Source organism: Lepisosteus platostomus, chromosome 5 (genome assembly GCF_059453375.1).
Source record: "Lepisosteus platostomus isolate fLepPlt1 chromosome 5, fLepPlt1.hap1, whole genome shotgun sequence".
NCBI lineage: Eukaryota > Metazoa > Chordata > Actinopteri > Semionotiformes > Lepisosteidae > Lepisosteus > Lepisosteus platostomus.
In genome coordinates, this window is record NC_142615.1 from 37,638,058 (window position 1) to 37,769,282 (window position 131,225).

The following is a 131,225-nucleotide window of genomic DNA, read 5'->3' on the forward strand; positions in this document are numbered from 1 at the left end:
CATTCCGTCTGTGTGGCGCGTTCGGTTGTTCACTGAAAGGTTGGTGGTTCGAGTCCACCCAGGGATGGATTTCTTTTGCGATGTAAACATTGTCTTCGCAAAGGTCGATTGGATTTCTCAGCGAAACCTTAACCATTTTAATATTTGCAGGAAATGCGAGTGCTTAACAGGTGTCAGAATCACCGGGAAATGTCCAGTTACTGTATGCCCAACGTCGCAACTCCCCAGAAAACCATATTCACCCAAGAAAAAGTCGAGTCGTCATTTATACCCCCGTTGCATCCTCTGCTGAAATATTTTAAAAATACAATGCAGATTTGTTTAAGAACATGCAAGCATTGTTACATTAGCACCGTGCATTTGGACTTCGATATTTTGACATATTTACCTTAATTTTAAACATAAATACTGTACAATCTATTGTAATTTTGTTGTACTATTAAAATATGTTAGCTGAGGATGCAAAGGGGTGAAAGGGAAAGGTCAGAGGGTGTAGTAACACCAAGATTAGGATTGGTGGAGGTGATAAGGGTGTTGATGGTTTTTCTCTGTAGAGGATTTTGAGTTTTTTATCCTTCTCTGAAGTGAGAAACTGGAAGAGTTGGGAGTTGAGGGATCTGATGAGGTTAGTTATGAAAGGAAGTTGATATGGAGCTGTAAGCCGTAAAAACTCCTTAATGTCTTTGATGTTGTCATCAGTGATAAACTGCACTCAGCAAAGATAAAAAGAAAATTATCTTTGCTTACTGCCCTGTCTTTCTCACACATCAAGAAGGCTCCATAGCCGAAACATTGTGATTCTTTTCTTCTCTTTTCAGCTGGAATAGTCCTTTACTTGTTCCTTTGCAGCCTATGCATGCTGACGCAGCTACCCACCCGATATCTAACATTCTATAATCACAACTATGAATGTCCACTTTGGGTATTTTTTCCATGATTATTTATTATTATTATTATTTATTCTGTCATTGAAGCATATTTTATGTCATACTGAAGTGTCATAATCACTGAAAAAATATTTTTTTCATTTAGAAAGTAAGAAAATGATAAATCACTAGGAATTGCATTTAGCCTGTTCTGATCTAGATTTTCTATATACTTTAACATGCCATGTTCACAATGTCACAACTCATAAATGAAAAAGTGAAGTGTTGTAATTACAAATGTACATAGCGTCGGGACATTGAGATGTTTTGGTAATGAGGAAGGAGGGACATGCAATGTTCACAGGGTCAAATTTATAAAACGCTACAGTAAAATTTCTTGTATTTCGGGATTATGAGAGCCTGTTACATTGTGTCTCACACCTCAGTGTCAGAATTTTGAGACATTTTTATAACCAGGGGTAGGTTCATAGCAATAAGCAGAAAGTGCGATCATCCTTTGCTCATCCTCGGTTAACCATATATTCTCATATGCCATGTTCTGAATGTCCCATTTAAAACTGCTATATTAAAATTAAGACTTTTTATGATCAGAAGGCAAGGTTGTGGTAAATATGCATAAAGTGCAAGTGAACTTATGTTTTGCCTTTGTCTTGTTATTGTGAGTTTTGAAAATTGGTTTTCGATTTTCTGAAATGTGTTTCACACAAAAATGCAATTTGGATAGTCACTACTTATATATTCCCCTTTACTGAGGATATGTACAGTAATCCATCCCGATTAGTACTTTTAAAAATTACTGTAGAGAGCCATCAGAAAGGGAATGAAAACTTGCATTAAACAAAATCAAGCTGCATGTAATCATCCATAGTGATACATTTTGTAAGACAAGACAAGAAGAAAGACACTGCTGGGATTTGAGCGCAGAATCACCTGTTTAATAGGAAAACACTTTAACCAAATCAGCCTAGATGCTGTCAGAGTATTAACATCATGTCTGCATCAGTGATTACAGCTGACTATCGCTGGAGGACAATGAAGTCAGCCTGCATAATGAGGGGGAAGAGACTGACCTCTGTGATGCACTATAGAGTTACACTAACCTTCTATCCAACTGTTCTATGCTGCATTCTATCCCAGTGGTAAATATTGGTTTCTGTGCGTGTAATATTGTGAGAATGTGTAGAATGTTGTGATCCTTTTCCCCCAGTGTCAACCAAATTGATACACTGTGCTTTGGCAATTCTTCAGGCGATATTGTTTAGAGGAGCTCAGTTGAATTAGTTTGCGTATATAAAGTATTTATTTTCCCTTTAATCCTTTAAAACATATTACATTTTCAAAACATTGTATCTTTCTTCCTACTAATTGTAGCGGCAATGCTTGTTAATAAGACAGAATTAAGTGTTGCTGTGCTTTCCCAAATGAGGCCCCATCTCTCTCTTCACCTCTGTGGTGCAGCCACAGAGAATCTATTCAGGCAGGCTGATTTAAAGATGTTTTCTTTTGATAAGGGACAGCTCCCAAATGGGGATGCATTTAGCTAAGCCTGGCTATCATGATCAATGGGCATCCATTGGCGCCTCTCTGTCTAGGGAGTGCCAGATGGACATCTGGACTGCATTCCTAAGTGTCAGGAGTAAGTGAATCATATCTCACCTTGATTAACCAATCAGGGACTGGTAGGGCTGAGTAACCCACGTGGGTCTCTGATGCCCATGAAACTTTCATCCAATGAACGAGCTGAAGTTCCTCCAGGTAAAAACAGGCAACACAGAGCTCCAAGACTATTCTAAAGGGAATTCAAAGGAGAATTCCAGGGCTGTGAGATAATTCCAGGGCGGTACGGCCCAGGAGCAGAAAGGCTCCCAAGGGCAGAACATTCTCGCAGCTCGCCTCCTGACCATCCTGAGACTCAGCCTGGACCACCACGGAACGGCCAGTGTGTCCAAGTGCCAGAACTTTCCTTTGTTCTAAGAGTCGAGAGCGGAGGTTGCCAGAGAGTAACCAGAGGATCCACCCGAGGTTAGCACCAGCAGCAAGCCTCGTGAACAGGTCAGAACTGTGGACAGCTGAATCACTATTCAGAACTAGCGCTTCATCAGGAACGAACTGGTCTTCTTCCTGACCTGCTGGGACTCACAGTCATCTTTTCTCCTGTGCACAAACTTCGCTAGTTTCAGCCAAAACTAACTAGCCGGTCTTCAGAGAGCATCAGCAGCGCACCGTCGCAAGCCGCACAGCACAGCCTGGCACGGAGCCAGAGAGTGCGGATTGGACAGCAACAAGCCTGCAACTGTTTCTTTGTGCCCGCAGGAGATCTGAATCCCCAGAGATCGGATGAGTATTCAACTTCACTGCATTACTGCTCCAGAAATCTATTGTTATCCCAACCAGTTGATATCAATTTAATTCCTAAGAGTTATGTACTTGTTTTGAGTATCTAATGCAGAAGTTGTAACCAAGTTAAATTACGAAACGGTCTAAATGAATGATATACCGAACGTATGTCCTCTTGATATGTGTAACTCTTTGTAACTGAATGAATATATATCTTTTGTATTTTGATAACCCTTACGATAAGATCTGTTTGGTTTACATGCATATTATATATATTAATGAATGTATCCTCGTGTATTAGTACCTGTGTGTGCGTTGTTTGAGTTATCTCGCATGGTTGGATTCTGAGACCATTAAAAGAATCAATTTTGTGATTAACTACCACAATTAATAATTGTCCCAGTAAATGCCCAAACCCCTACAGAACTGGTGCCTCGTGAGAGCACACTACAACAGTGTGTGATCTCCTGTCCCAGCCTGAGGAGCAGACACCGAACCTGTCTCTCAATAATAATAATACAGTGTGTGATCTCCTCTCCCAGCATGAGGAACAGACACCGAGCCTGTCTCTCAATTATAATAATACAGTGCGTGATCTCCTAACCCAGCCTGAAGAACAGACACCGAACCTGTCTCTCAATAATAATAATACAGTGTGTGATCTCCTATCCCAGCCTGAACAACAGACAGTGACCCTGTTTCTCAATAATAATAGAACAGTGTGTGATCTCCAGTCCCAGCCTGAGGAACAAACAGTGAGCCTGTCTCTCAATAATAATAATAAAGTGTGTGATCTCCTGTCCCAGCCTGGGGAACACTGAGCCTGTCTCTCAATAATAATAGTACAGTGTGTGATCTCCTGTCCCAGCCTGAGAAACAGACAGCGAGCCTGTCTCTCAATAATAATAATAATACAGTGTGTGACCTCCTGTCCCAGCTTGGGGAACAGGGAGCCAGACTCTCAATAATAATAACAGTGAGGAACAGTGAGTTTATCTGTCAATAATAATAATACAATGTGATCTCCTGTCCCAGCCTGAGGAACAGTGAGCTTGTCTCTCAATAATAATAATACAGTGTGTGATCTCTTGTCCCAGCCTGAGGAACAGACAGTGAACCTGTCTCTCGATAATAATAATACAGTGTGTGATCTCCTGTCCCAGCCTGGGGAACAGACAGTAAACCTATCTCTCAATAATAATAATCCAGTGTGGAATGTCCTGTCCCAGTCTGGGGAACAAACAGTGAGCATGTCTCTCACTAATAATAGAACAGTGTGTGATCTCCAGTCCCAGCCTGAGGAAAAGTGAGCTTGTCTCTCAATAATAAAAATACAGTGTGTGATCTCGTGTTCCCAGTCTGAGGAACAGACAGTGAGCCTGTATCTCAGTAATAATAATAATACAGTGTGTGATCTCCTGTCCCAGCCTGGGGAACAGAGAGTAAACCTATCTCTCAATAATAATAATCCAGTGTGTGAGCTCCTTTCTTAGCCTGAGGAACAGACAGTGATCCTGTCTCTCAATAATAATAATCCAGTGTGGGATGTCCTGTCCCAGTCTGAGGAACAAAAAGTGTGCTTGTCTCTCAATAATAATAGATCAGTGTGTGATCTCCTGACCCAGCCTGGGGAGCACTGAGGCTGTATCTCAATAATAATAATACAGTGTGTCATCTCCTGTTCCAGCCTGAGGAACAGTGAGCTTGTCTCTCAAAAATAATAATACAATGTGATCTCCTGCCCCAGCCTGAAGAACAGACAGTGAGCCTGTCTCTCAGTAATAATAATACAGTGTGTGATCTCCTGTCCCAGCCTGAGGAACAGACGGTGAACCTGTCTCTCAATAATAATAATAATACAGCGTGTGACCTCCTTTCCCAGCCTTAGGAAGAGACAGTGAGCCTGTCTCTCAATAATAATGATACAGTGTGGGATCTCCTGCCCCAGCCTGGGGAACAGACAGTGATCCTGTCTCTCAATAATAATACTCCAGTGTGGAATGTCCTATCCCAGTGTAGCGGCAATGCTTGTTAATAAGACAGAATTAAGTGTTTCAGTGCTTTCCCAAATGAGGCCTCATCTCTCTGTACATCTCTGTGGTGCAGCCAGAGAGAAACTATTCATGCAGGCTGATTTAAAGATGTTTTCTTTTGATAAGGGACAGCTCCCAAAGGGGGGTGCACATAGCTAAGCCTGGCTATCATGATCAATAGGCATCCATTGGCGCCTATCTGTCTAGGGAGTGCCAGATGGACATCTGGATTGCATTCCTAAGTGTCAGGAGTAAGTGACTCATATCTCACCTTGATCAACCAATCAGGGACTGGTAGGGCCGAGTAACCCACGTGGGACTCTGATGCCCATGGAACTTTCAGCCAATCAACGAGCTGAAATTCCTCCAGGTAAAAACAGGCAACACAGAGAGCCTTTAGTGTAGAATTCTGTGGACTTTTCTAAAGGGAATTCAAAGGAGAATTCCAGGGCAGGATGGCCCAGGAGCAGAAGGCTCCCAAGGGCAGGACATTCTCGCAGCGCGCCTCCTGACCATCCTGAGACTCAGCCCGGACAACCATGGAACGGCCAGTGTGTCCGAGTGCCAGAACTTTCCTTTGTTCTAAGAGTCGAGAGCGGAGGTTGCCAGAGAGTAACCAGAGGATCCACTTGAGGTTAGCACCAGCAGCAGGCCTCTTGAACAGGTCGGAACTGTGGACAGCTGAATCACTATTCAGAACTAGCTCTTCATCAGGAACGAACCGGTCCTCTTCCTGACTTGCTGGGATTCACAGTCATCTTTTCTCCTGTGTGCAAACTTTGCTAGTTAAAGCCAACACTAACTAGCCGGTCAGTGAGCATCAGCAGCGCACCGTCACAAGCCGCACAGCACAGCCTGGCACCGAGCCAGAGAGCGCGGATTGGACAGCAACAGCCTGCAACTGTTTCTTTGTGCCCGCAGGAGATCTGAATCCCCACAGATTGGATGAGTATTCAACTTCACTGCATTACTGCTCGAGAATTCAATTGTTATCCCAACAAGAGTTATGTACTTGTTTTGAGTATCTGATGTAGAAGTTATAACCAAGTTCAATTACGAAACGGTCTAAATGAATGATATACTGAATGTATGTCCTCTTGATATATGTAACTCTTTGTAACTGACTGAATATATACCTTTTGTATTCTGATAACCCTCTCGATAAGATCTGTTTATATGCATATTCTATGTATTAATACATGTATCCTCGTGTATTAGTACCTGTGTGTGTGCATTGTTTGAGTTATATTGCATGGTTGGATTCTAAAGCCATCAAAAGAATCAATTTTGTGATTTACTGCTACAATTAATAATTGTCCAAGTAAATGCCCAAACCCTACAGAAGCATGCAAGAAAATGTGATCATTACCTATGGAATTTCCCGCCAGCGTGGAGTCTGAATTCACAACCTTGAGACTCAGTGTTCAAGAGTCACAGAAGAGGTCAGCCTGGTCTTCAGTTTGCCAACGATAAGCTCCAGCAGTGCTCCTCTGTAAAGCAGATTGTTCGGATCGGTTATGTGGGACGGCACTTCGATACTAAGATCGTTTGCAGCACACGCATGGTTTCCCCCTTCACGCAAAAAACATAGACGAAGGAAGCTCTCTTGTCTTGGGCTCCTGACTCCCGGATTTAAAGCGCTCTGGGTGCCAGCTAAGTCTCTAACAAGCACACTATAAAGACAGGAATTACACTTTGCTCACGTCACGCATGGAATGGCGAGGCTACTTGATCCAATATTATCTAGTCTCACCTCATATGGTGCCGATTCCTGGTTTTCATTTAAGAAAGAGCACTGCAAACACCGTAAACAGTGTAAAACGTGTGATGAAAGAAGTCTTTTCCCCCCTTTGTCTAAAGCAGAACACAGCGGAGTCATGCCGAGGGTTGTGAGATCAAGATTTCAGTGGAGCACTGTCGTCTACGTCTTTAGCTACATGAGTTGGACATCCTCTTGTACACGGAAAGCAGATTGAGATCCTCTGACATGAAAAGTGCCAGATAAAAGCCATTTCTCATCCTTTCTCTTAGTGATGGAGCTATCGCATGTAAATGAGGCAACTTGCAAGGCGAGCAGGCTCGGTGCACACCGAACGCAGATGTCTCAGAGCAGTTGAGACGTGTCCAAGTGGCTGTCAAAGGACAGCACTTTGCCGGCGCCGTGGCTAAGTTGGCTAAAGCGCCTGTCTAGTAAACAGGAGATCCTGGGTCCGATTCCCAGCGGTGCCTTTCTTCCTGTCTTACTGTACAGAATTTATCCTTATGGGCAAATCCCATGCCTTTTAATTCAGGTGAATGCAAGTGTTTGTTTCCTTTCTGGAACAACTTGTTTTGAAAGAAATCTATACAGCTTGCGAAAGATGAAACACAAATCTTGCTTATCAGTGAAGAAGAGGTACTCCCAGCAGGCCAGCTAATACCAGCAAAGTTTTTTTTTCACCCTAACCCAGAGAATGGAGAAAAGCGAGGCGCCTGTGGCTCTGCAGTGTAATCAGTTCGCGAGTTCGGCGGTTAGCTGAAAGAGTGGTAAATGGAGCTCGCCCCAGCCCGTATTTATTCTTTTAAAGAGGATAAAAAATTAACCTCGCCGCCATTACTACCAGCTTTAAAAGACTGCCATGGGCACGGAAAAAAACACACTACAGATGACTTTTCTGGAACCGAAGCAGAGATTCCTTTACGAACCAACTGATAAAGCTCAGCCAGTGAATACTGTTAACAGTATGTGAAAGCACGATCAACTTTGTAACTGCAACCACAGGAAAAACAGCAAGAAGCAGGCTCCATTCCCCATTTAAATCTGTCGTGCGAGGCATGCTTTTTGCACGCATGAAGTAAATCCCACGATTGCTTTTGAACTTGGACAAAGTACTTCCAAAGGAGCGCTATGCGCAAAGATTTAACAAGCTCAACCCCCGCCGACGATTTGGTGTGAAGAAGCAGAACATTCAAGTTTCACAGACAGAAGCAGCACGCCAACACAGCCAAAATTAAAACGCAGGGCACACTACGATTTGCATTGACACAAAAGTGATCTGGGCAGACGTCGTTCCCTGCATAACGCAAAAAGTGGCAAAGAGCTTTTGGGTTGAGAGGACGCAAGAAGGTTTTTGTTTTGTGCCTTGATGTCAAGCTGAGAAAGTATCTTTAAACACTTTGCTTAGTTTCTCGAGAGACTGCCAAAAAGCAGTTCCCTTCGTCTGAAGCCAGCTGAAAGGGGGTCTCGACAGAAGCACCTGGCAGCGGTAGGATTTGAACCCACGCCCCCGAAGAGACTGGAGCCTTAATCCAGCGCCTTAGACCGCTCGGCCACGCTACCCACTGTGCACTGTCTCTTTGTCTCATTACTTGCCCGGAGGAAGCCGGGTGGGTTTTGCTCTTATCGCCCGAATTAGTGGCGTTATGACCGTGGAACCGACTGCACCTGCTTTTTCTGAGATGCTTCCCCTCTCATGGCGAGATCTCGACTTCTTTTACACCTCTGGATAAAGATCTTCTGTGGAGCAGGTTTCAGACCTCTGCGTACAGCACCCTTGATGTCATTTTATTTTTACAGCAGCCGCATCCGGAAAGTTGTGTCTTTTACGTTTTATTTGAAGAATAAAACTACATACAATACAAACAAGAGCACATATAACGTATCAAGAAAATCATTAAGGGCACATGCTATAATACAATTACACTTTATGAAAAACGATTACACAAAGGTATTCGGGTTTGCTTGAACCTTGTGATCTTGTGATCTGAAACTACCCAGCTTACAATCTCTGAGGTAGTTGTCACTAAACTCGGACGTGATGTGCCACACATGTGCCATGTGCCTTTACTTTTGTAAAAAACTGGTATCGGGAAAATTAAAGTCGAAACCCAAAACAGTAACATATTTAAGAGTAAATGCCTCCTAATAGCTAGCAAGCGCTCCTAGTTAGTAAAGTTGTTTGTGTCCCAGCCTGTCACGCGGGAAACCGGGGTTTGATTACCGACGGGGAGACAGCTAGTTTTTTTATGATCAGATTCCAGTCTTTAATGCTGTGTGTGAGAGTTTACGTAACTTTCCTTTTCTCACATTTTCCCTATCAACTCCTAATACTTTTCAAAAATCTGCCTGCATGTTTGATTAGTTTTGTTTTACTTAGAAAAAGTTCAATATCGATCATAACTAAAGAAAATTATGATCAGAAACAAAAACAAAATGTTGAAGATGCAACTCGATCTTGAATCAGAGCTGGGTGATATGGGCTTCTGTTCTGATATGGTTGTACGAGAAACAGGAGGAATCTCTTCTCTCCTATGGAACATGAGCTGAATCAGGAATGAGACATGTCATATATCAACGCATGACCTACATCGTAAAACTAAAATAAAAACTAACATTAAGTTATCAGAGACATCCATTTATATACAAACAAGAGACAGACAAAGCAATAATTCTACATTAACTTGTCCTGCACTGATCAGACTAATTGAAATGGTCTGATTCAGAGCCTGTGCAGCTCGTGCTAATACAACAACGACAGTATTGAACCCTCAGCACCATACTGACTACTGAGCACAAGTTCAGCTGCTCTCCAGCTTTGTTACGCACGTTTTTTTATTGCAAATGGAGCTGATCTCCAGACAGTACAGTGTTAGTCAGCAGCCTCTACTAGTAATACATCGCCCCTGTCCAAAATCTCTAGGTAAAAAAACACATTTTATACATTTGTCTGTTTAAAGATATAATCTCTTTAAAAAAGACAAAGGGTTTGTGTGTCAATTGTTTCGAATTAATTTCGAACGCAAAGAAAAGTAGTTTTCTTCCAAGAAATCACACATTTGTCGCATCCTCCATACTATACTTCTCTCTTGTAGTAGTAAAGCATTTTGATTTAAACTGAACAATATATTAAATGCTTCATCTATACACTTACGATTAACATAGGCAGCCTTGAACGGATTGCGGAAATCAAATATACAGATGGATTCAGAGTGTGCTTTCCAACTTTTGTGTAACATTTTCCTTTGATAGGGCGGAGTTGTTTTTAAAATCTGGATTAAATAAAAAGGAGTGACGTCAGTGTAAAACAGCTTTCCTTCATGGGGAACAACGGTTGTGTTCCATATTTCTAATTATTTTGGTTTCAAGATAGCAATTTAGTATGAAACATAAAAGCCAGCTGGATAAATCTGTTACACGTTATTTACAATGGTCTTTCAACTAATAGCCAGTGCAGGGATCAAACCCCAACTGTTGTTGCGAGTTGCATAAGGCTCTGCAACATGCAGATGAGAAACTAACCTCCGCTTCTTCAGTATATACACAGTGAGCTATATTTGCGAGCCTACTGCCCCCTGCGGGCTCTGTATTTGATTGCGGTACAAGACCGGCCGTGGAGGTAAAGTGAGACGGGTGTGTACATTAAAAGGCTCATAGCGTCCCTGGGAAGGCTCAAACCACCACCCTTTTTGTTAACAACCGAGCCACAAAGACTCATGTACAGCTGAACACTCCTCGGTCTCAGTGAAAGTGATACACTCCGTAAAATTTCTGGAGAATCATTTGTCAATTTCCCTACGGGATTAATAAAGTATTATCTATCTCTCTTAAAGGAAAATCGCCAACAGTGGCCGATATCTATTGGAGTTTTTTTCATTCTATACTGCAATTTCTGAAGGGTACAGGCTTGGGGAATTGGACCTTATGGTGAAGGCTGCGGGCTCAGCAGCAGCAGAACCTGATCAGTATCGGTTGACTCCGATATACTTAACCTCTGGATTTAGAGACATTTACCTTAGTGTCGGTATACTAAGATGTTTTGGTAACGAGGAAGGACGGACAAAGCAAATTGGCAGAATGTGTGCTATTTTGTTGACTACAAGTCCTCACATGCCAGAGGGTCAATATTAAAAAAAAACGTAACAGTATAATCTCTTGTACTTCACGATTTAATAGTGTCTGTTACATTGTGTCTCACACCTCAGTCTCAGAATTGTGAGACGAGTTTGTAATCAGGAGGGAGGGCCATAGTAATTCAGCAGAAATTGCATTCACCTTTTCCCAATGCATTCTCACATGCCATTTTCTCACATGCCATGCTCAGAGGGTCATATTTTTAAAATGGTACCGTAAAATGTCCTGAAGTTCAGGATTTTGACAGTCTGTTATATTGTGTCTCACACCTTGATGTCAGAAATATGAGATGATTTTAAAATCAGGAGGGAGGGCCCTAGAAATATAGCAAACATTGCATTTACCATTTGACAATGTATTCTCTCGTGCCATGTTCAGAGGGTCGTATTTAAAAAAACGGTACAGTACAATGTCCTGAAGTTCAGGATTTTGATAGTCTTTTCCATTGTCTATCAAACATCTGTGTCAGAATTTTTAGACATTTTTATAACCAGGAGGTAGGTTCGATCACCCTCTGCTCATCCTCAGTTAACCATTTAGTCTCATATGCCATGTTCTAAATGTCCCATTTAAAACGGCTATATTAAAATTTCTTGTAAAATGCAAGAGTTTGAGACTTTTTATGATCAGAAGGCAAGGTCGTGGAAAATATGCAGGAAGTGCCAGTGAATTTACGTTTTGCCTTTGTCTTATTTACTCGTGGTATAACATGCCAGTTTGTTTTATTGTGAGTTGTGTTTCTGAAATGTGTTTCATACAAAAATGCAATTTGGACAGTCTCTACTTACATATTCCCCTTTACTGAGGAAATGTACAATAATACATCCGGATAAGTATTTTTAAAAATGACTGTAGAGAGCCATCTACAGGCGAAAGACGACATAACATCACAGCAGTAGCATTTAAGATGGAACGAAAAACACAAAGCAGCAGCTGGCGAATAAGAAGCCAACTTCAGCCTCGTTAATGCAATAGCATTAGGTGAGGTGGAAAAATATTTCTTGCTCTGAATCTTAACATTTTTATAGGACGTGTTCTAGGACCTCTTGCCTCAGAAAAAAAACTGCCAGTACATCACTTATTTCTACTCCATCAATAGCAGCAGTGTTATCAGTACTGAGCCCTAAACGTAGGTCCTATCATCATATAAATAGTCGAAAGTATCGACTGCATTCAACTGATAAAATGTATCTTCTATGAGAGTTATATCTTTATCCAAAATACATCGGAAACAAATTTGCACGTTTTTTGGGGGGGATCCTGAAGACTGAGACTCAAACTTTTTTTTTCCTTCTTTCCAGGAGGAAGGATTATTCAGATGCAAACATTGTCCCAAAATCGATGTACTCTTCAATGATATTCAAATCCTCAAATTCTTCATCTGAATGTCGATATTGAAATATGATATCGTACAAATTGTGGTTTTCTTTTTAAAGCAAATTTTATGCTTTAAATTAAATAAATTGTATTTATTATGGATGTGCCGGAATTTTTTCAATACTTTAGAGGGTTCTGCCATTTTAGATGTTATGCTGTTCCTGTCTGATTTATCAAATGTGTCATTTAAATCTCCCGTCATTTCTATATCAGCCTGAAGGCCTTGAAGTAAAGATTGCAATTCATCCAAAAATGCAATTCATCCAAAAAAAGTTTCCCACTGGTGATACATACAAGGAAATGAATGTACATTTTCCCCCCAAATCAACAAATTTAAGCATTGATCGTCCTATTTTAAAATGACACTAAAATACAATATATTAAAAAGCTCTGTAAAATAATAAAAAAAATAAAACAAGGTAAAAAGAAATAATACACAGTTATAAAGCTCAGGAATTATCAATGGGAAGTTACAATGGGTTGATATGATTTAAAAAATAAAATGTTTGAAAAAATCCATTTACAATATGCTAAAAATGGCAAGAATACAGTACTTAAAACAGGTGTGTAAAATTTTAAAAAATAAATAAAACAAGTTAAAAATAAATACTAAATGGGTTTAAAATTCAGGAATGTGATTGGTCAGATGCTTACAATGAGTGTTGCTGGTGTTTCGTGTGATTTACCGAAATGAAAAAAATATTCAATTTAAAAACGGCAAGAGCTCGTATGAAAAAAAAGTTCTTAAGTATCTTTGTTGTAACAGCTGCGCCAGAACTAGTGTATTCATATACATCAGAAAAGTAGCTGAACTTGACTGGTTTATATTCAGTTATATGCATTGGGGACGAAAAGGAGACTTACATGGATTTTATTAGGTTTGAGGAATCAGAAAATTAATTTTTACATGTTTATGCCTACGAGCAGAAATAACTTCCTGCTTTCAGCACTTTTATTGTTTTTGCTTGTAACCTCGAACAGAGAAACCCAGTACTGACTCATAGAAACGCCCCGGAGTTTCTGTGTTTCTGGGATTTAAGAGGGATGTACTGTATGAAGACAGTAAAGGGAGTTTTTTTTTCCCGCTGTAGAGTATGAAGGCGGTTTGATGAGTCTGGAGGGAGGAGACACGCATTCCGCACGGGGAGCGCAGAACAACGAGTTTCACCTGCAGCTCGCCGAGTCCTGTCCTATATAATCGCTGAGCCTGGGACACACTGAGTCTCTAACCAGTGTTCGAGATGTAAAGGGTTGAACCCAGAAGTCGAGAGTGGAGTTTTTGTATAAGTGTAAGATTAAGGGAATAGGGTTTTGGTGGGTTTGGTGCACAGATGAGGTTTCGGTTTAGGTTTAGTTTGCTTTTGACACATTTGTAACGGCCATGGCGGCCTGTAGAGTCGGCATGTGCTGTTACTTTTGCGCACGTTTGGTGTATAAGGGTGGTGAGGTTTCGGCTCACTCGGGTGATATTTCATGGTTGGACTTTTCAAGGAAGGTGTTACAGAAAGTCAAATGATGTCAAATGCTTAATCACTTTGCTGAAGGGAATTGGTTTTGACATTAGTTTCAATCGGTGAAGTTACTGGAAGAATTTTGGATGAAAATAGAGGAGGAAAAAAAGATGTGGGCCTGATTAGAATGTTTGAATGGCAGAAGCTGATGGATCTTTCTAATGTGGTGTGAGCCTGGTCAGTACCTGGATGGGAGACCTCCTGGGAAAAACCAAGGTTGCTGCTGGAAGAGGTGTTAGTGGGGCCAGCAGGGGGTGCTCACCCTGTGGTCTGTGTGGGTCCTAATGCCCCAGTATAGTGACGGGGAAACTATACTGTAAACGGGCACCGTCCTTCGGATGAGACTTAAAACCGAGGTCCTGACTCGCTGTGGTCATTAAAAAATCCCAGGGCGTTTCTCGAAAAGAGTAGGGGTGTAACCCCGGCATCCTGGCCAAATTTCCCATTAGCCCTTACCAATCACGGCCTCCTAATAATCCCCCTCTATGAATTGGCTACATTACTCTGCTCTCCTCCCCACTGAAAGCTGATGTGTGGTGAGCGTTCTGGCGCAGTATGGCTGCCATCACATCATCCAGGTGGATGCTGCACACTGGTGGTGGTGGAGGGGAGTCCCCATTACCTGTAAAGTGCTTTGAGTGGAGTGTCCAGAAAAGCGCTATATAAGTGTAAGCAATTATTATTAATTAATAGGACTGTGATTGTTTGCATGTTTAATGAGATGGTGATGAAGGAAGATGTTGTGACATGGTTGTCTAAGTATTGTTTAGTGAAAGGTGAGCTTCAGAAAGTCTTGGATGATAATGGCATCTGGAACTGTGCATGGAGAGTACCTGTTTCATTGCATGAAGACAAAAAATGGTTATGGTGGATTTAAACACATTCCTTCTTTGATTGGATTAGGTGAAAATAGAGGCCTTGTGTTCTGCCAAGGGCAGCCAAAACCGTGCAGGAGATGTGGGGAGCTGGGTTACTTTGTGGATGCCTGTACAAAGGTGGTGTGTGGTATGTGCAAGGAAATTGGACATGCATATACTGAATATACAAGCGTGAGGAAATGTAATCTCTGTGAGTGTGAAGGTCATGTGTTTAAAGACTGTCCAAATTCCTTTGCAAATAAAACAAAACTGGGAAGACCAATGCAAAAACGGGAAGAGTTTGAAGAGGCATTTAGGGCTGGAGCAGTGGTTATGGATCAGGAACTGGATGTGGTTGATGTTGAAGAAAGTGGTGAAAAAGAGAGCGAGGGTTCAGAATGGAGTGAAGGGGATGAGGGGGAGGTAAAAGAGAATGATGATGTTGCAAAAAGTGAGGTGGAATCTGAATTGATTGGTAGCATCTCTTCCAATAGCCTGCCACCTGTGGAGACTGAAAGTGCTCAAATGAAATGTACAGAACAGAGGGTGCAGTCTAAAAGAGACATTGGATTTAGAAAATGATTTAACTCCAAGCAGTAGAGTGAGGGAAGATCATTTTCCGAGTCCTCAGGTAGGTTCTCCCATGGGTTTAGATGTCTCCAATATATGTGATCTTACTGACCAAGCTTTAGAACCAGAGACTCAAGGAGGGCAGGTGGAGAAATATCCTATGGATTGTGGGGGTGGTGGAGGAGGAGACAATTAAAGCAAAAGGGGGGGGGGGGCTTTATAGTAGGTGTCACCTACTGAATGATTGTAGCCAGAGCTTTTAGTCTCCCCTGGTCCTACTTTAAGTATGGCTCTTAATATTGTGTCAATAAATGTGAGAAGCATTCGCTCCAAGTTAAGGGCAAGGACTATACTATCATTTGTGAGGAAGGTAAATGCTGATATTGTGTTGTTACAGGAGTGTGGGTTACCCTTTAAAAACTGCTATAAGGATATGGAAGAACTGTGGACATTGGGCCCATCAATCTGGAGTGGGTCCAAAGAAAATAAATCTGATGGTATAGCTGTTCTAATTAAAAATAAGATGGTAGAGGTACGTCAGCACCCTGTAATGAAACCAGGGAGAGCACTGGTGGTGTATCTGGGTTTCATGAATGTCTAATTTAAACTCTTAAATATATATTGTCTGAGTTGCTCACATGACAGATATGTCCTAATTCAGGAACTGAGTATATTTATTGGGATGGGAACCAGTGGTTTTAGCTGGGGATTTTAATTCTCTTTTAGAAAGAGAAGGCAGAATGAGGGGCGAGAGACGGGTCCAATTTGATAAATCATCAATATTATTGCAAACATTATGTAAAGATTTTAAACTGAAAGATGGCTTCAAACTTCATAGTCAGGGGAGGGCAGGTTTCACATGGGACTAGTCTAATGGGACCCAAGCCTCACGCATTTTGTTTTGTTACGTGATTTTACTTGCACGACCGCAGGCCTAACCCCTGTTTTTTTTTCTCTGACCATTGTCTGCTGTCATGTACAATTTCTATTCCAACAGCTGTTACTGTGGGGAAGGGTGTGTGGAAGCTCGATATTTTGCTTCTGGAAGGTGAGGAAGTGACGCACAGGTTCAGGGAAAGATATAAGGAATGGCGGTCTTTGTATGACCTGTTTGGCACAAGAGCACAGCGGCCGACCCTGCGCTCTGACCCCCAGCTTCTCTCCCTGTCTGTGTGTCTCATGGAGTTAGAAAGACTACAAGCTGTGCAAACTTCCAAATCTTTAACATCATTTCAAGGGTGTATGATAGATCATTCACAAGATCAAATGGCTGTTTATTATTGTAAGAAATGTAGTTCACTACTGTTCTTTTTACTCTTTTGCTTGCATTATACAGCCGTTAAGTGCATTTAGAACCTAAGAGATATCCAACTGATTAACCTGTCTGATGAATGTTAAATGGGTTGTGACATTTGGCAAAGTTTTTTGCAACATTATTTGTTTCATGAATACCATTCATCTCTATAACAACTTTCCTGTACCCTGAACATATGTTTTAAATTGCTTGATCCCATTTGGTGCAACCTTTCCGTTGTACTCGTAATGTGTTGTTTGCATTAGGAGTGTGTTAAATAAGCAGAAAAGAAGCCCGTTTCTTCTACTGCTTCTGATCTTATACAGTGGTCAGAATCTCTCATCCAAAAGCTGATGAGTGGGAGGGGGGGAAATTAGTGCGTAAAAAATCATTAAAGAGCATAAGGGTTTTCATCACATGGACTTGTTTGACTGTTTTGGTGCCAGATCAATTAAAGGACAACAACCAGAAACACTGGTTCTCAGACTGAACGCATTCTCCTTCAATAATCTTTTTTACCAACAGGTGAGTGGAGTTGCCATGGGCACCAGAATGGGACCCAGCTATGCCAATATCTTTGTTGGCTGGGTAGAAGAACGCTTCTTCGCTTTCTACACTGGCTATGTCCCTGACCTCTACAAGCGATATATTGATGACTGCGTCACTGCCGCCACATGCTCCAACAATCAGCTTAAGTGCTTCCTGCATCATTTCACCAACTTCCACCTGTCCCTCAAATATATGGTTAACATATCTTCCACTACTCTTCCGTTTCTGGACATCAACTTCTCCATCAACTACCCCAGACTCTCCACTTCTGTTTATTACAAACCCACGGATTCACACAGCTATCTCTTGTTTTCACCCCAAACATACTAAAAATTCTCTCCCTTTTTCACAGTTCCTTCTGCTACAACAAATATGCAGCAACGACATCGACTCCCAGAATCAAACCCTCAAAATCTACTCCTTTTTCCATCAACAGAGGATACCCCAGCAGTGTTATTGACAGGGCCCTTGCCCGAGCCAAAAACACCCCTCGGACCATCAACCCAATCAGGAACTCCCACCATAACAACCGCATTCCTTTGGTGCTTCCCTAACACACTTCCTATCCCCAGGACTGTTAATGACAACTTTTCCATCCTACAGGATGATCCCTCCATTGGGGCCCTCTTTTCTGACCGCCCCATCATCTCATATCGCCAATCACCTAATCTGCGCAACCTTCGTGTTCACAGCTCCCTTGACCGCTCTCAGCAACCATCCACACCAGGTACTTTCCCCTGCAACAGAGCTCGCTGTATCGCCTGCAAGTACACATCCAACACCACACTCATTCTAGGCCCCTCAGGACAATTCTGGATCACCCAGATGGCATCTTGTACCTCCAGGAACCTTATTTACTGTATCTCTTGCAGTAAATGCCCAGTTTCTCTCTATATTGGAGAAACAGGAAGGAGACTTGGAGACCGCTTCAGAGAACATGTCAGGGCTGTGAAGATTGAAGATCTCTCCAAAAACCATTGTTTCTCATTTCACCTCTGATGCCCATGACCACTCTAATCTCTCCGTCTGTGTTCTCAAAGATGGTTTTCTGAACTCATACATTAGAAAGACTACCGAAACCAAACTTATCCTGCAGCTAGGATCACACCTTCCCCCTTCTCTAAACAACAAACTACTATTCTACTAAATTTTCTCCATTCATTGGAAGTTGTATTTCACACCTCTCAACACCTATTCTGACTTCACACCTCTTGATTGCCCTCTCTTTCTGTCCCCTGCTCCCATCTCTCACTCCTCCTCCCTCCCAGCCTTTGTTCTCCCACTACATTACCTTTGCCTACTGCCTTCTCTTTCTCACACCTGAAGAAGGCTCCACAGCCGAAACATTGTTTTCTCTCTTCTTTTTTTTTCAGCATGGAATAAACCTATTACTTGTTCCTTAACAACCGGAAACAATATCTTCGGTCTTTCCAGAGCTGTAAGTAGTCATTCCAAGTTTATTAACTTGTCTCTGTGCTTGTATGTACTCTTCAATAGCCACTGATGTTATTTACAGCAACTATTTTTAAAAATAAATTAGCATTTTTTTGGACTTCCTTTAAAGAATTGGCACATTTGGCAGAGCGGTGGCTCTGTGGCTGTTGGCTGCACCTGTGGCTGGAAGGTTGCTGGTTTACATCCCACGGTCGGCAGAGGAATCCTACTGTCACGGGACAGAGAAGGAGCGCCCTCTGGCTGCAGAGGGCGTGACACCTACTCCATTGGGCTCCTGAACAAGGCCCTTAACCCCAACTGCTCCAGGGGTGCTGTATAAATGGCTGACCCTGTGCTCTGACCCCAAGCTTCTCTCCCTGTATGTGTGATTCAAGGAGAGCAAGCTGGGGTACGCAAAATAAGAATTCCTAATGCAAGAAATTGTATATGGTCAATACAGTGATCATATCTTATTGGCACATGGTAATAGATAGATAGATAGATAGATAGATACTTTATTGATCCCGTGAGGGAAATTGCAGTGCAACAGCAGCTTAACACACACAACACAGCCACAGTGTAACGAATTATATACTAATAGTACAATACATACAATACAATACAAGAGTTACTCACAGTCCGGACACACAAGAGGAAACTAGAACAGAACAGTACACAGAAAATCGTATCACACGTATGAATATAAATATAGATGTAACCATAGATATAAATATAAATATAAATGTATTGCACAGGTCCCTGGCATATATTGCACAAAAGTGGTTGTAAACGGGAAAAAGAAAAAGAAAAAGAAAGAGAACAGATGTAGCAGTATATGTGTATATGCGTTTAGTCCAGAAACAGGTCACTGTCGCTGTTGCCTCTGCCAAGACGCAAGGTGGATGCGTTGTACAGTCTTATGGCAGACGGCAAGAATGACCTCCTGTAGCGCTCCCTGTCGCACCGTGGGTGAATCAGTCTATTGCTAAACGTGCTCTTCATTCCTGCAAGCCTGTCATAGAGGGGATGGGAGAAGTTGTCCATGATGGCCTCCAGTTTGGACATCATTCTCCTCTCAGCCACTACCTCCAAGGGGTCCAGGTCAGACCCAATGACAGAGCTCGCTCTCCTGATGAGCTTGTTCAGCCTTTTGGAATCTACTGCTCTAATCCCAGAGCCCCAGCACACCACTGCGTAGAAAATGGCACTCGCTACCACCGACTGATAAAACATGTGTAGCATCTTACTACACACATTGAAGGACCTGAGCCTCCTCAAGAAGTAAAGTCGGCTCTGTCCGTTCTTATAGATGGCCTCGATGTTCTTAGACCATTCCAGTCTATCGTCGATGTGCACTCCCAGGTACTTGTACGAGTCCACCATCTCCACGCCACTCCCATGGATGTAGACAGGAGTAGGTTTGACCTTTTTCCTCCTGAAATCTACCACCAGTTCCTTTGTCTTTGTAACATTCAGTTCCAAGTGGTTCACCCCACACCACTCCACAAAGCTGCTGACCAGTCCTCTGTACTCCTCCTCCTGCTCACCCTTGATACATCCCACAATCGCAGAGTCATCTGAGAACTTTTGCAGGTGGCATGACTTTGAGTTGTACTTAAAGTCCGAAGTATAGAGGGTGAAGAGGAATGGAGAAAGAACTGTCCCTTGAGGTGCCCCTGTGTTACTCACTACCAGTTCAGACACGCAGTTCTGAAGTCTCACAGACTGTGGTCTGCCCGTCAGGTAGTCAGTGATCCACGAGGTCATGGAGGCATCGACTTGCATCTCCTCCAGCTTCCTCCTTAGAAGTAAGGGCTGGATGGTATTGAAGGCACTGGAGAAGTCGAAAAACATGATCCTTACAGTGTTGCCAGCCCTGTCCAGGTGTGAGTAGGCCCTTTGCAGCATGTAGATGATCGCATCCTCCACACCAACACTGGGCTGGTAGGCAAACTGTAGGGTGTCCAGTGATGAGCTGACCATGGGTCTCAGGTGGGATAAGACCAGTCTCATCAGTCTAATCTCCAAGGAACAAGTAATAGGTTTATTCCATGCTGAAAAGAGAAGAAGAAAACACAATGTTTTGACCATGGAGCCTTCTTCAGTTATGATTTGATTTTTTACAATCATACCCACACAAACTTTGCAATTTTTAAAAATCTTGCAAACACAACCCAGATATGTTGACTTAAAAAAAAAACAATTTGGGGGGTAATTTTTTTTTAAGAAACACATACTTCTTTTCTAGTTTTTTATGTGGCTGTGACTGTCAGAAATCCTCAGTGAAAAGGTATGCAGATCCTGTGCAGATGTAAGTAGTTATTGAGACAGGCGATCAATCCAGAACGTCAGGCGAGGTCCAAGGTCGAGAGGCAAAAGAGAGTCCATAACCAGTAAGCGAGATTCAGAGTAAACGCGAGGTAGAGCTCTCAAAGAGAAGACTCAATACCGAGTAGCGGGAAGCGGGTTTGAATGGTTAAAACAGTGCTGCTTGCCGCACAGTAGAGCATGTGCTGGTGGATTAACACATGTTGATCTCCACCAGTTGGCTGGTGGTCTTGACATTGACAGAATGCTGTTTTGTGATTGATGCTATATCAAAATATAGGGTCCCTCAAAAATTAAACACAGAAATAAAAACATTGAATGGATTTGTACATCTGTTGCACTCCTACACTATTAACATCCATTGGGAGTTGAATTTCAATTATGTTTCCACTTCATTCAGATGTGTTCCCTATTTTTCAGATTGTTGGCAATGCCACATGTTAAAGGAGGACAGAGAGGTAGGAGGCCAGACCTGTGGCTGGTGGAGTAGGGAATGAGATCAAAGAATTTCTGAAGTTTTTTAAGCTAGAAAAAAAAATTAGGTGGCATGACAATATGTGGTTAATACTTGCTTGTGAGCAGATCTCCCTTGATTTAGACAAACTCTTGTTCGGCCGATGATTTCAGATCAAAATCTGAATCAAGTGGAAAGAAAGCTGAATTACGCTGGGTACTGGGTATCACTGTTACGCCATCAGGTCATGCTAGGAGGATTGGGGGGATGAAATTGACACAGAGGGACCCAATGTGGGGGCTGAACCCACAGTTTTGAGATTAAGAGATTCTTGCTCTATGGACTGCGCCTATATAACTCTTGTGCTCCAGCAGTAATGTTTCTGGGTGTGGATGAACATGACATAATAGACTGACAGCAGGAACACGTGGCCCACAGGCAGTGACAGTATCGCTATATTTGGCTGCAGTATATTGTGTTGAGAGCAGCAATAACTTTCCTGCAGAGATGGGAGTGCCTTTAATAAAGCTCTTTCAATCAGACAGAATAACAGGAACTGACCTAAAGTTTCGGCTGTGGATCCATCTCCACATGGGGGAAAGAGACAGTAAAATAGCGATGAAGAAACAGAAAGATTTGTGCTCGCTGCAAAGTAGGAAAGAGGTGGTCAGACACATAAAACAGCTTGGTGATAATTTGCAGCGACAGTTTTATGTTATTTAGTACACGGATTTCTCTTCATGTTCCTTAAGATGTGTAATTTGTATGTTGGTTGTATGAGAACAGTTTCTTCTCAAGTCCTGTCAATTGACAGTGGAGAGCTAGCTGGTGCACATCTTCAAGAAGACTCTCTTTAAGGCAATTACAATTTTCTCGAACAAATCTGTGTCATATATTTTTTAAATAGTTTAGCTAATAAGCAACGAAAGTATAAATGAATTCTCCCAATCTCCATTCGAAGATAAAACTCCATGTGCGAGTCGAAGTTTCCTTGAAGCTACTGATGTTCGTCATTATTGGACATTCCCGGTGATATTGACTAAGGAGCTCAATTTTGACGTGTCGTAGTTCAACATGTGCAAAACACTCGTATCCCCTGCAAATATCGGCAAGGTCAGTGATATTCTCAACAATTTGTGCCATTGCAATTCGTGCAATTCGTGCCATACTTTTTCGAAATGTATTCTGACATGCCAGGATCATAGGGTCATATTTAAAAAACTGGTGCATTAAAATTTCTTGTACTTCAGGATTTTGATAGTCTGTTACATTGTCTTTCACACGGCGGTGTCAGAACTGTGAGACATTTTCATAATCGGGGGGAAGGCCGTAGCAATAAGCAGAAAGTGCAATCACCTTTTCCCAGTGTAAGTCCGTGTTGTGGTGAGTTTTTAAAATTGGTTTGCGATTTTCTGAAATATATTCCACACAAAAATATAATTTGGACAGTCACTATTTGGATATTCCCTTTCAGTGAAGATGTCTACAGTATTCCAGCCGGATTAGTACTGATTGAAGAGAGCCATCTACAGGCGAAAGGTGACATAACATCACAGCAGCACCATTTAAGGTGGAACGAAAAACACGCATAAGAAGCTGGTGAATAAGAAGCTACTGTAACTTCAGCCTCGTAGCAGACCCTGGGAGGCACGCTCAAAATAATCATCTTTCCCAGTACTTCAGAGTCATATTTAGATCGCTTTACTGCAATTTTATTTGTTTGATGGGAGATGTGAAGCCATCGAGCCTGTACTGCGCTTTCACATTGAAATTGAAGCCATTTCTCCTGCTTTCTCTCAGTGTCCGGGCTGCAATTGCGTGTAAAGGAGGCGACTTGAAAATGAAACGTGTAATCACCTTACAGAGGGTCTTCACGACGGGGTGCGTCAGCTAGTTCTCCATTATTGTCAGTTTACTGGACTTCTGAAGAAACCTATCTACAACGAAGATACAAACTGCACAGTTTAAGGCACATGAAGAGAAATCTGTTTGCTGATTGACTCAAAAAATGTCGATACAAATAATCTGCCAGGCTGATTTACTTGTCCGACCACCTCCCTCCGTCCCCCTTTGCTGTTAGCACAATTCTTTCAGTTTCTTTTCTTGTATTTTCCTTGCTATTTTAGTGTTCCCCATGTATAGATGGATCCACAACCGAAACCGTTTTCACCCTGTGTTTCTGCATACCTCGCACAGTTCCAGTGGCACAATCGGTCAGCGTGCGGTACTTATACAGTAGTGCACAGCGGAGTCATGCCGAGGTTGTGAGTTCAAGCCTCACCTAGTGTCTTTAGCTACTGAAAGCAACTGTTAAGTTTAGATACTATCAGGTATCTGATGAAGATAAATTAACATCAAACGAAGAAGTAAAGGTTTACTTCGAGTCACAATCAAATAAGGCTCCGCAGCTGAAACATTGTGTTTCCTTCTCTTTTCAGCATGGAATAAACCTTAACTTTTTCCTTTGACGCCCATGCATGCTGACGCAGCTCCCTACTTAAATTACCATCAGCTGTGTATTTCCAGCTGACCTGTACACAAATATATGAGAGAGGTCTACTGAGACGAGAGGAGCACTGAAGACTTGAAAAAGCTCTCGCATTAGACTCTGTGTTTTTGTTGTTCCCCAGATTTGTTTTTAATGTTCTTTTTCTTTTGAAGTTGTTGCGTTTGGTTTTTTTTTTCGTAGTTGTTAGACAACTACCGGGATTTACCTAGGTTCCTGGAAGACTTCTTGTTTTGTGTTTGTTGTATTTTCGGGTTACAACAATTGTTTTTTTCTATTGATAGGACCCCACGCATTACTATGGGAGTAGTTAACATTAGTTCTTACATTGTACAGTACCTGAAATTACCACATAAACTACTACTCTGTTTCCTTTTTTTTTGACAGGCACAAGTGAAGTTTGTTTTTCCTTGCTGCTGATTGGTAGCTACAATGGGTCAATTGCAATAAACTTGTATTCAATAAACTCCGCTGAAATTTGTCAGCAACTCTGTACTAAACCTGTTCTCAATTGCAACAAACCTTAAATAACAGCTGCTGCCCGTTAGATGTTACTGCATTAGGAGTCTAGCTTAAACCACCTCTTCATAGGTTTTAAGCAACTCAGTAGCGGACTAAACAGAACAATTGATCACATTAGAACCGTCTTGAATGTAATGGAAATAATGGACTCATTAAGTAACAAGGTTATGCACCACTTGCTTGAAAATTATTATTATATTTAACTAAAATTGCTTTCCAGACACCACAAATATTCACAATGAATGTTATCATTACACGTATTTATTAATAAAAGTGTTATTTATTAATAATTAAGTTCCATGTATATCTTTATTAGTAGCTGTATTACAAGTAATGCATATACAGTCTTTATTATAGTTAGTTTTCAGTTATCCTGGGGAGGGAAGAGAATGGAAATTAAGGAAATAAAAATTTAAAGGGCTTTCAACTCTTCAATGTGTTCTGTCATAGCTGTGTGTTGTCATATCTGGGTGTTAATTTAGTATATTTGTTGTATTATTTATTGTGATTTGACACTAAACTTGTGTTTCTCAGGAGAAAGCAGTAATATTTTTTTTTTAGTTTTTTGAGGGTACAGAAAATTGTATTGTCTGGCCAAATGTAAGGTTACATTAAGAAACCCTTATTGTTACCTTTTGCAACGTTATTTATTTAAGACGGTTCTTCAGAATAGTGTCCCTTACGTATCTGTGACTGTGGTCCAACAATAACGGTGCTGAAATAGCCGGAATGTGTGGGAAGAAGATGGAGATGGAACAGGAGGCTTATTCAGTCGATAGAAAGGTTGTGTAGGACTGAACACACTACGGTTATGGTACTGGGTTTAAGAGCATTACGATCCTACAGTCTCCTGATCCGTAATCAGATGCGTTATCCAATGCACCACTGGCCCTTGTACCGCATTCCTCAAGTGCACCACTATGAGCTTGCGCCGCTACAATAATAAATTGCCCCAGTCCAAATTTTCTCAATTAGGTGCACGTTTTCTATGTGTATTTAGTTAAACAGTCTTTCATTTTGTCTGTTTTAAAAATTGCATCTCTTTAAAACAGACAAACGAGTTTATGTGTTGCGCTGAAATTCACACATGAGGGAATTCAAACGAAAGAAATCACAGAAAAGATATCGCGCTTAAAAAGAAATCCAGAGTGGAGATGCTGGTGATAGAAAACGATGCATGAGATGCTTTACCTCTGAACTAAACTCGGCTCTTTAATTGTGTTAGGAAGAGTGAATAGCCAACAGTGTACATTTTAAAAATCAAAGCAAGACAATGAGACACGAAGAGAATTCGGAACACGAGCCTCTCCTTCATTGTTTAATGAGCTTTTAATGAACGCCTAAGTGAAAGACAAATTCACTATTTTCACTTTGTGATTAAAAAACACTTTTATCACATGTTAAGCACTCCTGATGGTGTCGAATAGTTCTCTTTTCTACCCTCATCATTTGAGGATCCCCAGCTAAAATATATTTTTAAACTACAACAAAATTGCAATATTTTGAATACTATTTAAGTTTACATAGTCACATTCCCGTGATATTGACTTAGGCGCTCAACTATTAACTTCTTGTAGTTTGACTTGTGCCAAAAGTTTGAAATCTCTGCAACTATCAGGATGCTTAAGGACATCCAAAGAAACCCCATCACATTTAGGGGAGACGGTGTTGAGGTCAGATTAATTTGAAATGCGTCTCTGGGGACTTTTGATTTACCAACGTTATGTTTAACTGAAGGATACGCTAACTGACTGTGCCATAGAAACTAACGCACATCACCTTTCTTCTACATTCACAGGTTTTTGGCTAAAGACAAAAAAATCTTTTTCGTTTCCTTGCCAGCTGGCAGTAATTCCTCTGCACTGACAAAACAGATGAGTATTTTATCTTTTGCAATTTGTATGGATTTTTTTAAAAACAAGTTGCTCCAAAAATTAAATGAACACTTCCATTAAATTTAATGTAGAAGCATGTTGCTGTCCATAATGATAAACTGTGTGGCAAGACAGGCACCACTGGGACTCAACCCCAGGATCTCCTGTTTACTAGGCAGGCACTTTAACCAACCAAGCCACAGCATTCTCGCATCCTAGTGTTAATCCTGCATCAGCAGGGTCAGCTTGTCGGCACGCCCGTCTCCATTTGGTGGTTTGAGCTGACGTTGCCATGACGTTGCCATTAAATGCGACCGAGAATACTCCAACCAGAGAACTAAGCCATGGCATTGGCATCAAATATCCCTTTTACAGCCACTTGGACACATCTCAATTGCTCTGAGACACCTGCATTCAGTGTGCGCTGAGCCTGCTCGCTGAGCAAAGTGACGAGAAATGGCTTATGTCAAAGGAGTTCAATATGCTTTTTATGTTCAATGGGCTGTCCACTACAGCCGGCACTGAAGCGCAGCACAGGCTCTGTGGTTTGACATCTCACAAGGTAAATGTTGAAATTGTAGGTGGAAGAGGAAAATTACCCTTGAGTATGGGGAAAGAGCCAACTCATGTCCGGAGGGGGATAAAGTGTGTATGGAGGTGGCCTAGTGGTTAAAGCACTCTCCTCTTAGTACATGATACTCTGCACAAGTAGGTTCGAACCCCATCCTCCTCGAGGAAGGGCTTTGACACATTTTGACCTTTTTAAACTTGGTGTGCTTTCGTTTCGTTTCTTCGCTCCTGTACTACAGCAGTAATATTTCTATAGGTGTATGATCATGGTAGGCTGACAGCAGGAACATGTGGCCCACAAACAGTGACAATATCAGAGGTGCCTGCAGTGTGTTGGTTTGTGAGCAATGATAAAATAACTTGACATGGATGCAGGTGTGCCTGCATTAATACAGCTCCATTGAGAGGAAAAAGTAACACAAGAACCAACTTAAATTCAACAGCACGTTTCTGCAGCTGAAAACGGAACCTACTCCACGTGATGATTGAGCTCACAACCTTGGTATGACTCCACTACAAAAGCACCACAACCTGACCAATTGCGCTACTGGAGCAGCACAGCACAGTAGCACATTTTCCTCAGTGCACTCGAACAGTGCTTCTTCCCTAGCCTACCAGCTTCAAGACTTTTTAAAATCGATCAAAGATTCATTGGAAAAGGTTTGTCGATGGGTCAGGTGGGAATCACACCCGGATTCACTGCTTGCAAGGCAGCTATGTTCATCATTATACCCAGGACTGGCGCCAGGGGAATGATCTGTAGGGGGGGGTCTGAAATCCTGAGGGGGGCAGTGATATTTTGGTTTAAACGGAGCCGTTGCAACCATCCAAGTGAATTCTCGTAAGCATGCCACTGATTAGTATTTCATGTTAAAAGATAACGACAAGCAATCTGGTATTTAGTGATAAAGAACAGTTCCACGTTCATCAGAACTCACGTGATTATTTTTGCCTGGAGCATCAACCATATGTGTTCTTTTTCTCAACAACATCAACGGTAACGAGGATCTGAATCATTAAGAAATCATTGTAAAACCAACAGAAAGTACAAACTTCTATAACTACAGTCCTAGTTATATAACGATTGTAAGTATAAGGATAAACTACTGCAAGCCATTGGTCCACCTGAGCAAATAAGGTCATAATAATGTTGACACCCCAAAACATAGACACTATGTAACGTGCTGTTCCTGGATGGATAGCCCCCTGCACATCAAACAGTCTGATGTAGTAACTGTGAATTCGGGGTTAGTATAGTTATCTGACCATTGACAAAGTACAACTATTTTTTACGGCTCAAGTTAAGTAAGTGAAAGTGTTCAAAAACTTTTTATCCAAACCTTTTATCCAAAACTGAGGGGGGTGGAACTGTTCAGTTGAGGGGGCGATTTTGACATGCCAGTAATATTTTCACAAAACGTCCAAGAGTTACGAAAACACTTACTTTGTGTATAAAGTACATTGTGTACACACTGTACAGATGCAGCCATTCAAAATGGGTGAGGTATTTCGCGGCATACCGCGACGCCCACCGGGGTATCACGCGGTTCACGTGTGTCACGTGACTAACTATCCGGCATCGCCTTGTAAAACCGCCAGGGGGAGCTTAACCTCTCATGTACAGCATTTGAGCCTTTAATTTTGAACTGTGTATTACAGCATGTTAATCATCAGTCATTAAAATGTTGGTATATTTTATGAAAGCAAGATTGCTCAGTTGGACAAAAGTACACAACCTACCTTTATCAGAAATATTTATGCATCAAAGCCTTTACTGAAGATATTACTAATAGTATTAATAATGGATGACTTTGGACAAGCTGTATACTCAAAGTATAATTTCTTTAGCACATTTGTACAAGCACTTGGAATCTGTCCAAGCCATACTTTGTCAGGCATTTTGTTTTACTTCAACGGGCATAAAAACTTCCTTGCTTTTAACAGGGCGTTTCATAATTTCTAACTACGAAAATGATTTAAAATGCGACACCTATCATGAAAAGAAAAAAATACACACCACTATTCCATTTCTCCCTAAACATTGTAAGCTTCGAAGTCTTTAACTAACGTGATACCGGAGTCAACAAGCATACTTTTAGAATTTGATTTAAAGGGAATATAATATGGAATCGCGTATCTCAAGAATTTAATAACGGTATGATTATATCCGTGGACTGCGGGAGGGCTGTTTCGCCTGCCTGCTTATGCGAGCTGTCTTGTAGCCTACTGGTCTAGGTGCGTGACTACCAACTGGCAGGTTGTGTGTTCGAATCCAGCTGGTGCTGGACTTTTCATTTTTATTTATTTATTTTTTAATCGCGTAACATAAACATATTACCGTATGCAAACTGTACTGTATACAGTATGTATATGTATATTTAATGTCTTAACTGTGCCCGTTTAATTGAATTAAAAAAAATTATTTAACACGAACATTAAGCTGTTTACATCTTCCGCCTGAGAACAGTCACCCGTTGCTACCCAACGCAGAATGGTGATTGCCTGACACTATCTGACACCCCTCTGATTGGAGAAAAAAGACGTGCTGGTGTGCTATACCAGGAAGAGGATTTCTTTCTATTCAAAACGTGTATTTTAAAAGTTTAAGAAGTAAAAACCTTACAGCGTACACAGATTTCTAAACTGATCAGGATCGTTATCTTTGTCTTATGCATAATAATGTTCACCGCTCTGTCCAGCAAATTAATAATAAACTTTATTTTATATAGCTTTTTAAACGAATAAGTAATTAGATTGCTCATAAACCTAATCACTTGCTTTTTCTTTTTATTTAGGCTCAGATTTCAACTATAGATCGTATTATTAATAACCATAATAACAACCAACCAACAAAAACAACAATATAAACATAATGGTGGTGCTGGACCTTCCAGTTTTATTTATTTATTTTTTAATCGCGTAACATAAACATATTACCGTATGCAAACTGTACTGTATACAATATGTATATGTATATTTAATGTCTTAACTGTGCCCGTTTAAGTATTGAATATTCATATCTAATTTTACCACTGAAGGGAAATCTTAACATAAACATACAGTATATGGCTGGTCTCGGTACTTTAAAGAAAAGAATACGCACCAGTATTCCATTTCTCCCTAAACATTGTAAGCTTCGAATGAAACCACTAAATAAAGACATAAATATAGAAATCTTAAGATTTGTTTTATTTAATGTTGGTAGCAGGATGAACTGTCAGAGTGTATATTTTGTCGCAAAGTTGCTACAAGATGTTAACAGTGAAAAAGGTATTTAGAAATGAGTTATTTCAAGATGAAAAAGAAAACATACACGAAACATGGTTTCATTACGACCAGAATCGTTCTTGAGATATTTTTAACTTGATTTACAGTATTTGAGATACTACACCGATACTACAGTGCTTAAGTACTGCTCACGTATATGTTTCTAGGTTTATATTATGCATTTCATACGGTCAAATTACTTTTGAGCAACTAATAAGAAGCGCGAAACGGTATGCGTTTTACTTTCATTTTGTGCTGGGACCCGTGGATTGATTAGAGATATCAAGTACATACAAGTCATTTTTTAAATGTTGTAGTTCGTCTTGAAAAAATGTTACGAGTACATCATCTATCAACAATTACACAGGTTCTGTTTCCATATTGCGGATTTTGGTTAGGTACAGTATTATCAAATCCACTGGCGCTGTGTGTTACTTTACTGAGTCCCAATCTGTGATTGAAACCTGTAAAACCGGTTTAATTCGTCACAGCCAGCACTCTTCAGGTGTGAGGGTCTTCTGCTCAGAATGAAACGCTAAAATGTTTGTGTATATTCTAATGGTAGTGGGGGCAGGGTGTGTGGGAACAGGTTTGTTCTTCACACCTGAAACATTTTCTCTGAAAGGATTTTCTTCGAAGTTTAACCGATCTTGTTACAGCATGTTACAGTTTACTATTATTAACCATATTAATTTTAAGTGCTTAATGTAAAATCTTGTAAAAATATATTTTCATTGTTCAAATATACATTAATATACATTAAGTCTGACTATCATATAATAAGTTAAATACAAAACTAAAGAAAAAATAGGGTTAAATATAATTCAAAATATTTTGCTAACAATGTTAACTGTTTATGAATAATAAAATGTATTAACTAAGGAGTAGGATGGCACAGTTGTTAGTATGTTTTTTGTTTTGTTTCTTTTTCATAAATACAACAGTAGTACCTGATGTCTCAGTAGCTTTCAAAATTAAATTATGCATGCAAACCTGTGAACTAGAAAGATAACTAAGATTTTAATACTAATTAAATGACCGCGGGCACTTTCCACCCCCTCTACATTCTCAGAGTAGAACAGACTAACCTTCTAATGAAAGACGGTCCACCCCCCACGGACAGGAAATGTGCCCACAGGCACTTAAACTTAATATGGTCAGTAACAGTAAACAGTAACATGGTAAGAAGGAGCACGTACAAACGTTTTCGAAATAACCACATGTAAGACTCTGATGCTTAAAATGTTTAGGGAGAAAGTGGAATACTGGTGTGTATTTTTTCTTTAAACTACCAATACCAGCCATATACAGTCTGTAACGTAGGGATTTCTATATGTCTTTATTTAGTGTTTACATTAGTGACAAAGGCTAAACTTTTAGCTTCAGTAACGTGTACATATCTCCCCTTTTTATAAAACGACTTGGTTGAAAACTGTTCCAGAGCCACTGTTGTTTCATCAGTGAAAAGTACATCATGAAATGCCTCTCCCTGTTCAATCCACTGGAAAAAAGAAAAGGAGCATAAAGCTTCTGATTGTCATAAACGATATTCATTTAGGAGCAGCATCAGAGGTATGTTTTTAACTGCACTGCATTGGAGAGAATACCATAGTGTGTTTTTTTTTTACTCCCTGGCGGAAACTGGCTTCCAGAAGAATCAGTATGGCTCAGAGATTAAATAAAACTTCACAGACATTAACGAAGAGCATAACGCGTGTACTGTATACACTGCAAGTACAGCCCAACTCTCTGCAGGAGTGCTGGCTGTGACGAATTGAACCGGTTTCACGGGTATTTTCAAAGTAGAAGGCGAGATTTCCAGCGAAAGATACCCCCCTCAAAAACCCAGTAAATACAGTACTTACTAGTTAAAGGCTAGGCTCCCGACTACGGTGAAAGGAACCCTTCTTTCATTAGAAGACAATGAACATATTTTAGCCCTGAATGAATTAATAGCAAACATGGTTTACATAAAAGACATTTTTCCAAGAAAGTTTAGCCTTTGTCACTAATGAAACCACTAAATAAAGACATAAATATAAAAATCTTAAGATTTTTAAAATACATGACTTTGCTAAAATTTATTTGAAAATAAAAACAATTACAACCACCAGGGGAGAGAGAGAACAGGGGAGGGATGTAGGTTTTGCATAAGGGGCGGGGCTATGGAAATTAGGTCTGTTTGGGAATGTGTAGTTACATGTTCTGGCTGTTTGTGAATTATCGTTGTTGAGTATGGAGTGTTGAGGTACTGATTTTGTGTAATGCTTTATGTTGAAAATTGAGGTGGATTTTGTTTATGATAAACAGGATAAACTGGGATGGGAGGAAGGTTTGGTTTTGCATAAGGGGCGGGATTATGATAATTGGACGACTTGCGAGAGTAAAATGGTTTGATTATTTGATTTTGTATTGTGGTTGTTATCTATGTTTTTGGTTGGTATTATGTTTATATGGTTGTTTTTGTTGGTTGGTTGTTATTATGGTTATTAATAATACGATCTATAGTTGAAATCTGAGCCTAAATAAAAAGAAAAAGCAAGTGATTAGGTTTATGAGCAATCTAATTACTTATTCGTTTAAAAAGCTATATAAAATAAAGTTTATTATTAATTTGCTGGACAGAGCGGTGAACATTATTATGCATAAGACAAAGATAACGATCCTGATCAGTTTAGAAATCTGTGTACGCTGTAAGGTTTTTACTTCTTAAGCTTTTAAAATACAGGTTTTGAATAGAAAGAAATCCTCTTCCTGGTACAGTATGTATAGCAAACCAGCACGTCTTTTTTCTCCAATCAGAGGGGTGTCAGATGGTGTCAGCCAATCACCATTCTGCGTTGGGTAGCAACGGGTGACTGTTCTCAGGCGGAAGATGTAAACAGCTTAATGTTCGTGTTAAATAATTTTTTTAAATTAAAATTCATTCTATACAGCAATCGCATATTTGGGTACCGTTTCATAAAACTTTCATGCTTAAAATGTTTAGGGAGAAATGGAAGACTGGTGTGTATTTTTTCTTTAAACTACCAAGACCAGCCATACACAGTACAGTTTACATACATACAGTAATGTTTATGTTCCTAAATTAATATCGTTTATGACCTTCAGATGCGTTATGCTCCTCTTCTTTTTATGCTCAGCTACTAAAATTTCCCTTTAGTGGTAAAATCCATATAAATATTCAAAACTAAGCAGATTAAAATGTGCACAGTAAAGACATTAAATGATTAAATCTTTGCACTACCAACCAATGCACCACGAGTGCCCCTGTCGGTCATTTTGGCCAGCCAATCACTTGCCCTGCGGTACCCTCCGGTGCCCCGCGGTGGCTTGTGGGTAGGTTACTGTACCACGGGTTTTTACCGCGCATTTTGAATGGCTGCATCTGTAAGTTCACAACGCGAGAAATACTGCTCAATATGGGATCCTGTCCAGGAATATCAGGGCTGTAAGGGGGTCAGATCTATAGATGTAGTAAACACATTAGTGGAGACAGTGTGTCTGTTCTCTGTATGAGAGCCGGACAGGAAGAATAATCTGTGGTCTGGGAAGAAGAGACCCTCGTTGGAAGAGCGACGCTTCTCACAGGAGAGAATGAAAAAAAATCTTTTTCAGGGACGCTGATTTTTCTCCTTGGGGGAATTAAAAGCACTTATGGGGAGTGACCTTGTGGTGCAACGGTAGTGCATCTGATACCACATCAGAAGGTTGTGTGTTCAAATCATGTAGAGATTGGCTGATGTATGTTCAGGTTCAGCTGGTGCCGAACCCGGAAATTATACCATGCAGTTTGGTTTTATCTGTACACCACATAGATAATCTAAATGAAATAACAGAGCAGTACAGAACACGCATTCAGGAAATTACACAGCAAGTCATTTTGAACACGACAAGAGAAAGGGCACACTACACATCCGTGAAACATCACGTCCGACTTTAGAGACAGTTACATCACAGAATGGAAGTTTCAGGCCCCTTTTTCATTACAGGTTCAAACTAACCTGAAAGTTACAGAGTTTTAGGTCACTTTTGTATTAAAAAGTGTCTGAAGCCTGTAAATATAATTTGCCCTTTTTTAAATTGTGGATGAAATCCAATCCCATGTACCAAGACCTTACAGTATATTCATGTTAATTAAAATGACTAACGCTATTGGACATTAGCTGGTGCTTTTTGTAACGATTTGCTATTTCATGCTGGAAAGAAGGAAACCCGACCAACGTTTGCTTTCAGGTGCGGTTCATTCACATAATGGACATCTATTTCTGAGTAGCCTGATTTAAAAACACACGAACCCGGTAGAAGTCGAACCTACAATCTCACGATGCAAAATCAGACGCGTTATCCATTAAACCACTGGCCAATCATGTAACTGAATTGCACCATGGTAAGTTCAGCGCTGCAACTAGTAATACACCATCCCATCTAAAATTTCTAAGTGAGAAACGTGTTTTCTACATTTTTATCAGTTTTAAAATATCATCTCTTTAATACAGACAAAGGGTTTGTGTGTCACTTTGAAATTCTGAAGAATTTAGAATTCAAAGAAAAAGATGTTTTCTTGAACAACGCAGTGAAATTATGACATCTTTCACTCTACTTCTCTCTTGTAGTAAAGCAGACCTTGCAGTGTGAGCATTTACTCCAGTAAATTAGGTCATGTATCATGTTAAATCACTTCTTCAAAACAAAACATTTCCTGGTGCACGTTTTCTCCATGAAAAAAAATACATTTTTCCCTTACATGATTTCTCGTTTTTTTTTTTCCATCAGAGTACAGAAAGAAGAAAAAAGGGAAAAGCAGTGTCGCAAAAAAACTCCATCGCCCTTGGGAGATGTCAAGCTCATCGGATATGAAAAGTGCCCAATAAAAGCAATTTCTCTTCATTTATCTTAGCTTCAGGGCTGCTATTGTGTGTAGAGGAGGCAACTTGCTCAGCCAGCAGACTCAGCGCTTACTGAATACAGGTATGTTTTGAGTGTCATGCTGATCGTCTTATAAATGCAAAAGAAACTTTTAAAGCTGATAAAGTAATTTGCATGTGGCTACAACATCCCTGGAAGAGAGATTTTATCAGTTGCACATAATCGATATTTTTTACTTTTTGTTCAGCACTGGAAATCTATTTTTTTAAGTTTTCTTAAGAAGATCTCATGAAGTATTGCCAGGACCTACCTTTAGCACTCAATAGCGATATTAATGGAGTAGAAATGTAAGATAAATTGATGATCTGAGCTAAAATAGTCCTTACGCGCCTCCTGTAACAGTGTTCGTATTCATAGCAAGTAATATTCTTTTTCAACCCCAAACGTTGCTATTGCATTAAGCTTTGTGCGACCATTGGAGGTTTCGGTAGCTTCTGGAGAGCGCACTTTTCCAAACTGAAACCTATAAGAACATTATTCAAGGTACACCATGTCCCAGAATCGTTCATCGGGACTAGGATTAATATCAATGGAAAGTACTTCAAGATTTAACTGAAATATTAAAAGAGTAGGAAAGCATTTAAAATAGAAAAAATCAGTTCAGATGATATTTAATTTTTGAGAAATGGGCACATACTGTACATCAGCTCAGTGAGCAGTGCGAGGTGCTCTCCTGGAGATGATGTTAAATTAGTTAAAATCATGTGATAGTTGAAAAAGCTTAATACTTAGTGAAACAGCCAGCACAAATGGTTGCGTTTGTGATTATGTCACTTCTCTACTATAGCAGCGTTGATAAAAGACCCTCTGAAAGCAGTAAAGCACTGCACAACTGAATTCGTTGCTATTTGGAGAAATCCACAAACTCGTGTTTTTCATGTGCTTTAAAAGACAGCCATACTCACCGACAAAATAACGACACTGCAGCTGATTTTTTCCGAAGCACAGTTGACCTTTCTGAGCCAAATGATGAAGCTCACCCAGTGAATACTATAGCAGAAGGTGGAGGAAAGTGCAACTTTGTAACTACTGCAACCACAGGGACAACTGCAAGAAGCAGAATCAACTTCCCATCGAATGGTGTTGTTGTCTGAGGTACGCGATGTGAACGTGTGCAGAGAATCCCACAATCTCTTCAAAACTTGGACAAAGTATTTCTGATGGAGTGCTGTGCGCAAAGATTGAATAAGCTTTGCTCCTGCCGATGATTCTGCGTGAAAAAGCACAGCATTCAAGTTTCACAGAAAAATGCACCATGCCTACAAAACCAATTTAAAAAACAATTGCGGCACACTACGATTCACACTGACTCAAAAGTGATCACGGCAGATGTTGTTCCCTGCATAATGCTGAAGGGACCAAAGAGCATTGCTGTTGGGAACACAAAATGAGGCTTTTTTATGCCTTGATGTTAAGCTGACAAAGACTATCTTGAAACACCTAGTTCAGTCTCTCGACAGACTGTCAAGCAAAGCTTTTACCCATTGAACTCGCAATAGAAGGAAGGTCTTAACCCACCAACACTTAGCAGCGGCAAGATTCAAACCTAACCCAGCGAAGAAAATGGAGCACAAACCCAGCACTTAGACCACCCAGCCACACTCCCAACACCTTACTCTTTTGGAGAACGTCGGGTGGGTTCAGCTCTTGTTGTGCGATGCTTGGAAATGACTGCACCTTCGTTTTCCGAGATGTTTCCTATCACTTCTTTGTCAGCTCTGAATATAGTGCTTCTTTGGAGCAGGCTTCAGACCTTTTATTTTATTTATAAAGGAGGGCGCATTCAGAAACGTGTAATTCCTGTTTTAGAAATACTTTGGGCGGTGTGTTTTATATAACGCACAAACAGTATTCTGATTGTATACTGTAGACCTGTGTAGCAATCATACTGGACGTGACTGGGATTCTGAAATGTTTCTTGAAAAGGTATTCAGGGCTGCTTGAATCTATAATAAAAAAGTGACCCGAAACTTCCTACCTTCCAATCACTGATGTAGCTCTCCCTAAACCTGTATGTGATGTTTTGCAGATGTGCAATGTGCCTTTACTCCTGTATTAAAACTGACCTCTGTTGTTGGGCGGAGTTGAAGGAGAACTAACTGCACAGAAAAAGTATGTAACAATAAAATGTTTCTACACTTCAAAATGTCCCTTTAAATCCCTGCTCACACACGTCGGTGTGGGGAGCGGGCAGGTAGAGAGCTTTTACAGATGCTCATGATGTTTCTCATGGGGTGTTACCTGCAGTAGCATCTCTCCCCACGCCTTTGGAAAGAAAAGAGTGGCTCCAGTGCAAGGTATGGTCAGAACAGCTGGTCTGATTGTCTTAGAAAACAAGAAATTAAAATCAACAGGGAAATTGAACAATACAGAAATCAGTGCAGTATACAATAGGAAGCAGTCAAACAAAATGCTCAGCAAAAATCGTAGTTGAGTAAATTGGTGGAAAAAAATATTTGTAAGCAAAGGAGAGCCCGCGCTGCGCGTGAAACACATCAATCGTTCAGCATTTCTGAAACATTTCATTGAATTGACAAAGAAGAGCCTTTAATGAACTATTCTTTACCCCTCTGTTCCTACTGTATTTAATACCACCATCTATTGTCTCCTCTAACTGTGTATTCTCATCCTGCTTATCTTGTGTATTATTTAACTTTATTGGTTTCATTCTGTAAAGCGCTTTGGAAAGCCACCTTTAAAGGCACTACAGTATATAATGTAAAGATTATTATTATTATGATTAATAATAATGAACAGTGCATTTAACACTGAGCACATGCGGTCCTTCTTTGCAAAGGATTGCAAAGGTTGGGAATTAGCCTTTCACTCGTGTTGTTGAAGATTGTATCCTGGCTTTGTTGCAGGAAATGTCTGGATGCCATCACCGGATCAAGGAGAGGATCAGGGTTTTGGGAAGTCTTTTTGATGCCTGACACTGTGTGTTGTAACGGGTGTCATTCTGGACCTAAACAACAGAGAACACTGTTGAAATCGCTGAACTGCCTAGCGGACACTTTGTCACCTTCTTCTGACCTGTATTTAATGCGATTCTCTGAAAACTTGGCACGTTATATCTGCTACCTTTATGGAGGGCACACTCATAAGAATCATAGATTTGATCACAAGCATCTAAAAATGAGCATGAGAAAATGACATCACGCTATAAGGCTGAATGGCACAAATTCTCCTGTTACTTCTGCAGCAAATGTGTGTTTTTTGCTTCTTAACACTGAGATAGTTGGAGATATTTGGCAGCAGTGGGATTCCAACTCACACCCCCAAAGAGACTAGAGCTTTAATCCAGCTCTAAATTAAAAACTGGGTGACTTGTAAGGGCTGGTAGGAGAGGAAAGGTATAAATGCTTCTTTTTTGGACAAAGTCTTTATCTTTACTAAAAGAAGGAAAGAAATATTTGATTATTATTTTTTCACCAGTTGTTTTGATCAAATTATTGTAACGCAGTGCCATATTAAGGTATAATATTTACATGAACGTCATGTCTGAGTCGATGATGGCAGCTGAGTATCACTGGAGGACAGTTCATCATGAGTGGGTAAGCCTGCATAATGAGGGAGAAGAGATCGGCCTCTCTGATGCAGTGTCCAGTGAAACTAACCTTCTGTCCTACTGTTCTCTACTTATGTAGAGGGTGAATGTTTATTTAGGTGAATGTTAGGTTTCATTCTTGTAAAATATTTCCGAGCACTTTTTTTGTTGCTGAAAATTAATCTTGTGCATTTGAATTAATTCCGATATTGTCACCTAATTCTATACATTGTTTCATCAGACTAGAACATTTAGAGGAGCTCAATTGCATTTATGAATTGCATAGTGATATTATTTCTTTCCATTTAAATACTTTAGTCAAAAATGTAGAGAAGGTGCTCCTGTTTTCACCATTATAAGAACTGTGATGCACCAGTAATATTTACTCTCACAAAAGTATTGTAATTGTATTGTTCTGTTCTGTAACAATCTTGAGTGACACAAACCTTCTGTTTTACAGCACTACACTTCTCCAGAGGCCAGTTCAGCACACAAGGATCCTCAGTCAAACAAACACTGCAATCGCTTGATAAACGCCATTTCTCATCCTTTCTCTTAGTGTCGGTGCTACTATTGTATGCAAAGGAGGCGACTTGACAATTAAATCTTAAAGAGAGTCTTCATGGAGGTGTGCGTCGGCAAGCTGGGCAATTGACTGGGCTTGTGAAGAAACCAATCTCATTCAACAACCATACAAATTGCACAGCTTAAGGCACATGAAGCGAAATCTGTGAGCTGATTGACACATAACAATGTCACTTCACATTATTTGCAAAGTTGTTTTGCTTGTCTGACCACCTCTTCCTACTTCACAGTGAGCACATATATTTCAGTTTCTTTCCCCCATGTGGAGATGTATCCACTGCCAAAACTGCTGTCTGATTATTTAAATTATCTGTAAAACTGTTACATGACTTCATCTAATTGTAAATTTATAAGACGGTCTATGAGACATTTGTTAGAGTAGCTGAATCCCAGGGCTCGTATGGAATCACACACAGACGGGTCTTCTGTGTGATCTGAGTCCCACTGCCCAGAGCTACAGACTGGTCAAATGGTCACTATTGTAGACACGACCATCGGACCATCGGCTACAAATAATCAATATACTGATCATAGTGTCACTACTGGTGTTTATTACATAAATACTATATATAAATAATAAGATAATTCCACACTCATATGTGTTATAAAACATTTATAAACATTTTGGGAGGCTGACATACAGTAAAGAAAGTAATACTGAAGGGCTGGAAGTCCTGGAAAGCGTTAATAGAACCTTCTTGCTTTCAACCTGGAACAGAGCCCACAACTGCCAGATCAGTGACCCCTGAGCCCAGTTCACAGAGAGGAGAACCAGGGGCTCTTCTATGTCTCTAAGAGGGCTGGGAGGAAGGATAAAAGGGGGAAATGTGACATGAGTCCAGGCTGTTCTGTCTGATATTGTTCATGTAGCAGCACTGATTGTCTGAATATCTTCTGGTTCTGGATTGTGAGGATAGAGAGCAGTACGGAGTTGAGATCCTGTCTGAGTGTGAGTCTGAGCAATGAATCTGACTGAGAAAAGAATAATGATTTTTTATTCTGCCTGAGAATTTTCCTGAGAATTTTTCCTGATAATTTTTCTTCTTTTCCAAGTGGTGTTACATCCCCTTCAGATACTCTACACAGACTGCCAGAGAGAAGAGGAGAGAGAGATGGACAGATAAGAGCACACACAGCAAGAGACACATACGTCTTGATTTACTTTGAAGCAAGTGTTCATTTCTTTTCAGGAACAAGTTGTTTTTGAACTTCAAGAAATTCATACAACTTCTGAAAGATAAAATACAAATCTTGCTTCTCAGGACAGAAGAAATGCTGCAAAAAAATGCCAGTGATTTGTGAAAAGCAACGGGAATGTGTCCCTCTGCAGCTGTTAAACAAAGGGCTGGTGGGTCAAACGCACTCAGGGACGCGGTTCAGATTGTGATGATGTAAACATAATCTCCGCTAAAAATTGAAGGGATTTGTTCGCAAACCCTCTTGAATGTTGCAGGAAATCTTCGTGTTTTACTCGTGTGCAACTAAAACAAGTAAACAATTCAGTACCTAAGTCAATGTCCAAGAAAACCATCCTCACGTGTGGAATTTTTCTTTAACTGGCTGTTGGGAGAATTCATTTATACACCCGTTGTATCCTTAGCAAAAATATTTTAAAATTAGAACACAGATTTGTTGGAGAACTTGACAATCCTTGACAATCATTATTAAATGAGCATTATAGAAATGTGCGTTGATATTTTTAATATGTACCTTAATTGTAATATACAGTGCCTTGCGAAAGTATTCGGCCCCCTTGAACTTTTCAACCTTTTGCCACATTTCAGGCTTCAAACATAAAGATATAAATTTTTTATTTTATGTGAAGAATCACCAACAAGTGGGACACAATTGTGAAGTGGAACGAAATCTATTGGATTTTTGAAACTTTTTTAACTAATAAAAAAATGAAAAGTGGGGCGTGCAAAATTATTCGGCCCCCTTGCGTTAATACTTTGTAGAGCCACCTTTTGCTGCGATTACAGCTGCAAGTCGCTTGGGGTATGTCTCTATCAGTTTTGCACATCGAGAGACTGAAATTCTTGCCCATTCTTCCTTGCAAAACAGCTCGAGCTCAGTGAGGTTGGATGGAGAGCGTTTGTGAACAGCAGTTTTCAGCTCTTTCCACAGATTCTCGATTGGATTCAGGTCTGGACTTTGACTTGGCCATTCAAACACCTGGATACGTTTATTTGTGAACCATTCCTTTGTAGATTTTGCTGTATGTTTGGGATCATTGTCTTGTTGGAAGATAAATCTCCGTCCCAGTTTCAGGTCTTTTGCAGACTCCAACAGGTTTTCATCCAGAATGGTCCTGTATTTGGCTGCATCCATCTTCCCCTCAATTTTAACCATCTTCCCTGTCCCTGCTGAAGAAAAGCAGGCCCAAACCATGATGCTGCCACCACCATGTTTGACAGTGGGGATGGTGTGTTGAGGGTGATGAGCTGTGTTGCTTTTACGCCAAACATATCGTTTTGCATTGTGGCCAAAAAGTTCGATTTTGGTTTCATCTGACCAGAGCACCTTCTTCCACATGTTTGGGGTGTCTCCCAGGTGGCTTGTGGCAAACTTTAGACGAGACTTTTTATGGATATCTTTGAGAAATGGCTTTCTTCTTGCCACTCTTCCATAAAGGCCAGATTTGTGCAGTGTAAGACTGATTGTTGTCCTATGGACAGACTCTCCCACCTCAGCTGTAGTTCTCTGCAGTTCATCCAGAGTGATCATGGGCCTCTTGGCTGCATCTCTGATCAGTCTTCTCCTTGTCTGAGCTGAAAGTTTAGAGGGACGGCCAGGTCTTGGTAGATTTGCAGTGGTCTGATACTCCTTCCATTTCAAGATGATCGCTTGCACAGTGCTCCTTGGGATGTTTGAAGCTTGGGAAATCTTTTTGTATCCAAATCCGGCTTTAAACTTCTCCACAACAGTATTACGGACCTGCCTGGTGTGTTCCTTGGTCTTCATGATGCTCTCTGCGCTTTCAACAGAACCTTGAGACTATCACAGAGCAGGTGCATTTATACAGAGACTTGATTACACACAGGTGGATTCTATTTATCACCATCAGTCATTTAGGACAACATTGGATCATTCAGAGATCCTCGCTGAACTTCTGGAGTGAGTTTGCTGCACTGAAAGTTAAGGGGCCGAATAATTTTGCACGCCCCACTTTTCATTTTTTTATTAGTTAAAAAAGTTTCAAAAATCCAATAGATTTCGTTCCACTTCACAATTGTGTCCCACTTGTTGGTGATTCTTCACATAAAATAAAAAAAATTATATCTTTATGTTTGAAGCCTGAAATGTGGCAAAAGGTTGAAAAGTTCAAGGGGGCCGAATACTTTCGCAAGGCACTGTATATATATAATTGCTTTGATATGGATGTTCATTTGAAGGAATTGAGGAAACTATGAAGGATCGCAGAACAACCAAAGATACATTTGGGCATCTGCTATTGGTAAAGATTAACGAATACAGTAAGTGTGAAGCTTGCACATACACGAGAGAAAAAGATCAGTTTAAATACACTTCATTAGACTGACGGTGTGTATAGCAATGGATGGTTCCGATACATCGACCTCTGGGTTATGGGCCCAGCACGCTTCTGCTGCGCCACTCTGCTGACAGCTGTCGTAGTGTGATTCAACACAACTGCTCTATCTTTGCTTTCTAAAAGTGCGCCCGAGATGAAAAGTTTCAACGGCAAACACAGACGTCACTTTGAGCACTTGGTCTTTTATAGTACGAATCATCACACGCTGCTCTACATGGGCGTGTCTTCAAGATCGTTGAGAACCAAACCTTCTGCTTTCCGAGGCAACTGATTCTTTCCTTGTTAATTCACAAATCTTCAATGGGAATCAGTGAAACGAAAACCAAACACATGTACACACTCGCGTCCTAGCCTGAAAGAAAAATGATGGAAGCATTTGAGAAATAACAAGAGTAGTCTGAACAGCTCCAGTCTATCAACTGCTCTACAAAGTGATCGCTACTTCCACACCCAGTTTATAACGCTGAAAATGATTCAGGAAGCACAGCAAAGTTCTAAAAGCAGTGGTTGAAAAGCGTCTAGATACATAAAATGACAGTTTCTCAAAAGTAAAATCTTAAGCTTTTAAATATTGTCATCCATATATTTTCGTTTTTCTCTTTTTTACATAACACGCTTTCGAGAAATAGACTGTCTTGTAATGAAGGCTGCATTAGAAAATGTGTGTCTAAATTAAAATCGGGTTTATGACTTCTGCGTTTTTCAGCTTTCTTAGCGCTTGGGTCTCGATTCAGATATTGCAATGAAAGCAACAGAGGAGTAAGTTTTCCTTTTCTAAATCAAAGGTGATCTGCTCACAAGGAAGTATAAAAACTTCAGCGTTTACTTTTTGAAGACCGCAAATTGTCGAAACACTATTGCTTCATAAGCTAATAAGTAAGGTTTCTGAGCACGCATTGTATTACTAATGCTGTTATTAATAAAAAAAAAAGCTTAAATTCACATAATGGAATTTGGACGGCTCAAAGTAGTCTATTCTTTGTACAACTTTACTTGCCTGCTGAGTAGAGTTTAAAGCAACGGCAGCAGAAGTAGCAGTAATAGCAACAACGTGGTTAGAGTGTCATAATACACTCTATGAAATTATTGCGGCTTCAGATCGTTTTGTTCTGTTGAAGCTGCCTACAGGCTCTGAATTGCTGACATTGGCTGTGATCTTTTTTCAGGTTTCATGAAATTCTTCACATATTTGAAATATTTAATTCGGGTTCGCCTAATACACGGTGCAAACCGTACCTGTAGCAGAATGCTGTGGCACATGAAGCCGTTTTGTTTATCGGTTGTAAGGATTTAGGAGCGTACTACAAATCGAGCAAGCGAAAAGAAAGTTAAACAGGAGTCACTTTTTGGATTGCTAATTCATTGTGCTCTGCTCGTCTAGGTTCAAATCCTATCCTTGTCATGGTTAAGGCCTGAGACGTGTGTGTTTTTTCTAAACGGTGTTTGCATTTGTTTCCTCTTTACTCCTGTAAACTCAGGATTTTTTTTCCTTGGTGGCAACAATACGCTTCTGTAAATGGTAGACTCTGCTTTCAAATTAGCTGCACCAGGCATGCGGATACAGAAAAACACAGGGATTTAAAATTCAGGAATATGAATGGCCAATTGCTTACAGCTAGGGTTTTTACGTTTTCTTATTTAGCGATTTGTGTATCAATCTTTTAACAATTCATTAAAATGCTAACAATATGTAAAATCTAAACAACAGCACCGTTAAATGCTGGGGAGACAGGTAGTTTTTTTTTTTCCATCAGATGCCAATCTCTAATGCTGTGTGTGAGAGCTTACGTACCTTTCCTTTTCTCACATTTTCTGACAACTATTCCAAAGGGGCACCCTGTCAGCTCCTAATACTTTTTAAAAGTCTGCCTGCATGTTTGATTATTGTCGTTTTATTTAGAAAAAGTTCAATATTGATCATAACTAAAGAAAATTAGGATCACGAATAAAAAAGGGCTGAAGATGCGAGTCGCTCTTGAATCAGAGCTGGGCGACACGGGCTTCTGTTCTGATATGATTGTACGAGAAGCAGGAGGAATCTCTTCTCTCCTATGGAGCATGAGCTGAATCAGGAGTGAGACATTTCGTATGCTCGTGCATATGTTAACACATGACCTACATCGTAAAACTAAATTAAAAACTAACATTAAGTTGTCAAAGACATTCATTTATATACAAACAAGAGACAGACATAGTAATGATTCTACATTAACTTGTCCTGCACTGATCAGACTAATTGAAATGTATGAAAGCCCGTTTCCGCCAGGGAGTTACAAAACAACGCGCTATGGTATCGCAGAATTCCGACTAAGTAACTCAGAATTGCGACTTAGTAACTCACAACTCCGACTTTATATCTCACATTTGCAACTTCGAAATAGCCCATATTTCATTGTCTGTCCTTTTGTTATTGTAACGGATTCGGGTTCTAGCTAGCAAGACCTGGGTTTGAGCCAATAGAGTGAGGCACGAAGTAGGGTGGGAGCGGCGAGGGCACAAGCCCTAGAACCCGAATTCGTTAAAATAACAAAAGGTCAGACAATGAAATATGGGCTTTTCGAAGTCGCAAATGTGAGAGATAAAGTCAAAATTCTGAGTTTTTAGGTCGCAATTCTATGATTCTAAGTCACAATTCTGAGATACCATAGTGCGTTTTTTTTACTCCCTGGCGGAAACGGGCTTCCATAGGTTCTCGGTGCTGCGAAGCAAAAGCAATCTCTGGAAAATCAGACAAATTATTATCAGATCATGTCAAAAGCTGATCAGTATTTCTTTACTGGGAAGCAAAGAAATGCTTGTATTACACATTTTAATATGACATGCAATTACACATGAAAAATAGTAAAATTATTTTCATTGCGGTACGTGTTGATAGAACAGCCCCCTCGATAAAAGAAAGTGTGGACGGACGTGTCGCATGTTCCGTACTCTGTCTGACAGCGAGTTTAACACACTTTCCTCGGAAATTAGAAACTAATTGAACAATAAATTAATCTGAGCAAATTTTACACGTGTGGGTGATTTAATTCTGTCGAAATTGCGTGGAACTCCTCCGCTGAGGTCAGATACACACGGGAAAATGTTCAGGCGGCTTCACGGAGTCCCGCCTCAGACTGAAATCAGGTTCTAATTAGACGCTGAGAACAATCCGGATCTCTGTATGTAATTGATTGTGTTGATTGTGTGACCAGGTGTGCGGTAACAGGTCCTGCCAGTATAAAAACCTAGTCACCGCGTTCACACTTTATGCTTTCTTGCTTCAACACAGTTTTGTGGTTTACTTATTTTACTCCTGTAGCAATTGAGCGGGACGTTAATTTGGCGATGCGCTCGTTTCTCTTTATGCTGTGCCTGTGCACAGGGGCCGGGCTCCCCGCACTGGTTTCCGCCGGGCCGGCTGGCTGGGACTCTCGGGAAATGGCGCTCCAGGCCGACCTCCCGGCTCCTGAAGACGCAGCCCAGTTGGAGGACTTGAACCTGGCAGATGCGCCCTCCGAAGACCTGTCTGCAAACGAGAACGACTCGCAGTCCTTGGCTCCCGACTTTCGCCGCCTTCCCGTGTCCAGAGACGCGTACTCGCCCTACTTCGACAAGGAGAAGATGAAGCCCGAAGCCGGCAGCCGCCCCTTACCCGCCTACATCAAGAGCGTCCTGTTTCCTCCCCAGCGAGGGCGGCAGCCGGCTCGCCCGGCCATCGGGGGCACTCGAGGAGTGGCTGTGTGGTGTGACTCCAGCAGGATGTACGTGAGGGTCAGTCGGCTCCTGTTCGGCTTCAGCTGTCGGCCATCGGAGGTGACCTTGGGCAACTGCAGCGTCAGCCGAACCACACGCAGTTACTTCTACTTCATCTACGGGCTTCACGAGTGCGGCACCGAGCGATCGGTAAGCAGGTCTTCATCTACAGGCAGTGTATCGATGTGAGCTGTAGGGCCAGTGTCGGGGTTGCCTTTCCTGGGAATATCCCTTCCTCTGTGACCCTGCAGGTTGTCCAGGGCCGCCTGGTGTACTCCAACACTCTCCGCTATGCCCCGCCCTCCTCCAGTGCACCTGTGCATCGCTTCATTCCCTTCTCTGTGCCTGTCAAGTGCTCCTACAACAGGTAGGCAGGGCTCTGCTGCTGAGAAGCCGCTAGGAAAGTGTCCAGATGCCCCTCATCCCCTCTGTCCTGCAGGTTCCACTACTCCTACAAGGTTGGCTATGTCCCCACGTGGGCCAGGAGAAGGACCTTCTTCAAGGACCTGAAGAACAAACACAGCTTTGTGCTGCTCACCACCAACTGTAAGCTCCTTGAGTGAGTGGCTCCTCCTGCCTGCAGGGGGTGCTGTGTGCAGGTGTAATGCTGCCTCTCTCTCTCCAGCCCGCTGGGTCCGGCTCTCTCCTAAGGATGAGTACTTCCTGGGTCAGCCCATGTACTTCCAGGCCACTGCCTACTTTGCCACAGCAGAGCAGAGGCTGTACATCCACTCGTGTTACGTAACGGAGAAACCAGACCAGCACTCCCAGCCCCGTTTCCCTGTGATCGACAACTTGGGGTATGGCCCCTTCTGGGAGGAGAGGTGGGCAGGAGCCCCGAGAGCCTGCAGGGGTTCATCCTTGTCCTTGTCCCCAGGTGCATGGTGGACAGCAAGGCAGATGGCTGCCTGTCCAGGTTTGTCCTCTCCAAGCAGAAGGATGTGCTCCGCTTCACAATTGATGCCTTCCTCTTCCAGAAGAAGCTGTCCAGGAAGGTACTGCTCTCAAAGGCTGCTCAGCCTTCTTGCTCTACTGATCCATGGTCTGCTTTCACATCCATGATCTAGATGTGAACCAGACTGTGGCAGCTGTAGTGCCTAGAGCTCCCAGCTTGCCTTCACTGATGGCAGAAGGTCCTTCTCTGTCCCTCTATTGGCCTTGATCCCTTAATGCTGTGACTTTCCCTCTTACAGCATGAAGTGACTGAGCTGTACATGCACTGTGTCATGGCTGTGGCTCCTGCTAAAGCAACACCAGGGACCAAGTCCTGCACCTACAACAGGGAGGCGAAGAGGTACTTCTGCGAGGAGCCTGCTGAGGGTGCTCTGGGACATGCCAGGTGGAGGCCTCACCTGTCCTCCTCTCCTCCAGGTGGGAGGAGCTGTATGGTGACCATGAGGTCTGTGCCTGCTGTGAGTCCAGGTGTGCTGGCAGTTGGAATGAAGGTGGGTCTGGTTCTCTATCCCTTGTGGATGCATCTCTGCCCAAGAGACAACCATGCTTGGACAACTGAGGAATGATCCCATGCTGGACAAAGGGACTGTGTAGATGAGTAGATTGTGGGTCTCTGGGTATAGCGGATCCCTCACTCCTGGGTGCTGCTTGTCCACAGGTACCAGGAGCCTGGTGACCAGTAGTCGGGTGGCTGTGGCACCAGTAGAAGCTCCTCTGGATGTGGGAGCTGACTGGACTGAGGATGAGGAGGGAGACCCTCAGAGCTCCAGTGAAGATGCAGAGAGCACCAGTGAGGATGTGGAGGGAACAGAGGACTTTGGAGATGTTGGCCAGTGGACAGGTAGGGTCTGGCAGGAGGAGCTCCTGTAGGGGTGGTGTCCTGCAGTTCAGCTGGATTGTTCTCCTTCTTTCTCCCCAGGTGCCTGAATGAAGGCTCCAGCCTGGCCCTTGTGACTCTCCTGCCCCCACTTGCCTTGTAATGGCAACATTTCAATAAAACTGTGAAAGACCCTTCTGCCTGCCCTTGTTTCTTTATGGTTTATAGGTTTGAATGGGGTGGAGGAATTCAAGGGAAGTGAGACCCATTAATCAATGGAAGTATTTGTGGGGGTTCCCCTTTCAAGAATGCTTCCCGTATTGCTGCCAATGAGGACTGAAAATGGCTGGAGTAATAAAGCGTTGTAGTGGGGGAAGATGGCCGCACTATTCCTTGGGCAGGGCAGTGTGATCTTTTACTGTGAGAGAGACGGAGGTGTTCAATATACTGGAAATCCTCCTGTTTCCGAGATGGGTAGTGCTTATGGAGTGTGAGTTGCTACTGTAGTGCCCAGTAAGAGTGAGATCTGGTGTCCTATTCTAGGCTGCACAAACTGACTAAAAGAAACGCAAGGAAGGAATTGTCAACAGGGGCTTGGTGTAAAGTAGGCCTTCCCATCCTTAGCAGAGGAACAATTCTGGTGCACAGTGAATAATTGTGCAGTTAGAATCTCTGAGATCTTGTCTTATGGGTGTTGGTTTCACAGTAGTGGTATTGGACAGTCATGGGGAAGTATTAGGAGTGAGACTGGAGATCCCAGTACTTGACTGGGAAGGCGGGTGTTCACAACTACCTCTGCCAGCAGCACAGACTGTGTAGATTGAGACTGAACGCTTACTACACAAAGCCTCTCCCCTGTTTCAGTGTCCCATGTCATGAATTTCAAGTGAATCCTAGTCTTCCTTTGTGCCTACCTATAATTTGCACAAATCCTGCTGGCCCACTAACACTGTCAATTCTTAGCCCTACTGCAGTGCCCTATTAAAGCTTCAAGGATTTAGGATAAACTATTTTATATAATGGTTCTGAAGGTGGCTTCTCAAAGCACTTGACAGAATTACAATAAGAATACACAGGATAAAACAATTCCAATAGACAGAGGAGACCATGGATGGTGGTACTAAGGAAAGTAGAAGCAGAGGGCTAAAGAATGGAACCAGTTCAGTAAAGGCTCTTCTACAGAACAAGGTGTTGAGTCTGAATTTGAAGGAGTTTAGGGAAGCTGACTCTGCTATCCTTGGGCAGAGAGTTCCAGAGCCTGGGGTCATAACAGGAGAAGGCCCTGTCACCCATACAGTGTAGACGGGCTTGGGGGACAGTTAGGAGACCAGAATTAGAGTGAAGGTTATGAAGTGGAGAGTAGGGTGATAATAGATTAAACTGCAACTGAAATGTGAAGGCACGTTCTACAGTTTATGCAAGAAAGGGTAATGTTAGGCTTTTATGGGACGGGGGTAATGGCAGCACTTTTGAGGACTGTTGGTACAACAGCAGTGCTCAAGGATTCATTTCTAATATTGAGGACAATGGGTTATATACCCATCGTTATTACCAAAGGCTCAGAGACCTTTTGATATATAAAAAGACTCCTTTCCACCACTAATTTATTCAGGTTTGGTTCATTTGGGTTTTATCAGTTAAACATTTAATATTGTATGTCAGTTTGTTGATGCCTGTATATCACAGTGATCTGCACACACACCTTTGACTGAATATAGGCTGCCAAACCTCTCCAGCAAACTTATGTATCACGGTAGGTACACAAGAAGTTTATTTGTAATAACAGGGTTGTTGGTGCCAGTAGTCAGATTGGGTCAATTGCAAGGTAAGAACAGCATCGCATTAACTGGAAATGATCCAGAGATTAGCATGCAGCTCTGTACGCCAGATTAATACCGATTTGCAACTCGCTCGTCTGCTGACTTTAGTCCCCTGCTCAGTAATCACAATGTTCCCAATTGCAATGAGCCCAAGGAAACAGCTGCTGCTCTCTAGAGGACACTACAGGACAGGACTACGTACAATTCCTGCAATAGACTAAGCAGTTTAGTGCCAAACTAATGGAACACTGAATCCTATGGGACAGTTCCGAATGTAGTAACAGCTTAATACTGAAATAATATCGTAAACACCTCGTGATCTTAAGAATCTGTCGCTGTTAAAAAGTATTATAATAATAAGCTAAAATTGTACTGCAGCCACAACACAGTGGACTTGCAGCTCCTGTCCTGATCATACAGAAAGATGTCATTACTATAATACCTGTTAACAAACAGCGCCTGCAGTCTGTGAAAGAGAGCTCTGAGGTGAATATTCCTTGCAGGGAAGTGAACTGTAAACAAGGCAAATACATCACTCAGATGAGGAGCAATGACTGTTGCTAAAGAAAGTGAGCGAGGGTACACCTATAGTAGTTCATCCACAGAAATTCAAACATAAATTTGTGACGCACCAGAGTACCGCAAAGCTAGAAGCATGCCTTCAACTGGAGTACTGTAGCACGACTGTTTATTTTTTAAAGTAATATTAACTTATTCCAGGCGTTCATCTGGTTTAAGAATACAAATCGATGCCTTCAAATAGACCTTTAACAGTCCTTTGATGTAGAATTAAGAAAATGGGGAATTATTTGATCCCATTCTCAATCCAGTAGTTTATGGACAGGCGCTCTCAGCGGACTGTGCGCAGGAGTGATGGGTGATGTGGAATTCTATGGGCTCAGTGGGACTCCGGGAGTCAACTCAGGGCTCTGCTGTAGATTCCTGTAGAACCGGTGTGAAATGATAATGTATCGTTGGCTGGTATTGTTAATGTAAAGTTTACTGGTACGTTTCGGCCAAAACATATTTTCTTTCTTCTTTTTTTCAGCATGGAATAAACCTATTACTTGTTCCTTTGCAGCCTACGCATGCTGACGCAGCTACCCACCTGAACTACAAATTGTATGTTGGCCGTTCCGTTACACTATATTGATGAATCGTACAAGATCATAGGATCTATAAGCCTGAAGACTTGTCTTGTACAGTGCCCTGATAAAAATCAAATTAATTACACTAATTTTTATGGAATCCCATTTCCGGTAGTGAGGCTTCCATAGTACACGGATGGAATAGTGGATGGTGGGCTTTTAAATTCTTTTTTTATTTAAACACCAGAAATACAAAAACGAAGAAAGAATATGAAATAAGATACAGAAATAGACACTTCACATCCAGAAGAATTCACAATTATAAAAGCTGAAACTTATACTTTTTAAATATTTCCATTGTATGTCATTTTTTACTTAAAAAAGAAACTCTTCTTTAGCTCAGCTGGCAAGGCCTGGGTTCGAGCCAATGCAGTGAGGCACGAACTAGGGTGGGAGCGGCGAGGGCACAAGCCCTGGAACCCGAATCCGTTACAATAACAAAAGGACAGACAATGAAATATGGGTTATTTCGAAGTCCCAAATGTGAGATAGTCGTAATTACGAGATATAAAGTCGGAATTCTGAGTTTTTAAGTCGCAATTCTCAGTTACTAAGTCGGAATTCTGAGATACCATAGCGCGTTTTTATTTTTACTCCCTGGCGGAAACGGGCTTCCATAGAAATGGTCAGATTCAGAGCCATTGCAGTTCGTGCTAATTAGAACAACGCCAGAACTGAACCCTCAGCACCGTACTGACTACTGAGCACAAGATCAGCTGCTCGCCAGCTTTGTTTCGCACAGTTTTGCATTGCTATTGAGCTCAGAGCAGGAGCTGATCTTCAGACAGTCAGATGCGTTATACATTACGTCACTGGCCCTAATCTTACGGTGCTCAACTGCACCATAGTGACCTCAGCGCCACTACTAGTAATGCATCGCCCCCGGCCAAAATTGCTTAGTAAAAAAAAACGTTTTCTATACTGTCTGTTTAAAAATATTATATCTTTAAAAATGACAAAGGGTTTGTGTGTCGCGCTAAAGTTTCGATTCATTTCGAATGCAAAAAAAAAACATTTTCTTCCAAGAAATCATAAATTTGTCTCATCCTCCATACTATAATTCTCTCTTGTAGTAGTAAAGCATTTTGAGTCAAACCGAACAATATATTAAAGGAACAAGTAATAGGTTTATTCCATGCTGAAAAGAGAAGAGAGAAAACACAACGTTTCAGCTGTGAAACCTTCTTCAGGTTTGTTTTCTCTCTTCTCTTTTCAGCATGGAATAAACCTACAATATTACTTGTTCCTTTGCAGATACGCATGCTGACGTAGCTACCCACCTGAATATATTAAATGTTTCATCTATATGATTAACATAATGTTCTCCTGAATAACTACAGTAAATGACAAAGCCTTAGAGCCACAGAGAAAAACAAATTGCATTTAAAGTAATTTTAAAGGCTCGAGATAACATTGCACTATAAACGCAAATGTCTGTCTTCTTTGTGGCGCTTAGTTTTTGTTGCTTTAGCAAATTTCATGCAGTTTATTTCTGACACAAGACATAACAAGCTTGTGTATTTATGACAAAAAAGCAGGGCAACAATTTATATCGGCCTTGAAATTGAAATTGTTAAAAAGTGAGTTAAATGCAGATATAGTAAATATATTTTCTCATATAATGGTGTGTTTTTTTGTCTAAAAATCCTTCATGAATAGTTTAACAGACACTTTGCATAATAAAAAAAATATATATTTACGAATTTTAACTTTTTATACAGTAAAGTTTTGTTGTGAACATGAGCCCTGTTTATCGATATTACCAACACAGTTCTGGATTTTATTCTGCCTTCCTATGGACATTGGAATTTTCTTTCACACAACAGCTCGCATGTATGGTAGCTTATTAGCGCCAGGGAGAAAAAGAATATTGTTGGCTTTTAAATGAGAAACCATTTGCGTTTATACAAAATCACAATGCGTTGTCCCAGACATTGGGACATCCTCTGTTTAAACACCTGTCGTTTTCTCTAATATTGGCTCCTGTGCTTCGGTCCATTTGAGAGAGAAGACACTGAAAAAGTCTTGTGAAAGTGGATTTTGCACCTGCGCCAGTGCTGTAGTGGTATCATACAGACACCCATACAAATCCATCACACGTTGGAAGCTCTGGAAGGCAACGTAAAATATTGCTCTGTCCGTTGGTGGATTAGGTATGCATGCTACATTTCAACGTAAAATGCAATGTAAAAAGATCAAATTTGTTTCAAAGTCGATTAATGTAAAAACCGATAAAGCTCATGTTTTTTATCTAGTTTTATCTATATCTATATCTATATCTAGTTTTTCAAAGGTCTTAAAAAAATGTTTATCGCAATTGTGAAAGTTAGAGAAGGTGTACCAGCGCGTGCCTTTATATCGCCAGCTTCAGTCTCGCCTGTAGCTGCGAGAAGGTTAAAAGCGTACAAGTGATCTGTCTTTCGTTAAAATAATTGCTGGAGCAGCAGGACGTAGAGTACCATCCAGCAGCTGTAGATGGTGCTCGGGTAAGCGCTAATTCTGTTTTCAGCACAGGGAGCAAGAATGAGCTCAGTCCGGCTCCCAGCAGAATCCATTCTGGTTTGGTTGCTGTCAGACTGTGCATCTGAGGCTTTTTGGATCGCAACGTGAAAAAAAAAGAGCAAAAAACAATTGCTCACATCGTGTTACTTCCACCAGAGGAAGGGAAGATATCACTTTAAAAAAATCAGAACTGAATATTTGGATCCGGGGCCTCATACTTATCAAATTATTAAAATAATAATTATTTAACTATCAGATTGTGTTTCTGCAACATTTCATGCACAGTATGCCGTATTCAACAATAAAACAACAGTCACAACGAGGCCTTTACACCCAGTCTGGGGTATTTTCCCCTTTTATATTTTTGCCACTTTATATCGAACCTGTTATACTCCCAGAAGTGCGCAGTAGCTTATACTTAATACAAATATACAATTCAACGCTGGTATAAACAGATGTGTGCCATGTCTGCCTTTGTAAGCATTTGTTTAAAAAATAAGTTCACAATATGTTAAAAACACAAAAAGCACAAACTTAATAATACAACGATACAAAATCAAATCCAAATCATAAAGCCAATTAAGTACCTATCCTTTAAAAACAGAGAACACCTTTATATCTAAAATAAAAATGTGACATTTGTATCTACTTTTGAATTACTGTACAAAGCAGACAGAGTAGTCCCTGAATTCAAAGATCAGATCTTGGCCAAAACAAGACAATCAGACATGAGCTGAATTCGGAACAAGAGCCTCTGCTTCGTCGTTTATTGAGCTTTTGATCTAAGTCTGAGTGAAAAAAGATCAGCTATTTTAACAAAATACACAAAGGGCACCTTCCTTCAAGCCGGAGTCAAACTGGTGACCTAAGGATTCCCTCTTGTTTCAACTACAGTCCTCCACTCTACCAACTGAGTTATCAACAGATGTCAGGAGCTGCTCTCTGGCACATACTGCCCAATGTAGTGAAATGTTCCGGATGATTTAAATCCCAGATTGACATCGTTTCCAACTCGTTTCCTTAGTCTTGTTTACCTTGAATTTAAGCCACAAACCAGGATTCTACTGTATAAACTTCCGGAGATATTACAAAATGTTTGATGGAGCATCAATCATTCCAGGCGGAAATTGACTCCTTTTTCTTTCTCGAGGGATCATATTAAACATTTAATTTGGATCGAGAAGAGGATCACCATGAGACACAAAACAAACAGTTTCATTCTGTCTTTATTAGAATCTGTATCACAGCTAATGCATGTAAAGCCTTTAGCATGCGAGAGTGAGAGTTCAGTTATGCCAGGGAGTGTGAGAAAAGAGAACTGAAATTTAGTAAATTAATATTTAAATAGAGTGTAAATCTTCAAAGTGTCACTGCAAAATTATTACAGGGGTCTACCAGCTGCCGGACGTACTTGTTTTGGGACTATTTCCAATAAGTACCGCATTAGTAGTTGTGTGTCCTTACTGGTATCTTTTAAACATTCAGTTATATACAAACGGGACAGAGACACAGTAATAATCCGATTTTAACGTGTCCTGCATTTTAACTTACTGAACAGATAAATAGAAATGTTCTGATTCAGAGCCCCTGCAGTTCGTGCTAATTAGAACCACAACAATACTCCTGAGTCCTGACCACCACACTGAGCAAAGGTTCAACTCAACTCTGACTTTGTTCAGCACAACGTGTTGTTGCAGTTGAGCTCAGAGCTGGAGATGATCTCCATATTCTACCACACTAACTAGTCCTAAACGTAGTACACACTTTTTTAAAACAATTTAAAATATTACACAAAGGCTGTAAAGCACACTCTAAATCGATCCGAATATTTGATTTCCGTGATCCGTTTAGGCAACATTAGGCAACGTGGTGTTTCTCCAGCAAAACATTTCTCAGTTTTGTGAACTACTGGTGCTTTTAACACCCCAACTTACATACCTCGTCAGGATGGCCGAGTGGTCTAAGGCGCCAGACTCAAGGACTCCTGTCTTTCCATTGCTTGGGTGTTCTGGTCTCTGAATAGAGGCGTGGGTTCAAATCCCACTCCTGACAGCTTTTCCCTCTCTTGAATTTTTCCTGTCTTCTTGTGCTCGCTGACAACGACAGAAAGAAGAAAACGGAGAAACCGGCTTGCGGGCACATGATGGGCAGGGAAATGCTTCGTGAACACTTCAATGTGATTAGCAGAAAGTCAAATAGGCTTCGATTTCTCCCTTAGGAACTGTTTGGGGTGCCTGTAATCGAGTAAAGATTTACGGTCAAGGTATGCATTCAAAGGTGAAAGACCGAAATATAAATCCAGAAGAAGATGTATTAAAACATATTGTTTTCCCTGCGGTTTCCCCTGTATTTCATTAAATGTGGCATTGTGAAATCAGCCTGTAGCCCTACGGAATGCAGCCACTCTCCCGGTGACAGCGGCAGGAGCCGAGAGGATTAAATCAGAGCTCGAACAGAGAGTTTAAAATATATGGGCAACTAGAACATAGATCATAGAACATTTTTATTAAACTTTCCTTTGTGCTCGGCCTTACTGAAGTATTTTAGCTGCATTTTAGCTTCTATTTATATACTTTACAGTAGATAGTGTTTAGTAAGAGAAGAGAGATACAAGCGCTAAACCCCCACAATAACCAAACCTTAACTAAAGCAGGAAGATCAGTTTCTGCTCGAGACAGCCGTTTTCTGAACTGTAAATCTCCAACACTGGCTGGAGACGCTGTGTGTCCGGACTCAGAGGTTGTATAAGAAAAGACTCTGAGAGCTGCAGGTGCGGCTCATTGCTCTGCGCTCCCCGTGCGGAATGCGCGTGTCCTCCCTCCTTCATTACCTTCATACACTCCTCTCAAACCACAGCAAACTCCTGAAATATTTTGGTGAACAGATACTGGGTCTTTCTTTCCGAGATATCATAGGCAGAAACAATAAACACTGTGAAAACAGGAAGGTATTCTGATCGTATAGAGAAATGCGCAAAAATACATTTCCTAAAATCCAATAAAATCTAGTTACATTCTGATGCTATTCTGATGTATCTGAATAGTTTTGGCACAGTTGTTACAGCAAAGAGACAAATAAACTTTTTTTTTTAATTTCATTCAAACTGTAGTTTTGAAAATGTTTTTTCAGTTCTCTAAATAATACAAACACAAACACCCGTTGTAAGCGTCTGACCATTGATATTCTTGAATTATAAGCCCGTACACACGCTGGCAGGCAGTTCAGCGAATATGATGCCCCTGCAGGGGCCGAATATTAGACAGACGTATACATACAGTCATCGTGTGGAGTTTATTCCTCCTCTACCGCAGTCTTTGCCTCTTGTCACATTTGCGCTTAATTGTCGATTTTTTGTATAGAACACCGAATATCTTGAGGAAGCCTGTCAAGAGAAGACTGATGGATTATTGAGGTGCAAACACTGGTTCAAAATCAACACCCTCTGCTATTGCCGTTGTTTCTTTGATAGTTTCTTCAAATTCCTCATCTGACCTTCAATATCGAGGGATATTGAGCATAATACCATACAAATTGTAACTTTCTTTTGATTGCCAGTTTTATTAAAATGCCATCCCCTTTTACAGTTATTTTAGATGTTTGGCAAGGCGTAATATCCCCCCTCTCACCCTCAGCTAAAATATTTTAAAAGTACAACAACATTACATTATATTGAACAGCACTTCGGTTAACATTTATATTCAAATTAAGGTAAATATACGAAAATAGTTAAATAGTAAAATAGAACTCCGGCGATCTGTTGTTTTTGCTTGTCAAGTTCTCGAACAATTTTGCATTGTTTTTTAAATTACTTTAGCTGAAGATGCAACGGGAGTAGAAGTGAATTTTCCAGCCACCCATTGGAACATAAATGAACATGGGTGAATACTATCTGCTTGGAAGTTGCCGATGTCGGTAATTATTGGAAATTCCCGGTAATGTTGACTCTTTTCTCAATTGTTTACTACTGCAAATATCAAAATAGTTCAGGTTTTGCGGAAAAATAAATTTTTTGCGGTGATGATGTTTACTACAGGAAGAAGTGCGTCCCTGGGTGGGTTCAAAACACCCACCTTTGGGTTAATAGCCGAACACGCAAACCGATTGCACCACAGAAATGCTTGCACCTTGCTTTTTTTTTCATTTACATGCTTTTGGTGAACAAAAAATTCGCTCACATTTCATCTTTCGTAAGCTATATGGTTAAAAAAAAAGCAAGATGGGTTCCGCAAAGGAAATAAATACACGCATTAAACCAAATCAAGACCTCTGTGAGTGTCCCAAATTACATGTTCTGTAAAACAAGACAGGAAGAAAGGTACCACTGGAATTCGGATCCAGTATCTCCTCTTTATTAAACATGTGTTTTACTCAACTTTGTCATGGCGCTGGCAGAACGCTCTTCTTTTATAGCAGCTTGGACACACCGCAATGAGACATCTGCGTTCGGTGTGCGTTGAGCCTACTCATCAAGCAAGTTGCCTCCTTTAATGCACTAGCAGCCCCGATGGTAAGAGACAGGATGAGAAATGGCTTTTATCTGTCACTTTTCATGTCCAAGGAGATCAATGTGCTTTCCGTGTACAACAGGGTGTCCTCTACACCCGCCACTGAAGCATAGCACAGGCTTGGTGACTTGACATCTCCCAAGGAAAATAGTGAAATTACAGGTGGAAGAGGAAAATGACCCTCAAGAATGCAGAAAGATGGTCATCTTAATGGCACCAAATCATGTCTGAAGGGAGTGGGTTTCTAGGTGAGGTGGCTGAGTGGTTAAGGTGATTGACTACTAATATATTGTGCTCTGCATGTGTGGGTTTGAATCCCATCCTCATCAGTGACAATTTCTTTTTCTTTAACGTAACCTTACATTTGCCCATAAAGTTCATATATTTTTCTGTAGCCGCAAATCCCCAATATTTCTGCTGTCTCCCGAGAAACACAAGCGTGGAGTCAAATCATATTAAATAACACAACACATCTATTACTTTAACACCCAGATGTGACAGAACACATGTAAGACTTACACACAATGTGTGTATTTTTTTAAAAACAAGTTGTGCCAAAAACTAAATGAACACCTCCATTAAACTTAATGCAGAAGCATGTTGTCTATAATGATAAATGGTGCAAAAAGACAGGAATAAAAGTACCACTGGGATTTGATCCTAGGATGTCTTGTTTACTAAGCAAACACTTTTACCAAGTGAGCCACAGCAAAGCACTACCTTTTTTTAAGTGGTTGTGTTTTCATTTCATTTTTCGCTTTTGTACTAGAGTAGTAATGTTTCTAGATGTGCACGAACGTGGTATAGTAGGCTGACAGCAGGAACACGTGGCCCACAAGCAGTGACGGTATTAGAGGTGCCTGCAGTATGTTGGTTTGTGAGAAGCGATAAAGTAACTTGCCGAGGAAGCAGGTGTGCCTGATTTAATAGAGGCCATCGAGCAGAAAAAGTAACAGAAGAACCAACATAAATTCAACAGCGATCTTCTGCAGCTGAAAACACAGGCGAGACTTCTCCAGGAAACTCACAACCTGGGCATGACTTCACTGCACACTGCTGTTAGAATGATTGGTGCAGTGGTGCACTGGAGCTGTGCAAGTATTTCTCTCGACACTGACTGACACTGCAGAAACACAGGGTTTGGGCTGTGGATCCATTTCCTCGTGGAAGAAAGAGACAGTAAAATAACAAGGAAAATACAAGAGAAGAAACTGAAAGAATTGTGCCCCCTGCAAAGTAGGAAGGACAGAGGTGGCCGGATACTTAAAACAGCTCAGCAGATAATTTGTAACGACATTCTTCGGTGACAATCAGCAGATGGATTCAGGTTCTGTTGCGCAGTTTGAACGTTTGTTCTCCAAAATCTGGTTCGTTATATGAAATGAACTGATATTAGATAGGAATAATCATTGATATAATAATTGATGTCTGGCGAAGGCAAATAACCTTTGTTCATGATTTGGGATGTGACTGGTTACATTTCAACAGTTACAACCCCCTTTATAAAGGGTTTGCACGTTCCCATGTTCTCTCTCTTCACTGCCTTCGTCCCCGCTCTATTTCACTTCAGCCTTTCACTCTTGCTTCCTTCGAATGAGGACGGAGCTGCGGGAGAAAGGGCGCTATAGAGGATCGCTGTTGAGAGCTGCTGCTGTGCTTTGACATCTGAGCTCTGTGGAAAACGATCTCAATACAATTCTGAAAAACGCGACTCCCCGAACGCCAGCCGAACAAGTCTCCACAGCCGAAGCGCTGTGTCTCTTTTCAGCTGGCGATAAACCTTTCCTCGATCCTTTGCGGACTTGTAAAACTGTTCCTGATCAGAATAAAAAACACTCACGCTAATACACAAGCACCACAGAGATGGAGGGTGAGATGGGGCCTCATTTAGGACAGCATACCACCGCTTAATTCTGTCTAATTAACAAGCATTGCCGCTACAACGGCATCTCTCCTGTCAAACTTCCTCCTGACGTGTTTGACAGGATCTGGGCCGTGGTGAACAGTGGGAAAGACGCCCTGTGGAGAGTGAGGAACATGGGGCTGTTCAAAGGCATCGAGGTCCCAGTCAAGGCAGCAGGTAGCCTGGCCCTGTTCATCACCCGAGAGAACTACTACCTCAGAGATCTGTGGAGAGAAAGGAGGGAGGAAGCAGAAAATCTGTGGGAAATAGAGAGCACAGGTCAATATCTCAAGAAACTGTGAAAAACATTATCATTTTTAAGTAAAGAATGTGATTTGCACCAGAAAAAAAGAAATTGTTGCTATGTAACTGGTATTGTGTCAAAAAGTAATGAGATGTGATCAAATATACTGTTTTAAGTATGTATATTAATGTAAAGCTTTCTAATTTGTGATGTCCTGTATTTTTTTTTAAAAGAAAATAAAGTTCTTAAAAATCGAAATCGGTTCACCCAGAGCGAGGCTCGGCCATTGCACTCTGGCTGTGCTGACCCCTGCGAATTCCCCAAATGTGGGAATCTCGACTGCATAATTTCTGGTAGTGGGGGACTGCGTTCGCGCTCTTCCCTGATGTTCTTGGTCCAATATTGGATACGGAAGAGTTAAGATTCGATGCCACTGCTGGTTCCCGGTTTCTTTTAGTTAGAGGTCCGGAGAAGCATTTCAGGCTGGTTACACTACTCCTTCCGGACATTCATTCCCTTTTCAAAGTCAGTCGTTTTGCTGTAGTCTGCATTATTTAGGCTGATTATAGAGGTTAGCCTTTATTTGGTCATGGGGGCCTCGGTACTGTATGCTAATTCTCAAGACAGTTTCACCCGTTTTCTGATTGCTAGGTTCTGTACCAGTGCAGACATGTCAAACAGTGAATGGCTGTACCTCTATTGGTGCTCAATGAATGAAATCAGTAATAAAGGAATATATGTATAGTTATACGAAAAACAAGTGGTTTATCGACTCATCTTCATTTGCAGATTTAGAGGCAGCTTCGATATTCGTTTTACAAACGGGTTTTTTTTTTATATGGGTCACACACATGCCATAGCAACAAAACATCTCTAGAGATAAGGCTACAGATTACCTTTCCATCCTCCAGGTTTTCCTCCCAAAGCCTACGGTACCAACGGTGACCCCTGCTGGATCGTTCGTGTGCAACTCTTTGGAAAGGAGCCTCTTTCCAAATCGCATTGCGTACCTGGATGTTGGCGAATGTGCTCCCTTGTGTTGGCTTGTCTGGAGGAGAACAAACAAACTGCTCGCCTGCCCACAAGGCTCCGTCTCTTACCCGCTCTCCAGAGCCTGCTGCCTTCTGTGCTGTTCTCTCGGCACCGCTGCAGCGCACACAACCTCACCTCGTGTCGCGTGTCGCACCTCACCTCACCTCGCACAGCCCCCTCCTTGAATGTCTGGCGCTGGGCATGCCCCGCTCTCCTCCACCTTATCTTATGGTGTGTGACCACCGACAATGGCCACAATGCCGGGGAATGGCACCTGTAAAGTGTTAATTGGGTCACAGGAACAGCCCGTCTCGTCTCGGGGGCCGGCTTCAAAGACAATACAGCAAACACAGCGGGGCGGGGGAAGTAGACGACACGACACATGCAGGTACATTCAGCTCCGGCGGGAACGAGTCATTTGTCGGTCTTTTCAAGTGCTGGGAGCCGAGTAATCCTTCGCTTGTATCGTTTCTCCCCGGTGACTAGATCTCACCCTGCGACTCTCGACAGGGCTCACCCATGGCAGCTCAGCAGGTGTGAGCCTAGCCGGCACCCGGATGGAAGATTCCCCCTGGAAAAGCTCAGGTTGCTGCTGCTCCTGCAAGAGGTGTGACTGGGACCAGTAGGGAGCACTCACCCTGCGGTCTGGGTGGCTTTCTTATGCCCCAGCATCCTAATGGCGACACTCTGCTGCACAAACAGGCGCCGTCCTTCGGGGGAGGCGTAAAACCGAGGTCCCATCTCTTCTCCAAAATACACCCCCAGGACCTTAATTCTCTTCTCTTGCAGCCTGAGATCATGTCCTTCTTTTGGCTCCCTCCAGTTCTGATATAAAATCTCACTCTTAGATTTGTTAATTTTTGCAGAGGAAGCCAAAGAGAACCAATCACAGCACTGCAGAGCTCTGCTAATTGAGGCATTGTCAGAGAGGAGCAGGGTGACGTCATCCATGTATAGAGACGTATTTACCTCCATTTCTTTCACAGCGCCGTGCACCTTTTCATTGCTCTCACTTTCAGAGCCTCCGCATGGCACACGACTCAACATCAGGACGCGCATTGAAGTGAAAGCAGGAAACATGCACTGTGCAGATCCCTCATTAAGAGGTGAGTGGGTCTGTTCGATGCACAAAGAATGCTTTGAAAAGCATCAAAAGCAAGTCATTCCGAGTTGGTCATTTGTGTTTTCCATTCACATGCGAAATGCTGAAATGATCTCTCGGCTCTTCGGTTTTCATTTCTGCTCCATAAAGGAATCACAGCACGCGTCGGCTTCCAGCATGGTTGGTCGGGACACAATGCCGGGGGTCGGAGAGAGCGATGTCTTCCTCGTTAGTATAGTGGTTAGTATCCCCACCTGTGACGCGGGAGACTGGGGTACATCAGGAAGCACATTGAGGTGAAAGCAGGATACGCTGCGACATGCACTGTGCAGATCCCGCCACACTAAGAGGTGAGTGGGTCTGTTCAATCACAGCGCTAGGCGAATCCCCAAACAGTGTGCGTGGCGACAAAAGAAGCCGGTCTGTTTCCACCTGGTTTTGAACCAGGGACCTCTCGCGTGCGAGGCAAACGTGATAACCACAACACTACGGAAACGGTGGGAAGCTGTTCCCAGTGGCCCAGTGCCGAGCTTCGCCAATGCGATTCAGCAGCTTCCAGTGCCTTTATTGGAGTGCGCTGATGGACCTTGCTCATTCTCCAGAGACCAGCATGCCTGTCATGGACAGAGCAGGAAAGGCGGTGCCACATTCTACAGCCCTCTCCACGCAATCGACGAAATCGGGCGACTGAAATGGAGAAAATCTCCTCTCCAGAAAGTGCAAATATCATCTTGGAGAGTATAAATCCTCTTGCCGAAGGTCAGCACTGTCTACGAGAGTACCCCTCCCACCTCCTGCAGGTTTCCGAGCTGCAGCAATGATCAGTTCGTCTCACATGCGAGAAGTCTTCAGGTGGAAACAAGAGCCCCCTCTTCTCGCACGTTTTGCACATGTTTGAGTGGTTTTAATGCGTCTCTTTCGTACATGGTGCTGATCTTTTGGAAAGCAAGAGCAGGTGACTCCTGTCACACGAGAGAGCACAGCCTTTTCCACCCCCAGCGTGTGTTTTGGTAACTTGCCACGATTGTATAGTGGTCAGTACTTTGTATTGTGGTCGCAACAACCTCGGTTCGAATCTGGGTCACGGCAGAATAGGGCATCTGCCTGTACTACTTGCATGAATGAAGGCAAAAAAAAGCCAATCGATGTGAACAAACAGCACTTTACAGAGGAGTGCTGCCTGAGTGGATTGTTGATGAGGCCACTCTGACATCTTCTGTTTTCTTCAATGACTTACTCAAAGTGAAAATATTCAAGGCGATCTTGTCACTGTACTCCACGTAGATGATCTAAATGAAATCACAGTAGAGTACAGGACACATAGTGAGGAGCTCACGCAGTCAGTACTCTTGAATACGACAAGAGGAAAGGCACATTGTACATCTGTAGAACAGATTTAGCTTAATTGGCTTAGCTGGCTAGTAAACACGAGATCCTGCGTCCAATTCCCAGCAGTGCCTTTCTTCATGTCTTACTGTACAGAGTTTATCGTTATAGGCAAATCCCATGCCTTTTAATTTATGTGAATGCAAGTGTTCGTTTCCTTTTTCCAAAACTTGTTTTTAAAGAAATCTATACAGCTTGCGAAAGATGAAAGACAAATGTTGAACCCATGCCCCCAAAGAACCTGGAGCCTTAAGCCAGCACCTTAGACTGCTCAGCCACACTACCCGCTGTGCCTTGTCTCTTTGTCTAATTACTTGCCTGGAGGAAGCCGGGTGGCTCTTGCTCTTGTCATCCAACTTAGTGGCGTTATGACTGTGGAACCGACTGCACCTGCTTTTTCTGAGATGCTTCCCCTCTCATGGCGAGATCTCGACTTCTTTAACATAAAGTTTCTGGATAAAGTTTTCCTGTGGAGCAGGCTTCAGACCTCTGCGTACAGCACCCTTGATTTTTTTACAGCAGCTGCATCCGGAAAATTGTGCTTTTTACTTTGTATTTGAACAACAAAAATACATACAATACAAACAAGAGCACATATAACGTATCAAGAAAATCGCCAGGGGTTCATGCTATAATACAATTACATTTTATGAAAAACGATTGCACAAGGTAAATAAGAAGTGGGCAGTGATTCGTTGAATATACGTATATATCACGGCGAAAATACGACTATATGTATACAAATGCAGCCACTCAAAGTACACGGCACAGACACATACCGCGGGTAATTGGCTACGGCCTCACGCATCATGACGCAAAATACCGCGGTACGTGATTGGTTGACCGACAGTGGCACTCGTGGTGCGATATTTTGCATCATCGCGCTTCGCGATGCGCGAGGCCGTAGCCAATAACCTCCGGTACATGTCTGTGCCGCGCACTTTGAATGGCTGCATCTGTATGTATTGTACTATGTTTATTGTATCATTCGTTACACTGTGGCTGTGTTGTATATGCATTAGTTCATCGGATTGTGATGTTGTTTGATCCTGTTTGTAGGCTTTAAATTCTTTTAAAAGACATAATGACACAGGCTTCCTGGTTGACATGTGTAGCGGCAATGCTTGTTAATAAGACAGAATTAAGCGTTGGTGTGCTTTCCTAAATGAGACCCCATCTCACCCTCCATCTCTGTGGTGCAGCCACAGAGAAAGTATTCATGCAGGCTGATTTAAGATGTTTTCTTTTGATAAGGGACAGCTCCCAAACGGGGATGCATTTAGCTAAGCCTGGCTATCATGATCAATGGTCATCCATTGGCGCCTATCTGTCTAGGGAGTGCCGAATGGACATCTGGACTGCATTCCTAAGTGTCAGGAGTAAGTGACTCATATCTCACCTTGATCAATCAATCAGGGACTGGCAGGGCGTGGTAATACCCCGTGGGTCTCCAATGCCCGCCAAACTCTCAACCAATCAGCACACATCTGTGTCTTGGTCAAAAAAGGAGTGCAAGCCCAGATCAGGGCTCTCCTTGGCCATTTTCGCGCATCCTCAGAGACAATCACGTCTCTTTGTTCTAAGCGCGAGGCCGAGGATCCCGTACGTACTCAGAATTCTACCAATGTGAATGCTCCGCTTGATCAACGGCAGCCTACAGTTGGACCCTCGTCGACAACCTGAATAGCTTATTCAGAAGCAGCGCTGGACCGGGAACGAACCAGCTTCTTCCCGGGCAAAAGAGTGACTTGTGAGGACTCGCGGTCACACTCTGTGCATAGATACTTTCTACTAGCCAGCCGGACTGCTGGTAGATCCCCTCGGAGCAACGACTGCCCTGCGCGCCGCAGTCAGATTCCTCCACCCGTCCTACTCTGAGCTGCACCTCGACTGGTTGGCCCGTAGCCAGAGGACGCCGGGACAACGCCCATTGGACAACCGCTGGAACCGAGGCTGCAATAGAGCCTGTCAGCTGGTTTGGTGTTCGTGCCGGGAAATTCCAAATCCATACACAGTGGATAAGTAAACCCCATGTTCTACATTGCGTCTCGAGAATTCAATTGTACCTCAACACAAGTTGTTATCAATTTAATTCATGAGTATTGCATTTACTTCCGAATTTAGAGTAACAGTGGGTAATAACACTGATTAGCGATTTGGTAACCGAACGATATATATTGACATATATTCTTTGTTGTGTATCTCTTTGTGTTTGCATCTCTTCGAGATTATATACCTTGTATATTGATAACCCTCACAGTAAGGTCTGCCGCTTATATCCAGGCAGACTGGTATATGTTTGGTGCACAATTTATATTAATAACTGTATCTCGTGTATTGAACCCGTGTGTGTGCGTTGTTAGTTGTTCTGACGATTGATTTTCTAAAAGCCACAACGAACCACCTCGTGATTACTGCTACAATTAATAATTGTCTCAGTAAACCCATCAAACCTCTACACAGCTAAGGAAGAGTAGCTCGGAAAATACCCAACTCAACAAGCGAGCGCGTTGGTTGCTCTTGCTCTTAATGCAAGGAGCTATTTTTTTTTTTCGCATTAATCATTATTAACCAGAAACAGCTGCATATCTGGTCGCATTTGTGATTATGTCACTTCTCTGCTTCAGCAAGGTCAATAAAAGACTCTGAAAGTAGTAGAGAAAAACTTAATTAAAATCATATTAGCAATTCTGAGCGATATCTGCATACAGGCAATCCAATAAGAACGTTGAAATCTTTGAATATCATCTCTCTATATATTGCGATGCTTTTTACTTGGAGTAAAACTATTGGATTGAAGGGTTAAAATGTATTGTTGTTATTTGGAGAAATCAATGAACTTGTGATTTTATATGTTTTAAAAGACGGTCATGTGCACAGAAAAAAGACAGTTCTGATTATTTTTCTGGAGACGGAGCACTGATGACTTATCGAGCCAATTGATAAAGCCCACCCAGTGGATACTCACCTTGTGCAGCCTCCCGACAGACTAACAAAACGTCCCTTTTCACCAACTCAATTTATAATACGCCCCTCAAAACTCACAACCGAATAACAATCCATCCGTATATTTGTTTTCCAAGATCCATTCAAGGCAACTTGGCTCTTCGCAAGCAAATAATTTCAGGGAAGAAACTCAGTTTAGTCAACTACTGGTGCATTCAGCACAACACTTGCTTGTGCTTGTCAGGGTGGCCAAGTGGTCTAAGGTGCCAGACTCAAGGACATGTGTCTTTCCAGCTGGCTTGGGTGTTCTGGTCTCCAAATGGAGGTGTGGGTTCAAATCCCACTCCTGACAGTTCCCGTTTTTACCTCTCTTGAATTTTTCCAGTGCTAGCTCACAGTGAATGACTGAAATATAAAAGCAGCAGAAGAAAGCAAGCAACTCAGTGCAATTTGTGAGTATTCTGCACTGTTAAAATGCACAGGTTTTCATACTTTTTGGAATTCGTAGCTCAAGAAGTGACTCCTGTTTCATTTTCTATTCACCAACTCGATTTGCATTCCGCCCCTCACACCTCACAACAGAATAACAAACGGCTTCATGTGCCACAGCATTCCCCTGTAGATTCGGTTTGCACTATGAATTAGGCGACCCCGAATGAAATATTTTAGTGTTGGCTCAAATGTGAGGAATTTCATGAACCCTCAAAAAGGAACGCTTGCAGAAAATGCCAGCAATTCAAAGCGTGTAGGCAGCATGAACAGACCAATTCTGCAATTTCTTTTATCGCGGGCGGTGCTTTCCGAGTCGATGGCTCTGCATTAGAAATGAGAAGTCCTGAACTCTAAACACGTTCTTGCCATAACTGCTACTCCTGCTGCTACTCCTTCGTCCTCGAAAAAAGAAAAGACAGGCATGTTTTGAGTCTCAAAATGATCTTCTGGATCCACAAGAAACATGTAAATTTGATTGATTCCGCAGTATTTTGGATGTACTGTACTTATAACTTCCATTGAAGAGAGATTTCATCAGTTGCATGAAATTGAAACTTTCGACTTTTTGTCTGGTATTGAAAATATGTTTAAAAAAAACCATAAATAATTTTCTAACAAACAACTCATGAATTATTGCCAGGATCTATATTTAGTGTTCGGTAGTGATAACACTGCTGATATTGATTGAGTAGAAATCTATGATGTATTGACAGCTTTATCTGAAGCGAGAAGTCCTAGAACGCCATCTATGAAGTTTAAGGATTCATACCAAGAAATGCCTTTTGTTTCCCACCCCAACTGCTGCTTTTGCATTACACATTATGTGAACATTACCAGTTTTGGTAGCTTCTGGGCACGATTTTCCTAAACTGAAACTTATTACAAAATTCTTTAAGATGAACCATGTCCAAAAATCAGGACTAATTTTAATATCAAATGAAATTACTACCGAGGAAAAGGCTTAACTGAAATATGAATAAGACTATGCAAGCCTGAAAAATAGAACAATTCAATTTATAGAACTTATTTTTTTATTTTTTGAGAGATGGGCTCACACACCGGAAGACACTAACGTTTCTCTTCGTTAGAGTATGTGAATAACAGTTTAACCCCATTTGTTTGTAATTGTGATTCTGTTAAAATTTAAAAAAGCATCTATCAATAGTAAGAAAGTAAGAAATTGTGTTATTTCATAAACTGTAAGACATGAAGACATTTACAGGTTATATCCTTTGCTTTGTCTTTTAACGCAAGCGGTCAGGATCCAAGCCCATGTTTCTCTTGTAATCATCAAATGTCATTATTTTGTCCTTCAGTTCTTTCTCGAGTTGTACCATGGATATTTTATACCATCGATACTTTTCATGCTCTTTTGCATTTTCCTTCACATACGGAAAAAAACTCAAGGCGTTCTTGTCACTGTGCTACACAGTACAGGACACGCAGTGAGTAATTCGCGCAGCTTTCAGAGGAATCCAGAGGGAGGACTCTTAATGCAAGGAGCTGTTTTTTTTTTTTGCATTAATCATTATTAACCAGAAACAGCTGCACAACTGGTTGCATTTGTGATTATGTCACTTCTCTGCTTCAGCAAGGTCAATAAAAGACTCTGAAAGTAGTAGAGAAAAACTGAATTAAAATCATATTAGCAATTCTGAGCGATATCTGCATACAGGCAATCCAATAAGAACGTTGAAATCTTTGAATGTCATCTCTCTATATATTGCGCTGCTTTTTACTTGGAGTAAAACTATTGGATTGAAGGGTTAAAACGTATTGTTGTTATTTGGAGAAATCAATGAACTCGTGATTTTATATGTTTTAAAAGACGGTCATGCGCACAGAAAAAAGGAGCACTGATGACCTATCCGAGCCAATTGATAAAGCCCACCCAGTGGATACTCTAGCAGAACGTGGAAGAACGTTCACCATTGTAACCAAGGCAACCACAGGAACAACATCAAGAAGCACAATCAATTCCCCATTTAAATCTTTCGTGTAAGGTATGCCATGTGAAAGCATGAAGTAAATCCCCTGATCTCTTTTGAACATGGACAAGGTATTTCTGATGGAGCGCAATGAGCAAAGATTTAATAAGCTACTCCTGCCGATGATTCAGCTTAAAGAAGTAAAAGCTTCACAAACAAAAGCAGCTCGCTACCACAGCCAATATTAAATGTACTTGGTGGCACATTACCATTTGCATTGGCTCAAAAGTGGTCTCGGCAGACGTTGTTCCCTACGTAAAGCTGAAAGCGCCAAAGAGCATTTCCATTGAGAAAAACAAATCTTTCTTGATGTTAAACATAGAGAGCCTGCCTTTTAGAAGTTCTCCCTCTAAACACCTTGTGCAGCCTCCCGACAGACTAACAAAAAGCGCCTTTTCACCAACTCAATTTATAATACGCCCCTCAAAACTCACAACTGAATAACAATCCATCCGTATATTTGATTTCCAAGATCCATTCAAGGCAACTTGGCTCTTCGCAAGCAAATAATTTCAGGGAATAAACTCAGTTTAGTCAACTACTGGTGCATTCAGCACACCACTTGCTTGTGCTTGTCAGGGTGGCCAAGTGGTCTAAGGCACCAGACTCAAAGACATGTGTCTTTCCAGCTGGCTTGGGTGTTCTGGTCTCCAAATGGAGGCGTGGGTTCAAATGCCACTCCTGACAGCTTCTGCTTTTACCTCTCTTGAATTGTTCCAGTGCTACAGTGAATGACTGAAATATAAAAGCAGCAGAAGAAAGCAAGCAACTCAGTGCAATTTGTGAGTATTCTGCACTGTTAAAATGCACAGGTTTTCATACTTTTTGGAATTCGTAGCTCAAGAAGTGACTCCTGTTTCATTTTCTATTCACCAACTCGATTTGCATTCCGCCCCTCACACCTCACAACAGAATAACAAACGGCTTCATGTGCCACAGCATTCCCCTGTAGATTCGGTTTGCACTATGAATTAGGCGACCCCGAATGAAATATTTTAGTGTTGGCTCAAATGTGAGGAATTTCATGAACCCTCAAAAAGGAACGCTTGCAGAAAATGCCAGCAATTCAAAGCGTGTAGGCAGCATGAACAGACCAATTCTGCAATTTCTTTTATCGCGGGCGGTGCTTTCCGAGTTGATGGCTCTGCATTAGAAATGAGAAGTCCTGAACTCTAAACACGTTCTTGCCATAACTGCTACTACTGCTGCTACTCCTTCGTCCTCGAAAAAAGAAAAGACAGGCATGTTTTGCACTCTGACCTTGGGGTTGTAAACCACTTGGGATGAGACTCTCCCTTGGAATCTCCCAGACAGTGAGATTACCGTGGTTCAACAACGACATTCGCAATAAAATAAAAGATAGATCCATCGCATTCAAATCGGGGGACAAAGAGCTGTACAAGAAATCACGGTATGCATTACAGGAAGCCATAAAACGCGCCAAACGGAGCTACAGAGTGCGGCTTGAAACGCAGTGCGCTGACACCCGGAGGCTGTGGCAGGGATTACAGTCAATCACAGGCTACAAGGGCTGCAGCCAGGAGATTGACACGAACAACGCATCCCTGCCTGACGAGCTGAACCACTTCTATGCCCGCTTTGACGCTCTGAACACGGGCAATGCTGAGAAGACCCCAAGTGTGCAGGGCGAGTTTGTTCTGAAACTCTCAGAGCAGGACATGCAGAAGACTCTGAGCAGGGTGAAAATCCGTAAGGCTGCAGGGCCTGATGGGATACCACCTCGAGTCCTAAGGACATGTGCAGCCCAGCTGACCACAGTGTTTACGGACATCTTTAACTCCTCCCTGTCACAGTCCATGGTCCCCACCTGCTTTAAAAAAAACACTATTGTTCCAACCCCCAAAAAGACAAAAGTGACATGCCTGAATGATTACCGCCCAGTAGCATTAACATCTGTGGTGATGAAATGCCTGGAGAAGCTGGTGTTGTCACACATCAACTCCTCCATCACAGAGTCCCTGGACCCCTTGCAGTTCGCCTACCAGAACAACAGATCAGTGGATGATGCTGTCTTCCTGGCTCTGCATACAGCCTTGGAACACCTGGACACTAAGAACTCATATGTGAGAATGCTCTTTGTGGACTACAGTTCAGCATTCAATTCCATCATACCCAGTCAACTGGTGACAAAGCTCAGGGGATTAGGTCTGTGCAACTCTGTCTGCAACTGGCTGCTGGACTTTCTTATCGAGAAACCACAGGTGGTGCGGATAGGCAATAAAACATCAACTCCACTCACCCTGAGCACTGGAACCCCACAAGGCTGCTGTCTGAGTCCAAGGTTGTACTCCCTATTTACTCATGACTGCGCAGCAAGACACAGCAACAACCGCATCATTAAGTTTGCCGATGACACCACTATAATAGGACTGATCAGTGATGATGACAAGTCCACTTACAGGGATGAAGTTGTACAGCTGCTTAGGTGGTGTCATAGCAATAACCTGGACTTGAACATAAAGAAAACGAAAGAGCTAATAGTGGACTTTCGGAGACACAGGCCATACACTCACAGCCCACTCAGTATTGATGGAACGGAAGTGGAAACAGTCACCAGCTTTAGGTTTTTGGGAATTCACATCTCTAAAGATCTAACCTGGACTGTGAACACTGACTCTATCATGAAGAAGGCTCAGCAGCGCCTTTATTTCTTGAGGTGCCTCAAGCGATGCGGGATGCCAATACATGTGTTGGTGAACTTCTACCGCTGCACCATCGAGAGCGTCCTCACCAACGGGATCACTGTGTGGTATGGTAACACCTCTTCGCAAGAAAGAAAGGCACTGCAGAGAATGGTCAATATGGCCCAGAAGATCATCGGCTGTGGTCTCACCGATATTAAACAGCTCTATGAGGACCACTGCCGTGATTCTGGCCATCACAGAGGACAGTCACCACCCCGGCATGAGCTCTTCACCCCACTGCCCTCAGGCAAGAGATATAAGAGCATACGGACACTTACCACTAGATTCTTCAATAGCTTCTATCCACAAGCAGTGAGACTGGCGAACACATTTAGCCATCCCCCTCGGACCACACCTACACCATCACCATCTACCTCTTTATGATTTCTTATCTATTGCACATCTCCAGTCATTGTTTACATGTCTGTATTGTTTACATTCAAACTGTCTACATGTTTACTTGCACATTGTCTATTGTTTGTTTGTACATTGTCTTGATGCACTGTTTGCACTTTGTCTTGTTTTTTACACTTGTTTTACAATCAAGAGACTTTCTGTAAGTAAGAATTCCATTGTACCAGTACCGGTTACATATGGCAATAAAGTTCAAGTTCAAGTTCAAAACACACCAGCAAGTCCACCTCTGAATGGCTTAAGAAAAACAAAATGAAGACTTTGGAGTGGCCTAGTCAAAGTCCTGACCTGAATCCGATTGAGATGTTGTGGCATGACCTTAAAAAAGCGGTTAAGGCTCGAAAACCCTCCAATGTGGCTGAATTACAACAATTCTGCAAAGATGAGTGGGCCAAAATTCCTCCACAGCTTTGTAAAAGACTCATTGCCAGTTATCGCAAACGCTTGATTGCAGTTGTTGCTTCTAAGGGTGGCCCAACCAGTTATTAGGTTTAACTAAATGTTATCCACAACTTCAAACACCTGTGAGAAACGGGCAACTGCAGTGTTACGCCTGCTGGCTCCACAGATAATCCTTTTTTGAAGTTTAAGGAGAGGATTTCTTCAATTCAATTAAATGTTTCAGAAATGCTGAACTATTGATGTGTTTCACACGCAGCACTGGCTCTCCTTTGCTTACAAATATTTTTTTTTACACCAATTTACTCAACTACGATTTTTGCTGAGCATTTTGTTTGCTTGCTTCCTATTGTATACTGTGCTGATTTCTGTATTGTTCAATTTCCCTGTTGATTTTAGTTTCTTGTTTTCTAAGACAATCAGACCAGCTGTTCTGACCTTACCCTGCACTGGAGCCACTCTTTTCTTTCCAAAGGCGTGGAGAGAGATACTACTGCAGGTAACACCCCATGAGAAACATCATGAGTTTCTGGAAAAGCTCTCTACCTGCCCGCTCCCCACACCGACGTGTGTGATCAGGGATTTAAAGGGACATTCTGAAGTGTAGAAACATTTTCTCGTTACATACTTTTTCTGTGCAGTTAGTTCTCCTTCAACTCCACCCGACAACAGAGGTCATTTTTAATACAGGAGTAAAGGCACACTGCACATCTGCAAAACATCACGTTAAGGTTTAGGGAGAGCGACATCAGTGATTGGAAGGTACAGATGCAGCCATTCAAAGTGCGCGGTACAGACACGTACCGGAGGTAATTGGCTAAGGCGTCGGGCATTGTGACGCGCAATGACGCAAAATACCGTGGTACGTGATTGGTTGACCGACAGGGGCACTCGTGGTCCTTTGGTCAATCGTAGAAAGATTTACAGTAAATGTCTTTACTGTGCCCGTTTTAGCATTGTATATTCATATGGAATTTTACCACTGAAGGGAAATCTTAGTTCCTGAGCATAAGAAGAATAGGAGCATACTGGAACGCGTGTGAAGGCCATAAACGATATTAATTTTGGAACATAAACATACAGTAGATGGCTGGTCTCTGTACTTTAAATAAAAAATACACACCAGTATTCCATTTCTCCCTAAACATTTTAAGCTTCGAAGTCTTTAACTAATGTGATACTGGAGTCAACAAGCATACTTTTAGAATTTGATTAAAAGGGAATATAATATGGAATCGCGTATCTAAAGAAATTAATAACGATATAATTATATTCATGTACCGCAACACAAGAATAGTACACGCTGTACATTGTCTGTTGATAATGTTTCTGTAGTACTTTTTCAGCACTCCGCATGTGACCTTGCTGGTGGCACTGTGGGTTAGGCTCCTGACTCCTACCTCACATGCCGTGTGTTTGAATCCTGCTGGAGTCATTATTTTTTTTTCAACAAACATTTCTTTGAAAAAATAAAACATTTCCCTGGGTCAGAGATTAAATAAAACCTCACTCGCACCAAACAAATTTATATTTCTAAATATCACAACATGATCGAATTTAAGTCATTTTAATAACAATGAATAGTCACCTATGCGTTACAATATAAACATTTATATTGATTTAAATCGCAAACGTGGGTTTAAATATATGTGTTTTTTGATTCACAATCAGACAAATGCAACATAAATTGATATCTTTGTCGTCTAAGTATCTTAATAAACTTTCAGCATAGCTTTCTCCCCGTTTAGATGTATTTTTCTTGGGATCTTGGGATCAAACATGGAAAGATTAGATTGTAATCATTTTTATTTTTTAAATACATTTTAGAAAAGTGTAATCTATACTAAAAAGTTGTACACCACCTGCTATAAAGATATATATTGTAATACTTTCGGGTTCGGATAGGACAGACACAAGAACTCAGACTTGCGGAGTTAAAGCAAGTTAAAGCCTTGATTTTATATATCACCTTTAAAAGTGGCATCTCAAAGCAAAGTAAATACCCAACACTGATTGTACCGATCTGTCATGCTAATAAAGCACCTTGAATTGAATTGAGAGAGAGAGAGAAGGGGGGGGTGAGCAAGCGAGAGAGCACAGCCAGGACAGACAGGCAAATAAGATACACTCCACAGACATTCACAACAGCGACATATCATAAAACATTTGCACATATAGTTAAATTATTATTTGTTTTTCAGGAAGTTAAAAAAAAACACTTGAATTACTTATCCAGTCTCTCGAAATAAAATTATTTTTCAAGCAATGCAACTAACGTCGGGCAATGTGTTTTTTTTAATCCAACATTGACAGCCACATCTTAAATCTTGTCAGTCAGCTCTTTTTTCTCTATTTGAAAAGTGGCAATTCAAACAACCTGGGATAACAAGTGGTCTCAAAGTCATAGAGCTCACAGAGCTTTCACAACAGATGACAATTCCCTTAGTCCTTCCTTAGTCTTCCTGAAATTGTCAGATTATGAGTGAACAAAAGCATTTTATTAAAAATTTTATAAAAATTATTTTTGTAATCGCGTATCTAAGGAAATAGCAGTATAACCTTGTTCATGCAGTGGCATGTTACATTATTAATTTGGGTGTCTCCTCTTGCCAGAAAGCTCTAAATTGCATTTTGAGTGCGGTTTTTGACTTTTTTTAAATTGCAACCCATAAATAAAGCTGATACTGTTTAGACTTTTAATTATTTTAAACTGTATTACAGCAGCACAGTGCAACGTAAATTGCAAAAATGCACTTGGAATCTGTCCAAGCCCTGCTTTGTCAGGCATTTTCTTTTACTGTAACGGACATAAAAACTCCCTTGCTTTTAACAGAGCGTTTCATAATTTCTAACTACGAAAATTATTTAAACTGCTACACTTATCATTCAACCAGAGCTCGAAATATCACAAGGATCCTCAAGAGCACAGCAAAGACTGTATTAAAAGTATACTAGTGACAAACTAGTATACTTTAGATCTTTTTTTCTGATACGGGGAAAATCTGATCATGTTTCTCTATAACAATAAAAAAACATTATTTTACATATCACCTTTATGTGATATCACCTTAAGGACAGCACATACAAGTGTTAATTGCACAATGGACCGCGCAAATAAATTTAAAATAGTCTTCTTTAGGTGTGAGGGCAGGAGTGGATCGCAGAAGGCATAATCAGCAAATTAGGAAAAAAAAGAACAGGACAGGTGAGACGTGTATCCAGAGAGCGGGTGATCAGAAAAAGGAACAGCTGTTATGCCCAGGTTTTACGCTCTCTCTGCTGAATGAATAAAAGCATTTTATTAAAAACGCGTTTGCTTTTGTCTGGGTATTTACTTTGTAATCTGTGGTTTCCATCTACTGTATTGCTTTGAGATGCCACTTTTAAAGGTGATATGTAAAATAAAGTTTTTTATTATTGTTATAGATAAACATGATCAGATTTTCCCTGGTTCAGAAAAAAGACGATTAAAATCTGTAATCTTTCCACTTGTATGTCATCGGAAAATACAAGAAGTTTCTGCTTTGTGTAAGGATGGTATCAAAAAGTAATCTAACTGGTGAGAAAGCTGTGCTGCTCAAAGCGCTTTACAGGATAAAAACAATAACAACAATAGTGTTAGGCTGGGCAAACGATTTTTTTATAGAAATACAAAATGAGATATAATGATGTGTTCCGGCTAAGACATTAACAAGTACAACCCCCCTCTCTGCGGGAGTGCTGGCTGTGACAAATTAAACCGGTTTCACAGGTATTTTCAAAGTAGAAGGGGGCAAGTTTTCCAGCGAAAGACACCTCCCCCCTCCAAAAGTACATTACTTACTAGTTAAGAAAGCTAGGCTCCTCAATGAAATCGCTTTAACATGCTAATGCGTTGGTGTAACAGTCCGGGTGTGGCAAGCTTCTAATGTCAACCCGACTATGGCAAAAGGAACCCTTCTTTCATTGGAAGACAATGAACATATTCTAGCCCTAAATGAATTAATAGCAAACATGGTTTACATAAAATACATTTTTCCAAGAAAGTTTAGCCTTTGTCACTAATGAAACCACTAAATAAAGACATAAATATAGAAATCTTAAGATTTAAAAAATACATGACTTTGCTAAACTTTATTTAAAAATAAAAACGATTACAAACGCCAGCGGAGAGAGAGAACAGGGGAGGGATGTTGGTTATGCATAAGGGGTGGGGCTATGGAAATGAGGTCTATTTAGGAATGTGGAGTTACATGTTCTGGTTGTTTGTGAATTATCGTTGTTGAGTATAGAGTGTTGAGGTATTGATTTTGTTGAAAATTGAGGTGGATTTTGTTTATGATAAACAGGATAAACTGGGATGGGAGAAAGGTTTGGTTTTGCATAAGGGGCGGGATAATGATAATTGGAGGACTTTGCGAGAGTAAAATGGTTTGATTATTTGATTTTGTATTGTGGTTGTTATCTATGTTTTTGGTTGGTATTATGTTTATATGGTTGTTTTTGTTGGTTGGTTGTTATTATGGTTATTAATAATACGATCTATAGTTGAAATCAGAGCCTAAATAAAAAGAAAAAGCAAGTGATTAGGTTTATGAGCAATCTAATTACTTATTCGTTTAAAACGCTATATAAAATAAAGTTTATTATTAATTTGCTGGACAGAGCGGTGAACATTATTATGCATAAGACAAAGATAACGATCCTGATCAGTTTAGAAATCTGTGTACGCTGTAAGGTTTTTACTTCTTAAACTTTTAAAATACACGTTTTGAATAGAAAGAAATCCTCTTCCTGGTACAGTATGTATAGCAAACCAGCACGTCTTTTTTCTCCAATCAGAGGGGTGTCAGATGGTGTCAGCCAATCACCGTTCTGCGTTGGGTAGCAACGGGTGACTGTTCTCAGGCGGAAGATGTAAACAGCTTAATGTTCGTGTTTTAAATATTTTTTTTAAATTCAATTAAACGGGCACAGTTAAGACATTAAATATACATATACATACTGTATACAGTACAGTTTGCATACGGTAATATGTTTATGTTACGCGATTAAAAAATAAATAAATAAAAATGAAAAGTCCAGCACCAGCTGGATTTGAACACACAACCTGCTAGTTGGTAGTCACGCACCTAGACCAGTAGGCTACAAGACAGCTCGCATGAACAGGCAGGCGAAACAGCCCTACACAACCCTGCCGCAGAACACGGATATAATCATACCGTTATTAAATTTTTGAGATACGCGATTCCATATTATATTCCCTTTTAATCAAATTCTAAAAGTATGCTTGTTGACTCCGGTATCACGTTAGTTAAAGACTTCGAAGCTTACAATGTTTAGGGAGAAATGGAATACTGGTGTGTATTTTTTTTAAAGTACCGAGACCAGCTATATACTGTATGTTTACGTTCCAAAATTAATATCGTTTATGGCCTTCACACGCGTTACAATATGCTCCTATTCTTTTTATGCTCAGCTACTAAGATTTCCCTTCAGTGGTAAAATTCAATATCTACAATGGGCACAGTAAAGACGTTTACAGTAAGTCTTTCTACGACAGACCAACGGATCACGAGTGCCCCTGTCGGTCAACCAATCACGCACCGCGGTACCCCGTGTCATCTTACCTGCGGTATGTGTCTGTACCGCACACTTTGAATGGCTGCATCTGTATGTAGCTTGCTTGCATGATGCCGGGAACAGCATAGCTGCTCGTTGCCATATGGTCTAGCAGTTAGGGTTCCTGGTTTTCACCCAGGCGGCCCGGGTTTGACTCGGTTTTGCCTCCTGCTTTCCAAAAGATCAGCACCGTGTACGAAAGAGCCGCATTAAAACTACTCGAACGTGCAAAATGTGCGAGAAGAGGGGGCGCTTGTTTCCAACCAAAACTTCTCGCGTGTGAGACGAGCTGATCATCGCTGTGGGAGGGTTACTCTGGTAGACAGGGCTGACCTTCGGCAATAGGATTTATAGTCTCCAAGATGATATTTGCACTTTCTGGAGAGGCGATTTTCTCCACTTCAGTAGCCCGATTTCGTCGATTGCGTGGAGAGGGCTGTAGAATGTGGCGCCGCCTTTCCTGCTCCGTCCATGACAGGCGTGCTGGTCTCTGGAGAGAGAGCACGGTCCATCAGCGCACTCCAATAAAGGCACTGGAAGCAGCTGAATCGCATTGGCGAAGCTCAGCGCTGGGCCGCTGGGCACGTCTTACCACCGTTTCCGTAGTGTAGTGGTTATCACGTTCGCCTCACACGCGAAAGGTCCCCGGTTCGAAACCGGGCGGAAACAAACACCTTTTGTCGCCAGGCACAAAAGGGGATTGGGGATTCGCCTAGCGCTGTGTGGCGGGATCTGCACAGTGCATGTCACAGCGCATCCTGCTTTCACTTCAATGCGCGTCCTGATGTACCCCAGTCTCCCGCGTGACAGGTGGGGACAGGTGACAGGTCCTATACTAAGGTGGAAGACATTGCTCTCTCCGACCCCCGGCATCGTGTCCCGACCCAGCGTGCTGGAAGCCGACGCGTGCTGTGATCCCTTTACAGAGCAGAAATGACAACCGAGGAGCCGAGAGATCATTTCAGCATTTCGCGTCTGAACGGAAAACACAAACGACCAACTCGGAATGACTTGCCTTTGACGCTTTTCAAAGCGTTCTTTGTGCACGACGACTGCGCCGCCTAGCAGATACAAATGGGTTGTACAACTTTGAACTAGCAAATGGAAGAGGGCTAAGCCCCCTCTCTTTTAGCCCAGGTTCGATCTGTCTCCCAGAATCACCAGGGCGCACACACACACACACACCCGTGCCGTTGAAGTGCTCTGCTTCATTTCTAAGGGCAACTCAACATTCACTCCTACCCCGAGTGCAGAAAAGACAGCATCCACAGCAACAACAGCTCAGGTCTCTGCACAGGAGCTAAGCTGCCCTCATCTCCTCTGCTCTGCGGCTCCTGCGGAGTGGAGTCCTGCCTGGAGCCGTGTTTGCAGGCGGCGGCTCCCCGCGCCCTGTCTGTGCGTCGTGTCCAAGAGCTCCTGGGAGGAAGAGAGAGCCCTCCCACTCGGGGGCTTTTCCACGGTCTGTGTGAGGAGGGGCGGGTGTGTCCAGTAGCTTATCGAGCGGAAGCCTGGGGCGGCGGAGAGCTGTGATCGTGCAGACCTTGAGGTGTCACCTCTTTGTCTGCTTTCCCGCCCCCCCTCCGCCCAAGCTCTGCTCCAAAGTAGCCCGGCAACCCCTCACACCTGCACGTGTCACAACCTAAGGTGCGGTCATGAGACACCCATGGGGTGTCGTTCTGTTCTTGCTAATTGTTTCCTGCCCGTCGCAGGCAGGAGTCCATGCGAGGAAGATGCGCTGGACAGAGCTCTGAGGGCGCAGCTGGATGGCTTTCCTTCTGAGTGACGTTCCTGCAACACTCTCCCGCTACTCTTGGTGCGCTCATGCCACAACACAGGAAGGCTGGAGCAGGTGGCTGTGGGCTTTGCGCACCGCCGAAATAGCTCAGTTGGGAGAGCGTTAGACTGAAGATCTAAAGGTCCCTGGTTCAATCCCGGGTTTCGGCATTTTGTTTCATCGCGCCCTTTGTTCCTCTCTCCAGCGCCCCCTGCCTAAAGTGACGCGTCCCTTTCTCAGCCCGAAACGCAAGCGAGACACCAGCAGCGATCCCTGCAGGTTTCCGTAGTGAAGCGGCTATCACGTTCGCTTATCATGCGAAAGGTCCCCGGTTCGAGACCGGGCGGAAACAGCCTCGTTTTGCACACTCCTGTACTTCACAGAGGTCTTGAGCGACCGGTCATTTGTTCCCAATGTATTTCCGGTGCCTTCGTGCACTCTTGTACCAAACGCACGTTCCTTCTGTACGCGGAGCCGATCATTTGCAATTGGGCTGTGCCGACAGACCAGGACGAGCTCTGTCGGCTCAAAAGCAGCGCAGGACCTGCAAGAACAACAGAAAGATTAGCATCCAGCGGGGGCCTCTTAGTGAGCCCAAGATCTCATCAAGAATCGGCTCCAGCAACAGGGCTGGGCGCATTGTTCCATTCTCCGACCACTCTTGGTGTAAACAAGTCCCTCTTGGTCTCTGCTTGAATTGCACTTTCCTGCGTTTGCTTTGGTGTAAATGGCTTCCCCTGCATGAGCGAATGTGAAGAAGATGCTTAGTAAGTAATTGAAGAAAACCGAGAAGAGGTCGGAGTGGCCTCTGTCGTTCATCAACGATCCAGTCAGGCAGTACTCTTCTGTAAAGCGCCGTTCGTTCACATCGATTGACTTTTTTTTGCCTTCATTCGTGCAAGTAGTAAAAGCAGACGCCCCTTTAGGGAGCCTGTCAGCACCCGTTGTTTTCCCCTTCTGTAAGCTCTCCATAGCCTCTCAGCTCTTCTACTGTCAAATCCCCCTCAAGTACTTCCCTATCTTCTACACTCAAAACGTTTTCTAGCTTTGAGGTAAAAAAATGAATTTCTTCATCCTTTACCTCTGTAGAGCTTCTCTGTCCTGTCCCTAGTTTCTGGTCTGCTGTCCTTCCTGTCCCTCTCTTTCCCTCGGGCTATATATTTCCGGGTCTTGCACTCTGTCCTCGCTCAGCATTGACGTTCGGATGTCCTGAGACCCGCCTAGCACCAGGGCGCCCCACGTCCGCTCCCTGAGGGCATAGGTTTCTATACGGCATTCCTGAACTCTTTGCACTAATGAGCCCGGGCCTTTTTCCCGTCTCGCCGCTACGCATATGGGTCTTTTTCCGCACTCCTGCTCCCCACGGTTAGTCCCTTTGGACGTCCGTGACAAGAAGGCCTCGATGCAGGAGAGGATAGCACTCAGCTCTGTACTCTCTCTTCCCTCCTCATCAACTACACTTTCCATGACAGACTTGGAGCCTACCACTTTCCTGAAAAAGAAGCGAGTACACTTCTCATTTTCTTCCAAGAACTGACCTCTGCTTCTTAACAGCACTCCTCGACTGCTTTCTTCGACTATGCTCCGGATGTCCTTTTTTAAAAGGGTGATATCCTCAAGCACATTGAAGCCACTGTGCAGCATCGTGTAGAGACGCTGCAGCTGCCTCTGTTTCCTGGCTAGCACTCCTCTCCGTCTGGCAGCAGCCTTCCTTCCCTCAGCCATGAAAAAGGCCTTTGTCCTCACCTTCACCTCCTCCCACCACTCCCCTACTGACCCGTACAGACACTGCAAGGACAGCCACTGTGATAGTTTCTCCTTGTAGCGGGATACTAGAGCTCTCTCCTCTCCCCTCCCCCTTTCTCTTGCTCCACCTCCTTGGCCTCTTGGCTGGGAGTAGGTACTCTTGGCCTGCCCGCGGTGCTTGCTTTCTTCCTCGAGACTCGGAAGCGCTATCCGCTCCCTCTCTCTCTCTTTCTGCCTCCTTGGCCTCTTGGCTGGGAGTAGGTACTCGTGGCCTGCCCGCGGTGCTTACTTTCTTCCTCGAGACTCGGAAGCACTCTCTCTCTCTCCTCCTGCGCCTGCACCTAGCTGGGCTTTGCCCACAAGGACAAAGTCCAGGGCTCCCTCGCTGCTCCTTTAGCAGCTAAACCCTCCTCTCCACAGGACCTTGCTCTCTCTCTTTCTCTCCTTTTTTCTTTTTTCTCCTTTCCAGATGGCAGACAAGAAGACACTGATCCGGTTCCACTGGACCAAGAAAACAGAGACGATGCCAACTGCGAAATCCTTTTTCATTACCTTCCTGAGAGGGATCCTGCAGTTGGTGGCCGGAGATCTCTACTGCCTGCAAGACAACAAGGCAGAGAGATACATGGAGGCCTACATGGCCACGGTCACCTCATATAGGGGTGTAACCCCGGTGTCCTGGCCGAATTTCCAATTGGCCCTTACCAATCATGGCCTCCTAATAATCCCCTTCTATGAATTGGCTACATTACTCTGCTCTCCTCCCCACTGATAGCTGATGTGTGGTGAGCGTTCTGGCGCACTATGGCTGCCGTCGCATCATCCAGGTGGATGCTGCACATTGGTGGTGGTGGAGGGGAGTCCCCATTACCTGTAAAGCGCTTTGAGGGGAGTGTCCAGAAAAGCGCTATATAAGTGTAAGCAATTATTATTATTATTATTATATGAAAAGGCAACGAAAATGATCAGAGAAAAAGGTAAGCACCCCGGTTTCTCTGATTTCAGGCCGGAGCCTATGAGGAAGACAAACCAGAGGACCATCACAGTCCTCACATACAACCCCTACGTACCAATGGAACTGGTAACAGCGTTCCTAGGGAGGTATGTAACTGTGGTGGGCAAACCGATGGAGATCAGGGACAGTTGCGGCGTCTGGTACGGCAAACGCCAGTACCGAGTCCTCCTGAAAGAGGACCTAGAGGGCGTCGACGGTTTCCAGCACCCCCCGGCCCGCTTCAACATCGGAGCCGACAGGGGGTACCTTTACTACCCCAGGATGCCGGATTTCTGCAAGAAGTGCAGACAGTCCGGCCACAAGGAGAACACGTGTGACATCGTCAGATGTCACAACTGTAACAAAGAGGGGCACCTGGCAAAAACCTGCCGGGCAGCCAAAAAGTGCGACGGATGCGGTGCCGAGGGAAACCTCCTTCACCAATGCAATCAATCTCCGTTCCGCCGTTGTTATTTATTACATGGAGTGTTAATATGTGTGAGATGTTCCTTTTGAGATGTTTTTTTTGCAGAATAAAGTATATTTTGTAGAACAAAAAACATCTTATGACAAGGTTTACAATTTATCTGTTGAACTACATTCTCATAGGTGTGGTCACATTCCAGGTCATTTGTTTACGTTTTTGTTTCTGGAGCAACTGTTAGATGAAATGTGCTAATATGTAACCTAACTCCAATGTGAATAACTAGAAGAGGGGAGCAGCTCCATTCCAGACCAAGGGAGCTTTGAGATTGGCTGGACCAGATCTCTCATTTGCATATCTGATTTGGAAATATAACACTAAACCCCCTTCTTGCATGGATTTAACTTGCACCCAAGAGTCCCCTACTGTGTATTGCTACTTATTTTTTATGATAAGTGGTGATTACCAGTTGACAGGTTTTATTTGTTGAATTATAAATGGTTTTGTATTATCATCCTGAATGGCCTGTCCTGCCTGTTTGGTAGGGTATTTGTTTTCATTTCATTTACCAAATTGAATTTTTGCTCTTTTAGTATTTGTCTAGAAGGCTTTCTGAAGTCAGGAAGCCCATTTATTTGGTGAAAAAAGATTCTGTATTAATATTAATATTTCTCATACAACATAAATAGGGTCTTTTATGAATAAAAAGATCTTGCACTTGGAAATCTTGAGCAGTTTTGATTCCTAATATTTGACCTTAGGTGTGGGAACGGGTCTTTTTTGCAATTTGATTTCCAATTGATCAGCACAGTATAGAAAATAGACCCATAAAGCAACCTCAGCAGTGACAAATGTCACTGGGTCACTTGGGTTTATACGTCGGGGTCCGGTAGTGAAGCTCCGCTCCTGTTTAGCCTCCGAAGCCGTACAGGGTGCGGCCCTGGCGCTTCAGCGCGTACACCACGTCCATGGCGGTGACGGTCTTCCTCTTGGCATGCTCGGTGTAGGTGACGGCGTCGCGGATGACGTTCTCCAGGAACACCTTCAGCACCCCGTGGGTCTCCTCGTAGATCAGCCCGGAGATCCGCTTCACTCCCCCACGGCGAGCCAGGCGGCGGATGGCGGGTTTGGTGATTCCCTGGATGTTGTCACGGAGAACCTTATGGTGACGCTTAGCGCCTCCTTTCCCGAGTCCCTTTCCGCCTTTGCCTCTTCCAGACATCTTCTAGTTATCAGCTGTGAACACGACACACACTGCTCATCTTTGATGTATAATAGACATCTTTCTTTGATGTCTATTATACATCAAAGAAAGATTTTTATAGGTGTGGAAACTAGTAAATAAAGCCAATGATTTGTTTTAGAAATGTATTATTAAAATATACAATTATTCACACCTTAACAATATGTAGTTCAAATTATACATTATATACAATATTGTATTCAAATGTCTAATCATTATAAAAAACACAACTAGTAAACTTCAGTTACAAATTCTAGTAACATGGCAATATATATATATATTAATGACAAACACAAACTAATTACATGAACACGCTAATATTTAACTCAAAACCACATTTCGATTCAAATATAAATTTTTAAAATTTACAACTTCTTTATTTATTTGAAAATATTATTAATGTAGCACAAACGCTACTTTCTAATAAAGACAGAAAGAAACTGTTTGTTTTGTGTCTCATGGTGATCCTCCTCTCGAGACTAATGAAATGTTTAATATGATCCCTCGAGAAAAAAAAGGAATCAATTTCCGCCTGGAATGATTGATGCCCCATCAAACATTTTGTAATATCCCTGGAAGTTTATACAGTAGAATCCTGGTTCGTGGCTTAAATTCAAGTTAATGAGACTAAGGAAAAGAGTTGGAAACTTGATGTCGAAGTGGGATTTAAATCACCCATTTCACATTTTACTTCATTGGGCAGTATGTGCCAGAAAGCAATGCCACAGCATCCCTTTGATAGCTCAGTTGGTAGAGCAGAGGACTGTAGTGGAGTCAACAGGGAATCCTTAGGTCGCTGGTTCAATTCCGGCTCGAAGGAAGGTGCTTTTCGTGTAATTTAATCAAAGAGTTAAAAAAGCGAATCAGTTTTATTCAGACATTGATCAAAAGCTCAATAATCGACTAAGCAAAGGCTCCTATTCCGAATTCAGCCCACGTCTGATTGTCTTGTTTTGGCCAAGATCTGATCTTTGAATTAAGGGACTGCACTGTCTGCTTTGTAATTCAAAAATACATACAAATGTCAAGTTTTTTGTAGATATAAAGGTGTTCTCTGTTTTCAAAGGATAGTTACTTAATTGGCATAATGATTTGGTATTGATTTTGTATCGTTGTATTATAAAGTTTGTGCTTTCTGTGTTTTTATCGTATTGTGAACTTATTTTTTAAACAAATGCTTACAAAGGCAAACACGGCACACATCTGTTTATACCAGCGGTGAATTGTACATTTTTATTAAGTACAAGCTACTGTGCACTTCTGGGAGTATAACAGGTTCGATATAAAGTGGCAAAAATATAAAAGGGGAAAATACCCCAGACTGCATGTAAAGCCCTTGTTGTGACTGTTTTAGATAAAATGGCGTACTATGCACGAAATGTTGCAGAAACACAATCTGATATTTTGATACAGGTAGGCCAGCGCTTCCAAAGCATGCAGGTGTAGAACAGGACTTAATGCATTTTTATACAAAAATTCGTATTCTATATTCTGGTCGCTTGCAGATTAGAATGGCATATGTTTAGCAATAATATTATTTATGGTATCTGAAAGTTTCAGGTTGTTGCACAAAGCTAAGGTATGCGTATACGTGATCTGACAACTGGAATCAATTTCCTGTCGTTAAACTCTGTTTATTTTTAAGTTGAGGCCCAGGATCCAAATCTTCAGTTCTGATTTTTTAAAGTGATATCTTTCCTTCCTGTCGTGAAAGTCACACGATGTGAGCAATTGTTTTTTTTACGTTGCGATCCAAAGAGCCTCAGACGCACAGTCTAACAGTAACCAAACCAGAATGGATTCTGCTGGGAGCCGGGCTGAGCTCATTCTCACTCCCTGTGCTGAAAACAGAATTATTTCTTCCCTGAACATCGTCTACAGATCACTTGTGCGCTTTTAACCTTCTCGCAGCTACGGGCGAGACTGATGCTCATGATATGAAGGCACCCGCTGGAACATATTATCTAACTCTCACAATCGCGACAGACTTCGCTTTTTAAAAAAAAAAAGTAGATATAGCCCTGAAAAAAGCATTAGCTTTATCAGTTTTTACATTAATCTATTTTGAATCAAAGTTTGATTTTTTTTATTGCATTTTACATTATAATAATAATAATCATCATCATCATTATTATTGCTTACACTTATATAGCGCTGTTCTGGATACTCCACTCAATGCGCTTTACAGGTAATGGGGACTCCCCTCCACCACCACCATTCTCCTGAATGATCACAGGACCTCGGTTTTACGTCTCAGCCGAAGGACGGCACCTGTTTACAGTTTAGTGTCCCCGTCATTGTACTGGGGTATCAGGACCCGCATGGACCGCAGTGTGTGCGCCCAGCGACAGAAACCAGATGTGTGTCGGGCTCGGCTGTGAGCAGGACAATGACGTCACGGGGACAAAGTAGAGGAAATCAAAACGGTTCTATAAAAGACCTGTGTCAGCTGTTGGTTTGCAGTCTGGACTCTAAATTCTCCGATCCGATTTTAAATCTCTCTAATACCTGAGCGGCTTCTTCCGAGTATTTATTCGTATACTTATTAGTAGTATGAAGGATGTGACAAATTTATGATTTCTTGGAACAAAATGGTTTTTATTGGCATTCGAAATGAAGCGGAATTTTAGCTTGACACACAAACCCTTTGTCTTTTTTAATAGTGATTTTTAAAAAGATATAAATGTAGAAAACGTGTTTTATTTTAGCACTACAATAGCAGGGTCAGTGGCGTAATGAATAACACGTCAGGACTTCCATCAGAAAATTATACTGTAGGTTGGACTGCCGTCTGGCTTGTTTCGTTTATACCACTTACATTCTTTTATATAAATGAACTCCACCTGAAAGCTATAGAACACACTTTAGGTAAGTTGTCTGCAGCCTCATGCGAATTTCAACAACTTACCCAAAACACTGTACTGTCTGGAGTTCAGCTCCAGCTCTGAACTCAATTGCAATGAAAAACCATGCGTAACAAAACTGGAGAACAGCTGAACTTGTGCTCAGTTCGGTGATGAGGGTTCAGAACTGTCCTTGTCGTAATTAGCACGAACTGCACAGGCTCTGAATCAGACCATGTCAATTAGTCTGATCAGTGTAGGACACGTTAATGTAGAATTATTAATAGGCTTATTAGTTAGTTAGTTCAGGTTTACCCACCTGAACTAATGTAGAATTATTACTTGGTCTGTCTCTTGTTTGTATATAAATGAATGTCTCTGACAACTTAATGTTAGTTTTACGATATAGGTCAGGCGTTGACATATGCACGAGTATACGAAATGTCTCACTCCTGATTCAACTCATGTTCTATAGGAGATTGGCGATTCCTCCTGTTTCTCGTACAACCATATCAGAACAGAAGACCGTGTCACCCAGCTGTGATTCAAGATCGACTCGCATCTTTATCCCTTTTTTGTTCGTGATCATTATTTTCTTTAGTTATGATCAATATTGAACTTTTTCGAAATGAAATGACAATAATCAAACATACAGGCAGATTTTTGAAAAGTATTCGGAATTGACAGGGTGCCCCTTTGGAACAGTCGTCAGAAAATGTGAGAAAATGAAAGTTATGTAAGCTCTCACACAAAGCATTGAAGATTGGAATCTGAGTGTAAAAAAGCTACCCGTCTCCCAATGATAGGCAGGGATACACACCATGACTCGAATAGACTCAGCGAACTTTAACACCTATGATATTACAAGTGCTTTGCACGTGTCGAATTTCAAGAAGGAACTACTACAACAGTTGTGGATATAATTCATTACCACCGGCAAAGTCCAATACCGGCAACTTCTGAGAAAATAATGTTCACTCATGGAATTTGGTCTTTGAACGGCTGGCGGGAAAATTCATTTATACTCCTGTTGCACCCTCAGCTGAAACATGTTAAAATAACAACGCAGATTTGTTGGAGAACCTGACAAGAATTATTGGGTTAGCACTGTATGTATTCTGGTATATTTACTTTAATTTTAATATAAATGTAAACATGCATGCTGTATAATCTATTGTAATTTTAAAATATGTTAGCTGAGGATGCGAGGGGGGCCATTATACCTTGTGAAACACGCAAGGAACTGTAAAAAAGGCTGGTATTTGAAAAAAATTGGCGATCACAAGAAAACCACAATTTATGTGGTATTATCATCAATATCCTTCAAAATCTATGTTCAAATGAAGGATTTAAAGAAACTATGAAAAAAGCAACAGTAATAGCAGAGGATTTTGATTTTTGCTCTTCAAGTCAGTAGATCGACGTAGAGTTGCGCCCCTACAAACAGCACAAAGGATGAAACCCACCTCTTTCGTTATTGCTATGTTTGTGCCGGTGAAAGTAGCGTTTGTGCTATTGAAAGCATCTCGGAAGATGAAGTTGCAGTCACTTCCACATGTCATGATATCATTAGATCGGACGACAAGAGCTGAAGCCCCCCAGTCCAAGCCAGGAATGTGAGGAAGACAGACATGGAGGAAGGTAGTGTGGCCGAGTGGTCTAAGGCGCTGGATTTAGGTTCCAGTCTCTCTGGGGGCGTGGGTTTGAATCCCACCGCTGCCAAATGTTAGTGTTTTAAGACCTGCAATACGACCAGTAAAAGTGCTTTTTGTTAGGCTGCAGGAGGTGTTTAGAGATAGACTTTCTAAAAGACAGGCTAAACATCAAGGCAGAAAAAATATTTTGTTTTCTCAACAAAAATTCTCTTTGGCATGTTCAGCTTTATGTAGGGAACAACATCTGCCAAGATCACTTTTGAGGCAGTGCACATGATAGTGTACCGGCAAGTACAGTACATTCAATATTGGCTGTGGTGGTGAGCTGCTTTTGTCTGTGAAACTTTTAATTCTTCACGCCGAATCGTTGGCAGGGGTAATAGCTAATCTTTGAACAGAGCGCTCCATCAGAAATACTTTGTTCGTGCTCAAAAGAGATCAGAGGATTAACTTCATGAATTCACATAGCATACCTTACAGGAAAAAAATAAAAGGGGAATTAATTGTGCTTCCTGATGTTGTTCCTGTGGTTTCTTTGGATACAAAGGTGAATGTTCTTTGACGTTCTGCTAGAGTATCCACTGGGTGGGTTTTATCGATTAGCTCAGATAGGTCATCAGTGCTCCGTCTCCGGAAAATAATCAGCACTGTTTTTTCCTGTGCTGTCTTTTAAAACATATAAGATCACGAGTTTACAGATTTCTCCAAATAAAAACTATACATTTTAACCCAGCGGTTAGCATTCCTTCAATCCAATAGTTTTACTCTAGGTTAAAAGCAGCGCAATATACAGAGAGATGATATTCAAATATTTCAACGTTCTGTTGGATTACCTGTATGGAGATATCGCTCAGAATTCCTAATATGATTTTGAGTTCAGTTTTGCTTTACTACTTTCAGAGTCTTATATTGACCTTGCTGAAGCAGAGAAGTGACATAATCACAAATAGTCTTATTAATATTTCAGTTAAATCTTTTTTTCTGTAGTAACATCAGTTGATATTAATATTAGTCCTGATTTATAATTTTTTGTCATGGTTGATCTTAAATAATTTTGTAATTAGTTTCAGTTTTGAAAAATCATGCAGAGAAGCTACCAAAACTGGTATAGTTCATATAATGATTAACGCAATAGCAGCATTTTGGGTTGAAAACAAAAAGTATATCTTGGTATGAATCCTAACACTTCATAGGCAGCGTTCTAGGACTTCTCGCTTCAGATAAAACTGTCAATACATCATAGATTTCTACTCAATCAATATCAGCAGTGTTATCACTACCGAACGCTAAATATAGATCCTGGCAATACTTCGTGAGATCTTCGTAAGAAAATCCCAAATACTACGGAAGGAATCAAATTTATATGTTTCTTTGGATCGAGAAGATGATCATTATGAGACTCAAAACATGCCTGTCTTTTCTTTTTTCGAGGACAAATGGATTATTGAGGTGTAAAGATGGGTTCAAAACCAAAATCACCTGCTATCGCTGCTGTTTCTTCAAATCCTTCAACTGATCATCGATATCGAGGAATAATATATAGTTTTTTCAAATCCTTCAACTGATCATCGACATAGAGAAATAATATTATACAATTGTGGTTTTCTGTTAATTGCCAATTTGACTGTAATTACATCTTCGTTTACAGATGTCTTGCATGTATCACAAGGTATAATAGTCGTCGTGCGTCCTCAGTTAAAATGAGGACAAAAGTACAACATTTATGGTTACATCCATATTAAAATGAAGGTAAATATACCAAGATATTAAAATACAATTGTACAGTCCTAACTTAATAATGCCTGTGAAGTTTTCCAACAAATCCGAACTGTAATTTTGAAATATTATAGCTGAGAATGAAAAGAGAGTACAAAGATCAAATTCAATGAGTGAAAATGCACCAGTAGTTCTCTAAACTGAGTTTCTTCCCTGAAATGACTTGCTTGCGAAGCACCAAGCAGCCTTGAACGGATCGCGGAAATCAAATATACAGTACAGATGGATTCAGAGTGTGCTTTCCAACTTTTGTGCAACAATTACCTTTGATAGGGTGGAGTTGTCTTCACAATCTGGGTTAAATAAAAAGGAGTGACGTCAGTGTTAAACAGCTTTCCTTCTTGGAGAACAACGGTTGTGTTCCATATTTCTAATTATTTTGGTTTCAAGATCGCAATTTAGTGTGAAACATAAAAGCTAGCTGGATAAGCTTTATTCATTTCCCTCATGGGATCAATAAAGTATCTACAGCAGTGGTTCTCAAACTTTTTGGACCAAGTACCACCCCTAATCCAACCAAAGCATCCAAGTACCACCTACAAGTCATCATCTCATAGGAACCCCAGAAATAAATATTATAATAATGAACTTTATTTGATATAGCGCCTTTAAAGGTGGCTTCTCAAAGTATTTTACAGAAAAAAAACATTAACAACAACTAATAAAAAAGCACCATTTCAGTGAGAGGGGTGAGCCTATTTAGTTGAGCAAAGGAGATGTGAATTAATTTTTCGAGCCTTGATACAATTCACAACAGAGTCTAACAGATATTAAATCGTCAGGCATTTTCTTGACGGCAAAGGTCTCGCGGTGGATGTTGTAATGCGTACATTAATTTCTGGAGCAACCTCTCTAATTCGTGCAACTGCACCGTTATGTCGGCTTGTCATTGCTCTAGCACTGTCTGTACAAACTCAGACGCATTTTATCAAGTCGAGGCCATTCTCTTCGAAAAATTCATTCAGAAGCTGAAATATGTGCTCTCCTGTAGTTCCTGTTGGTAGTGGTTTACAGAACAGAAAGTCTTCATGGGACATACCCTCAAACTCGTATCTAACGTAAACGAGCAAATTGGCCAAATCGACTACAGACTCATCTAATTGCAGTGAAAAACATCTGCTCATCTTAATGCGCTCTATCAGTGTACTTTTGATATAATCCTTCATTTCAATAATTCTTTGAATGACTGTGTCTTTCAGGGGGAGGGGGGCAGCAGGTCGAGCTGTTTAGCAGCTTTTTTTCCACACATAATACGTGTCAGCTCTTTTGCCAACGGTAAATAAGGTTCTTCAAAAATAGTGTAGCTTACCTGCTTTAGCAATACGCAAGCTTTTTCCGCGTTTCCGTTTTTATTTCCGTATTTATTTAAAGTTTTTATTTCATGTGCATGGGAGCGAAACACAGAGACGCTCGGTGTATTTTTCTCAAATTCGAACAGTTCTTAAATATTTTTCTATCATGCTTTCGTGTGCTCACAAGATTGCCCGCGTTCGTAGCACGTATTTCTATGCATTCCTGTGTTTACAATGTTGGCATTGTTCCAAAATCACGCACATTCTCCTTTCTCCCTATTTGCTGGAGATACAATAGCTTTTTTTAAATACAGTTGGTCACTTGCATCCGTAGCACGCATTCCTATAGAGTGGTATAGAATTACAGAGTATCTCTTGTGTCCACTGAAGTATTAGCACGCACTGTATCGTAGTATGTAGGCTGCGTATTCGACAAGTATTAAAATACAAAATATAAAAACCCGTCCCGATTTTTCAGTGCACACTACACAGTTCCAGGGTCATTTGGCGTACCACCTGGTGGCACTCCACGTACCACTGCCGGTACGCGTACCACAGTTTGAGAACCACTGATCTACAGTATCTATAAATCTCTTACACGTCATTTACAATGGCTTTTCAACTAATAGCCCGTGCAGGGATCAAACCCTAGCTGTTGGTACAGTACGAGTTGCGTAAGGCTCTGTAACGCGCAGATGAGAAACTAACCTCTGCTTCTTCATTATATACACAGTGAGCTATATATGCGAGCTTACTGCCTCCTACGGGCTCTGTATTTGATTGCGGTACAAGACCGGCCGTGGAGATAAAGTGAGACGGGTGTGTACATTAAAAGGCTCATAGTGTCCCTGGGAGGGCTCAAACCACCACCTTTTGGTTAACAACCGAACCACAAAGACTCATGTACAGCTTAACACTTCTCGGTCTCAGTGAAAGTGATACACTCCGTAAAATTTCCAGAGATTCATTTATTTTTAAAGGAAAATCACCAACAGCGGCCGAGATCTACTGGAGTTTTTTCATTCTATACTGCGATTTCTGAAGGGTACTCTGTGAAAATACGAGTTTTGACGAGAAGGGATGGACATATAAGGTCAAAAGGCTTGAGGAATTGAACCTTAAGGTGAAGACTGCGGGTTCAGTAGCAGCAGAACATGATCAGTATCAGTTGACTCCGATATACTTTGAAAATGAACTTGGGGATTTAGAGTCAGACGTGCTACCGTTGCACCATGGGGTACTTAATTAAAAAAAAAATAGAAAAAAAATCAGTGTTCCTGGACCTGTAATTGAGAACAACACCTGCACAAGAGCTGCGCAGGAAGAATAAAATGTGGTCTGGGAAGAAGAGACTCTCTTCGGAGAGCTGCGCTCTTCACAGGAGATTTTTTTTTTTGTGAAGCTGATTTGTCTCCTTTGGGAAATTCAACAGCACTGACAACCGTGACTTCGTGGCGCAACGGTAGCGCGCCTGACTCCAGATCAGAAGGCTGCGTGTTCAAATCATGTCGAGGTCAGCTGTTACTTTTTCAGGTTCTGCTGGTCCTGAACACGGAATTCACCCCATGCAGTTGAATTCTATCTGTACACCACATAGATAATCAAAACAAAATAGAGCAGTACAGGACACGCAGTGTGGAGCTCACACAGGCTTACAGTCTCCAGCATTGGAGTGGAGGGGAAAAAAGAACTTTGTTTTTTTTTTTAAGAGAAAAGGCACAGTTCACATCTGCTTAACATCACGTCCAACTTTAGAGACAGCTACATCAGATAATGGAATCTTGGAAGTTTCAGATAACTTTTTTTAATACAGGTTCAAGCAAACCTGAAAGTTAATGAGTTTCCAGACACTTTTGTTTTATTAAAAAGTGTCTGAAGTCTGAAACTGTAATTTGAAAACAAAACCCGCTATTGGACATTAGCAGGTGCTTTTTGTAACGATTTGCTATTTCATGCTGGAAAACAAAGGAAACAGACCCAACGTTTGCTTTCAGGTGCGGTTCATTACATAATATACATCTATTACTGAGGAGCTTGAATGAAATTTACACGAGCCAGGTAGAAGTCGAACCTACAACCTTATGATCCGAAATCAGACGCGTTGTTTATTAAACCGCTGGCATTTCACATGACCTGAATTCCCCCATAGTGTGCTCAGCGCCGCTACTAGTAATGCACCGCTCCGTCTAAAATTTCAAAGTGAGAAACATGTGTTTTCTGATTTTTTATGAGTTTTAAAATATAATCTCTTTAAATCAGACAAGGGGTTTATGTTTCGCACTGAAATTCCGATTGACTGAGAATTCAAAAAAAGACTGTTTTCTTCCACAACACCGTATAATTATCACATCCACCAGACTCTCCAACCTCTCCAGATCTTGCTGGTCGAGCAATTGCTCCGATAAATTAGGTCACGTATCATGTTAAATCATTTCTTCTCAACACAACATTTCCTGGTGCACGTTTTCTCTATGAAAAAAAAGACATTTTTCCGTTGCACGATTTCTCGTTTTTTATCAAAGCGTACAGAAATAAAAAAGAAAAAGAAATAGTGTCGCAAAAGAACTCTGTCGCACTTGGGAGATGTCAAACGCATTGGACATGAAAATGGCAGATAAAAGCCAGTTCTCTTCGTTTCTCAGTGTCGGGGCTGCTATGTAAAAGAGGCAATTTGCTCTGAGCGCAGGTTCAGCGCTTTCTGAACGCAGATGTCTCAGAGCGGAGTGTCCAAGCGGCTGTAAAAGGTGAAGGTTGTCCTGTCACCGTAGCCTAGTTGGTTAAAGCGCTTCTCTAATAAACAAAAGAACCAATATTCAAATCCCAGCCGTGTCTTTCTTCCTATCTTGTAGTACAGAACGTATCATTTCGGGCAATCACAAAGGGCTTGATTTCGTTAAATGCATGTGTTCATTTCCTTTCTGGAAAACTTGTTTTTGATGAAATTCACACAGCTTGCGAAAAATGAAATTCAATTCTTGGTTATCAGTGCAGAAGAAATATTACAGGCTGGCAAAATAAACGGGAAGAGTTTTTTGTTTTAACCGAAAACTTGTGATTCGAGAAATGACCTTACCAGTCAGTCTCTGTGGCGCAATCGGTTAGCGCGTTCGGCTGTTAACCGAAAGGTTGGTGGTTCGAGTCCACCCAGGACGGGGTTCTTTTGCGATATAAACATTGTCTTCAGTCGATTGGATTTCTCAGCGCAACCTTAACCATTTTAATATTTGCAGGAAATGCGAGTGTTTAACACGTGTCAGGGTCACCGGGAAATGTTCAATAATGCCCAACATTGCAACTCCCCAGAAAACCATATTCACTCAAAAAAAATTATCGTCGAATCTTCATTTATACTCCAGTTGAATCCTCTGCTGAAATATTTTAAAAATACAATGCAGGTTTGTTTGAGAACTTGACAAGCATTCTTACAATAGCACTGTGCAGTTGGATTTTGATATTTTGACATATTTACCTTAATTTTAAACATAAATACTATACAGTCTATTGTAATTTTAAAATATGTTAGCTGAGGATGCAAAGGGGTGAAAGGGAAAGGTCAGAGGGTATAGTAAAAACAAGGTTAGGATTGGTGGAGGTGGTAGGGGTGTTGTTGGTTTTTCTCTTGTCATGGAAATATAACTATTAATTTTAAAGGATCACTTACTGACGTCAGACAGCTGCCAATTCTCCAGACGCATCTCTGGAAGGATAAACAGTTTATCCTCCGAGGTTCGTCCAATTTGCTAAAATTGTCCGGGTCCGGATGGAGTTTCAGCAGCCGTTCGCGCTCAGGTTTGTGATCCCGGACGAGCCCCCAAATTGTCATGGAAATATAACTATCAAGGAAGCCACAAGAGAGAGTTCTCACCTGAGTAAGGTCTTTATTTCAATATTGCAATATTGGGAGCCCTGCAAAGTGCAACCAGAGACTCAATTTGTTACAAGCAGTACAGGGTTTTTATAAGACGTTGCGCTGTAAAAAAGTTCAGCACTTGGTCCCTTCTAAAACTTCCCCTTTCTCTGCACGCACTGTAGCACAGCAGTTACATCCTTGAAATATATTATCTAAAAGCACCAATATATTTTTTCAAAGCTCTCTACATTTTTAAGAATCAATTTACTTATTAGATTTCCACTTCACCGGCATCATGCAAGCAAACTACATAAATATGAGAAAACACGCAAGAGAGTTGTCACTCAGAGTGTCGAAGGGTCGATGTATACTGGGGCTCAGTTGAAATGCAACGTCAGGACTTTTCCGAATTATGTCACACGAAGAGAGCACAGCCCTTTCCGCCCTGCCGCATGTGTCTTGGTAACTCGCTGTGATCGTATAGTGGTCAGTACTTTGCGTTGTGGCCGCAACAACCCCGGTTCGAATCCGGGTCACGGCAGAATAGGGGCATCTGCTTTTACTACTCGCACGAATGAAGGCAAAAAAAAGCCAATCGATGTGAACGAACGGCGCTTTACAGAGGAGTACTGCCTGACTGATCGTTCATGAACGACAGACGCCACTCCGACCTCTTCTCGGTTTTCTTCAATGACTTACTAAGGATCTTCTTCACATTCGCTGATGCAGGGGAAGCCAGTTACACCAAAGCAAACGCAGGAAGGTGCATTTCAAGCAGAGACCAGGAGGGACTTGTTTACACCGAGAGTGGGTGGAGAATGGAACAATGCGCCCAGCCCTGTTGCTGGAGCCGATTCTTGATGAGCTCTTGGGCTCACTAAGAGGCCCCCGCTGGATGCTAATCTTTCTGTTGTTCTTGCAGGTCCTGCGCTGCTTTTGAGCCGACAGAGCTCGTCCTGGTCTGTCGGCACAGCCCAATTGCAAATGATCGGCTCCGCGTACAGAAGGAACGTGCGTTTGGTACAAGAGTGCACGAAGGCACCGGAAATACATTGGGAACAAATGACCGGTCGCTCAAGACCTCTGTGAAGTACAGGAGCGTGCAAAACGAGGCTATTTCCGCCCGGTCTCGAACCGGGGACCTTTCGCGTGTTAGGCGAACGTGATAGCCGCTACACTACGGAAACCTGCAGGGACCGCTGCTGGTGTCTCGCTTGCGTTTCGGGCTGAGAAAGGGACGCGTCACTTTAAGCAGGGGGCGCTGGAGAGGAACAAAGGGCGCGATGAAACAAAATGCCGAAACCCGGGATCGAACCAGGGACCTTCTGATCTTCAGTCTAACGCTCTCCCAACTGAGCTATTTCGGCGGTGCGCAAAGGCCACAGCCACCTGCTCCAGCCTTCCTGTGTTGTGGCATGAGCGCACCACGAGTAGCGGGAGAGTGTTGCAGGAACGTCACTCAGAAGGAAAGCCACCCAGCTGCGCCCTCTGAGCTCTGTCCAGCACATCTTCCTCGCATGGACTCCTGCCTGCGACGGGCAGGAAACAATTAGCAAGAACAGAACGACACCCCATGGGTGTCTCATGACCGCACCTTAGGTTGTGACACGTGCAGGTGTGAGCGGTTGCCGGGCTACTTTGGAGCAGAGCTTGGGCGGAGGGGGGGCGGGAAAGCAGACAAAGAGGTGACACCTCAAGGTCTGCACGATCACAGCTCTCCGCCGCCCCAGGCTTCCGCTCGATAAGCTACTGGACACACCCGCCCCTCCTCACACAGACCGTGGAAAAGCCCCCGAGTGGGAGGGCTCTCTCTTCCTCCCAGGAGCTCTTGGACACGACGCACAGACAGGGCGCGGGGAGCCGCCGCCTGCAAACACGGCTCCAGGCGGGACTCCACTCCGCAGGAGCCGCAGAGCAGAGGAGATGAGGGCAGCTTAGCTCCTGTGCAGAGACCTGAGCTGTTGTTGCTGTGGATGCTGTCTTTTCTGCACTCGGGGTAGGAGTGAATGTTGAGTTGCCCTTAGAAATGAAGCAGAGCACTTCAGCGGCAGGGGTGTGTGTGTGTGCGCGCCCTGGTGATTCTGGGAGACAGATCGAACCTGGGCTAAAAGAGAGGGGGCTTAGCCCTCTTCCATTTGCTAGTTCAAAGTTGTACAACCCATTTGTATCTGCTAGGCGGCGCAGTTGTCGTGCACAAAACGCTTTGAAAAGCGTCAAAGGCAAGTCATTCCGAGTTGGTCGTTTGTGTTTTCCGTTCAGACGCGAAATGCTGAAATGATCTCTCGGCTCCTCGGTTGTCATTTCTGCTCCGTAAAGGGATCACAGCACGCGTCGGTTTCCAGCATGCTGGGTCGGGACACGATGCCGGGGGTTGGAGAGAGCGATATCTTCCTCGTTAGTATAGTGGCAAGTATCCCCGCCTGTCACGCGGGAGACCGGGGTTCGATTCCCCGACGGGGAGTAGCTTTTCTTTCACCTCCTTAAAGAAATGACTGCCTTTCACTTCTCTGTTTTCTTTCACAGCGTCGTGCACCTTTTCATTGCTCTCGCTTTCAGAGCCTCCGCACGGCAGTCGACTCGACATCAGGAAGCACATTGAAGTGAAAGCAGGAAGCGCTGCGACATGCACTGTGCAGATCCCGCCACACTAAGAGGTGAGTGGGTCTGTTCGATGCACAAAGAACGCTTTGAGAAGCGTCAAAGGCAAGTCATTCCGTGTTGGTCGTTTGTGTTTTCCGTTCAGACGCGAAATGCTGAAATGATCTCTCGGCTCCTCGGTTGTCATTTCTGCTCCGTAAAGGAATCACAGCACGCGTCGGCTTCGAGCACGGTGGGTCGGGACACGATGCCGGGGGTCGGAGAGAGCGATGTCTTCCTCGTTAGTATAGGACCTGTCACCTGTCCCCACCTGTCACGCGGGAGACTGGGGTACATGAGGACGCGCCTTGAAGTGAAAGCAGGATGCGCTGTGACATGCACTGTGCAGATCCCGCCACACTAAGAGGTGGGTCCAGTGGGTCTGTTCGATCACAGCGCTAGGCGAATCCCCAATCCCCTTTTGTGCCTGGCGACAAAAGATGTCTGTTTCCGCCCGGTTTCGAACCGGGGACCTTTCGCGTGTGAGGCGAACGTGAAAACCACTACACTACGGAAACGGTGGTAAGATGTTCCCAGCGGCCCAGTGCTGAGCTTCGCCAATGCGATTCAGCTGCTTCCAGTGCCTTTATTGGAGTGCGCTGATGGACCGTGCTCTCTCTCCAGAGACCAGCACGCCTGTCATGGACGGAGCAGGAAAGGCGGTGCCACATTCTACAGCCCTCTCCACGCAATCGACGAAATCGGGCTACTGAAGTGGAGAAAATCGCCTCTCCAGAAAGTGCAAATATCATCTTGGAGACTATAAATCCTATTGCCGAAGGTCAGCCCTGTCTACCAGAGTAACCCTCCCACCTCCTGCAGCGGTGATCAGCTCGTCTCACACGCAAGAAGTTTCGGCTGGAAACAAGCGCCCCCTCTTCTCGCACGCTTTGCACGTTCGAGTAGTTTTAATGCGGCTCCTTCGTACACGGTGCTGATCTTTTGGAAAGCAGGAGGCAAAACTGACATGTCGCCATACTGGGAATCGAACTCGGACCGCCTGGGTGAAAACCAGGAATCCTAACCGCTAGACCGGAGCACACAACCGGGCATCGTGCAAGCAAACTACATAAATATGAGAAAACACGCAAGAGAGTTGTCACTCAGTGTCAAAGGGTAGATGTATACTGGGGCTCAGTTGAAATGCAACGTCAGGACTTTCCCGAATTATGTCACACGAAGAGAGCACAGCCTTTTCCGCCCTGCCACGTGTGTATCAGTAACTCGCCGTGATCGCAGAGGGGTCAGTACTTTGTGTTGTGGCCGTCCTGATGTACCCCGGTCTCCCGCGTGACAGGTGGGGATACTCGCCACTATACTAACGAGGAAGACATCGCTCTCTGCTTAGTGTACAAAACACTTACTTGCAGCATTGTGGGTGCTGTGGTTTAAATGCTATTGGTTTGTGAACAGAATACCCCTATCCCAGTGCATTGTGCCACATTAAATTTAACACAAGAGAAAAAGAAATTCAGAACGCAAAGCTGTGTCAGTGTTCTGTGTAAAAAATCGGTTTGAACATCACGGGAGCTGTTTTTAATAAGCTGCTGAGTAAAGATTATTGAAGCATTTATAGGTTCTTTTCAGAACAAAGGACGAGTGGAGACACGATTAACAAACAAGCATTAGCTTTATTCGTTAACAACCACACAAAACCAAACACAGGATCTACACGCACATGAGGAGACTGACGGAACACGTACACTTCGTTAGGGTGGTAATTACCTAACAACACACTATACTTTTACAAGACTACACAGGGCACTCGAACTATTAGGACATTATTTACACAGGTAGGGTCAGCCGCTGGTCATCGTGCTGACCCTCAGACTCTCCCCGGCTACCACTCCCAGCATGCCCAGCGGTACTACGAGCGCCTGGGGGTGCTTCCTCCTTACCACCAGGCGAGGGCATTACACTGCCCCCACCTGAAGCGTCTGGCATCTCGCCGACGTCGAAAACCCCCCTCAGGCTGTACTCGTACTCGGCCAACTGCTGCGGAACCCTGCGTGAGCGGCCACTGCGCCGCGGTGACGGCTGGCGACCCACGGATGCCCCACTATCAGCCGGCTCCGGCCCCGGCTGCTCCTCTAGAGCCTCCCCACACGACTCCTCCTCCCGGGCCCGGTAGGGGGCCAGGCGGTCTCGGTGCAGGACCACCACTCTCCCCCATGTTCGCAACCGGACACGGTAGCAGACCTTGCCCACCACCCCGAGTACCTCAGCGGGCCCCTCCCACGATGGCACCAGCTTAGGGCTGAGGCCTTTGCGGGGGCGCGGGGATGTACACCCAAACCGAGTCCCTGGGCTGGAAGGCAGGCCCCCTGCAGCGCAGGTCGTAGTGCCGCTTCTGCCGGACCCCCGCCTGTGTCAGGTAGGTCCGTGCAAAGCTGTGCACCCGCTGCATCCGAGGAGCCCAGGAGAAACTGGAGGCCCCCGAAACTCCCCGAGAGAGGGAAGAAAGGAGCCTCCCCGAAGCGGTGGCTGAGAGTATCCTCGAGGACGACGAGGATTATTTTGAAGCCGCCCTGGAGCCCGGACTGATGGTAGGGCTGGACCTGTCCAGCATGTTTTCTTTTCAGTCCCCAGCGAAACCTGGAGGGAGCCCAGTATATTCCCCCCAGGACCCGAACGAGAGGAGTTACATCTGGGCTAAACAGTGCCCAGATGTAGACTCCCAAGTTTCTACTGTAAGTACAGAGAGGAGGTTTACCTTTCACTAGTTTAACCATGACTGTGAAACTAACCTTCTTAACAACTAACGTGAAAGGGCTGAGAGACCCAGTGAAAAGTCTTTCATGATCTGGCCTCAAAGTCTTTCTCAGTTTGTTTCTTACAGGAGGTCCACCTGAAGAATGAAAGCGACAAGCTGACATTCACCAGGGAATGGACGAAGGGAGAATCATGCTGGAGCGTAGGAGGGGTCCACTCTTCCGGAGTGGGAATCCTCCTCGGGAACCCAGAGATGACGCTGGTTTCCTCCTTCTCGGTGGTGCAGGGCCGGATCCTGGTCGCAGACATCGACTGGAGGGGGCAGAAGTTGAGAGCAATTAACGTCTATGCTCCGACGGAACCCTCTATCCGGAAGGAAGTGTTTGCTGACCTGGCCAGCTGCTGCACCACCAACAGACAGGTGGTGCTTGGCGGGGACTTCAACGTCGACTGGGAGAAGGGGAGCGACGCTAGCTCGGCAGAGCTGGAGTCGCTACTCAAGCAGTTCTCCCTGGTAGACGGTTTCAGACGGTGCCGCCCTAACGACGCCGGAACGACATGGAAAAACTCCCGGGGAGTGTGCAGCCGCCTGGACTACATCTTTCTGCACACGACCTGCTCCCTGGAGTCGGCTACGGTGTCCCCGGAGTGGTATTCCAGCCACGAGCGCTTGACGGTGGTGGCTAACACCAACCTGCCGGCATTCGGTCGTGGGTACTGGAAGCTGAACCGGGAGATACTGGAGGAAGACGACTTCAAGGCACTGTTCCGTAAAGACTACGCGAGCTGGGTCGATCTGAGAGACGGCTACAGCTCCATGGTGGAATGGTGGGAGTCGGTGAAAGACAGGACCCGAACCCTGGCGCAGACGTACTGTAGATGGAAGGCGGCCTGGGAGAGGAAGGAAGCTGCACGACTCCAGAGACAACTAGAGGAGGAGTACAGCTCGGCTAACGGGGGAGGAGCCTTCAATTCAGCCCGGGCACGGGACCTGAAGGAGAGGCTCCGCAAACTCAATCAGGTCCGAGGAGCTCAGAAAAAGAGGGTGATCCACGGCCTGAGACGGGGAGATGGAGAGGAAGTGCTGGACGAGAGCGACAAGGTAGAAGCGGCCACCGCTTTCTACACAGAGCTCTTTTCAGAAAAGCAGACGGAGGTGGAGGCAGGCGATGCTTTTCTGGAAGAGCTGAAGGCACGAGTACCGGAGGAGGTGAGGGAGGACTTGGAGGGTCCGATCGCGGCCGAGGAGCTGAAGGCGGCGCTCTTGTCCATGGAGAATGGCAAGGTGCCAGGGCCCGACGGACTCCCCAAGGAATTCTACACCTGCTTCTGGGACACCCTGGCGGCAGATCTGGTGGAAGTGGATCTTCCGCCGGGGGAAACTCGGAGACACCATGAGGGAGGGCATCATCTCCTCTTCAAGAGCCCTTAGCAGAGACGGTGAGACAGGACCCTGTCATCGACGGCCTGGAGATACCGGGAGGCACGGGGGAAACCCTGAAGATCTCCCAGTACGCCGACGACACAACGCTGTTCCTGAGGTCGGACAGGGGGTTGAGGAGGGCCCTGCAGGTCATGGAGCAATACTCCAGAGCCTCGGGGTCGAAACTCAACCGCCGAAAGAGCAAACTGAAGTTCTTCGGGCCCTGGAAGCACAGGACGACAGCGCCGGAGGGTCTCAAGCTCTGCACGGAGCCCCTCAAAATACTGGGGGTTTCCTTCCAGAGCCAGGACAACGAGACCAACAACTGGAACAAGAGGATCGCCAAGGTGAATGCGAAGCTGGGTCTGTGGAAAACGCGGTCGCTGTCCTACACAGGGAAAGTGATGGTGTTGAAAGCAGACATCCTGCCGGCTTTGGTTTACCTGGCGGTGGTGTACCCGCTGCCGGCCAGACTCAGATGAGCGCTGCAAGGGATTATCTTCGGCCTCGTCTGGGGCGGCAAGTACGAGTACATCACTCAAAAACCGGATGTGTCAGCCGGTCGAGGAAGGGGTTCGAGATGTCCCACATTTCCCCCTGAAACTCGACTGCATCTTCTACTGCAACCTCTGTCGGGCGCTGCAGGAGCCCATTGGCCACAAGTACCAGTACTTTGTCAGGCTGTGGCTCTCCGTCCCGATGAGGCACTTGGTCCAGTGGTCAAACACTGGGCCCAAGGCAGAGAGGCGACCGAAGTTCTACACCCACGCTGTCAAGTGGAGCAGGAGGCCAACCACAGAGCCCTGTACAAAGAGGTGAGGGGGCATTTGGTCGCTGACGAAAGGCTGCAGGTTCCCAGACAAGTCTGGGAAAGGACACAGCCCAAAGAACTTGACAACCAACTGAAGGACCTCAACTGGATGGCTGTGCACAAGAGACTGGCTACCAGAGAGGTCCTCTACAGACACTCGCTAACCAGGAATCCGCATTGCCCCCGGGACACGTGTTTTGTCGAGGAGACTCAGGAGCACGTGTTCTGGAGCTGCCTCTTCGCCAAGGTGGTGTGGGGCAGAATGGACAACATTATGCAACTCCTGGGAAAGGATGCAGTGCTCAGTTACCAGTACATTCTGCTGGGGGCTGGCACCCACCGGACTGGACAAGGGGACACAGGACCTGTGGGGGCTGCTACTGTCCCTCACAAAACAAGGACTGTGGAAGGTGAGGAACACTCTCATCCGGCACAACATAAAGTGGGGGGCGAGGGAGCTGGAGAAGAGGATCCTGGCGGACCTCAGGAGGAGGACGAAGCACCACGTCGCCAAATGGGGTTTCCCCACGGCGAGGGAGCGCTGGAATGGACTTTGGGCCCTATACAGAGATTAAAGGACAATAGCAAGTGGTAGATTTGGAGGGACTCTCTTAATTGCGCAAATCCGCCCCCACTCGCAAAGATTGATAACGGACAATCAATCTCCGTTCCGCCGTTGTTTTTTATTACATGGAGTGTTAATATGTGTGAGATGTTCCTTTTGAGATGTTTTTTTTGCAGAATAAAGTATATTTTGTAGAACAAAAAACATCTTATGACAAGGTTTACAAGTTATCTGTTGAACTACATTCTCATAGGTGTGGTCACATTCCAGATCATTTGTTTACGTTTTTGTTTCTGGAGCAACTGTTAGATGAAATGTGCTAATATGTAACCTAACTCCAGTGTGAATAACTAGAAGAGGGAGCAGCTCCATTCCATACCATGGGAGCTTTGAGATTGGCTGGGCCAGATCTCTCATTTGCATATCTGATTTGGAAATATAACACTAAACCCCTTCTTGCATGGATTTAACTTGCACCCAAGAGTCCCCTACTGTGTATTGCTACTTATTTTTTTATGATAAGTGGTGATTACCAGTTGACAGGTTTTATTTGTTGAATTATAAATGGTTTTGTATTATCATCCTGAATGGCCTGTACTCAAGGTTTGGTAGGGTATGTGTTTTCATTTCATTTACCAAATTGAATTTTTGCTCTTTTAGTATTTGTCTAGAAGGCTTTCTGAAGTCAGGAACCCCATTTATTTGGTGAAAAAGGATTCTGTATTAATATTAATATTTCTCATACAACATAAATAGGGTCTTTTATGAATAAAAAGATCTTGCACTTGGAAATCTTGATAAAGCTGTGTGCTTCCATACACTCAAGCAGTTTTGATTCCTAATATTTGACCTTAGGTGCGGGAACGGGTCTTTTTTGCCATTTGATTTCCAATTGATCAGCAAAGTATAGAAAATAGACCCATAAAGCAACCTCAGCAGTGACAAATGTCACTGGGTCACTTGGGTTTATACGTCGGGGTCCGGTAGTGAAGCTCCGCTCCTGTTTAGCCTCCGAAGCCGTACAGGGTGTGGCCCTGGCGCTTCAGCGCGTACACCACGTCCATGGCAGTGACGGTCTTCCTCTTGGCGTGCTTGGCGTGCTCTGTGTAGGTGACGTTCTCCAGGAACACCTTCAGCACCCCGCGGGTCTCCTCGTAGTTCAGCCTGGAGATCCGCTTCACTCCCTAATGGCGAGCCAGGCTGCGGATTGCGGGCTTGGTGATTCCCTGGATGTTGTCGCGGAGAACCTTATGGTGACGCTTAGCGCCTCCTTTCCCGAGTCCCTTTCCGCCTTTGCCTCTTCCAGACATCTTCTAGTTATCAGCTGTGAACACGACACACACTGCTCATCTTTGATGTATAATAGACATCTTTCTTTGATGTCTATTATACATCAAAGAAAGATTTTTATAGGTGTAGAAACTAGTAAATAAAGCCAATGATTTGTTTTAGAAATGTATTCTTAAAATATACAATTATTCACACCTGAACAATATGTAGTTCAAATTATACATTATATACAATATCGTATTCAAATGTCTGATCATCATAAAAAACACAACTAGTAAACTTCAGTTACAAATTCTAGTAACATGGCTATATATAGTAATAACAAACACAAACTAATTACATGAACACGCTAGTATTTAACTCAAAACCACATTTCGATTCAAATATAAATTTTTAAAATTTACAACTTCTTTATTTCCACGAAAATATTATTAATGTAGCACAAACGCTACTTTCTAATAAAGACAGAAAGAAACTGTTTGTTTTTTGTCTACTGGTGATCCTCTTCTCGATACTAATGAAATGTTTAATATGATCCCTCGAGAAAAAAAAGGAATCAATTTCCGCCTGGAATGATTGATGCCCCATCAAACATTTTGTAATATTCCTTGAAGTTTATACAGTAGAATCCTGGTTAGTGGCTTAAATTCAAGGTAAATGAGACTAAGGAAACGAGTTGGAAACTTGATGTCGAAGTGGGATTTAAATCACCCATTTCACATTTTACTTCATTGGGCAGTATGTGCCAGAGAGCAATGCCACAGCATCTCTTCGATAGCTCAGTTGGTAGAGTGGAGGACTGTAGTGGAGTCAACAGGGAATCCTTAGGTCACTGGTTCGATTCCGGCTTGAAGGAAGGTGCTTTTCATGTAATTTAATCAAAGACTTAAAAAAGCGACTCTGTTTTATTCAGACATCAAAAGCTCAATAATCGACTAAGCAAAGTCTCCTGTTCCGAATTCAGCCCACGTCTGATTGTCTTTTTTTTGCCAAGATCTGATCTTTGAATTAAGGGACTACACTGTCTGCTTTGTAATTCAAAAATACATACAAATGTCAAGTTATTTGTAGATATAAAGGTGTTCTCTGTTTTCAAAGGATAGTTACTTAATTGGCACAATGATTTGGTATTGATTTTGTATCGTTGTATTATAAAGTTTGTGCTTTCTGTGTTTTTATCGTATTGTGAACTTATTTTTTAAACAAATGCTTACAAAGGCAAACACGGCACACATCTGTTTATACCAGCGGTGAAAAGTACAAGCTACTGTGCACTTCTGGGAGTATAACAGGTTCGATATAAAGTGGCAAAAATATAAAAGGGGAAAATACCCCAGACTGCGTGTAAAGCCCTCGTTGTGACTGTTTTAGATAAAAATGGCGTACTGTGCACGAAATTTTGCAGAAACACAATCTGATATTTTGATAATTATTATTTTAATAATTTTATAAGTATGAGGCCCCGGATCCAAATCTTCAGTTCTGATTTTTTTAAGTGATATCTTTCCTTCCTGTCGTGGAAGTCACACGATGTGAGCAATTGTTTTTTTTACGTTACGATCCAAAGAGCCTCAGACTCACTGTAACCAAACCAGGATGGATTCTGCTGGGAGCCGGACTGAGCTCATTCTCACTCCCTGTGCTGAAAACAGAATTAGCTCTTCCCCGAACATCGTCTACAGCTGCTGGATTGTGCTCTGCATCTTACTGCTCCGGCAGTTACTTTGACGAAAGACAAATCACTTGTGCGCTTTTAACCTTCTCGCAGCTACGGGCGAGACTGACGCTCACGATATGAAGGCACCCGCTGGTATACCGTCTCTAACTTTCAGTCGCGACAGACTTCGCTTTTTTTTAAAAAAAGTAGATATAGCCCTGAAAAAAGCATTAGCTTTATCAGTTTTATATTAATCTATTTTGAATCAAAGTTTGATATTTTGTTTTATTTTTTATTGCATTTTACATAATAATAATAATCATTATTGCTTACACTTATATAGCGCTGTTCTGGATACTCCACTCAATGCGCTTTACAGGTAATGGGGACTCCTCGCCACCACCACCATTCTCCTGAATGATCACAGAGAGTCAGGACCTTGGTTTTACGTCTCAGCCGAAGGACGGCACCTGTTTACAGTTTAGCGTCCCCGTCATTGTACTGGGGTATCAGGACCTGCATGGACCGCAGGGTATGCGCCCAGCGACAGAAACCAGACGTGTGTCGGGCTCGGCTGCGAGCAGGACAATGACGTCACGGGGACAAAGTAGAGGAAATCAAAACAGTTCTATAAAAGACCTGTGTCAGCTGTTGGTTTGCAGTCTGGACTCTAAATCCTCCGATCCGATTTTAAATCTCTCTAATACCTGAGATGCGGCTTCTTCCGAGTATTTATTCGTATACTTATTATGTGTAAGTGTATAGATGAAACCTTTCATAGTGTAACGCTTACGGCCGACAGGCACTGTGTAAGAGCCGGTGTACCAGAGCAGGTGACGTCACTGCCCTTCCCTGTGATAGCAGGACCACAGCCCGTGGGATGCGGGGAGATATCTCTTCAGCTCACCGGGCTGGGTTGCTGCAGAGAGACATGGGAGTCCCGGGTTCGAGCCCCCGACGGTGGGGGGCCGACCTAATGCGCCCTTGTTGCGTTACAATATATTGTTCAGTTTAAATCAAAATGCTTTACTAATACAAGAGAGAAGTATAGTATGAAGGATGTGACAAATGTATGATTTCACGGAACAAAACGGTTTTTATTTGCATTCGAAATGAAGCAGAATTTTAGCGCAACACACAAGCCCTTTGTCTTTTTTAGTGATTTTTAAACAGACGTAGAAAACGCGTTTTTTTAACACTATAATAGCAGGGTCAGTGGCGTAATGAATAACGCGTTAGGCCTCGTGTCAGAAAATTATGGGTTCGACTGCCATCTGGCTTGTTGAGTTTATACCACTTACATTCTTTTATATAAATGAACTGCACCTGAAAGCTATAGAAAACACTTTGGGTAAGTTGTCTGCATCCTCCTGCATCGACAACTTACCCAAAACACTGTACTGTCTGGAGATCAGCTCCAGCTCTGAACTCAATTGCAATGAAAAACGATGCGTAACAAAACTGGAGAACAGCTGAACTTGTGCTCAGTTCGGTGATGAGGGTTCAGAACTGTCGTTGTTGTAATTAGCACGAACTGCACAGGCTCTGAATCAGACCATGTCAATTAGTCTGATCAGTGTAGGACACGTTAATGTAGAATTATTAATAGGTTTATTATTTAGTTAGTTCAGGTTTACCCACCTGAACTAATGTAGAATTATTACTTGGTCTGTCTCTTGTTTGTATATAAATGAATGTCTCTGACAACTTAATGTTAGTTTTACGATGTAGGTCAGGCGTTGACATATGCACGAGTATACGAAATGTCTCACTCCTGATTCAACTCATGTTCTATAGGAGATTGGCGATTCCTCCTGTTTCTCATACAACCATATCAGAACAGAAGCCCTTGTCACCCAGCTGTGATTCAAGATTGACTCGCATCTTTATCCCTTTTTTGTTCGTGATCATTATTTTCTTTAATTATGATCAATATTGAACTTTCTCGAAATGAAATGACAATAATCAAACATGTAGGCAGATTTTTGAAAAGTATTCGGAATTGACAGGGTGCCCCTTTGGAACAGTCGTCAGAAAATGTGAGAAACTGAAAGTTATGTAAGCTCTCACACAAAGCATTGAAGATTGGAATCTGAGTGTAAAAAAGTTACCCGTCTCCCAGTGATAGGCAGGGATACACACCATGACTCGAATAGACTCAGCGAACTTTAACACCTATGATATTACGAGTGCTTTGCACGTGTCGAACTTCAAGAAGGAACTACTACAACAGTTGTGGACATAATTCAACACCACCAGCAAAGTCCAATGCCGGCAACTTCTAAAAAAAATGTTCACTCGTGGAATTTGGTCTTTGAATGGCTGGCGGGAAAATTAATTTATACTCCTGTTGCACCCTCAGCTGAAACATGTTAAAATAACAACGCAGATTTGTTGGAGAACCTGACAAGAATTATTGGGTTAGCACTGTATGTATTCTTGTATATTTACTTTAATTTTAATATAAATGTAAACATGCATGCTGTATAATCTATTGTAATTTTAAAATATGTTAGCTGAGGATGCGAGGAGGGCTATTATACCTTGTGAAACACGCAAGGAACTGTAAAAAAGGCTGGTATTTGAAAAAAAATTGGCAATCATAAGAAAACCACAATTTATGTGGTATTATCATCAATATCCTTCAAAATCTACGTTCAAATGAAGGATTTGAAGAAACTATGAAAAAAGCAACTGTAGTAGCAGAGGATTTTGATTTTTGCTCTTCAAGTCAGTAGATCACTGTAGAGTTGCACCCCTATAAACAGCACAAAGGATGAAACCCACCTCCTTCATTATTGCTGGTTGTGCCAGTGAAAGTAGCGTTTGTGCTATTGAAAGCATCTCGGAAGATAAAGGTGCAGTCACTTCCACATGATATCATTAGATCCAACGACAAGAGCTGAAGCCCCCGGCATTTCCCAAGCCAGCAATGTGAGGAAGCTAAGCATGGGAAGGTAGCGTGGCCGAGCGGTCTAAGGTGCTGGATTTAGGCTCCACTCTCTCTGGGGGTGTGGGTTTGAATCCCACTGCTGCCAAATGTTAGTGTTTTAAGACCTGCAATACGATCAGTAAAAGTGCTTTTTGTTAGGCTGCGTAGGTGTTTAGAGATAGACTTTCTAAAAGACAGGCTGTCAGCTTAACATCAAGGCAGAAAAAATATTTTGTTTTCTCTACAGAAATTCTCTTTGGCACGTTCAGCTTTATGTAGGGAACAACGTCTGCCGAGATCACTTTTCTGGCAGTGCACATGATAGTATACCGGCAAGTACATTTACTGTAATATTGGCTGTGGTGTTGAGCTGCTTTTGTCTGTGAAACTTTTAATTCTTCATGCCGAATCGTTGGCAGGGGTAAAGCTTATTAAATCTTTGAACATAGCGCTCCATCAGAAATACTTTGTTTGTGCTCAAAAGAGATCAGAGGATTAACTTCATGAATTCACATAGCATACCTTACAGGAAAGATTTAAAAGGGCAATTGATTGTGCTTCCTGATGTTGTTCCTGTGGTTCCTTTGGGTACAAAGGTGAATGTTCTTTGACGTTCTGCTAGAGTATCCACTGGGTGGGCTTTATCAATTAGCTTGGTGTAGCGGCGAGGCTTATTAATAAGGCAGAATTAAGTGTTTCTGAGCTTTCCCAAATTAGGCCTCATCGCTCTGTTCATCTCTGTGGTGCAGCCACAGAGAAACTATTCATGCAGGCTGATTTAAGGTTTCCTTTGATAAGGTTTCCTAGGACAGCTCCCAAATGGGGATACACTTAGCTAAGCCTGGCTATCATAATCAATGGTCATCCATTGGCGCCTATCTGTCTAGGGAGTGCCAGATGGACATCTGGACTGAATTCCTAAGTGTCAGGAGTATGTGACTCATATCTCACCTTGATCAACCAATCAGGGACTGGTAGGGCCGAGTAACCCACGTGGGACTCTGATGCCCATGGAACTTTCAGCCAATCAATGAGCTGAAGTTCCTCCAGGTAAAAACAGGCAACACAGAGAGCCTGAAAGATTCAGGAAGATTCTGGAGAGGGTTCTGTGGACTTTTCTAAAGGGAATTCAAAGGAGAATTCCAGGGCAGGACGGCCCAGGAGCAGAAGGCTCCCAAGGGCAGGACATTCTCGCAGCGCGCCTCCTGACCATCCTGAGACTCAGCCTGGACACCAACCGAACGGCCAGTGTGTCCGAGTGCCAGAACTTTCCTTTGTTCTAAGAGTCTAGAGCGGAGGTTGGCAGAGAGTAACCAGAGGATCCACCCGAGGTTAGCACCAGCAGCAGGCCTCGTGAACAGGTCAGAACTGTGGACAGCTGAATCACTATTCAGAACTAGCTCTTCATCAGGAACAAACCGGTCTTTTTCCTGACTTGCTGGGATCCACAGTCATCTTTTCTCCTGTGCACAAACTTTGCTAGTTAAAGCCAACACTAACTAGCCGGTCAGCATCAGCAGCGCACCGTCGCAAGCTGCACAGCACAGTCTGGCACCTAGCCAGAGAGCGCGGATTGGATAGCAACAGCCTGCAACATTTTCTTTGTGCCCGCAGGAGATCTGAATCCCCAGAGATTGGATGAGTATTCAACTTCAATGCATTACAACTCGAGAATTCAATTGTTATTCCAACCAGTTAATATCAATTTAATTCCTAAGAGTTATGTACTTGTTTTGAGTATCCAATGTAGAAGTTATAACCAAGTGCATTTACGAAACGGTCTAAATGAATGATATACTGAACGTATGTCCTCTTGATATATGTAACTCTTTGTAACTGACTGAATATATACCTTTTGTATTCTGATAACCCTCTCGATAAGATCTGTTAGGTTTATATGCATATTCTATGTATTAATAAATGTATCCTCGTGTATTAGTACCTGTGTGTGTGTGTTTTTTCCTGTGCTGTCTTTTAAAACATATAAGATCACGAGTTTACAGATTTCTCCAAATAACAACTATACATTTTAACCCAGCGGTTAGCATTCTTTCAATCCAATAGTTTTACTCTGGGTAAAAAGCAGCGCAATATACAGAGAGATGATATTCAAATATTTCAACGTTCTTATTGGATTACCTGTATGGAGATATCACTCAGAATTCCTAATATGATTTTGAGTTCAGTTTTGCTTTACTACTTTCAGAGTCTTTTATTGACCTTGCTGAAGCAGAGAAGTGACATAATCACAAATGCGACCTACCTGTGCTGCTGTTTCTGGTTAATAATGCTTATTGCGAGGAAAAAAAAAACAGCTCCTTGCATTAAGAGCAAGAGCAACCAACACGCTCTCTTGTTGAGTTGGGTTTTTTCCGTGGTGCTCTTCCTCAGATGCAAAGTTATTTGGGGAGCAAAGACCTCTGAGAAGGAGCTTGAATCCGTCAAGAACTCAGAAATTCTAATATCGCACTACCGTCTTGTGTACAGAGATCTGCTTCTTCCTTTTTGAGTGTTTTGGTGTTTAAGAGCACGCTTCCTACCTTGAATGAAAGTTTCAGGAGATGTGTTACCTGATCACACATCTGTGCCGTAGGGGATGTAGCTTAGTGGTAAAGTGCATGCTTTTCATGTATGAAGTCCTGAGTTCACTCCCTGGCATCTCCAGATGTCTTATGTTATTGTGCTCTCATCGCAATCTTCTGTTGAGTGAAAACTCTGCTCCTGTTCATAGAGAGCCAGGTTTACACAATTAAATTCAGTCACACACGAAGTGCTACAGTCTTGCTCTGCTGTTTTAAATGTACCTCCAAAGCATTTCGTTCTGTTAACTACCAAATGATTTGAACTAATTGAACGTCATATTCAGGAAATCCAGAGAAGGTCATCAGACTTTTAGTGGCTGTTGAAGAAAACACCTGTTGAATCTCACCAGGGATTTCTTGAGAGATCATTCAGCGAGCAAGTCCTCCCTCTGGACTCCAAACATTTTGGGTTAAACTGTTATTCACATACTCTAACGAAGAGAAACGTTAGTGTCTTCCGGTGTGTGAGCCCATTTCTCAAAAAAAAAAGTTATATAAATTTAATTGTTCTACTTTTTAGGCTTGCATAGTCTTATTAATATTTCAGTTAAATATTTTTTTCTGTAGTAACATCAGTTGATATTAATATTAGTCCTGATTTATAATTTTTTGTCATGGTTGATCTTAAATAATTTTGTAATTAGTTTCAGTTTTGAAAAATCATGCAGAGAAGCTACCAAAACTGGTAATGTTCATATAATGTGTAATGCAATAGCAGCATTTTGGGTTGAAAACAAAAAGTATATCTTGGTATGAATCCTTACACTTCATAGGCAGCGTTCTAGGACTTCTCACTTCAGATAAAGTTGTCAATACATCATAGATTTCTACTCAATCAATATCAGCAGTGTTATCGCTACCGAACGCTAAATATAGATCCTGGCAATACTTCGTGAGATCTTCGTAAGAAAATCCAAAATACTACGGAAGGAATCAAATTTATATGTTTCTTTGGATCGAGAAGATGATCATTATGAGACTCAAAACATGCCTGTCTTTTCTTTTTTCGAGGACAAATGGATTATTGAGGTGTAAAGATGGGTTCAAAACCAAAATCACCTGCTATCGCTGCTGTTTCTTCAAATCCTTCAACTGATCATCGACATAGAGAATTAATATTATACAATTGTGGTTTTCTGTTAATTGCCAATTTGACTGTAATTACATCTTCGTTTACAGATGTCTTGCATGTACAGATGCAGCCATTCAAAATGCGTGGGCGATACCGCATTATTTTGCGGTACGCTGTACGCAGTCTACCGCAAGCTACCGGTAAATACCGCGAGTTACCGTAAATTCTCCTATAATACGACAAGCAAAATAATAGTATCCGGAATTTCCGCAAGGTGGAGCTAATAAAGCTCAACCTCTCATGTTTGAGCTGTGGCCATCAAAGTCTTTAACGAAGATATTACTAATAGTACTAATAATGAATGACCTTGGACAAGCTGTAAGTGTAAACTCAAAGTATTGTCCTGGTCAACATTCTTTTTTTCATTGACCGTCTTTGTAAAAGTAACACCACAGCATTTCGCAATCACGCATTTGTTTCCAATCATGCAAAGTACAGTGATTCACCATGCCTTTCACATGCTCATAAAAGAAATTGATTTAGGAACATAAACATATTACCGTATGCAAACTGTACTGTATACAGTATGTATATGTATATTTAATGTCTTAACTGTGCCCGTTTAAGTATTGAATATTCATATCTAATTTTACCACTGAAGGGAAATCTTAGTAGCTGAGCATAAAAAGAATAGGAGCATACTGCAACGCGTGTGAAGGCCATAAACGATATTAATTTTGGAACATAAACATACAGTATATGGTTGGTCTCAGTACTTTAAAGAAAACATACACGAAACATGGTTTCATTATGACCAGAATCGGTCTTGAGATATTTTTAACTTGATTTACAGTATTTGAGAGGTATGTCTTAACACCGATACTACAGTGCTTAAGTACTGCTCACGTATATGTTTCTAGGTTTATATTATGCATTTCATACGGTCAAATTACTTTTGAGCAACTAATAAGAAGCGCGAAACGGTATGCGTTTTAGTTTCGTTTTGTGCTGGGACCCGTGGATTGATTAGAGATATCAAGTACATACAAGTCATTTTTTAAATGTTGTAGTTCGTCTTGAAAAAATGTTACGAGTACATCATCTATCAACAATTACACAGGTTCTGTTTCCATATTGCGGATTTTGGTTACGTAATATTATTTTCTAGATTTCACATTGTGAATATATGATTTGGGCAAACAGACCCGCAAAGAAGTACATTATGGGTTGTTGGTTTTTTTTTGCAGTTTTATCTAGAACAAGCGATGCTTAAACCTTTGTCTGATTCTTGTGAAACTATCCACACGACAGTTACAGTACCTAGGAGTTGATTTCAGTGATGCCACTGATGGGATGTTTCTAAAAATCCATCCTCTGTAAAACGTCTTCTCTAGTTTTATGTATGTTTTATGCATATGTATTCGCTAATGAAGCTGTGTGTTCTGAGCCTGGATCTCTACATTTCTGTATGAACCAGCTTAGAGGGCTAAAGACAGCTTGTGTTTAAATTGAGTGTAAGGCAATTTATGCTTCTAAAGTCATGGTCAGCATTTATTATTGTACTGTGCTGTAAACTTGTTCTGTGCCTAGTCGCATTATTTTATAGCGTTTTTATAGCATTATCAAATCCGGTGGCGCTGTGTGTTAGTTTCCTGACTCCCATGTCACATGGTCTGTGATTGAAACCTGTGAAACCGGTATAATTCGTCACAGCCAGCACTCCGGCAGAGAGGGAGTTGTACTCGTAAAGTAGAAGCAGGCGAGATTTCCAGCGAAAGACACCTCCCCCTTCTTCAGGTGTGAGGGTCTTCTGCTCAGAATGAAACGCTAAAATGTAATGTAGGCTCTGAATGGGTTCAATTATGATTTGGGCTTGATTAAGGTCGCTGCCTTTCATCTAAAACCCTACTTGAATCCTTCTAAACTAAAAATCAGTGTTAGTGAGTTCTAAATAAAGAGGTATCCAGGTAACAGTGAAACGGGCGGACAGTCTGGGGAGATCGCCCGTTTTCCATGTAAATAGTTCCCTGGTTCCGCACCCCTTGGTGTTTCTCTCGCTCTCTCTTGGGTCACCTGATCATTAGCTCGAAAGATTTCAGTGCCTTGTGTATATTCTAATGGTAGTGGGGGCAGGGTGTGTGGGAACAGGTTTGGTTGAAATTGCATTGGAGATCTATGTTCTTCACACCTGAAACATTTTCTCTGAAAGCATTTTCTTCGCAGTTTAACCGATCTTGTTACAGCATGTTACAGTTTACTATTGTTAACCATATTAATTTTAAGTGCTTAATGTAAAATCTTGTAAAAATATATTTTCATTGTTCAAATATACATTAAGTCTGACTATCATATAATAAGTTAAATACAAAACTAAAGAAAAAATAGGGTTAAATATAATTCAAAATATTTTGCTAACAATGTTAACTGTTTATGAATAATAAAATGTATTAACTAAGGAGTAGGATGGCACAGTTGTTAGTATGTTTTTTGTTTTGTTTCTTTTTCATAAATACAACAGTAGTACCTGATGTCTCAGTGGCTTTCAAAATTAAATTATGCATGCAAACCTGTGAACTAAAAAGATAACTAAGATATCCATCCATTTATAATGGTGGCAAAGTGGTTAACATTGCTATCTTGCAGCACTGGGGTCCTAGGTTCAATTCCTGCCATCCTGTGTGTGTGGGGTTTACATGTTCTCTCTGGGTTACATGGTTTTTCTCCATATGTGTGATATGACTCCCTCTCGCACTCCAAAACATACTGGTAAGTTAATTGGTTTATGGGAAAATTGGCCCTGGTGTGTGTGTGTTTGTGTCTGTCTGTCCTGTGATGGACTGGCACTATGTCCAGGGTGTATTCTGCCTTGTGTCCGTTGCTTACTGGGATAGGCTCCAAATCCTCTGTACTGGATAAAGAGATTAGAAATGGATGGAAGTAAAGGCACTGTGTGGATGGAACTATACACAGTGTTAGAAACCCACTATGAAATGGCAGCATCTCACTGAGAATAAAATATCTCATAGTGCTGGCTTAAGGAAACAGCCTTTCCACTTCTCTTGCACATCAGTATCCATACCTAGTTATTTAAACAAATTGCCTCTAATTATAAACATCTTAATATGCTGGCTCTGTGGATCCGCATCAGCTATGTTTGCCCATTCCTTCAATTCATGTGCATCCAACACACAGTTCAATGCCAGCAACTACACATTATCTAAAATATAATCCTTATTTCAGTATCTATGTAAACATATAGTCTGTTAACTTCATCATCTTCATCAAAAGTATGCCTAACCCCATTAGGAAGTGTTCTTGTTATAAGTGTATTCCTTAGCTTTCCCCAAATTATCTTCTTCTTGCCAACATCTCTAGTCTTTTATCCTGCAATAACTCAGCCAACACTTAAATCTCCAAAAGCTGCTTGTGTTAATTTCTTTAAATCACAAATATCATGTGTAAATACTGGCCATGTAATACTCTGCATTGTGGAATAATAGTTTATTTTAAAGGGAACTAGAGAAACTAAGAACTAGAGAAATCAAGAAAGGCTTTTTTTCTAGAATTAATAAATGCACATCCTGTTCACTGGGGAAATTAAATCCACACTGAGCAATCTTCAATATGTTCAGAATATGACAGCAAGAATCCTATCAGGGATGCATTATACCTGTTTTCAAGTCCTTGCAATGGTTACCTATCAGATTTCGAGTCAACTTCAAAATCCTTATTCTCCTTATATACTGTCCTACAACTGTTATTATTGATCACCAAATTATTGTACTTGACATGACTTCATTCAGCCTTTCTCGAACGTCTATGACAGGCAGAGAGAGTGTTGTTTCTGGTGCGATCTTTTGCAGCTGACATTTCACTGTTTTAAACGAACAAGAAATTAGATTGCTCATAAATCACTTATTCTATATAAACACAGTGTAATTGCCCTCCGAAAATCCTCTTTTTCTTGTTCGTTTTAGAGATCTTGATCGAAATTGATTTTAGATGTCAGAAAGGATTTATTTTCTCTGTATTTCCTACATTGCTTTGTCGAGATTTTAACTTTATATATAACTTTATATCTAGGCTCAGATTTCAACTATAAAACGTACAGTAATTAATAGCAGTAAATACTGATGTTTTGCGCCCTCCTACCACAAAAATATATGTTTTGTAGTTGGGATTAACTTTATTTCAAACGCGTAGCTACTCCGATTCAGACACTGAACAGTTAAAGATGGCGGCAAATCAGACACCCAGAGAGGGGGGGGGGGGCGTCTTCTCGCCTCCATAACTAAAATGCCAAATAGGAGTGGCTTAAGCGACATACACAGTCGTGTAACTGACAGTTTGAGGTAGCCTATCGTGTAAATTTCACTTTGTTGCTGAGGTTAGGTTTAGGTTAAGCTTTTGAAACTCTGCCCCAAAGTCATGTGACTGATTTTTCGCCCTGTTTCGTTGGTTAAACGCAATGATCACAAGCACCACCATGGTAACTGGGATGTGTAGTTTTTAATTCCGTTTATCATATTGGCTAGCTAATGTCCTCTCTTTGCTAGTTAGTGGCTGTGTTTCTGCGTTGGGTAGCAACGGGTGACTGTTCTCAGGCGGAAGATGTAAACAGCTTAATTTTCGTAATAAATAATTTTTAAAAATTAAAATTCATTCTATACAGCAATCACTTATTTGGGTATTGTTTCATAAAACTTTCATGCTTAAAATGTTTAGGGAAAAATGGAAGACTGGTGTGTATTTTTTCTTTAAACTATCAAGACCAGCCATACACAGTACAGTTTATGTACATACAGTAATGTTTATGTTCCTAAATTAATATCGTTTATGACCTTCAGATGCGTTATGCTCCTCTTCTTTTTATGCTCAGCTACTAAAATTTCCCTTTAGTGGTAAAATTCCATATAAATATTCAAAACTAAGCGGATTGAAACGTGCACAGTAAAGACATTAAATGATTAAATCTTTTCACTACCAACCAATGCACCACGAGTGTCCCTGTCGGTCATTTTGGCCAGCCAATCACTTACCGCGGTGCCCTACGGTGCCCTGCGGGTTAGTTACTGAACCGCGGGTTTTTAACGCTCATTTTGAATGGCTGCATCTGTATTTCACTTCAGCCTTTCACTCTTGCTTCCTTCCAATGAGGACGGAGCTGCGGGAGAAAGGGCGCTATAGAGGATTGCTGTGGAGAGCTGCTGCTGTGCTTTGACATCTGAGCTCTGTGGAAAACGATCTCAATACAATTCTGAAAAACGCGACTCCCCGAACGCCAGCCGAACAAGTCTCCACAGCCGAAGCGCTGTGTCTCTTTTCAGCTGGCGATAAACCTTTCCTCGATCCTTTGCGGACTTGTAAAACTGTTCATGATCAGAATAAAAAACGCTCACGCTAATACACAAGCACCCGTGTCTCGCCAAAGCTGACAAATAAACAGACGGACAAGCCGCACTGCACATGTGAACAGGGGAATGAGCGAGCGAGCGGGGAAAGGGCGCTTCCTGCGCTTAAAAGCTTACAGCACCTGGTATTCCCAGGCAGTCTCCCATCGAAGTACTAACTAGGCCCATCCCTGTTTAGCTTCTGAGATCAGATGAGATCAGGCGTGCTCAAGGGGTTGTGGCCGTAAGCAAGAGCAAGGCTCGCTGGCACCCTTTTTATAGAGAGGACAGCTCCGTCACCTCTTTTACGACGCTGCTTTTTTTTCCTTGCGTTTTTCTCTTCTTCCCACATTCTCTCTCTTCACTCCCTTCGTCCCCGCTCTATTTCACTTCAGCCTTTCACTCTTGCTTCCTTCCAATGAGGACGGAGCTGCGGGAGAAAGGGCGCTATAAAGGATCGCTGTGGAGAGCTGCTGCTGTGCTTTGACATCTGAGCTCTGTGGAAAACGATCTCAATACAATTCTGAAAAACGCAACTCCCCGAACGCCAGCCGAACAAGTCTCCACAGCCGAAGCGGTGTGTCTCTTTTCAGCTGGCGATAAACCTTTCCTCGATCCTTTGCGGACTTGTAAAACTGTTCATGATCAGAATAAAAAACGCTCACGCTAATTCATGTACCGCACCACAAGAATAGTACACGCTGTATATTGTCTGTCGATAATGTTTATGTAGTGCTTTTTCAGCACGCTGCATGTGACTATGCCGGTGGTGTTGTGGGTTAGGTTCCTGACTCCCATGTCACATAGTCTGTGATGGAATACCAGTGGAACTATGAGTTTTTTTTTAACAAACATTTCTTTGAAAAAATGAAACGTTTGTCTTGGTCAGAGATTAAATAAAACCTCACTCGCACCAAACAAATTTATATTTCTAAATATCACAACATGATCGGATTTAAGTCTTTTTAATAACAATGAATGGTCACCTATGCATTACAAAATAAACATTTATATTGATTTGAATCGCGTTTTGATTTAAATTGTAAACATGTGTTTAAATATATGTGTTTAAAGGCGATATATAAAAGCGCTGATTCTTATGGAATGTGTTCGGCTCGGGATTAAAAAAATACTTTTTTTAATCGCGTATCTAAGGAAAATAGCAGTATAACTTTCTTCATGCACATCATTATACAGTATCTCATTTTGTATTTCTATAAAAAAAAATCGTTTGCCCAGCCACTATTGTTGTAATTGTTTTTATCCTGTAAAGCGCTTTGAGGAGCACAGCTTTCTCACCACTTAGATTACTTTTTGACACCATCCTTACACAAAGCAGAAACTGATTGTATTTTCCGATGACATACTGTACAAGTGCAAAGATTACAGATTTTAATCGTCTTTTTTCTGAACCAGGGAAAATCTGATCATGTTTCTCTATAACAATAATAAAAAACTTTATATTACATTATTTTACATATCCCGCTTACACATCGCACGACTTTAATAAATCTATTCTTTATTAATACTAAATAAATAATACTAAAGATACTACAGCAAAGAGGTCACTTGATTTTTGGAATAATTCCAAATAGCACAATGATCCACTGGCATCCCTGAAGTCTGTTTAGTCCATAATCTTCCAAATACAATCACTAAGCAATTATAAGAATTATACCATCCTATTTCTTTGTGATTTCCTGTAAAAACCAAACCTATTTTTATAAGGCTTTTACTCAAAAGATTTCCAAACACACAAAGCATTTGTGAAGTGCTATAGTATTTCTAAAGGTTACTGGCACAACATCAATCATTAAAGCTTAACAATAAAGTTTAGATTGCTGACTATGGACTAACTACATTAACTAACTGCAATGCAACAGTAGACATTTTACAAGTAAGAATATCTGGTTAAATTCTTGCATTTGTAGCCAATTTAATGCGAGAGATTTTAAGTTTTAACAGAAGAAAACTACGAATATGAAAACAGCCATAGCAACAAAAATACTGTGCAAATATCAAAAGGCTGCTTCAGTAATGAAATAATGATCACAGTAGAAACCAGACACTGTTTACACCATATTGTTAAGAAAGACTCAAGACAGAAATGTTCATGTACAGCTGGAAAAAACAACTTCTAAAACAACAGTGAAGGCTGCAACATTACGCCCATGCTTTTCCACACTTGTAAGGATAACCTTAAAACATAGGCTGTTGAATCCAATCAATTAAAGCTGGAGTTCTGCAGGTTGTACAGGCTTAAAAGGTAGATTGGTAGTTTATCTGTAATATAGTCCAGTACTTTAGATGTTTCTAGGTTTAATTTTCCTGCTTATTAATGCTTACTTTCCTACATTTCCGATGCAGTTCACTATCATTATACACAAAAGCCAAACCATAAACTTTGAAGCTAGCAGACTTCAAGAAAGCACCTGTTGGTGTTAAATGGTGAGGTTTTATTATAATCTAAGGTATGAAAACAAACTAGCTACATTTTTAACACACTTTATAATACACCACTTTTTTGTTGTATCCCAAGTGATTTGAAGCATTTCTGTTTTAATTGAACTTCTAGAGTTATTTCTCCAATGTTTAGGAGGATATCGCCATAATAAGGGCATGCTTGTCATATGCTAAAAGAATAGCTTATAACAGGAAATGCAAAGTCTGTTTTTTTAAAAAGCTCCTTTAAAGCCTGTGCCCCAGAAGGTCCATTTATGTTGAACCTCTAGGAGACATCAACTGCAAAGTGACATGACTGAGAGCCTCTTGAGTCCTGCAGATACGGGGTACCTCATAATTTTAATGAAATCAAATGTGTACTGTACGTGTAAAACTGAAGCTGACCTAACAACCATCCCCTTTTCTGCAGAGCATGTTTAATTGTACTGTTTCAGCACATCAGTTTTTTTCCCCCAACAACTTTCCAGAGGAGCTATAAATATTTTAAATAAATACACACAGTATTGCTCATAAGGTCTGCTATTTGAGGTCCAGTTATTTAGATAAATACATCTTATTTTATCTCAGCTTTTCAGCTGAGATACACAGATCATACATAAACAATGCAGTAAAAAAAATGTCTCATCAAGTATTTAATCATTAGGTATAACAGTTTCCCTTTAGGCCTCTGAAAACACCACCTTCTACCTTGTGAATACCAGTACCTCCTAATTGTCTAAAGGCTTTATTTCTTAAGAGCATGACATTAAAAACTGCTCAACTTTACAGCTGCATGTTTGCTTGCAGTATTCCAATACCTCTCAAGCAGTGAAAACAAATAACCTGCTGCAAAGCTGCTTATTATGGAGAAAAAAATCTCAGTTACATTCCCAGATCATAATGATTAGCTTTCCCAGCTGCAAATAACCACAGGTGCAAAGAGACAATGTTCAGACACTCAAAACAACCTGCTGAAACATGAAACCAAGGAATTGTCTTCAGAGATGTTTATTGTCTGGCATACCTCAGGATAACACAAAACCTTCCATACAGCCAGAACTATACGGTGTTCTGAGAAGAGAGCTAATATACAAAAAGAAATCATTTTCAGACCACCATGACAGCAGAACACGAACCCTGTACTGTGCACTTAATACTTGAAGATAACGATTTGTGTGACAAACAAATTCACAAAGTCCCTATTTGTCCTAACAAGGTCCCAAACCTGAATTTAAGAATAAAATATCCTTTGCGGGATGATATTTCCCAAAGGCAGATGACCCCACCTGTTGCTTTAAACGAAAAAGGTTTTGTAGAGTAACAACTTCTTTCAACATCAGGTTTGCCCTCGCTAACAGCAGGCTTTCCAGCTATCGTTTGTTTGGTAAATATGGATTTACAAACTGCATTATTAACCAAACCATAAAAATCGTTTAAACCTTTATGCAAAAACAACAAAGGAATCATATCTCGCCACTTGGCAGGGTGTTATGATGAAATCATGTCTTTGTTGTTGGGGTGACTTTTTTGGTAGTAAATTGATGATTAATATTACTAAGTAATATTCTTTAGTATAAAAGCTTTTTATTATTGATATAGAGAAACATGATCAGATTTTCCCTGGTTCAGAAAAAAGACGATTTAAATCTGTATTCTTTCCACTTGTATGTCATCGGACATTAACGAGTACAACCCCCCTCTCTGCGGGAGTGCTGGCTGTGACGAATTAAATCGGTTTCACAGGTATTTTCAAAGTAGGAAGTACAATACTTACTAATTAAGAAAGCTAGGCTCCTCAATGAAATCCCTTTAACATGCTAATGCGTTGGTGTAACAGTCCGGGCGTGGCAAGCTTCTAATGTCAACTCGACTCGATTGGAAGACAATGAACGTATTCCAGCCCTAAATGAATTAATAGCAAACATGGTTTTCATAAAATACATTTTTCCAAGAAAGTTTATAATAATACGATCTATAGTTGAAATCTGAGCCTAAATATAAAGAAAAAGCATTTTCAGAGAGCAATCACGCTGTGTTTATGTAGAAAAAGTGATTAGGTTTATGAGCAATCTAATTACCTATTCGCTTAAAACGCTATATAAAATAAAGCTTATTTAAAGATGAATGATAAGTGTCGCAGTTTAAATAATTTTCGTAGTAGGGCTTGGACAGATTCCAAGTGCATTTTTGCAATTTACGTTGCACTGTCCAATGTACTGCTGTAATACAGTTTAAAATACAGTAAGTCTAAACTGTATCAGCTTTATTTATGGGTTGCAATTTAGAAAAAGTCAAAAACCGCACTCAAAATGCAATTTAGAGATTTCTGGCAAGAGGAGACACCCAAATTAATAATGTAACATGCCACTGTTTGTGCATGAACAAAGTTATACTGCAATTTTCCTTAGACACGCGATTAAAAAAAATAATTTTTTTGAATCCCCAGCGGAACACATTCTATAAGAATCAGTGCTTTTATACAGTATATCGCCTTTAAACACATATATTTAAACACTCGTTTACGATTTAAATCAAAACGCGATTCAAATCAATATAAATGTTTATTTTGTAATGCATAGGTTATAGTCATTCATTGTTATTAAAAAGACTTAAATTCGATCATGTTGTGATATTTAGAAATATACATTTGTTTGGTGCGAGTGAGGTTTTATTTAATCTCTGACCAAGGGAAACGTTTCATTTTTTCAAAGAAATGTTTGTTAAAAAATGAAGTTATAGTTCCATGGGATTCAATCACAGACCATGTGACATGGGAGTCAGGAACCTTACCCACAGTGCCACCAGCGCAGTCACATGCTGAGGGCTGAAAAAGCACTACAGAAACATTATCGACAGACAATGTACAGATTTGATAAAGCTATAAAATAATGTAATTAGGCACAGAACAAGTTTACAGCACAGTACAATAATAAATGCTGACCATGACTTTAGAAGCATAAATTGCCTTACACTCAATTTAAACACAAGCTGTCTTTAGCCCTCTAAGCTGGTTCATACAGAAATGTAGAGATCCAGGCTCAGAACACACAGCTTCATTAGCGAATACATATGCAGGACAACTAGAGAAGACGTTTTACAGAGGATGGATTTTTAGAAACATCCCATCAGTGACATCACTGAAGTCAACTCCTAGGTACTGTAACTGTCGTGTGGATAGTTTCACAAGAATCAGACAAAGGTTTAAGCATCGCTTGTTCTAGATAAAACTGCAAAAAAAAACAACGACCCATAATGTACTTCTTTGCGGCTCTGTTTGCCCAAATCATATATTCACAACGTGAAATTAGAAAATAATATTACGTAACCAAAACCCGCAATATGGAAACAGAACCTGTGTAATTGTGTAATTGTTGACAGATGATGTACTCGTAACATTTTTACAAGACGAACTACAACATTTAAAAAATGACTTGTATGTACTTGATATCTCTAATCAATCCACGGCGATATAGTTAAAGCAGAGTCCCCGCACTGCATTAAAACAAAACGAAAACTAAAACGCCCTGGGCATACCGATTCGCGCTTCTTATCAGTTGCTCAAAAGTAATTTGACCATATGAAATGCATAATACAAACCTAGAAACATATACGTGAGCAGTATTTAAGTAGTATCGGTGTCAAGACATACCTCTCAAATACTGTAAATCAAGTTAAAAATATCTCAAGACCGATTCTGGTCATAATGAAACCATGTTCCGTGTATGTTTTCTTTAAAGTACCGAGACCAGCCATATACTGTATGTTTATGTTCCAAAATTAATATCGTTTATGGCCTTCACACGCGTTATAGTATGCTCCTATTCTTTTTATGCTCAGCTACTAAGATTTCCCTTCAGTGGTAAAATTCCATATGAATATTCCATACTACAACGGGCAAAGTAAAGACGTTTACTGTAAATCTTTCTATGACAGACCAACGGACCACGAGTGCCCCTGTCAGTCAACCAATCACGTACCGTGGTGCCGTGCGTCATCTTGCGTCAAAATGCGTGACGCCGTAGCCAATTACCTCCGGTACGTGTCTGTACCGCGCACTTTGAATGGCTGCATCTGTATGTACATTGGTAATTACAACACTTCACTGTTGCATTTCTGAGTTGTGACATTGTGAACATGGCATGTTAAAGTATATAGAAAATCTAGATCAGAACAGGCTAAATGCAATTCATAGTGATTAATAATTTTCTTACTTTCTAAATGAAAAATACATATTTTTTCAGTGATTATGACACTTCGGTATGACATAAAATATGCTTCAATGACAGAATAAATAATCATGGAAAAAATACCCACAGTGGACATTCATATTTGTGATTATAGAAATATTAAATATCAGGTGAGTAGCTGTGTCAGCATGTGTAGGCTGCAAAGGAACAAGTAAAGGACTATTCCATGCTGAAAAGAGAAGAAAGGAACGTGTTGGCCGTGGAGCCTTCTTCAGGTGTTAGAAAGACAGGGCAGTAAGCAAAGATAATTCTCTTTTTATCTTTGCTTACTGCAGTTTATCTTTGATGACAACATCAAAGACATTAAGGAATTCTTACGGCTAACAGCTCCACATCAACTTCCTTTTATAACTAACCTCATCAGATCTCTCAACTCCCAACTCTTCCAGTTTCTCACTTCAGAGAAGGATAAAAAACTCAATCATCCTCTACAGAGAAAAACCATCAACACCCCTACCACCTCCACCAATCCTAACCTTGTTGTTACTGTACCCTCTGACCTTTCCCTTTCACCCCTTTGCATCCTCAGCTAACATATTTTAATATTACAACACAATTACAATAGATTGTACAGTATTTACAGTTTAAAATTAAGGTAAATATGTCAAAATATCAAAATCCAACTGCACAGTGGTAACAAAACAATGCTTGTCAAGTTCTCAAACAAATCTGCATTGTATTTTTAAAATATTTCAGCAGAGGATGTGATGGGAGTATAAATGACGATTCGACGATCATTTTTCTTGGGTGAACATGGTTTTCTAGGGAGTTGCGATGTTGGGCATTATTGGACATTTTTGACACGTGTTGAACAGTTGCATTTCCTACAAATATTAAAATAGCTATGGTTTAGCTGAGAAATCCAATCGACCTATGCGAAAACAATGTTTACATCGCAGAAGAAACCCGTCCCTGGGTGGACTTGAACCACCAACCTTTCAGTTAACAGCAGAACGCGCTAACCAATTGCACCACAGAAACTTGCGGGTGGAGTCTTTCCTCGAATAAAAAAAAATATATATCTTACCGTTTATTTTGCGAGCCGGTAATATTTCTTTTGCACTGATAAACAAGAACTGAATTTCATGTTTCGCAAGCTGTGTGAATTTCATCAAAAGCAAGTTTTCCAGAAACTCTCAATCTCTTGAGCATGTGAAAGGCATGGTGAATCGATTCTCAAAAATTACTGTACTTTGCATGATTGGAAACAAATGCGTGATTGCGAAATGCTGTGGTGTTACTTTTACAAAGACGGTCAATGAAAAAAAGAATGTTGACCAGGACAATACTTTGAGTTTACACTTACAGCTTGTCCAAGGTCATTCATTATTAGTACTATTAGTAATATCTTCGTTAAAGACTTTGATGGCCACAGCTCAAACATGAGAGGTTGAGCTTTATTAGCTCCACCTTGCGGAAATTCCGGATACTATTATTTTGCTTGTCGTATTATAGGAGAATTTACGGTAACTCGCGGTATTTACCGATAGCTTGCGGTAGACTGCGTACAGCGTACCGCAAAATAATGCGGTATCGCCCACGCATTTTGAATGGCTGCATCTGTACATGCAAGACATCTGTAAACGAAGGTGTAATTACAGTCAAATTGGCAATTAACAGAAAACCACAATTGTATAATATTATTTCTCTATGTCGATGATCAGTTGAAGGATTTGAAGAAACAGCAGCGATAGCAGGTGATTTTGGTTTTGAACCCATCTTTACACCTCAATAATCCATTTGTCCTCGAAAAAAGAAAAGACAGGCATGTTTTGAGTCTCATAATGATCATCTTCTCGATCCAAAGAAACATATAAATTTGATTCCTTCTGTAGTATTTTGGATTTTCTTACGAAGATCTCACGAAGTATTGCCAGGATCTATATTTAGGGTTCGGTAGCGATAACACTGCTGATATTGATGGAGTAGAAATCTATGATGTATTGAGAACTTTATCTGAAGCGAGAAGTCCTAGAACGCTGCCTATGAAGTGTTAGGATTCATACCAAGATATACTTTTTGTTTTCAACCCAAAATGCTGCTATTGCATTACACATTATATGAACATTACCAGTTTTGGTAGCTTCTCTGCATGATTTTTCAAAACTGAAACTAATTACAAAATTATTTAAGATCAACCATGACAAAAAATTATAAATCAGGACTAATATTAATATCAACTGATGTTACTACAGAAAAAAATATTTAACTGAAATATTAATAAGACTATGCAAGCCTAAAAAGTAGAACAATTAAATTTATATAACTTTTTTTTTTTGAGAAATGGGCTCACACACCGGAAGACACTAACGTTTCTCTTCGTTAGAGTATGTGAATAACAGTTTAACCCAAAATGTTTGGAGTCCAGAGGGAGGACTTGCTCGCTGAATGATCTCTCAAGAAATCCCTGGTGAGATTCAACAGGTGTTTTCTTCAACAGCCACTAAAAGTCTGATGACTTTCTCTGGATTTCCTGAATATGACGTTCAATTAGTTCAAATCATTTGGTAGTTAACAGAACGAAATGCTTTGGAGGTACATTTAAAACAGCAGAGCAAGACTGTAGCACTTCGTGTGTGACTGAATTTAATTGTGTAAACCTGGCTCTCTATGAACAGGAGCAAAGAGTTTTCACTCAACAGAAGATTGCGATGAGAGCACAATAACATAAGACATCTGGAGATGCCAGGGAGTGAACTCAGGACTTCATACATGAAAAGCATGCACTTTACCACTAAGCTACATCCCCTACGGCAGAGATGTGTGATCAGGTAACACATCTCCTGAAACTTTCATTCGAGGTAGGAAGCGTGCTCTTAAACACCAAAACACTCAAAAAGGAAGAAGCAGATCTCTGTACACAAGACGGTAGTGCGATATTAGAATTTCTGAGTTCTTGACGGATTCAAGCTCCTTCTCAGAGGTCTTTGCTCCCCAAATAACTGCATCTGAGGAAGAGCACCACGGAAAAAACCCAACTCAACAAGAGAGCGTGTTGGTTGCTCTTGCTCTTAATGCAAGGAGCTGTTTTTTTTTTCCTCGCAATAAGCATTATTAACCAGAAACAGCAGCACAGGTAGGTCGCATTTGTGATTATGTCACTTCTCTGCTTCAGCAAGGTCAATAAAAGACTCTGAAAGTAGTAAAGCAAAACTGAACTCAAAATCATATTAGGAATTCTGAGTGATATCTCCATACAGGTAATCCAATAAGAACGTTGAAATATTTGAATATCATCTCTCTATATATTGCGCTGCTTTTTACCCAGAGTAAAACTATTGGATTGAAAGAATGCTAACCGCTGGGTTAAAATGTATAGTTGTTATTTGGAGAAATCTGTAAACTCGTGATCTTATATGTTTTAAAAGACAGCACAGGAAAAAACACACACACACAGGTACTAATACACGAGGATACATTTATTAATACATAGAATATGCATATAAACCTAACAGATCTTATCGAGAGGGTTATCAGAATACAAAAGGTATATATTCAGTCAGTTACAAAGAGTTATATCAAGAGGACATACGTTCAGTATATCATTCATTTAGACCGTTTCGTAAATGCACTTGGTTATAACTTCTACATTGGATACTCAAAACAAGTACATAACTCTTAGGAATTAAATTGATATTAACTGGTTGGAATAACAATTGAATTCTCGAGTTGTAATGCATTGAAGTTGAATACTCATCCAATCTCTGGGGATTCAGATCTCCTGTGGGCACAAAGAAAATGTTGCAGGCTGTTGCTATCCAATCCGCGCTCTCTGGCTAGGTGCCAGACTGTGCTGTGCAGCTTGCGACGGTGCGCTGCTGATGCTCACTGACCGCCTAGTTAGTGTTGGCTTTAACTAGCAAAGTTTGTGCACAGGAGAAAAGATTAGTGTGGATCCCAGCAAGTCAGGAAAAGGACCGGTTTGTTCCTGATGAAGAGCTAGTTCTGAATAGTGATTCAGCTGTCCACAGTTCTGACCTGTTCACGAGGCTTGCTGCTGGTGCTAACCTCGGGTGGATCCTCTGGTTACTCTCTGCCAACCTCCGCTCTAGACTCTTAGAACAAAGGAAAGTTCTGGCACTCGGACACACTGGCCGTTCGGTTGGTGTCCAGGCTGAGTCTCAGGATGGTCAGGAGGCGCGCTGCGAGAATGTCCTGCCCTTGGGAGCCTTCTGCTCCTGGGCCGTCCTGCCCTGGAATTCTCCTTTGAATTCCCTTTAGAAAAGTCCACAGAACCCTCTCCAGAATCTTCCTGAATCTCTCAGGCTCTCTGTGTTGCCTGTTTTTACCTGGAGGAACTTCAGCTCATTGATTGGCTGAAAGTTCCATGGGCATCAGAGTCCCACGTGGGTTACTCGGCCCTACCAGTCCCTGATTGGTTGATCAAGGTGAGATATGAGTCACATACTCCTGACACTTAGGAATGCAGTCCAGATGTCCATCTGGCACTCCCTAGACAGGTAGGTGCCAATGGATGACCATTGATCATGATAGCCAGGCTTAGCTAAGTGTATCCCCATTTGGGAGCTGTCCTAGGAAACCTTATCAAAGGAAACCTTAAATCAGCCTGCATGAATAGTTTCTCTGTGGCTGCACCACAGAGATGAACAGAACGATGAGGCCTAATTTGGGAAAGCTCAGAAACACTTAATTCTGCCTTATTAATAAGCTTCTCCGCTACACCGAGCTAATTGATAAAGCCCACCCAGTGGATACTCTAGCAGAACGTCAAAGAACATTCACCTTTGTACCCAAAGAAACCACAGGAACAACATCAGGAAGCACAATCAATTGCCCTTTTAAATCTTTCCTGTAAGGTATGCTATGTGAATTCATGAAGTTAATCCTCTGATCTCTTTTGAGCACAAACAAAGTATTTCTGATGGAGCGCTATGTTCAAAGATTTAATAAGCTTTACCCCTGCCAACGATTCGGCGTGAAGAATTAAAAGTTTCACAGACAAAAGCAGCTCAACACCACAGCCAATATTACAGTAAATGTACTTGCCGGTATACTATCATGTGCACTGCCAGAAAAGTGATCTCGGCAGACGCTGTTCCCTACATAAAGCTGAACGTGCCAAAGAGAATTTCTGTAGAGAAAACAAAATATTTTTTCTGCCTTGATGTTAAGCTGACAGCCTGTCTTTTAGAAAGTCTATCTCTAAACACCTACGCAGCCTAACAAAAAGCACTTTTACTGATCGTATTGCAGGTCTTAAAACACTAACATTTGGCAGCAGTGGGATTCAAACCCACACCCCCAGAGCGACTGGAGCCTAAATCCAGCACCTTAGACCGCTCG

General features: G+C 41.9%; 2 protein-coding genes, 20 non-coding genes and 3 pseudogenes across 22 annotated transcripts in view; 17 read left to right on the plus strand and 8 right to left on the minus strand.

Moving 5' to 3' along the window:
• Positions 1–8,494: 8,494 nt before the first annotated feature.
• On the minus strand, positions 8,495–8,576 carry trnal-aag (transfer RNA leucine (anticodon AAG)). The gene has a single exon. It is a non-coding gene; the product is annotated as a tRNA-Leu (tRNA).
• Positions 8,577–46,052: 37,476 nt separating this feature from the next.
• On the plus strand, positions 46,053–48,571 carry LOC148666156 (zona pellucida sperm-binding protein 3-like). Its single transcript, XM_088633088.1, has 9 exons — positions 46,053–46,756; positions 46,858–46,973; positions 47,046–47,152; positions 47,232–47,406; positions 47,484–47,601; positions 47,800–47,900; positions 47,978–48,051; positions 48,219–48,401; positions 48,480–48,571. The coding sequence occupies exons 1-9, from the start codon at positions 46,121–46,123 to the stop codon at positions 48,485–48,487; spliced, it is 1,518 nt and encodes a 505-aa protein (XP_088489214.1). The 5' UTR covers positions 46,053–46,120; the 3' UTR covers positions 48,488–48,571.
• Positions 48,572–55,788: 7,217 nt separating this feature from the next.
• trnal-caa (transfer RNA leucine (anticodon CAA)) lies at positions 55,789–55,899 on the plus strand. The gene is made up of 2 exons: positions 55,789–55,826; positions 55,854–55,899. It is a non-coding gene; the product is annotated as a tRNA-Leu (tRNA).
• Positions 55,900–60,747: 4,848 nt separating this feature from the next.
• Positions 60,748–60,884, plus strand: LOC148666158 (U1 spliceosomal RNA; annotated as a pseudogene).
• A 2,172-nt stretch (positions 60,885–63,056) lies between these two features.
• trnaa-cgc (transfer RNA alanine (anticodon CGC)) lies at positions 63,057–63,129 on the minus strand. Its single transcript has one exon. It is a non-coding gene; the product is annotated as a tRNA-Ala (tRNA).
• Positions 63,130–67,204: 4,075 nt separating this feature from the next.
• trnal-caa (transfer RNA leucine (anticodon CAA)) lies at positions 67,205–67,317 on the plus strand. Its single transcript has 2 exons — positions 67,205–67,242; positions 67,272–67,317. It is a non-coding gene; the product is annotated as a tRNA-Leu (tRNA).
• A 2,702-nt stretch (positions 67,318–70,019) lies between these two features.
• Positions 70,020–70,132, plus strand: trnal-caa (transfer RNA leucine (anticodon CAA)). Its single transcript has 2 exons — positions 70,020–70,057; positions 70,087–70,132. It is a non-coding gene; the product is annotated as a tRNA-Leu (tRNA).
• Positions 70,133–79,160: 9,028 nt separating this feature from the next.
• On the plus strand, positions 79,161–79,233 carry trnav-cac (transfer RNA valine (anticodon CAC)). The gene has a single exon. It is a non-coding gene; the product is annotated as a tRNA-Val (tRNA).
• Positions 79,234–80,435: 1,202 nt separating this feature from the next.
• On the plus strand, positions 80,436–80,508 carry trnaf-gaa (transfer RNA phenylalanine (anticodon GAA)). The gene has a single exon. It is a non-coding gene; the product is annotated as a tRNA-Phe (tRNA).
• Positions 80,509–80,617: 109 nt separating this feature from the next.
• On the plus strand, positions 80,618–80,690 carry trnad-auc (transfer RNA aspartic acid (anticodon AUC)). The gene has a single exon. It is a non-coding gene; the product is annotated as a tRNA-Asp (tRNA).
• Positions 80,691–84,077: 3,387 nt separating this feature from the next.
• Positions 84,078–84,133, plus strand: LOC148666165 (U7 small nuclear RNA). The gene has a single exon (XR_015938956.1). It is a non-coding gene; the product is annotated as a U7 small nuclear RNA (small nuclear RNA).
• Positions 84,134–84,412: 279 nt separating this feature from the next.
• LOC148666166 (histone H4-like) lies at positions 84,413–84,725 on the minus strand. The gene has a single exon (XM_088633089.1). It carries the CDS (start codon positions 84,722–84,724, stop codon positions 84,413–84,415), a length of 312 nt encoding a protein of 103 aa, XP_088489215.1. The 5' UTR covers position 84,725.
• A 752-nt stretch (positions 84,726–85,477) lies between these two features.
• Positions 85,478–85,565, plus strand: trnay-gua (transfer RNA tyrosine (anticodon GUA)). The gene is given in 2 exon segments: positions 85,478–85,514; positions 85,530–85,565. It is a non-coding gene; the product is annotated as a tRNA-Tyr (tRNA).
• A 3,663-nt stretch (positions 85,566–89,228) lies between these two features.
• On the plus strand, positions 89,229–89,310 carry trnal-uag (transfer RNA leucine (anticodon UAG)). Its single transcript has one exon. It is a non-coding gene; the product is annotated as a tRNA-Leu (tRNA).
• A 4,446-nt stretch (positions 89,311–93,756) lies between these two features.
• Positions 93,757–93,828, plus strand: trnaw-cca (transfer RNA tryptophan (anticodon CCA)). Its single transcript has one exon. It is a non-coding gene; the product is annotated as a tRNA-Trp (tRNA).
• Positions 93,829–95,389: 1,561 nt separating this feature from the next.
• Positions 95,390–95,464, plus strand: trnan-guu (transfer RNA asparagine (anticodon GUU)). Its single transcript has one exon. It is a non-coding gene; the product is annotated as a tRNA-Asn (tRNA).
• A 1,166-nt stretch (positions 95,465–96,630) lies between these two features.
• On the plus strand, positions 96,631–96,702 carry trnah-gug (transfer RNA histidin (anticodon GUG)). The gene has a single exon. It is a non-coding gene; the product is annotated as a tRNA-His (tRNA).
• Positions 96,703–97,275: 573 nt separating this feature from the next.
• trnav-aac (transfer RNA valine (anticodon AAC)) lies at positions 97,276–97,348 on the minus strand. The gene has a single exon. It is a non-coding gene; the product is annotated as a tRNA-Val (tRNA).
• A 1,202-nt stretch (positions 97,349–98,550) lies between these two features.
• On the plus strand, positions 98,551–98,622 carry trnad-guc (transfer RNA aspartic acid (anticodon GUC)). Its single transcript has one exon. It is a non-coding gene; the product is annotated as a tRNA-Asp (tRNA).
• A 621-nt stretch (positions 98,623–99,243) lies between these two features.
• trnav-cac (transfer RNA valine (anticodon CAC)) lies at positions 99,244–99,316 on the minus strand. The gene has a single exon. It is a non-coding gene; the product is annotated as a tRNA-Val (tRNA).
• Positions 99,317–104,951: 5,635 nt separating this feature from the next.
• LOC148666175 (U7 small nuclear RNA) lies at positions 104,952–105,007 on the plus strand. Its single transcript, XR_015939050.1, has one exon. It is a non-coding gene; the product is annotated as a U7 small nuclear RNA (small nuclear RNA).
• Positions 105,008–105,313: 306 nt separating this feature from the next.
• On the minus strand, positions 105,314–105,619 carry LOC148666176 (histone H4-like; annotated as a pseudogene).
• A 748-nt stretch (positions 105,620–106,367) lies between these two features.
• Positions 106,368–106,456, plus strand: trnay-gua (transfer RNA tyrosine (anticodon GUA)). The gene is given in 2 exon segments: positions 106,368–106,404; positions 106,420–106,456. It is a non-coding gene; the product is annotated as a tRNA-Tyr (tRNA).
• Positions 106,457–119,363: 12,907 nt separating this feature from the next.
• On the minus strand, positions 119,364–119,482 carry LOC148666178 (5S ribosomal RNA; annotated as a pseudogene).
• Positions 119,483–131,154: 11,672 nt separating this feature from the next.
• The window catches only part of trnal-uag (transfer RNA leucine (anticodon UAG)), an 82-nt gene continuing 11 nt past the window's right edge, over positions 131,155–131,225 (minus strand). The window contains exon 1 of the tRNA in view: positions 131,155–131,225. This exon is cut by the window's right edge and continues 11 nt beyond it. This is a non-coding gene — a tRNA (tRNA-Leu).

Coding starts and splice junctions, on each gene's coding strand:
- LOC148666156 (XM_088633088.1), top strand. CDS start 46,121: ATGCTTTCTTGCTTCAACACAGTTTTGTGGTTTACTTATTTTACTCCT. Junction 46,757..46,857: donor AGTGCGGCACCGAGCGATCG/GTAAGCAGGTCT, acceptor GTGACCCTGCAG/GTTGTCCAGGGCCGCCTGGT. Junction 47,602..47,799: donor AGAAGAAGCTGTCCAGGAAG/GTACTGCTCTCA, acceptor TCCCTCTTACAG/CATGAAGTGACTGAGCTGTA.
- LOC148666166 (XM_088633089.1), bottom strand. CDS start 84,724: ATGTCTGGAAGAGGCAAAGGCGGAAAGGGACTCGGGAAAGGAGGCGCT.